General features: G+C 41.4%; 1 protein-coding gene across 7 annotated transcripts; it reads right to left on the reverse strand.

Moving 5' to 3' along the window:
* Positions 1-637: 637 nt before the first annotated feature.
* MOB2 (MOB kinase activator 2) lies at positions 638-118,742 on the reverse strand. Of its 7 annotated transcripts, XM_075094544.1 has the most exons (9): positions 69,715-70,416; positions 69,531-69,623; positions 69,331-69,438; positions 66,953-67,033; positions 61,029-61,262; positions 12,046-12,206; positions 10,737-10,830; positions 4,112-4,236; positions 638-1,956 (listed from the first exon to the last, which is right to left on the reverse strand). In XM_075094544.1, exons 5-9 carry the CDS (start codon positions 61,064-61,066, stop codon positions 1,646-1,648), a joined length of 729 nt encoding a protein of 242 aa, XP_074950645.1. In that variant the 5' UTR covers positions 61,067-61,262; positions 66,953-67,033; positions 69,331-69,438; positions 69,531-69,623; positions 69,715-70,416; the 3' UTR covers positions 638-1,645. The 7 variants fall into 7 exon arrangements, with proteins under 7 accessions (XP_074950645.1, XP_074950644.1, XP_074950643.1 ...); XM_075094543.1 differs by lacking the exons at positions 61,029-61,262; positions 66,953-67,033; positions 69,715-70,416 and adding an exon at positions 118,603-118,671; XM_075094542.1 differs by lacking the exons at positions 61,029-61,262; positions 66,953-67,033 and having other exon boundaries at positions 69,715-71,542.
* Between the last annotated feature and the right edge of the window lie 21,514 nt (positions 118,743-140,256).

Consider the following 140,256-nt stretch of genomic DNA (forward strand, 5'->3'; position numbering starts at 1 on the left):
GTGCTTTTCCTCTTTTCTTTGCACCTGCTCTCCTTTTCTCTCTACTGACTCGACTACAGTTACAGAGCTCACTGAGGAAAACCTTCTAGGATTCTTGCCAGGTCAGTTATTAATGATGTATGTACCTCAGGATAACGACCAAAACCAGTAACAAACAATTCTCAGAGGCTGCCACGGATCTGACAGAAGCACAGTTGGAAGTAAAATTTGGCTTTTTCCCAACTAGAAACACTTGACTGCAAGAATTCAGTGACAATGTGAAAGAAAGAGTAATATCACCGTCCAGACACATTATTGATACAGTACTGTATCCACAGATACTGTGATACAATATTTGCCACAAAATATCCAGGAGCCCACTGCATTTGCAGAATTCAAGTATGTACAAACAGGACACTTGCTCCTTTCCAAGTGTTGCTTCTCTCAGAGTGCTTACCTTCAGATTACCTGGGGAAGGAGGTTCCTAGCCCTACCAGAAAGAGAAAGGAGTTGATTATAAATATAAGATTACAGGGTGGAATACAAACAATTATTTATAAAGCTGGTTGAGGGCAGGACCAACAACATTCAGTGGTGAAAGGCAAGCTGTATGGGTGGATTCCACTAATTTTTGACGCTGCAAACACAAAAACAGAGCTTATGGCAGATAGATTTGTTTTTATTATTATAGAACAGATGAACTAAAATAAGCCAACAATATAATTTTATGCCAACAGCCATCTTTCTAGCACAGGCGGTGACTGACTCAACGCACCCTTCTCCCCCCTCCCCGGGCCTCTGTTCAGTGGGAAGCAAATGGTGGTGGCTCTTGCATGTGGGTTTTGGACTCCAGTGATCTTACTCTTTTTATTTATTTGTAGGGATGTGCCTGGGAAAAGAGGAGGCAGGGGAGCAGAGAAAAGAGTATATATGTTGTAGGAGCAATAAGCAGAAAGGCTTGTGGATCCTCTTGCACGTTCACATGTTGCAACCAGGTAGATGGCACAATTGGAGAATCGTGCCTGCTTTCAACATGTAGCAAGCCCGTCGTTGCTACTCTAGTCAAGCCAGGAGCTTCTTCCCATTCCAAGCTAACAAAAGGCAACATGCACTCAACTGGGGCGTTTTTGGCAGGGTAAGGGGCAGTCTATGTAAAACCAAACAAAAAACCACCACCACCCCCCAAAACAAACCTGAATTTTAAGCCACTTCAAAGTAAAAGTTATTTCTTACAATATAATAGATATTTTTTAAATGGCAGGACCGCCGTCCTAGAAAGACAAAGGGCTTGCACTCAAGACCAAAGAAAGAAAAACAAAAAAACAACCAACCAAACAAACAAAAAAAAAAACACCCAAAAAAAACCCAAGAGTGGCCCCACTCTCAAGCTTGGCTCTTCTCTAAAAACAGCACTCATCATCCATCTGAATAGGTGAAAGGAAGAGTGGACAGAAAAAAAAATAAATTGGTGCAACTTCTCGCCAGGTGGCGCATTAACCCAAAGCTCCATACAGTCCCATACGACTACACGTCCTGTGGTGGCAGCATAAATTCTTTCAGCTTTCATTGCTGTATATGTCTGTATGTATATCTGAACATATACATACACATACACACAGAATATATAATATTGTTTTTAATGTTAGTTTTGATCCTGTAGAAGGGCTCATCTCTCTTTCACGTGGTTCTGTGCTCCTGCGCTGTTGCTGCTCCCATTGCCACTCCCGTTACTGCTGCTCCCGCTGCTGCTGCAGAGGACCTCTGTGAGGTCGTCCATGATGGTGGTCTCTTTAGGGTCCACGAGGTTGAACTCCCTGATGAATAGGATAAAGTGTGTGTAGAGTGTGTTTAAATGTCCGTGCAGCTCCAGTGCCAAAGTCTCCTTAAAATGTGAGGAGTAGATATGGGCCAGCACATGGAACAGGTACTTGCAGATCTTCTTCACTAGAGACTCAAACGAGTTTGGGAATTCCTTGCCTGAAAGAAAGACAGAGAAACACCATGATAGCTCCAGCTGCTCACCTTCAGCCCCACAGCAGCATTTATTTGGGCTGAGCTGTGGTTAAGAGCAACCAGCCCCCCTGTACAGCAGACAGCTCATGGGGCCTCAATTTGCTCTCAACATCCTCTCAACTTGTTCTTTTCACAGGAATTCAGGGGAAGAATCTAAGGAGGTTTTTAGCTTTTTCATTTGAAGTTAAGTAAGTTTTAAACCCTAGGGGTTCAAAAATCAGGAAGCAAGTGTAATCATTCTTTAAAGCCACATTTTTTTGTCACTGGCTGTAAAAATAATGTGAGGTTCTTCTGCGTCCTTATCTAGTTTGTCCAGGAGTAGCAGATTTTTCCCCTGGAAGTACATAATGCTTGGGAGACCAATTCACAGATCCTGAAACGGAAGCTAAGCTACCCAGGCCTTGGTAGTGTGCAGCAGTTTGACTAACTGTATGAAATTACTTCCCTCATTTCATTGCTGAATTCTATCAAATGGGAAAAGAAATGGAAGGAAATAGTTGTCCTCCCCCTCTACTCTGCCCTAGTGAGACCACACGTGGAGTACTGTGTCCAATTTTGGGCCCCCCAGTTTAAGGGGGATGTGGAACTGCTTGAGCAAGTCCAGCAGAGATCAGGGGGCTGAAGCATCTCCCTTATGAGGAAAGGCTGAGAGACATGGGTTTGCTCAGTCTGGAAAAGAGAAGACTGAGGGAGGATTTCATCAATACCTATAAATTTCTAAAAGGGTGGGTGTCAGGACGATGGGACCAGGCTCTTTTCAATAGTGCCCAACGACAGGACAAGGGGCAATGGGCACAAGTTGGAACACAGGAAGTTCCAGCTCAATATGAAGAAAAACTTCTTTCCTGTGAGGGTGACAGAGCAGTGGAACAGGCTGCCCAGGGAGGCTGTGGAGTCTCCTTCCCTGGAGACATTCAAAACCCACCTGGATGCGTTCCTGTGCCCCCTGCTCTGGGTGTCCCTACTCAAGCAGTGGGGTTGGATAAGATGATCTCCAGAGGTCCCTTCCAACCCCTACCATTCTGTGATTCTGTGAAATACTGGGTGTCCCTACCAGGTGCAGCTGACACTGTGCTTGCTGGAGCATTATTGTGCCTGCCTAGTAAAAGACGATTATCAGACAACTACTTTGGTGACCCTGAAAGTGAAACTGAGGCAAGCACAAAAGCAATGCCTGCCATCCTGTGCGTGATGCACAATATGAGGTGTGTTACTGGTCTGAAGTACACTGTGACCATACGGACAAATCACTTGCATGAAGGGCCCTCATTGCCCTTGAATGAGTGTATTAAAAACAAAACAAAACAAAACGAAAGGTCAGCTGCAGGTGGCTTACTAGGCGCGGCCTCTTTCCAGATCAAGATGCTTTTATGCAAAGGCTACTAGCTTACTGTTTGCTATACTGAAATGTCCTGGTTCTCCAATGATCTGTTGAAAGGGCTCAGGAAGCCAGGTGCTTTTAGTCGTGATTTAAGTCCTCTTACCACAACAACAGTCTCTATTTCTTTCCCCTTAAGCAAAGGCATTGCATGTAGTGGTCTTGTTAGGATACAAATTTGAATTAAAAGTTTCTTTCCCATAGCTTTTTGATTCTTAAAAATATCATATTCTTTTTTAATCTTTGGAAGGGAATGGAGACTGCAAACAATCCAAGAGACAAGGCCTGGCTGGGCAAGGAAGACAAGCCACATTCCTGGCAATCCCATTTATTTCCCCTTTAATGCATCAGGGCTCTAAAGGAAATAGAGCAAGAAGAAGGTTAAATTTTCCTAGCAGCAGGCTGTAGTGAGTACATACGTGCTGACAGTTTTCAAATTTTCATCCTCTCTGAATACAGGCTAGAAGATCTCAAAATGCTTGAAGAAAAAGATGTACTGATGACAAAATGTAAGCCAAGGGGAAAGGATTGTAAGCCTTTCAGCCCAGTTCATGTGCCAACAGTGCAAGTCTTTCTTACTGCAAGAATGAACCAAACTTAAAATCTCCCTTAAAAAAAGAAAAAAAATAAAACAAATGAGAAAGCTGTCCAGTATTAATGCATACGCTGAATGCCAGCTTTCACCTTACTTGCAGCACCTGCAAAGAGGCATGGGAAGCATGTGTCCAAAAGCAGACATACCGTATTTTGTTGGAAAGACGTCCTCATCTGTCACTAGTTTCTGCACAGAACTCATGACGAAGTCAACATACTGAGGAGCAGTGCACTTGATCTTCTTTCCCCGCTCATCATACCAGTAGTACTGTCTGTAGAGAGAAGTGACAGTGTCACCATGTTATACCTTGGCCCTCAGCTCAATTCCTCTAAGAGGTTAGTGTCTAAATAATATAAAACAACAGCTGCCACATTACCAAAATACATCTTAGCTGCTACAGAAGATATTCACTTCAGGGTATCTTTCTACATCAAAAACCTTGAATTTCTGTTACCCAGTTTTATTTCTCCCCATCAGTTCAGTAGTAGCACGAAGCACAGACAGCCTGCTGACGAGTCTCCATAGAGCGGAGCTCTACTGAGCAGAGATAACTCCTTATCCATGACAGACCGAGGGTTTACTTACAGTCTATAGAACTGTACAGGAAAGCATGACAGAATTATTTTTAAAGGGCAGCAACATTGCACAGTGATTAACCGGCGATCTTCTGATGCTTAACACCACAAAATATGAATTAGTCTTGTAGGGTAATATTATTAGAGAGACAGAAGGTGGCTCCAAACCACCAGCTTTTTCAAGCTGGTGCTCTGAAGTACTGGCAGCATTTTTAAGCACTATAAATCCAATCTGAGGAAAGTTTTCAGGACCCTTCTGCACATCCCTACCAGCATGTCTTAGAACTCTGCTCCTTTGGTTACAGACTCCCCAACACATCTGAATTTACATTTGACTCTGCCACTGGTGAATAATCCTGATGGATCTTAGGGAACAGAAGACATTAGCATATTGCCTGGCTCTTCAAAAGCAACCATAGTTCAATCAGTTAGTCATAACCATCTTGATTAAGTGCAGCCATTCCTCACCTGATGGAGAATCTGAAGGCTACAAAAGCAATGAAGGTGTGTTACTTTTTTTTTTTTTCCTCCTTTAAGTCATGGTTGATTAAAGCACCTCTAACTGTTACCAGGAGCAGCTATCTGTCATATTAGGCTCACACAGTGAGAAATATTTTACAGATAAGGAATTTGGCAAAGGAGTTTTTAGGGGTGGTTTTTTTTTTTACCCCAGATGTCACATTAGAGGTGTCATGAGTTCCAGCTCCTGAACGCCTCCTTCAAACAGTCCAAGCTCCAGGTGTTGTCCTGTACCATTATGGGACTGATAAGAAATCCTTTTGTCGGATTGGTCTTCCCAGAACACAGTGTAGGTGGGGTTTGCTGACTACCTTCAGAAGCAAGGTTGGAAGTGGTCAGAACTTGGCTAGAAAGGCACCCCACCCAACATGAGCCCATAAAGCCAAGGGACCATTTTTTGCCTGTCTGTTCAGCTCCAACTCTGCCGCTGTTGGCTAACGATCTGTTATCTGACATTGCTCATACAAATCACTAAACAAGCCTCATTGTAGCCCTAGACAAAATACCACTTCAGTGTGATGCTTAGCCACCTTTGGCCACTTTTTTTTAGCATGGAAGATAAAGATTAAAAGTTTTTTCTGTGCCTAACAGGACCAGACTGAATTAAACTGGAAGGATCTGTACATGCCACTTGCAGGGTGAAGTTTTATGTACACTGGCCAGAACAGTCCTGAGGCAGCTAAAGAAAAATATTAAGTAGCAAAAGAAAAGGTTTAATGTACAATATGTTTTTATTGCCCCAAAAGATTCTTTAGGGACCTGAGGGTGGTGAGGTGAAGACACTAAGGACACTGTTCATGCCCCAAGCCATATGAAAACAAGAGGAAGCCATAGAAATTATTAGTTCAAACTTTGAAAGGAAGGACAACTGAAAACTAGTTCTGCAGACACAAGATGTAGAATTTTTCTTTCAGCTCGCTTTCAGCATGTGGTGCGTGGTCATTCTGTGGTTTACTAGAGAGAGCAGGACTGACTGCAAAAGGGCATAAAAAGGTGAGCAAGTGGATGAAAACAGCAGGGGTTAAAGGCTCTTTGTAGAGCTATGTCAGGCATCAAGAGTAGCATTTGGGCCCTTAGGCATAGACTGTGCTCTTCATCACTGCTTACTTCCTTTATACAATCCACATATAAGGAATTATACAACGTAGGGCACAAACACCAGCCACCTCATTTGTCTAGTCCTGCAGTAAGCTGGAACAAGACAGTTCTAGGCAACTTGGACATATTTTTGTGTCTTAAGACAATGCTTGTTGCCAAGAGCAGAAGCAGACTGGACTGTCTGTACTTCAGCAGTTTTCTCATGCTGCAGAAATCCTCAAATGCAAGACTGAAAGCATAGTTTAGAGTTGCCCTTAGGCGCAAAAAATGAATCTGAATAATTGGATTTTAGTTGAAAGAAACAGTTTGGCAACTGTACAAGTTCACTTACATGAAAATATAAGTGAATAAATCTGCTGTAACATCCCACTGCATACCCTTTTTGCCTTTCCTTGAAAATTAGGCTAATTATGCAAAATAGGGATTTAAAAGAAGAATCGTTGAGCATAAGGGGATGGATAACTACCAGGGTTGTCCTGTTGATTAGAATCATATGTCTTCCTCACATTTCAAGTGCTGTGAACAGAGTCTTCCCAGGCCTTGGAGGAAGAGAGGAGCTCCTGACATGCCATCACCACCACCTCACACCTGGTACGCCGCTCCCACCTGTGCTGGCGTTATCTCCCTTAACAAGATAGGAGGCAGGTTGGGGCCATTGAAGGGCTCAGTTGGGCACAGAAGCCGAAGAGTGTTCCACTGCTGGCACTGTGACAGTACAGTCCCATATTAGGCAATGGACAGGAAGCAAAAGGGACAAGATGACGACACTTAAAGACACTCTTCAAAAAGTGCTCGCATGACACAGATTTTGATTATTTTATTTCCTATGTAAAATTCTGACAGATTTATACTTGCCCAATATGGACAGCATGAGGAATTTGCAGCTCAAGTATAACACATGTGAAGTCACAGTGCTGCATCTTAATGTATGTACATGTTTTATCCCTTTTCCTCTAAAATGTTCTGGGTTTGTGTCGATGACGTAGAAGCCAAGGCAGGCCAGAAGTTACATCAGTGGGTAAGAAAAGCTTCTGGAAGGAGGGAAAGGCAAATGCTGAGGAGATGATGTGGACTAAAAATGGAAGAGAGACAGTCCTGCTAGAAATACCAAAAGATGGGTTATGAAGAAAGCAGGGTAGCAAATTGTATCAAATGCAAGGGCAGTAATGTAGTGCTTGTCAGCACTACAGTACATTTGATAGGGGCAATGCAGTGTTTAGAGGGGGGGTGGGGGGTGGGGGGTGGAAGAGAAGAGCCACCAGGTAGAAGCATAGAGCCAGGGGAACTTAAATATAAGAAAATGCAAAACATGTAAGTTTGAGTTACGATTTCTAAAAGGAAGTACATATGCAGAAACACTAAGGGCAAGGCAGACATGAGAAAGGAGACTGTAAGATTAGAAAAAATGAGTGATAAGGAATTATCAATAAAGAGATTTCATTGGACCAAAACGAGACCTTTCTCTCTTATCTGTGAGCTCCCTAGAGGTTTGCATCCGTCCTTCATTTCTGTCACAGGAGTTCTGTAGTCTCAGCCTAGTGTACAGCACTTATACATGCTCTTAGTTACTCCACTCAGTTCAGCACTTTTGAGAAGTTTTGCCCACATGTCAGCTCGAAAACCGGTTTACAGCTCATGGTGCTGTACAGCTAGTTTGTGTAATAGTAAGCTGTAAAGCATACTAATTCTAAAGAGTAAATACTGTGTAAAAGTAATAGCACCTGCTTTACACAGCAAGTGATAAACATCAATGAGCAAAATTAAGTCATTCCCAAAGTGACACTCGTGCCACCCTTGTTATATTTTGGAGATAACTGGCCATTTTGGTATTTCTCTTGGCATTATCCCACCTTGCCAGCAAATGCTTCCATCTGTTCTACAAGGACACTTACGTTTTGGTCAGATGTCTCTTAGTAACCCTAAGCAGAAATTCATTCCTCATTGTGTGCAGATGGCTGTGCTGTCTCATATATCTGACAGAGGGGCTGAAAGCTGCATCTGTCTGCAGTTTGTCAGTTGTCGGGGGCTTCTCTGAGATGTTAAAACCTTACCTCAAATATTTAACTGCAACTGGTATTTATTTTGCCAGTAAGTCCTCTAAACTTAGGACTGAGTATTTGCAGTGCATTTGAATGCAAAGTACCTTGACAAACAACCTGTTCTCGACAGTTACTTCAGCATCTCCACCATAAATACAAAAAGCCTTCCTTAGGTATGACCAGAACCAAAACACACCTTAGAGAACTAGGCAGGGAAAACATGAGAGGAACAGAATGCAGGCCTTCATACTGAACTACTTAAGAAATCAGCACTGACAAAAATGGGAAACTGTGCCTTTATTCCAAGGTACCGTAATTCTGTAAAAATCTAATATACGTAGATGCTATTTTATTCCAAAGTACCTGAATAAACAGATCACAGCCACAGAAGGTCAAATCTGGAGCATCCATCAGGTTAATCAACAACTGATTCTAACGTTGAGGTGATACTCTCTATATACTGGAGACAGGTCAGAGGCACAATAAATCATATCAGCTGGTGTTTCTCCAACACAATAAGCATGTCCTTACCTTACTTTGTTAGGGTAAGATTAAAAAAAAAGGGGGGGAAAACAAAAAAAAGAAAGGGAGTTGGGAAGTGAGACGTGGCTTTGTCAGAGTCATAACTGCATAACTGGATATGAACAAAGGAGTATCTTTGAGGCAGTTCCCCATGTTCCACCTAGGCATACCTCTTCCAAAAGGGAAGGGCTAGGAAGGGCAGAACATAAGGATTATCCAAAGTTGTCACTAGAGATATTTGGAGAACACAATTTTGAACAAGGCCTTCAAAGCTGAACTGTACTGAGGTAGGCAGCTAGGTCATCTCACCTCTGTAGTTTTTTCATAGACCTGCACATTTGATAGAAGAATGAAATATGCAGCCTACAGTTTGCAAACGTGAATCAGTCGTCTGCCCCCAAGTACAGGAAGATACTTAAGCTGTTATGATTTAGCTAAACACAAACCGTTTCAAGTGCTTCACCCAAGTGTAGACAAGCTTCCTGTTATTCCCAAGTAGCACAATTTTTCAGTTTCCCAAAACAAAGGATAGGAACACTCTGCTATCGGTCCTCACCACAAAAAATGCAGACTACAGCTGGAGCTGCCTACAGGCACTTCCTTTCTTTATTCTGCAGGATAAATTGCTTACAGAGAACTCTTGTTTAAGACTCACTAGAGCAGAATGGAGCAACACTTACATAGGTTCCCTACCATGACCTCCTTTTAGCCACTATTTCCCATCAGCCAAGTGGATAAACAGTTAAACTCAGACCTTTGGACAGCCAGTGCTAAATCAGGAATTAAAACAGGAGAAAGCTTGGGAGCAAGAGTCAACAAAATACTCATCTTACTGATCACCATTTCTCATTTAGAGACATGCTGTCTGCTTTTGATAAAATCTGGGTCCAGCAAAGATTTATTACTTTCTGTTCCAGCCTACTTCCAAAGCCCCTAGCATGGCCTGTAATTCTCTACTGACAGTTATCTTTCCAACTTCTACATGCAAAAATATCCTCCATACACTTTGCATTCTTCAGAGTGCTCTCAAAGAAAGCCCCTGATATTAATTTCAAGTGTACAAAATAGCCCAGTGCATTAAGCAAGGATTCCTTTCTAAGCACTATGTAATTATCGTCAGAGATACAATATATTGCTCTGGTTCTGTTACATACATTCCCTGGCATGTTTGTTTGATGTGCTATAACATTAACTGCTCAGTCTTCTGTTTTAAAATCCATCTCAACTAAATTAATCCCAGGAAATGCAAGAGGAGGAAACAAAAGGACTATCAACACATGTGCTGGAGAAAAAACTCCACAACACAACAGGCTTATTCATACTCAACTGGGTCTCATATTCCATCATGTTGGACTCTGCTAATCAAGAGCAGGAGTTTATGGTAACTTTTTCTCATATTCACCACGTACAGTAAAACTACAAAGCTTTCTCTCATAAGTGACAGCTAGTCATTGTTAAAAAAAGTCTAGTAAGTCCTACAGGGGGAAAGTGCCAAACCAAAATGTTTTCCTTACTCTCTGCAAAGCTGCCACTTGTGTCCTCTGTGCCCAGGGACTCGGGCAGAAAGCCAGTGGCTCACATCAGGCTAGAGGTTATCCGTCAGCAGCCTGGTGCTCTGTCAGCATTCCAGCTATCAAAAGCACCCTCTAAGGCTTTCACAATTCGTTTATCCTCCCTGGCCTCCTATGGGATCCCAGTACTGTTACCAGTAAGTACAGTTTTGCCTTGCTCTTCTTCCCCTCTCCCCAGGCTACATACAGGATAATTTGCCTCTCCGATCTGACCTTATAAAACCATCTCAGAACAGTCAAAGGTTCTCGTCCTTCTAGTCCTCCACACAAACAGATTCCCACCACCCTTCACTGCTGAGGGGAATGAAGAGGATGTACAGCTGCCACATTCTCACTAAGTAGAGATCTGCTGTAAAACACTTGTCCAATGCCACCTAATACCAATATCCTCCCCCAAGCAAGTCTGAAGACTTCATGGAAACCCTGTAATTGTAAATATCAACTTACGTATTGCACACTGCCATGGTCTGACATGACTCTCCTGTACAGAATTCTGAGATTGTACTATACTGTAAGTTGATGTGATGAAAGAAAGTTGTTGCTGAAAAATAAACACAAAAGAAAGACATTTAGAAGTAAAATACTTGCAAACACTGGTTATCCTCCAGACAATTATTTAAATAGAACAAGTGAAGTGACCTCAGTCTTGAGCTTGCATACAAATTTAAACATGATTTAGCTAAATGAGTCTAATGATGAATGGCAGAACAGAGGTACATAGAATAAAAGCTCTTGTTTTGATTTAAGATGAAAGCACCATGATGCATCAGCTCTTATTACTCACTAAGCAGCAAGACTGGAAAGTGTCTCCATCATCAGCCTCACCTTTACAGTAGAATACTCTACTACAAGCTGAAAGCAAACTATTTGCTATACTCTTTTGAAGTCAGACTTAAAATGAACAGTGGGTAAAAAACAGTGTTAATAGTTCTCAAGACATATCTCCTTCTAAAAAAACCAGCATGAAAACTAGTACACTTCTACTTTTTAAAAATCTCCTGAGAATTTAACATCTTAATACTCCTCAGACGGCACCTCACTTTTTCTTAATGAGTCTCTATAAATTTTCCTAGTGTGCAGTTTAAAGTCATTTCTTGCTACTACCACGTACTGTTAAAAAATGTAAACAAGATTGGGTCATAGCTGCAGGTTAGGACTGGCAGATGAAGCAGAAGCAGAGGAAAGTATTGTAAATCAGAACTGAGATGCACAGACAGAGCGTTCAGTCACAGCAGTCAGTCACACTTCTGAGTTCCAGCTTGACTACAGCTTAAATGCACAGTATTCCACCAAAGCTTGGAAGGAGTGCGGAGAAGAAATCCACCCAAAAGACTTCAAAACTTTTGGCTTTAAGCATAACTTGCTTTACATAAAACTCTTAACAAACTACCATTTTTACAATGCTTCTGGAAGACCAATACCTTGAGTCAGAAACATGCTGAACCAGCCAGATTTAGCAAATAGTCAAAGGGAATCCGACGATCCTCAAAAGAGCATCAAAATCTTAAATGCCTGCAGTGCGACGGTGAGGGAGGCGGAAGGAGGAAATGTATCAAGGCTTCCCTGCTGCTGAACGTGGTTTGTACATAAGACAGCTTAATTACTATTTAAGGTATAATGACATGCATTATGCAGTAAGCATAGATAGTCATTGAGTGGTTTTCTAAGCACTTAAAACAGTATAAAAAGAAAGAGTGAATGAATGCCTCCTTGGGTGTGGGCAGCAAGCTCAGAGCTGTACGATCACAATACTCACTGTTGCTGGCTAGCCACTCGTTGAGGTCTATTTCTCGAGGTAACATCACTAGCTCCTTAAATTCGAAGTCAGTAATTCTGGATTTTGTGTATTCTGGCTCTAGGTAAAGTTTCTTCTCTTCCGGTGCTGGCTTTTTACCATTTGGCTTTCCCTTGGACTTCCTGCAAGAAATTAAAAAGAGAGAAGAAAGGTTACCTTCACTGTTGATGAACAGCTACAAAAACCTGAAAGAAGCTGGTTTATCCAAACTCCTGTATTTGTGTTTACACTGTTCCTCCTGCCTTCCCTCCCCTGAGCTTAATTTTTTTTTTTATTAAGGCAAAAGGTACTTTCTCAAAAAGTGTACTTGAACTCAGTCATTTTGTTCAAGTAACATTGGAAGTTTCGAATGGCTTTAAGAAAATTGAGACTGAGCTGCCCCATCTCCATTGCCCTTTTGTCAGTTTAGATTGCAAATTCTTGGGAGAGAGACAGTCTCTATGCCTGAGAACAATCGCGACAGCAGAATGGCACTGTCCCTGAAAGAGCTACTCTAATGCAAGTATACTAACAATCTGCTACATCATACAGTTAACTGTCACCTGCAAAATGGGCGTTTGAGGAACAGTAAAAGCAGGCTGCTTCCTGAAGATAGCGCTCAGTTGGAGAAATGCTCTTTCCACATAATGTGCTGGCACTGTTCATTCAGAGCTACAGCCTTCCTCACTACTCCAGCCCTAAGTTCCCTGAGGTACCAGAAACCTTCTGGAAGTGAGCATCTGCAACTCCAGCTAGAAGCACTGATAACCACAAGAACACCTGCTTTCTCAACTCCTGGGATACCTGAGACAGAAAGATCAGAGTTCATTTTTTTCTGAAAATCCTTTAAAATCCAATGCATTATGAAATAACCTTCCATTTGGACTTATAAAAGGAGACAAACCACATTCCATAAAATGTATTTATCTCCATGGCATATTGTGACTTTTCATCTCCCATTTGTAAGGTGTTTGTTGTAATCACTAGAGGTCTCCTCGTGCTCTGTTTCCAACATCCTCAAACCAGACTCTCAACCCAACCCGTACTCTTGGGCCGGGGATTCAGTAAGGACTTCTGAGGAAGGACGGCGGGTCAGCACTTTGGTTTTTAGGCTACATGGTCAAGCAGCTGCATATCCATGTGTTTCTACAGTTATAAAATCCACCTAACCAGAGACAGAAGAGATATTTAATGGTGAGGAACAAGGACAGTAAGGCAATACTTGCTGTGTACCGCCACATGAATACAAGGAGGAGATGCCAGGATTTTTTAATGTCAGGTTTTCTTAGTTAAAGAGGTTTTCAAGGATCTGTAAAACCAAGGCAAGCCCACCTTTGCAGATGATTGCATTAGGTTTGCTGTTGAAACTCATCTAGATCCCATCCAAAGGAAATTGACCTTGCGTTCTGGCTCTTAACACACTTTAAATAATCTTCCAACTATGCCCCTGTCGGAGATACATGCAGGCTTATTTTTGTGGTAAACTAACTTACTACAACTTACACTGTACTTACTACAATTCGGTCACCAGCACTGCCACTGTTTGTCTTGAACTTGCATTCATTCTTGTCCTATGTCTGTCTAACCGGTAAATTAACACTAGGGGAACTTTAAGACTTCAGGAAGGCCATCACCAGGAAAAATCAAGGAAAACTTAGTGACAGCAGCACGATATAGTCTCACACCTTCACAATAATATTTACAAACCACAGATGTGCAGAAAGCACCCTAGGAGGTCTCTGGTAGGGAAAATATGGTCATACTGTATTTCCATATGTTAATGAGAAAGGTGGATTTCGTGGTTAGAGAGAGGACACCTGTGACATAACATCTTGCTGAAAAACACAAATACAGTATGAGAATAAACTAAAAACAGTATATGTGAAGATGAATTTAGCACGTAGCTAACTTTTGCACATTTCCCACCGTGTCTTTTTTCCATAGCAGCATGCTCCAATTCAAATGAAGCCTGCAAGACTTGTCCCTTTCATTTTTTTAATGAAGTAACCTGTACTAGTTCTCATAGCTGCTCCACAAAGGGATGTTTTAGGACATGCAAAGTCAGATGTTCCTCAGCACAAGGCTCTTAATACAGAGGGGTTGCTCTTAGACCAACAGCTCCCAGTTGCCAGCTAACTATTCTTGTCTTCAAACCCCTTATATTCACTAGATCTGTTTGAACCTCACCATATAAGTAAGTTACAGGTAAGAAAGAAAAGTCAAAAAAAGCAAGAACTGCAGGATGGACTTAAAGGGATTTAAAGAAGCTATGGAAGATATACTTAATGTATGCTTGGGCCCGAGACTTCAGATTTTCACAGAACTTGAGATGATATTCAAGGAAAATGTAGTAGCATAAAAAATAGTCTCGTTCAACAGCCTATAACCTGACTTTATAGCAGGTAAAGCAACATGTTTGACCTCTTTCTTTTGCAGGAATACCACGTTAAGACTTGCAACTATCTTACCCTGACAGTCACCACCATAAACCCAGTTGAAACTATGCACTTGGCACTGAGCTAGTAAAAAATACTCCAGGCCACCGATTTGCTTAATTCCCAGCACAGGCTGCCTTACGCCTATGCTGCTGAAACCAAGCCAGGCACGCTCCATACAGCACCTTCATACTGCTGGGCCTCTGACAGACAATATTACGGTCTATTCAGAATATACTCTTCAGGGTTTTCTTTCAGATGGTTGGGATTAGTGAGTTTTGGGTTTTGTTTTGGGGGCCAGGATTCAGGCATTCAAGGGTAAGTTGACCTTTTGAGAAAGTTATATTTCCAGTAACAATATTGGAGAAAATACTGGTTGACAAACTGCATTAAGCACACTTGGGTAGAAAAGTTATCAGTGATAAATAGTTTGGATAGAACAGAGTTTGTGTCTTTGCTTTATTTCTGGGTACTTAAACCAATGGCCTCAGGTTAGGGCTGTGCCACGTCAGCTAAGAGCAGCCTTCTCAGAGGAGGAGGAGGGGAGGAGAGAGAGACCAAGAGGTCAAGACAGCCTGTCATAGAGCCAGGCTCTGAAGGGAAACCACAGAAGGAAGCCAGACATACAAGGCTGAGGCAAGCCTTCCACTGAATAGAAATGGACAGTGCGTACCTCATTCTCACTTCAACATCTTCTCCCCATTTCAAGAAAAGAAACAAAAATTCAACACCAAATATATTTCACAAGTTTGCTAATGCAAACAACTAATGTGTCGCCCTTTTGCAAAAACCAAAACCCCGCATTCCCACACAAATGTCATCTCTCTGTTAGATTAGTACATGCAGCCACTTTGCGCCTTTTCAACAGATTGTGTAAATCCACTGCAGCCCGTGCTGGAACTGGAGTACTTCAAACAGAAACTTCCTGAAGGATCCGATGCTCTGTCTCTTTCCAAAGCTGTGGCTCAGTTTAAAAAAGAACCTGACTCACAGGTATTATCACTGAACCTGCAAAATGCCCGTAATCACTTGATATCAAAGGGTTTATTCACACCATTGAAACCTGAATGTGAAATCACCATGTGCAGTACAAAGGTCTTTTTAACCTTTTGCAGCTGCTGAGTGTTAAATCAAGACCACAGAAATTGTTTCTCCAAAAGATTTTCACAAACTGCATGCAGTGCAGTTGGGATGGCCCAGATATTGTAAGTACAAAGTAAAAAAATTCCAGTCTGAAAAATGTCAAGTTTTGAACTGGATGACACATCTTCCCTCAGTTAGGCAGAACTTAGGTTATAAAGTCAGACTTATTCATCTTAATTGAGTCATGCTCAGTCTAGGCTGTAGAACTGTGGGTTGAGTTTGGAAACTTTAAATACTAAAGCATTTTCTTTACAGATTTACAAAGCTGGAATATACAGCAGTATTAGAAACATGATTACATACGATTAAGAATCAACAACTAATAGTTCCATATTCTAGATAAACAAAAGCTCATACTTTCACAATTACCAGAATTACCAAATAGTGTAAAGTTTAGAAGTTAGCTTCCTTCCTTCTACTCTCTCCTACCTCCAAGTTCAGTCATTTCAAAGACTTGTAAGAAGACACCATCTACCTGGAACGAACTCCAAATGTGCAAAGCAAAGCATCTATTATTTCCTTTGTTGTGAGCTGTTCACATTCAAGGTGCCTTCCTCAATTTTACATTTTATGTTTAAAGTACACAAATATGAAAAGTTGTTTGTGGCCCTTTTGGAGATGTCCCAGAACACCCTTCTGAGTGAAGACTATAGCAGTGGGCATAAAGAAGCACATTCAGCAACAGTTTAGCCTGCTTTCAATGAAAGGAAGAGTAGCAAGAACAGTAGAGTTTTACTGTTCTGTTCAGGAAACACCAAAATCCCTGACGTGTCGATGATGACTTACTGGAAAATGTAACTAAAAATCATGTAAGACCACAAAAAGGGCAATACCTTTCAAAACACTGCTACAGGGACCCTAAAACAAACCAAAGTCCCGATTAATGTTTACCTGTGTCTTTCTTAAAAAATAAGAGAATCCTGCCAAATGTATCTTAATATGTCCATGTCAGATCAACTGTATCTCCACAGCAGCTGGAGGAATAGCTCTTACGCAGGAGTTTGGTGAAGGTCAGTCAAGAGGTTAGACCAAAACCTGTCTATCAATGCTTAACTACTAATTACGGGAAGAAACATCTTTAGGGAATCCAAGGAGACAGCACTCAGCAGTTTTTATTGACAGACAAACCAGAGTACAAACTAATTCTTCAGATAACTCCCAGGATAGGTTTGTGTTTGTTTGGTTTTAGGCACTCAATTGAATGTTATGCCACAGGGAAGTCACACCCACAAATAAGTTTCAGAGGGGGGAAGAGTGATGGCAGGTGGCAGAAGAGAGATCACTTGTCTGAAGTCTTAGAAGAAGGTTCAGCAAACTGGCTCCAGCCAAAGCTTCTAGCAGAGCTTTCATACTCAGCCTTGTGTTCAGCTGAGAAAACACAGCAGCTGGAAGTTTGCCTGGATTTCACTGGAGAAAGAGATGTACAAGACACTCCACTAAGTGACAGGCCTACTGGGCCATGATGATTTTTTTCCCCTGGTCTAACTGCTTTGTTAAGATCGAGTAAAACTGCCAATTTCCCAGCTTGTTTTCTTGTCCTATCTCAGTTAATAAAGATACTCCTCTAATCTCTCTCTCTCATTTCCTTCTTGATCAGATGCCCAGTACTTACTTCGTTTAAAAAACCCCACACTTTGGAGCATCTTCAAAGCACCATGCAGGTATTAATTTCATTTTAAAACCATATGAGAAAAGTAGCATTCCCACTTCATAGCAGAAACTGTCTGTAAAGTTCAAAGTTTATTCATGGTGCAAATACTAAAGATATGCTTCCATTTAAACTGATATGGTCTGTTGGGAAAGAAGCACATGCGAAGGAATCTGATTTAGCTGAAGAAGTATCAAAGACGCAATGTCCACTATGTGGGCAAGCTTCATAACTGGATGTAGTTCCCATCACTTTGGAATTGTACCAGGCATCTGTGGTTTTGGTCATGGGAATCTGATCACACAGAGGGAACACTAGCGATTTATTAAATGCCAAACTTCCCTAAACTGATCATGCAATTTAAGATTCTCTCTACCAATTCAGGATTCCTTTTTTCCAGAGGGAACTAGCAAAGCTATAACAACTTCTAGCTGCCTCCAGCAAAGCTCTGCAGTTTCTTACACTGCATCTGACACTGAAATCTGTTAGGGACGAATGATGATGCTTCAATCACCATCTCCTACCCTTCACAGCCAACTAACCACCCTTGGGGTGAGCGGCTGTTTATTTCTTCTTCTTTAAATACAAGTCATCAGTGGCTTTTCTCTTTTTAATGTGGCATATTACAGTGGGTTTAGTACCAGATATAAGAATAACTTTAGAAAGTTAAAAAGTTTATTTAAAAAACCCTATGGTGGTAAGGAGCAGAGCTGCAGGCAAAACTCCAATCACTTTGTTCCCTCTGGATCATGCCCCAGTTTCAGGTTCCAGGCAGTCTTGAACACACTGATTTCCATTTGAAAATTGACAGAACAAGTCCAACAGGCCTTACATGGCAAATCTGTCTCCCTGTTCACAAACCTCAAAACTCACAAGCCATCTCAACCCTGTGGAGATGAAAATCGCCACAGATTATGAACCTTATGGGACAAAGATGCTTATTTTGTGATTAATATTTATGGATTTAGTAACTATTTCTTACCTAAGGTTAACTAGTATAATCCTAGCAATCCTCAGCAAATTTAGAATAGAGTACATCTCGACTGTGACAGTCCAGCTGTGATGTGTTCAGTCAGCATGGGTGAGAGGAGAGTAAAAGCCCCCAGTTCATAGCAATGCATGCACAAGTGGCACAAAAAGAAAAATCTGTTTTAAGGAAGATAAAAAAAATAAGGTGCCCACAGAAATGTTATCAAATTATATTTAAAAAGTCACTTGACGTTTTGGGAGTTATTTTCAAGTAACCTAGCTTGTGCTTTGTAATTTGTATAGTTCACAATCTGGAAAATTTGGGGATTGAAATGGTACATTCCTAACCAAAACATTTATGTGGAAAACAGAGAGTCTCCAACAGGAACATCATCTTCCACCTTACCCAGCTGTACCTCTACACTACCGAAATACCAGATATATCAAACTGTCTTGGCCTTTGATTTTCATCCTGTAATTTTTTCCTTTCAAGCGTCATGTTTTAAAATATCCTCCACTGATAAAGTATTATAGAATGAAGTACTCCTGTCAAAACCTACTTTCTTGGTAATCTGAAGATGGGGGTTAGCTTCTTAAAATATACACCAACACAGAATTAGAGACACAGTAAGACAACATATTAACAGTGTCTTTTAGGCCAATCTTTATGAACACTTTCATGTTTTTATATTTTCCAGTAAATAAGGGTTTATAATTCAAAATTAAAGGCACAATGGCTATTTTCGGTTTAGCTTCTCTCTACTTCTTTGGGTAAGGAGTCAAATAGGACGTGAGTGGAACAAAAGAGGGAATAAAACATGGTAAGGTTAAAAATTTTAATATGCAAGCTCTCTCACTCTAACATACTCCCTTTCCAGAGGAAAAAACCCAAAGATTTCAGCCATCCACAGAAGGCTGCAGCTTTGTAAGGAAAACCAGGTTAGCTTCTCACAGATGTACTTGTTACCTTTCTGGAAAGAAATTATCAGTTAATTTCTGTTTAGAAATGTTCTGCGTAAGTATGGGAGTCCTGAACTCACCCATAGAAGGAAAGAAACAGTTTTATGAGCTAAAATTTATGAGTCCTAGAGACAAACTCCCACCAAGAACAATGAAGCAGGTTACGCCAGTTTTTACAGGACAGGAACAACACTCTTGAAGGCTCTCCAGTTTCCCACCCAGCAGCCCACACTTTTCCCAGTTAAGTACAAGGACTGGAAGCTTAGAGGCGCTAGGCAGCTTAAAAATCACTTCCTAGTAACTCAACATCTTTATTTATTTGTAGAGCAGGCAAGAAAAGAGAAGTGACAAGTTTTATTTTGAATAGCAGTAGAGCTGCCCTTCCTTTAAGAAAAAGCCATGTTCAGGAATGGGAAGGAGGAATGAACATCAGCATGAGAAGAGAAGCTGTATAAAGCATTGCAAAGCAAGCCCAAATCCCAGTGCAGCATACAATACAATTTTTCACAGATTGCTGTGGTCAGTCCATTTCTCCAGGGCCTGGGGAAAGAAAGGAGACTAAACTTAAGACAGACTCCATTCCAATTTCCTCTCACCCCGGGTCTCTGACAGACCCCTCTGACCTTAGTTTCATTCTTCCCCTCTCCTGTCCTGGGTTAGCTCCAGGGCTCGGCTGCTGCATAGGTCTAAGGGGGCTGTGCAGAATAAAATGTCTTTGGCAGCATTTCTAGCCCTGCTGCTTCATTTTTGTTCTGTTTTTAAAAGTCACTAATAGTTTATTTAAGAGGAGGAGGAAAGAAGAATGTACCCTACATGCCAGGGAAACTTTTTCTTCTGGATTCTCATAGTGGCTCTTTGCCTTAAAAGGGAATCTTTGCTTGGCCTCCGGATGCTCTGCTGTGAACAGTCGGTGCCAAGGCATGGCAGGCATGTTAAGGATGACAAGTGCCATAACATTATTTCATAATGCTGCTTCTCAACAGAAAACCTAAAACATTCTGTAGGGCCAAACTGAGTTACAGCTAGCGCTGCTGGCAAAGTAAGGAGAACATGGGGCACCCGCACACACAATGCCTGTCTCTGGTACATCAGGCCTTTCCGTTCCCCTTCATAGGACACACACACACCCCCCTAACTGGTGAAGGGTCTAGAGTGCAAGTCTTACAAGGAGCAGCTGAGGGAACTGGGGTTGTTTAATCTGGAGAAAAGAAGGCTGAGGGGAGACACTGTCATTCTCTACAACTAGCTGAAAGGTGGTTGGAGCAAGGTGGGTGTTGGTCTCTTCTCCCAAGTTACTAGTGACAGGATGAGAAGAATAGCCTCAAGTTGTGTGCAGTGGAGGTTTAGATTGGACATTAGATAAAATTTCTTCACTGAAATGGTTGTCAAGCACTGGAACAGGCTGCCCAGGGAAGGAGTGGAGTCACCATCCCTGGAGGCATTAAAAAGACATGTAGATGGGGTGCTTAGAGACATCATTTACTGGTGGACTTGGCAGTGCTAGGTTTATGGTTGGGCTTGGACTTAAAGGTCTTTTCCAACCTAAATTATTCTATGATTCTACTTTTCTCCTTCCTTCTCTCTTCCCTCACATGTCACCTCCCAGCTCTAGCTCAGTGTTTGCCATGCTGGTTGCCCATACTAGCATATCAGCTGCATATTAACAGCCTTTTGAAGTACAGTGCTGAAACTCCCAGGTATTTATTTGCTGGTGGTCAGGTACCGCTGCTGCTCCTTCCCTTCTGCTCAGGATCCCCCAGTTTCTCTTCCATGCAGCTCTGGGAATAATGGCTACAGAGGCAAGGCCAGGCTTGCAAACAGCTCAGTTAATGCTACAAAAACGCAAAGAGAGCATTCTTGTGGTAAAACACACTGACTAGGGTTTCCTTTCTTCTCTGGGCATACCTGCCAGAACTCCTCCACCAGACTGAAAGGAGGTATCCAGCCTCTCTGGTTGCCTTTGGGGAGGGTCTTCTGACTGTATAATCCTTGCACTGGTCCAGGATGCCCTCCAGTCAACACACTTGGGAGGGGCCGAGTGGGACAGAGCCCTAGGAACACATGGGAAGTGATGTCAGATGGGAGACAGATTTACTTCTAGGAACCAGTGATGCAGTTTAAAAGGAAACATTCACTACTAGAAACAGAAAAAAAAAAAAATCACCCTACCCAAGCAAATACCCTTTGTTCTTCATTTTTAAATGTTCCCTTTTACCTTCATGCCAAAAAGCCCTCGTATTCAAACCAGGAGGTGCCAACCTAAAGCCTCAGCAAGATTATTTTCTGAAGCGATTTACTACGGTCCAGATTTTTTGTAATTTGGGGATTAGGAAAGAAAAAGGACACAAATCTTTCCTAATGTTTATTTTCAAGAGCTCTACGTGGAGCCAAGTTAGGTCTGTGGTAAGAGAGACTCAGTAGGTCATAGATTAACAGTGTTGCAACAATTAATTTATCCAATGCTTAGAACAAACTATACAGCAGAACACTGCATCATAAGTGCCCAAGTTCTGAGCCCGTGACAGGCATGGGGTGGTGGTTCTTGAGTTTGGTTTTGTTGGTTTTAAGTCTCCAATTGTAGGCAAACTCTGGCTATCTGTCAAATGAAGCCAAAAACTGAGCAGAAAGAGGGTAAATCCCTGCTTGAGGTGGTGTCTAGTATGTTCTCCCCTGCTTGCAAGTCTTCCTCCCCTAGAACAGCACTCTCAGAGCAGACCCTGGTGCAGGGCACAAAGGCACAGGAGAGGCCATGCCATGCCAATTCTCCAGGGCATCTCTGCCCAGTCACCAGTTCATCAGCGGAAAATACAGGCTGGAGTTCTGGGGTTTGTCTTGTTAATGTGCAGCTCATTTTAGTCTCTAGGCACACTCACCCCAAACCCATCAGGCCTATAGACAATACCAAGATAAGGATGCTCCTGTATCCTTGCCTCCCTTAGAGGAGAAATATCATTTGTATTCTAGCAACACAAAGCCTTCCTCATCATCCTCCATTGCTAAATATACTCCCATACTACAGCTAGACAGTATGAACAGGATTCATTTCACCTAGCCAGGGATACCTGCATATGTAAATGTTCATATCCGAATTGGCTCTCTAAGGACATTTTAAAGTCAGCAGAGATAAACAGTTTTTTTCTCTATAGCAGAAAACATTTCAGTCCAAGGCAGAAATCTACACCTTAAACTTCTTTAGGCAAAGGAGGAAAGTAGCTCTCAACTGAGAGCAGACAGTGGCAGACACAGAGCCTGGTGCTGTTAAGAGATGCTGCATGCCGCAGTAAAGAGATCTCCCACGCTACAGAGCCATGAGGACAAGTGATCTGCATCAAGATTTAAAAGCAATTAAGTTTTGGCATGGCTTTTAGCACCTTTTTCACATTGGGGAAGGCAAATACAGGCCCATCGCATTTATTATTACAATACTCAGAACAGTGTCTTTTCAACACGACTTAAAATTTTGGAGGCCAGAAAAACTGCTTGCAAAGAACAAGTAAAAACTAAAAAGAACATAATTGGCAGAAGTGTCCGAACCTCTCTTTCAATGTTTTTAGACTCTGCAAATTGAAAGAAAATGTAAATGTACTGTAGTAAAAACACAGAAACTTCTTAACGTATCTGTAACCCTGTGTGTTTTCAGACATGTCTATTAACTTAAGCAGTGGTTTATTTATTATCCTGTAATCTTCTCCCAGAACACACTTAGAGTCATTTTGACTTCTGCACCATGATTAAATTCAAGTTCTGGCAGCAACTGCTCCTCGTGGTTATTCTGATGCAGCCCTGTTATCTTTCTAGAAGAGCACATGCAGTACACTTCGGTCCACCTTTGCGTGGAGGGAGTTCACCACCAGATCACATAAACCACTGAAGGCACTGTTATCTTCCAACCCTTATAAAGTTTGTAGAGCTGGCAGACTGCAAAGCTATCTTTTTATTTCTAAACTGAGCAAATTTGATTTGGAAACCCCATGGCCTCGTAAATGTGAGATTTCACAACATAGCTTGCACAGAGTTGCTCTTCAAGATAGAACTGTGCTTTAATTGCTAGGAATTATTTCACCATGGAAACCTGGCTTCAGCTATCAGACTTCTTGCTATATAGCCCAAGATATACAAACGCAGACAGTCTACTCTGCTCAGAAGCTGCAGACAGGTTTGTCTTTGTAAGAAGTGTTTTAGTTTCCTCACTGCCTCTTTGCCTCACAAGCTCTCTTTGTACAACAAAACACATTTATCTAACAATACAATACTAACTACTTTTAAGTACTACTGTAGCCTAAAGAAACCGGCAACGAAGGAAATGTTAGATATGCAGGTCAAGCTCACCACCTTACCCACATACTATGTTTTGGAGGACAGGTACATATACCTAATGTAATCTGAATCTTACATTTCTCAACTTTTAACAGTCTACAAAAATTGTTTAAAAATATAATTATACTGTGCAGTATGAAAGGTGGCAATATGGGCTGCATGAGAGTCCCCAGTTAATGAGAATACTCACCACACAAGTCTGTGCTCTCAATAGATAAATATTTTTCAACAGGGTGCAACACGTTAGCTTACAGCTGAGCTCAGTCATAGTTGTTGTCTCCGTCCTCAGCTTCCCAGAGGCAAGGAACAGTAAAGGACTGACTTTTTTACTTCTGGCAGGACCAGGCAAATTACAACTATTTAGGCACAAATAGTGTCTTGCATTGGAAGGATAAGTTAGTTTTTCTCGGGAAGAGACTGAAAAATTAATCACCTGCCTTCACTACTACATTTCCACCTTTGAAAATGTCATCTGTATGTGATCACACAGTAGGCAGGACTTCATCAGCTGAATCCTTCACGTAAACACAGTCTGGTTTACATCTAACAAGTGTGGTTTAGTATGACAGAAAACTTCTAGGGCACACCAGAACTGAGAGTCTACACAGAAACCCAGTAACAACATAGCTACTTCAAACATCTTTGGTTTTGGTGGTGGGTTTTTTTTTTTTGTAGGAGCTTCAGTAAACAATATAAACTCAATTAAAACTGTAGCAAAATTCATAAGCAATTTTGCAAGCCTGCACCTTTAAACTAACTTTTAAAGCATTTGTACTAGCAGACATGTGCATCTTGTTGCATTGAGACACATAGCTGTGAGAAATTCAATTACCTACTCAGTCATCAGTTACTGAACAGGTTGGGCAAAGAAATACCAATGTGAAGAAGCAGTCTCACCTGAAATTTTCATCCACTGTATCAAGCTCCACAAACTCATCACTTACACTTTAAATTAACTACAGCATTTTAATTAGAAAGGGTATTTATTTATTAGAAATGACCATGGGTCAGAGTCAGTTCTTGCTCAATGGCAGGTTTGAAGATGGATCTTTTTGAAAATGGATCTTTTCTCCTTTCTGAATATTTTGGCTTTAATTTAAACCAAAGCTAGTTCAGGGAAGTCCCGCCTCCCCTGACATGCCACAGATGCGATCCTGTGATGAGAAACAGTGCCTTTCAGTCTTAGCATGAACCATCTTGTTAAACAAAAAAAACCTGAAATCCATAGTTAGAAGGCACAAACTGTTGTCTCCTCAGAGGGTGAGAGAGGTGAAGGTAAAAGGAATCAAAGCATTGTCTTAATTAGTTAACTTTCATTAACCAATTATATGTACAACATTCGCTAATCTAACCATGTAGTTAATTCTTAAACTTTGTAACATGATGATGCAATGCTTTTTGTTCAGTTTTGTCATCAATAGCACACAGCTGTTTCAGTATTTCCTAGAAGAGAGCACATTAAAGTTTTGCTTTCTGTACAACACAGGAAGAAAAATCTATTTAAGATACAAACTCTGTGGAATCATGCGTCGAAGTAAAGAATATTTGAACGACTGGTTGAAAAAAATAGTAGGGTGGATAATAGTTTAATTACTGGTACAGTTAGATCAACCACTGTTAATTAGCTCATGAGACAGCAATGATTCCCTACCCTAATTTATTACTTTTCAGGATACACCAAGGGAGACCAAAAAGCTTAAGTAGAAGCACCTTTACAGATGCTTACTAATCCATTAGCAATCAGAAAAACCCCAAAACACAGATATATTCAAACCTGTAATGTTACCTCCAAGGGCTTGCTGAAATACAAATTCATTCTTTTAATTAAATGCTGAAAACACAGCTAAGAGATTGGTTAAGGAAGACTAGTAATTTTCAAAAACAAATATTAAAATTAGATGCCCAGTTGTGTGCTGAACTTGTTTCATTCCCTTGGCTGCACGTGCAAATGACAAACAATATCTTTAACTGTTTATGTGGATTTGCAGTTAACCAGTTCACACAAGCAGAGACCAACATCTAAGATTCTTCCTCAAACACAATGTGAAGTCACGCTTTTACACTAGCTTTTGCAACCCAACATCAAACCTCAAAACAAGGGATGGTTATGACCAGCTAACTCTCTTCAAACACAGCCTGCATTGCTTGCCTGAGAAGCCCTGTTTCAATTCCTGGCAGCAATTGACAGTTCATACAGGTTTTGCAGAGATGTAACCATACTAGTCATGCGTAGCTGCACTAGTAGTTTCACTGTGAAGACAGACAGTCCCTAACTAGTAAGAAGTCTCTCTCAATAGAGTAGTTGACTATCGTTATTGGGTGATCCAGTTACTTATCAGTATTTAAGTCTCTACTTCAAAAAATCAATAGGAAACCTTCTCAAAAAGCTTGTAACTGAAATCGCTTCACAGATTAGTTAGCTTGACTACTAAATAAGATGTGTGGATTTAAAGAAAAAAACCCACAACCAAACTTTGTGATGAATTTGGATGATATATCTGGACACGGGAAAAAAGCTTTGTATGCTGAAAAACAACAGAGAAGTAAATGTTTCATTTGAGACAGAATAGTTTTCCCTCTGTCCCATACAGACAGTGGTCTCAAGACCCCAGCTTTATCTTTTACCTGCACAGGTTTGTTCTGAAGAAATAAGGCATTCACATCAAAACCGAGGACTTTGTATAATGAAGAATCAGCAAAACCTAGTTTATCACTGATTTCCTTTCCCCCGTCTTGCCAAATGCATCAGCACTTATCCCTGTAAGGCTGTGGTGTTCTGAATTTGGGATTTGTAGTGACATTGGACTGAAAAGCAGATCTCTGTGTCTGGAGCGCGAATCGAGCTACCAAGGGCACCTAATGCTATCTCTCCCATGTATGAATTTTGATAGATCACCATGAAGAAGCCCAAGCCTTCTTTCTTCATTAACTCCATGTACTTTGTACTGTGTGCCGGGATTATTTTTTTTAGGTATTAAGCTGCCCTAAGAGTTTTAATGTTCTGTCACTACCTGCCTTTCTGAGGACAGTTGCACTCACTGCTGATTCTTCCTTTTTTAAAAATAAAAGGAATTACACAGACATCACAATGTTCCTTTCACCTGGGGAGCATCTGCTATCAGCAGTCCGTGCTGTCTGAGCAAAAGCACTTCTAAACTTATTTCAGTACCAGACAGAAATGAACTTGGAATATTAACAGAGCAGCATTTTCTGACAGGCTCAAACAACCTAGCTCCAGTGTTAATAGACTCCATTAACTCCAAAAACTTTTTTTTCCTTCAGAAAGCTGGAGGAAAGGGTTAATCCATACATCCAATACCCTTCTCTTTCCAGACACTAGGTGCTGGCAGCTCTTAAAGAAAAGCAACATCTCATCTTCTCTAACAGCAATTTGCTGAAGTCTTAGTTAAGATTCTGTTGCGCCCTGCAGAACCAGGGATTAAGAAAAAGGATTAGAAGATCCTCCTCAACAAAAGGCCACTTTATCAAACTCACTTTTGGTGTAGCCAGAGAAAGATGTATGGTAGCAGAACAGATACATTTTGTCTTAGCCATCTTAGAGACAGGACAACAACTTTTGGGAGACCACATTCCTAACACCACAGCTCTTCCACAAAGATCACCAAGAATGGTAAGAGAACAGCTCTTCTACAGAGGATTTTTTTTTTCCTCCTACAAACCTACTTGGTAAAGACCTTGGGGTGTACAGATAGCTTGAGATACCAGAGAACAGCAGATAGAAATTACGTGTGAAATAGATACCTCCTCCATAAAGAGCAGCACCAGAAAAATGGGCTGTTAGAACACAGGAAGGAGAGAGGCAAACCAGGAATTATAGTCAGCTCCTAGAGGGATAGACGTTGCACACCCATACTTTGCACATATACAAACTAAAATAATTTTCCAGGCAGAAACAAGCAGCTAAAATCTGGAGCAAGTCCTATAATGAATCCTATAATGAAACAGATGCATACCAAAGAAATGAGATAAAAGAAGGGTGAATAATATCAGAAGTTTGAGATTACAATCAAATCTATTCTTAACGTGTCCAGGAGGGATCTCCAGAAAAAAGAAATACTTTTTCCCCTAAACCAGGGGAAAATGCTGTTAAACCTTGAGGCAGGCACCCTTCCTGTACTAGCTCTGGAGATACCTTTACAGGGTTATTTCAACATACAGAAGAATTTTAGCAGTCCTCTCCCGCTGGCTGTCACTTCACAGGATGTAGAACACATAAGCAAAATAATAGCTCAATGTTGTAAATACCTCTGAAGAAAGACACTGACTTCTTTGTTAATATATTGTACATGGTTCACCCACTTTCATAAATGTACCAGGGTCATGACACTCCCCAGTGAACAGAAGCAAACAAATGAATGACTATCCCAAAGAGAGGAGTGCATGCATGGCTTGCTGGACTGCTAGTGAGACACAGCATCAAGTCCTTAGCTTCAGGAGACCAGGTTGTTAAATGTCTTTAACAGAAGTATATGACAGCTCATAGTGGGCTGAATGTCAAGCAGAGCACTACAAGTTTTGTAGCCACCAGCAGAAGACACTTAGCTACCTGCGTATGCTGGAGAACATCCCACATGCAGAAGCAGGGAGAGCTGCCCCTCTCGAAGGCACACCCCAGCTGGCTGAGTCCACCAGGCTGGCAATGCCACTCAGGCCTACCTCCACTGCAACCTGCGTTGTCCTGAGGACAGGACACTTGCATCAAATAATCTCCAAAAGCACACCTATGCTTCCATATGCATAGAAGAGCTACCACAAAGCCCCTCCTGCCAAAGCACAAGTCACACCTTGCCAAAGCACAAGATGTTATGGCCCCATAGTGTCATTGGTCCTTTCTGAGTAGCTGGGTGAGAGTCCTGCAAGGCTGTCACTGAACAAAGAATCAGCTCCTGTTACAGAAATATTCAGCAAGACACAGCATGACAATTCGTGATGTCAGTTGCCCTGAACCATAAACATTTTGAACTATTTTGGTACAATGGAAAGTTGTGGGAGAAAGAAAAAGAACAGAATAAAAATAGCTGACATGGTTCTGAAGAGCATGTTGCCCACAGCCCCTTCCCTGCGTGCTGCCTTCCCTCCCTTCTCTTCTGCCTGTCCCCAGACCTCTGCATTAATCAGATGAGCTAAAGTTAAACAAGGCTCTTCCTAATTACTTTCTAATACTATCAACTGGACTAATTTATTGATAAATATTTCTACCTAAAGTAGGATAAAACGGGATTGATCTTTTTTTTTTTAATACTTGCTTTAGTCCTGTCAATACACACAAGCATCATGGACAATAGCTATCTTCAGCAATGGCAGCCAAGGCAGAGAAGAGGCAGCCACAAACACACTCTGCTTCTACCCACCTATATCCCTTTCCATGAACACATTTAAGATGACTTTGCATGATTACTTAAACAACAGAACCCAATGTCAAAATTAACCTGGTTTCTTTCTGATCTTGCTATGAATTATTTGAGGAATAGATAAGGAATTTAATGTCTCAAAAAAATTTAAGTGCTGGATATAAAAATATATAGCGCCACCCAGGACGCCAACACAAACTTCCTGATTTAGCTGACTGAAGCAATCATTATCATACTATCACTGAAAACAAATTACTACACTCTTGAAAAGTACCTGTAAAAATTCCATTTTGCTAGTAATGCCAATGGCACACGAACCCAAAAAGAGTGGAGTTGGTTGTTTTAGTTTTTGGTAGGTATCCAAATCAATCCCTGCACATTGCTGTAAGAAGGGAGGCTCTTATGAGAAAGAAGAATTTCGAGTTACCTATTCCCACACTCATCCTGGACTATGTGTACATATAAACCATATTGTACTTTAAAACAACTCATTACACAATGACATCACAGCTCTTTAGCCCACATCATTCCTCTTTCCTGACACCATATCACTGATTAGTCAGCTATGCCAGAGGGACTCTGTTCCACTGGAGACAAAAAGAAATGCACTGACTATGAAGCTGCACAAGGAGTTGTCTCTGAAAATTGCCTGCACATGACCCGAAGTGCCATGGCACAGCAAACACACCGCAGTTCTGAGCCACACTTGAGCATCTGAATTGGGATTCAAGCACTGGCACAGGTAGTGAACACTGTGTCCTGAAGTCATAAAGCACACAGCTCTGGAGAATGCTTATGGCCAGCTCAGTTACCCACTGGGACCGAAGAGGGGAGATCTCTCATGTACTCGTAAGAGTATACCACGAGAGTGTATCATGTATCTCTCACATTCTTTTCACTTGTGCTGCTTTAGGCCAGTAAAAAGCACACCTCTGCAAAGAAGCTAGCAGTAATCAGCTGCTTCACAAAAAACTTGAACAGTTAATTAAATAATGTTAAGAAGTTGAATAATATTCCACGTTCTTATGTTGTACTTTTTTCCCCTTTTCCCTTCTACCTCTCTCCAGAACCACCAACTTGCAGAAAACAAAACAACAAACAAAAACTGCATCCATTTTGGTTTTTTCCCCTCCCTAACCATGGGCTAAATAATGACACAATTCATTACAGGAGAGGAAAAAAATGAATTAACATATTTCAAAAACATCTGAAGTGAAATGAAAGCCCTAATTCAATACCCTGCTAAGGAATACACATAACTTCATCTCAGCTATGCTATGATTAATTTGAAGGGGAGATGACACTTTTGTAATGATTAAAAAAATTAAAATACCATTAGAAGTATGTAGTCTTGGTCCCATCCCTGAAGTGTTGAACACAGTTTACTAACCCATATGATGAAAGATACAAGCATCTCCAGAGTTCTTCATAGCTGAATCACTAATAATTTAAAAGAGTAATAAACCTAAAAGTAACTTTCATAAAAATTTAATCAGAAAGGCTGAGAGCACATCTGTTGCTTTTGTTACATTTTTCTCCCTTTCTGGTTCAGTTGTCTTTCCCCAAGCTCTTTTAAACTCTTCTCAGGTTCTCACGGCTGCTGCTTCTTCTTGTGAAGCCTTTTTGCTTCCTCACACTTCGCTCCTTGTTTCCTCCCGTACTGATTTTTCCTTTGGCAGCTGTTATTACTAGTGTGTGACGCAGACACCGTTTGGCACCCAGCAGCTAGGAGGACTTGGACCTATTATCCAATGAAAACAACTTGCATGTTAAAAGCTTAAGAGAATGAATTACGTGACATACAACTGTGGTAAATAATGTACCACAAATTTGCTATGGAGGAAAATCATACTGATTGAGTATCATACTGGAACAACCGAGCTTTATCATTCACAACCAGGAGAGACACAGAAATGGAGGCCATTTTAGAGAGGAGACGGGCACTCTATCCCTTGTCCATTGTGGATTTCTACACTTCATTGGCAGCCTGTGGAAGGCTGGGAGGGAACAGTGATGATGGTTGCCAGTTACGCCTGAGAAAAAAAAGCCAAACATGCAGTAGGCTGTTAATAATGCCAGGCACAAGCCAGATATCCTTTGATCTCATCACCAAGCTACTTGTAGGCCTGATCAACAGAAGAAAAATTACTTCAAAGTTTAGTACTGATTCATCTTTTGTATAGACTACAGAAAACTCAGGAGTGTTTCAGGCAGCCAGGCTTAAAAGTGGTATTTGATACCCTTTGTCCTACACTTACTCTGAAATAGATGGTAAACTATGACAGTAACGTGGAATTGATCTCATTTAACTTCATACGACTACAATGTAAGGGCTAACAAGGGAGCTGGTCACTCTGTATCAGGCTGGCGCTGCACCTTTGCATTAAACCACATCTGTAAGCTCCCTGTTCTTCTCTACCAACAATAAAGTGGACAAAGCTCAACTGTAGATGCTTATGTTCAAAGAAATCCCACCACTGCTGTTGCCAGCAAGCTACCTTTTCTGGCAGCAAGGTCCCATGCGGTTCCTTCTTTCACCATCACTGGGCTCACACTTTCTTAAGCACTAATACCCAGTTTCTGCAATAAGGAAAGCAAATAAAGTTATGCACAATTTCTTCATGTACTCCAGTTGCCGGAGAAAAGATGAGATTATGTTATACTTTTAAAAAGCAGGCACTGAACAGATCATAAAAATATATGTTTCACTCCTAAGTCACAGGATGTTACCTATACTTTAAAATAAACTGCCATAGATGCTGAACAAAAAGGTTTGGCAATTCTTCCCTACAGAGGCACCCATCTATTTACATCTGGGAGTGCTGCCAACAGAACAGCTACCAAAAACTTCAAAAGGTTCACAGCATGAATAGAAAGCCGCTGGCCAAAGGATTTTATGATATGACCAGCTGTGTAACACCATATCAAATTATAAACACACCACCCCCAAAAAATGCAAAGAAGGGGCGTTAAACTTGTTAAAAAGCTGAAAAAGAAACCTGTATTCCTTAAACTAATGTTTTCTACAGGAAAGTATTTTTAACCAGGGGAAAAAGAAAAGAAAAAAAAGTACTGCAATACAGCACTTCTTTAAGAGCAACTCTAAGCAGTTGTTCTCACCAAGCCTACTTTAAGCCAGTGAACTTCTCCAGTTTGAATTGCAGGCAGAGCTCAGCCGCTTTATGATGACAACGCTCTGCTTTAACAAATAGCTCCCCTAAACTCGCTTGGGGAGAGGAGACATGAGTCAACAGAGGAAGAGAGGGATAATGTTTCTGTTGACAAACATTTAACAATTGGCAACAGATAGTAGGAAACAGGGACAAACGAAAGCTTGCCAAATGAAGTTATACTGGAAGAACAAGGCTCCTTTTTGAAGCAGCACTGCCATTCTTCGTAGATCCCAGAAAAATATCAGAACACATTTAACCAAAATAAAAAGCTGCAGTTATTGATGAGCAAGGCTGCTAATCCTAATATTTGTGGTGATATTTTTCCCTGCAAACCGGAATGGGTCAGAACTCCTCCGAATCAAATTACTGCACGTCCTTTGCCAAAGAGTCTGGTTTTGGTCTCAGTAGTCATACACGTCTCAGTGTTCACACAGTCCTTTTGAGCTACACGAGCAATTTTTTCCCCTCATCTTACGACATTTCTGTAGAAAACATGCCAAAGCATATGTAGCATCTTGATCAGACTCCTTTTTCAGGAAAGCCAGAACCTTCACTGTCTGCTTACGTCCTGGAAATTTAGTTCTCGGGCAGCGCAAACAGATTTGGGTTGCAGTATTATGGGCGGACAAATGTTTCTCTCCAAGTAGCTATTGCTATTCCAACTTCCTCCCTCCCAGATTGCTCCACAAGATCCAGAGGGAGCCAACAGCAGCCTCCCGCCTCCAGACATGATAGGGGCTGAGCAGAACAAGGCACCCGGGCCAGATTTTCAACTTATGCTCTAACTCCCTCCTCGCTCCTCTCAGGGCCGTACCCCACCCCGTTCACGCACACCCGCTGGCCCACGGGAGCGCCGCGGGGCAGCCGCGCTGCCCACCCGCCCCCGGCGGACCCGTCCTTACCGCAGCACTTTGCCCACCGCCTGCAGGACCATTTTGCAGCTTAATCCGGCTTTGGGACTCTGAGCGAGGACGGGCCGTTCACCGGGGAGGCTGCAGTGATCCCCAACCATGGTACGGCGGGAGGAGCGCGGCCGGCCGAGATGAGCGGAGCGGGGAAACGCCGGAGCGCCGGTGGGCTCGCCAGGGCCCGGGCTCTCCGCCGCTCTCCCCGGCCAGCAGCCGCCGCCCGCCCCCGCCGAGCGTCCCGTCCCCGCCCCGGTCCCGCCCCGGCCCGGCCCCCGCGGCTCCTCCGTCCGCCCCGGCCCGGCCCTTCCCGGCCAGGCAGCGGGGCCGGGCAGACAGCCCTCTCCCTCCCTCGGCCCTGGGCGCCGGGCAGGGCTTTACGGTACATACTGGGGGGCTGTAGCAGGTGTGCAAGCGGCAGGGCAGGAGGAAGCACCCCGAGAGGCCACCAAAGCAGCGCTGTCCAACGCAAGCACCACCGCCAATGATGAAATCCTCTGTCGTTTCTTTTGGCGACCAAAAAGCACACACGACCAAGTAGATGTGCTGTGGCGGTGATGACAGGGGCAAACACACTGCCTTTGCCGTATGCAGTACAGACCCCATCCGTAACAGGGCCACACTGGACCCCCAGTGAGAAGTGGCAATGACGCCTATCACAAGCGAGGCTTTGCATTGCCCTCTCGGAGCTCTGCCACAAATGCAGGTATGGGCTAGCCCAAGAGCAGAGCTAGATACAAGCTGCCAGAAACAGTTTTACATAGCAAATGTCAGCCCAGCAATGACATCAAGACCGTTATCAGAGGGGTTTAAACAGAAGAAGGGTGAAGAGTAAAACCATAAACAGCAAGAGCCACCTTGCCGTTATAACCAGAGTTAAGACCAGGCACTTGGGTAATGGTCCTCAAAGGATGAGTGATTAAGCAGCATCCCCAAACACAAGGTCCGTTGTGACACACCAGCAATTTTACATGGAGAAACCACTTTGCCATGAGTTTTCCTAACAGGCCCTTAGAAAGGTGCTGTACATCCAGCTCCTTAGCCACGCCACGTAACCACCACTCAACACGCACCTTTTGGACAGGCAGCTGTGTCTGAAGCTTGCTGATGTAGCATTTAGAGCCAAATCATAACAAAAAATGTGATGGGTGTGGCCCAACATGACCTAGAACACAAAGCCCTGAGGACATCATTTATTCTGACACACTAAAACCTGACCTGTGACATCTGGAAGAAAACAGTGGGTTTGCCATTTTAGGCACATCTGCTGCAGTCGGAAGGGACAGTCGTCTAGACAGGTCTCAAAGCACTCCAGTTCATTTACTGAACAGGTATCTTCCTCTGGGAATAGAGGCCAACAGACTTGTTGAATTAAACCTAGCCCAAATCATGCCATTGATGCTGTCACCAACCTGGCATCACTTGGTCAAAGTGGGTAGGAACGTGGCTGCTGTTTGCACAAATCCAAGAATCCGCAGCCACATGATGCAACTTGGAGGAGTAACATGCTACTACTCTCAGTCCCAAAGCATCTACCCCAGGCAGTGGTGTTTGTCAGTTACACACTGTCTTTTAGTCGCACATCCAAGTTAGGCCTCCGCATCCTTGTGAAGCAGGAGGTATTTTTATTCCCCCTCTCCAAGCAATCCACTTAAGAGGGACTTTTAATGGCTTCTCTGATAGCACACAGGAAACCTGCAGCTGAACACAGCTCAGCTTTCCACTCTGCAGCCTGGCACTTCATACAGAAAATTATCCAACCCTTGAAAAACCTGATGCTCGCTTTATCTTCTCCCCAAGTAACAGTGACTTGTCACAGCAACATTAAAAAGCAACAGTCCTGGCAAACGGAGGAAGGACACCTGCCAAGTGGGCAGTTGCCCTCATTTCGTTCACTAGTGAATTCTACACAGAGAGAATTTTGTTTCTTAAAAAAACACCCTAAAAACAGCAAGCCTACAATATAAAGCAGCTTAAGTTTTATTAAAAGTCTGTCTTTCCAAAGTAAATTAAGGGGTCAAACCAAAATAAATACAGCTCTGTGGTGTTACAGTTGTATCAAGCTAGCCTCTCTGTGACTCTGATGGCTAATCATTAGCTCTTCATAGATGGAGCATCAATGATCTCACACAGGTTAGGAAGTGATGCTCTTAAAACTGATAGATCAACTGAAATTAAATTTTTAAACCTCATATCTTTTTACTTTGACCCAGATAAATGACCCAATTCTCTTAGCTTCTGCATCAAACCAGCACTTTCCTTTCCCTTTCCTCAACCATACATCTCTGCAGCATCCTTTCCAGCCTTTCCTCCACCTATCAGTTTTCCTCCATGCAAGCAGTACCCCCTTTATGCATCAGCTGCGTGCTACAGTTTACATGTTGTACCGGATTTTATGCAAGTTGTGGGAAAACTCAGAATCTCAAAGCCAATTTTAAATGCTCCAAAATAACAAAAATGAAACAAGGTTATTATAGGAAGCACAACTTAAGCACATACACTTTGTTTATATGGCATCAACATTAGTAATTTAAAACACATGCGTTATGGATTCTCACACTTTCACAAGATTTAGAGCACGTGTGCAGACACAAATGGGTTTACTTGAGAGCTGCTGCATCCAGAAAGAACAGTATTCCATCTACAACCAATGTATTTATTTCAACATAGCTACTGGTCTGATCTCTACGTACACATATTCTGAATATCTGCACTTCCTCCAGGGTGTATCTTATAGCCATCTGATATCCTGCTTATTTACATCCATCAGTAACTGCTTTTTCACTTGCTTCCTCAACATCCTCTGCATGTAACAACTGTTGGATCCGGCTTTAGCACGTGTGCTTCAGCAGTGGCAAACTGCTTCTAGCATATCCCTTATCCACCGGCCACGCTTGAAAGATCATGGAGTTGTGTATTGAAATCATCACCAAAATTTTAACAGAAGTATCTGTGAATGGACTTACCCACAGCTTTATGACTTACATCAGTCCTACAGACGCATCAGCAGAACAGTACCATCACCAGTGGCTCAGAGTAAGGGCACACAACAGTATGCTGGGAGAAGAGGGGAGCCCCATCTCCCACCACTCACACATGACTATAGGTGCTTATAGTACACTGATGGAAGATTTTCTACATTGATCCCAACTACCAAGCCAAAGAATGGTACTTATAAATTTTATGAATAATGCTTTGTATTTATAATGTTATAAGCAGCAGTTACACAATTACATATTTATTTGCCCCTTTTAGGGTTCCATAAAAATTAAGTGTAAAGCAGCCACCACAGAGATGTATACTAGCACCCAGAGGTTTGGTAAAGAAAGCAAGTTGTATCAACCCAGACAAGCAAACAATGTTGGAGGTGTGGGGGGGAAATAACCACCATTATTTTGGTTAAGGTACAATTCAGCATTTATATGCATAGAAATGAGGCCTTGTAACATCAGATTGTAAAGCTCTGTTTTAAATTAAACTGAAGTTTATTGTGTCCCTGCCTGATACACAACATTTCAATTTTGCTAGCTAATTAGCCCTTTTGTTTAACTGTAGTGTGCCCTGCTACCACCAAGTACCCTTCCCTTTCCAGTTACCTCACAGTGCATCTCCAGGTCTCTGGAACCACTTAAAGTCAGCAGTGAAAACATTTTATCCTTTAGCTTGCCTCTAAGCAGTATTTACAGTGATACTACGTTTGCCCTCCATTTTGTCATCCTCTCACAGCAGCAAAGATAACACAAGCAGCTCTGTACTGTATAGACAGTAAAGGCATGGGTTTTGGCAGAAGACAGATTGAAGTCAAATTGTCTCAATCTCAAAACGCAGTTTGGAGGTGGTCATAGTGCAGGGGGAAATAAAAGGTTTCAGTGGAATATTTTCAGCTCCACTCTTGAGATAACAGAAGGAGAAATTGGTCTTCCTGACCACACAGAGTGTTGCGATACAAGCCTTAGCATCAATGGCCACACACATTACAGAAAGTTTGTGCAGAAAAGATTGAGCTTAAAGGCAGCACATTTGTAAGTGATAAGGCGCCTATATTTGATGCTTTATTGAAAGATCTGGTAATAAGTCAGTGTCTATCCGGCAACCACCATCTTTGACTTCATCAATACCGTGGGGATTTTTTTCTGCAATAGGCAGAGAGAAAATGGTACACAATATTTTCAACTAACATGAGAAATAAACAATCAATTGTAGCAAGAACAGCAAAATACCTCAAAATACCAGTAAAGCTTCACCAGGAACTCCAAAGAGTTCATATTATGGCATTTTGGAAAGGATGAACAAAATGAGATGGACCAAGGGCTCATCAAGTATCACTTTACTAAAAAAGAACAATAAAGAAAAAAGGAAAGTGAATGCTTCTTTATGTACCAAACAAAAGTCATGATCTCAAAGGTACTGTATTTCTGGCATGTGTGTAGGCACACCTGTTGTTCTGAAGTCCCCTGAAATGTCACATTAAGCCAGGTTCATTGAGAAGTGCATACAGATGAGATTTAAGAACATGAATGTGTTGAAGGAAGCAGCAATAGCAGCTGCTCAGCAAGAGATATTCAAGTCTACCAGCATTGAACAAGTACCAGAGAACTAATAAGGAAGGATGGGATGGTCACAGTCAGACTCTATATGGAGAAGTGATGTCAAATAGAGTTCCATTTCAGTCCTCCTGAGTCAGCCCACTTCAAGTGACAGAAGCCCCCTGCAAAACACACTGTCAGGACACTTGTTTCCTGACACACTGTTCCAGGCAAGTTTGTGGCAAGTAGATTCTGAGTCAAATGAACTGCCATGAAGTTGGAAAGGAACATCAGATTCAGACTTCAGTTTGTAGTATCCCTGAAAACTTACCAGTGATATAAAAATAATTTGTTTTTAAAATTTATTATTCTGAATCCCATGCAAGTTCCAACATGACTGCATTCTGCCTAAAGTGCCCTGCTTTCAACTGAAAAGGTTCTTTGCTTTCTGTACTAAGGTGTTGTACACCACTATATAGCACTCTATTTCAGTAATGGATGGAACAGTCCCTATACAGTACCTTTCTTACATAGCTCATTCCAAAATAATAAAACGTCACAATAACACAGCCTCAGGAGGCAGGCTCTTTTCTAGTTTGCAAAACAATATGCTTAGCACTACTATATGAAGGAACAACAAGCTTGAAAATAGTTGCAAATAAACAGCTCAAATCTATAACCCTCATAAAACTGTCTTCCATACAGACAAAGTTTGCTGGGCAAAAGCCTAGCAATAGCTCCAGGTGACACTGAAGCTCAACACCTGCGTGACACTGACAGGAAACATCTCTCTCAGAGGATGAAATCCCTTTTTTTCTTTCAGTGGGGGATGAAGGGAGAAGAAAACACAGACAAGTAAATATGTGTCAGTGAAGCTAATGCCTTTATCATTGTGAGTGCCCAAAAGGATGTCTTTCAACACGTACATTTCACTAATTAAATCAGAATAAGAAGTCTTATTAAGCAGAGTACCTGCTGATAGGCTGCATGGGGTACTCACAGTGTACTGTAAAGATTGACATGCTTAATTTATACCATTGCAGCCACTGTTAAATCCTTCCTAAAGATAACACAAGTGAGAATTTAATCTCGTATTTTACCATTCTTTTTTTTTCTTGCACTAATTTTGAAGTTTAACTAGGCTGCGCTCCAGGGAAGCATTAGTGCAATATGCATTTCATACAGAAAAGCTAAAAATGAAAGACTCCTTTTCCTTCCCTCCCCCAAATACACTGGACCTCAAGCTTCACATAAAGAGGTAAAACTTCTAAAACTTGGCTAAGAAGTTTGCTCTGGGGATTGTTGAACATATTTGGAGGTACTTGCTACATATATAGAGAACTCTCCCTGTAAGGTTTACAACACTACTACTGTTTTCACAGACTGAAGTAAATATGGCACAGAAAACAAAACCCTAATTGCAAATTGGCATGAAACTCTAGACTAAGTAGTCAAAGGTGTAATCAGCACAGGAAAGGAGGGTATCTGTGTCAGCCCTGGTATTGGTCAGGACTATCTACACTTGGGTGGGAAAGGCATAGAAGGAAAAAGGGGAGATGCTGGGAGTGAACTTGCAGAGTTTTCCCAGACAGATGGAGAGCCACTAAAGAAATACAAGTTTCCCTCCTTGGTGCTAAGAATGGCTTCATTTCAGTACTACAAATGTTTTTATCTGGTAACATCATGTTTAGATGACAGCATGAGGGAAAAACAATTCATTAAATAGGCATGAAATTTATTCTAGGAGATTTTTCTCCAGGCATGCATTACAAAGTATAACACACAGAGCTTACATTATGTAAGATTAAACAGGCAAAACTATTCATTGTAATTCCTGGCACTTACAGAATAATTCCTCAGCTACTACTTCTAAAGAGCAGGACGACAAAATCCAGAAGTCATGAAATTAACTTGGTTCACACCCAGACCAGTGCACATTTGCATTCCACATAAAACTCAAAACACACATGCTGCATCCCAGCTGATTTCATTTCTTAATACCTCACAGGCCCAGCACAGATCAGAGCAACAGGAAGCCAACAACAGCTTCTGCCATCCAAACGATGCCATAAAGTACCTAATTTAAAACCTGAAATTAGTGCAAATTTATTAAATAGATCAAAAAATTTCCAGCAGTTGTTCAGCCTTGCAAAGCTGTATAAATACTGTTTGCTTCGCGGCAGCTCGGCCCAGAGGAGGGGCCACTTCACAGCTCTGAAGTAAAACCTGTTTGGTCAGTGTGCATGTAAAGGCACGCACTGGAGATGGACACAGGGCAACAAGAAAGACTCTTAACTAGTTTGTCACAGGGAATCACCTCTGCTGAAGTTACACAGCTGCATTTCAAACAGTCATGGAAGTAAAAGGATGAAGATCTTGACTTTGTGGAATCCTCAAACCTAAAATACTGCTGATTAAGGATTTCGAGCCATTTGGAAGTAGTAACAGTTCTTTTTCAGTATGTTAAATGAGAGATTTGTAAATTTACTGGAAAACACCTTGAAATTTTATAGGACAATTCCTGACAGTTATAGTCACGATGTTACACACAAGAACCCATAACATTCTCACAGTAGCACTGTCGCAACTTTTTGCTATGCTTGCCAGTCTTGGCTGTGTGAGAGCTTGGCTGTGTGTGGGACATACACTTACACAGGCACAGCCACACAAGACTGAATAGCACATGTAACCTGCTTGTAATTTTCCTAAAATTTGTTACAAAAATATAGCCAGTTTTCATGCTTTGAGTTTCTGGTAAAGAAAATCTCTTAAGTGCATTCACTTACCCATTTGACTTGAATCTCATTTTGATGGTATAAAACTTCAAGCATCTTACAAAACCCAACATGAGCACATGATCTTGAAATTAACCCTCTCCCACAAATTCTGGACAGATATGGACAAAAAGTGGCATAATACAATTTAAGGTTAAGACTACCATACACTTCTTTCAGGCACTGCACTAACATATGCTGGGAGCACACTGATCTAGTTCAATAAGGAACTGGTGGATTAGAAAAAGCCCGTATACACTTGTATCATATTCATTGTTTCTAAATAACATTTCTTCAAAAGCAAGTTAAGCTAACCACTGAGTGAAATCATGCTAGTAGGAAAAAAACTCAAAAGAACACTCAAGAGAATAAAATTTTATATAAGATACAACTATTTGAATTATCTCAAACCACCAGAAGTTTCCTTTTTAGAGTCAGAATATTTGAAAGCCATTTTTTAAAAAGCCTCTCCTGGAAGCATAGAAAGGTCACAAGAAGGTCTTCTTGTGACAGAACTGCCTTCCAAATTACGGCTACATTATTGCTTTACAGGATATAAGTATTTTTATTACTGTGACATGCTTGCACTGCTGTAAACCCTGGTTAAGAGGCAATCATGGATTACATCTTGAGAGAAAGACCATAAAATAAATGAAACTTCTGCGAAGCTAAATCTCATCTGATCAAGGAAAAGAAAAGAAACAGTAGAATGCACAATGGAAGAGCCCTGAGTTTAAGCCAATCATGGAGAAGAAAAACACGGATTTAAAAATAACACCATTAAGCACAGATCTGTCTGTGAGCAACACTGCTGTATATAAAGTTTTTGTGATGCTGTCTTGCTTAAAAATCTCTATTTTACCTAGAATTTGTCCTATGGCTAGATTTACACCTTTTCTCCCATAGTCAACTCTTGAATGGATGCTTATTTACTAGGAATCAAAGATTGCCATCTGTCATGCTTTAGTAATGCAATAAGAAAATTAATTAGCCTTGTCTGCTCTCAAGAACAAAAAAGTCGCACTGAAGGTACTGGACAGAAACTGAGGCTACCAAGACTATTCTGCGTGAACGTTGCTAAGTAAGTCTCCACCGCAATTCCAGAGAAAAAAAAGGAAAAAAAGAAATTGATCTACAGTTTGTAAGTCTTGTTTTGCCTAGTTTTCCTGAACTACTTGCTTTCAGGACTTGGTCCATATCAATATGTATTGAGACTAGGATCAATGGGTGATAATGTCATACTATCATAATTCCTACTTAGCTCCTGAGAAATACCATTACCATGAACACAGCAAAGACATATTTTTCAAACGCTTGATGAAAATTGCTTCATGACTAGGAAAAGGCCCCGAAGTTGCAGTGTTACTGCAAGGATGCACAGGCAGGTGAGTGCCAGAGACTTCTCAGAAGTCCAACTCTGCCACTGCTTCCTCTGAGGTGTGAGTGAAATTGATCCCCTCTTTAAAGATAAATACATATCAAATTTTATATATAAAACGATCTCAATTATTTTGGCATTCTCCTAGGCTTCTTATTGGTGAGGTGAAAGCAAATACTAAAATATGTATTCTTCCTCCATCTCAAGCTACTTCTGCACTTTGAAGGTACGTTATATGCATCAAGCAAATGTGCTCCAATACAGTGTATGTGAACCTTTCTCTTTTGACGTTCTGCTCTAAAAGTTATTTGAAACTAGGGAAAATACATTTTGTTCCACTATGCAAATAGCAACTTTCCTGTATAATTATAGTACATTTTGCTGAGAATTGCATCGTGAGTAGGATACTACCAAGAGGACAAACATTTAACCTCTATTCTTAGTTTGTTAGAAAATTTTTCCCATATTACATAAACACATACACACCCACACATGAGCAGCACCATCAATCTTTTTATTGTTTTTACTTTAGTAAAGGAACTGTTATTTTTTACTTCAGTAGCTTTATTTTTGCTAGTGTTATGAAATAGGTATTCACTTTTCTCCCTCAGCTTTCTTCACTATTATTCTTCCCATCTTTACCACAGTTGCCTTAACTTTCTGTAAGACAAGATCATAAAACAGGAGTTAGAAAAAAAAATGGCATGCTAATTCCAAAATACCCTTAAAACTTCACTAGAAGAATTCACTTCTAAATGTACTTTCAACAGAAAAGGGGATTGTTGAGGAGTTTCTCCTGATGTTTTCATAAAATGGATAGGTGCACATCTGACAAAAGAAGAAACAGGATGTATTTCTAGTTTGCACACATTAATCAGAAGCACCAGGAACAAAACATACCAGATTATTTAAAATACCATCGAAACTCTACAAGCTTTTCCACAGGTTGGCCAGAAGCATGAACCATACAAAATTCTTCTGAACAGATGCAGCTTTCTATGATTTTACTTGTGCACATATCTCTGTCAAAGTCAGCCAGCTCAGGGTAACCACACCTGAGCAACAGTCACATTAAAAGACAAAACAAAACAGCTAAGAAGAAATTAAGCACTCAAAAGCTAACCTTGATATATTGATTTGCACTCCGTATGCAAGGATCTGATTATATTTCAGAATTCAGTTTTTCATTTCTTTGGCTGGAGGATGGTAAAAATACAGAATATAGATACTGCTCCCAGTTGCTCTCCTACCTGCTCAGTGCTAAATCTAAAGAATGTAATAATGCTGTTAAGGATCCAGTTCCAGTCTTCCCAATACAACTGGGCTGTTAGATATGCAGATAAAACTGATCAGTTTCAAAAGAATTTGTGTGTGTTCAAGTGCCTTATTAAACTAGAAATTAAAAGATTGGATCTTGACCTCTTCGAGAATCATGATCAATATGATGCAGCATCCTCAGAGGGCCAGGGAGGAGAGGGGATGAGGGCATAGAATTTTAGCTGTACAAAGTAGAAGAAAATCTTAATTTTTTCCCCAATACACGCTCTACATTTATACAATGAACTCATGGCCAACTAAATGCAAATTTCGAAAAGAATCCTTTTATCAAAAATGTACAGTTGTTGCTTTTAAATGAGACAACATTCAAAACACATGACTATTGCTATTTCTGAAAGTAATAAAAATATTTTATTCCAGAAATTAGGCTTTACTTTGTTTGCATATGAAGTGTTCATGCATATTTGGAACCTGACCGCAGCTATACTGCTGGCACTACTGCTTATACACCTGTTGACTTGCAATTCTTGTAGTAAGTATTTCTGCTTGCTTTTCCCTATGACCAAATTTATAAAGAAACTGGTAAAAATCCACCTAACTGAAGTCAATACCCATATCCATCACAATTTAGGTGCATGCCAAAACACAGAATAGACACAGAAATAATACCACTGAGAAGCAAGGCCCTGCTGTCAATTAGCTGAGCAGCAACAGACACCCATTGCCCTGTAATCCCAGGTCCCTCAACAACCCTGCCAACCTCAGCCCATCAAGTCCTTCTGGTCTGCCTAATGGAGCAGGGAAAGTCTAGGGCAGGGGGAGCACTAAACAAAGACTGTTTACTTTCTATACCAAAAGCAAAGGGACAAGAAACTATGCTTCACTGTCTGAGGATTCAGTAAGTCCTTCAGGAAACAAGCCTCCTCAGATAAAACCTTACCTTTTAAAAAGCCAGTTGGAGAAGGAATAAATCGGCATGGATTCAGCTGTTAAGCAACATGCAGGTAACGTACAGGTCCCCTTATCTTTTGCCTCATACTACTATTGTTTTGTTTTCACCAATAACGGTTTGCTGGGGGACAGTAGTTTTAAAAAGACAAAATATGCAATATTTATCACAGCTTAAAATTTACATAAAGACAAGATCTGCCCAGTAGGTGCAATCACCCTTGCACACCCCTTCCTGGGGTTGAGTTCAGCTGTTTTAACCTTGTAGATAAGCTAAATAGTTGCGTCCCCACTACAGTTTTCATAGATTACCTATCCTAATTATTTCACAATGAAAATGTGTGCCTTTTTAATCCGAGAAAATATTCTGCCTACACAAATACAGCATGCTAGCAAAGAGTCGCTGCTACTGTAGACACAGCACTTCCTATGAAACCCGTGCTTTGCGCACACATTTTAGAAGTCACCTCTCACCCATGCCTCTGAGCTGTCCAAGTAAAACAAGCTATACTGGTAAAAAACACATTTTGCCTATAACTACACTTGACTTTCTTCCAGTGCAGGTGTACTCTCAAAAATGTTCTTCATACCCCAACCAAGAGTGCCAGAAGACATTTGGAGCAGAGACAAAACTTACTCGGGTAACACCCAACTTTTCCACCCTGTCATTCACACGTTTCCTCCAGTGACAGGCTAGGCTTGTACACCACAGCACCTACACCTGACACTTCCCTGAAAAGCCTGACTTACTGGGATTGCACAAATCAAAGACACTGCACATGCAGGCGATGATGCAGCTACCTACCTCCTGGTCAGGAGCCCACAGAAGGCAGCAGTCAAGGCAGGGTGACTGCCCCTGTCCAGAGCTCCTTTCCAGGGGCCCTGTGGAAAGCAGGGGCAATTAGATGCAGGCCACAGAACAAGCTACCAGACCCGAGGATGCTCAGGTATGCTATATGCCAGGACACCACAGTAATCAGAGCGGTAGGCTCTGGGGTCAGAACCAGCCTTCAGTTCTTGTCTGCCTTCCATCTAGTTACCCCCACAGTGAACCCAAAGCCTAATTAGCCTAAAGCACAAAACCAGATTCCTTTCTGGAACTTAAGTTGTATACCTTGACTGGAAAGAAAAATCAGTTATCTCACTCAGGGATTTGTTTCAATGGCTGATCACATCCATTGTTAAAACGTACATCCTTTGAATATTTGAAACCTCCTAGCTTTAACATCCATTTATGTTCACAATTATGATTGTTATCCTTTCTCTAGCATAGCTTTCTTCCCTTTTTTTAACTTCATTAGCTAGATATTATATTCACCTCTTGACCTTCTGAGAGCTAAAAAAAAATCTCCTTATGTCTCATTATTAGAAATCTTTTTTTCAGTCTTTAAATACCGCAGGTCTTTCCTGCCTTTCTAATTTAAAAGGGATCCAAGTGCCTACTCAAGACAATGTAAGCACACCTTATCAAAAGATCTGGAGCTGTTCTTAAAATCTTAATAGGTATGAACAAGCACACAGAACTTTACCTGGATCTTCATTCCCTAACAAATTAAAAGACCATTTTTCATTTAATAATGTTGTAAGTTTAAACCATTTAACATTCAGAAATTCAGAGAATATTTGCATCCTAGGAGAACAGAAGGAACACTAGTACTCATTATGTGAGCAAGGAAAGAAAAAAAAAATCTATAAAATCATCATTTTATTTACATTTGCCAGACAGAAAAGCTATAAATATATAGCCCTTGTTTTATAAAATCAGTTTAGTAACAATTAGGCTCATTTAATCCCACACAGGTTGTGCTACCTTTGATTTAAAAACTCAAGGAGAAAAAAACCCACTTGTTTTTCCGGTAATCCATTTTCTTTGCTTTCTCACTCACGACCATGGCAGGGGGAAGCCAAAGCAGGGCCACTGAAAGTTAGGTTGTAAGAAACAAATGGAGAGCACATGACAAAAATGTTACCTCTTTCACATAGAACTATATCCTTATCATTGTGTTGCTTCCACTGTAATCCTTAAACACCCTTGAGCAAAGAGCAGTATTGATTTGAGTCAAATTACCTGACCCAAGGGAGTGTGTAAGAAGAAGCGGGGAAGATGATACTGCCAAAAACCTGAATGAGTATGTCTTATCTGCTAATATGGCCACTAGCATTGAAAGCGGCTCAGTTCCACTTTATTGCCCACTGTCTCCATGCCATCCTCATTCTCCCCCCTTATACTCAGAAAGAGCAAATGCCTCCTCCCATCTTTTACAAGGAACACATTCAGAGAACAGCAATGAAGGACCCCAAAACAAGTTATGCCCCTCAACTCCCTCAATACTGTCCTGTGTTTTGCTTTAACAATGCTACTTTTAACATACATAACTCAAAATATATCCATCCATACCTGAATTCGCCGAAAAACATTACTCACCCTCTCCATAAACACTCCATATACTTCAAGGATTGTTGGGTTGTCTGATGGATGAGGAGTACAAAGCTTAACAGATTGCCATCATGCAAGTCAGAACTTGCAGACATTTCCCAGCTTCAACATGTTACACCTCTACTAAAAGTGAAAGCTGCAGTTTACCCTCTTTGGGGCTGCATTTACTGCCTCATTTGTAATTCCAAATAATCAACTTCCAACAAAACCTGAAAGGCCACGCTCCCTCACCATGCAGCAAAGGAAGCCAGATTGCCCTCCTGTACTGTACACATCTGCTTTTGTACTGCAATTTCTATTAGCAGATTGTTGCTTAAGGAAAACAGACTGGCAACGAGAAACAGATCAGCAGCTTGGTGTTTGTTCTAGTTGTGTAACCTTTCACAAATAGCCTTGCATTTCCATGAAGGCAGCAAGTGTCTGCTACAGAGGAGACACAAATATAAATGTTAGATAATCCAAAAGCCACAACGTTGTTCAAAAATTGGCTGAATGGATACAGAGAAACCAAACCAGATTGACATTCAGATACTCTAAAACTTTTGATTTTTTTTTTCATTTCTAAACACCTATTTACAGTTAACTTATATTTAAATAGCACTTATGCAGTCAACAAATAAAGGTAATCAGTCCCTCTTAACAGTGTTCTTTAGTAGTTTACCAACACTAAATGCCACTAAGATCTTCCGAAACCCTCCAAGGGCATCTCTTGGCAACACAACTAAGCCACTGTCAGCTAGCTTCTTCAGAGAGGATTATTCCCATTCATTCCTCCCTGCCCAAACCAACTAGAAATGGTGCATTTTCATAGCATTTGTTTTCTACTAGTTTAACCCTGTGACACAGCTCACCATGGAGCAATTTCAGAGTCACTGGCTATATAAGGGAAACAAACAGCAGAAAACCAGCTAGGGATATGAAGTCCCTTTCAGGGGAGATTTGCCACTCTAGTGGCTTAGCTGTACTGCTGAACAGCATGCTTATGCTAATAGCTTCACGCAGGCGCTTGCAAAGAACAATGCCCAATGTGTGTAACTACATCGGTTCCCATAAATGAGAATGATAAGACTGTATACACAGAACAATTGCACTTGTTCCATTGTTCCAGGCTGCCAGGATGTGGTGTTAAATACCGGTGTAGGAGGAAGTCAGAAGTGCTCAAGAACACAGGAAAACACTTGGAGAAACAGGGGACTCAGACTTGAGACTGGAGAGGTGCAATCCAAGTGGAGCTGTTCAGTGCACACTCATGTCAGAAAACAGCAAGGACCACAGCTGTAGATCACCAGAAGACAATAATCTCCTCCCAGTCTTGCAGTTTTCTGACCAGCCTTTGAAGGATCACTCTAAGCGATAACAATAAACAAAATCAAGCCTGAGTATTATGTTTGAATCCTGAAGTGAGTATGAAGCTTGAAGTATGTATTTTGGGTAAATAGGGTCCTTAGGAGCATGCTTCATCTCATCCTTAAGAAACACTTTGTCTATAAATAATTTTTTAATCCTCAGAGATTATCTATTTTGAAATTGCATTGCCATATTCCAATATGTACCTACAGGGGAACAGACAAGCTGCAATTATTTTTCAAGAACATGACCACGAAAATATTTAACCTGTATTGCAATATAGTTTGTAACACAGAATCTTCCTCATCATTATCATACTTAACCATGCTACAGAGCAGATTTATTATAAGCTATCCTGCGCACACAGAGGTGGAAATTCTCCTATTGACAGTGTCACGGCAGTGAAGTTGACAACTTATTAATCTATCTAGATTTTCAATATATGTAAAATATCAAAAGCTCAATTTATTCAGTCCACTATATTTCTCTGAAACAGTAAGAAACTCTCTCCCTCCCACCAAATGCTCTTCAGAACCTCTACAGTCGGAGTGCAAGCTGATGGACAGAACAGCAAACTTACATGCAACATAACTCCTTTCCGCACCTTAACAGAGAAAAGGAAACTGATGATTCCACAACAGCTTTCTGAAAAACCCCAAACCCTGCTTTTGGTTCTTGAACCATTTTTAGGAGAGCTGTTACTTATTCAGACCTCTCTAATACACAGTGATGCACTGCTACCTGTCCTGTATCTGAACATTGCAATTCCACTACTTACCATATATTGCATTATTGACTGCAAACTTTTCCCACACAGAGTAAGTGTATGGGGTTTTTCCCCCTTAAAAGGGGAGCACAAAGAGGAGACATGAACTCTAACTTGTTTGAAGTCAGCTCTGTGAAAGTAAAATTTATTTTTGTAATCTGCGCTAGCAGAGTTGACTTTAAAACACAGCAGTCCCAGTCTGTAGTATTTTAAATCAGTGTGCACAAATATGAATAGTGTTCAAAATTTAAGGCGGGAAAAGCCTGGAGCTAATCTTGTACATGTAATGTGAGACAGAACTGGAATAGCCATCAAGATCTAAATAGTCTTGGTCTTTGCAAAACAGCTGCCACATCTACACTGATATTCCTCTAAGTCAAAAGAAAAAGTAAAATCATTCTGTTGGTCTTATCCTGTACATTTTTACCACTGTTACATATTGATTAGCATTGCATTTGGAAAGGGCTATGATTACTTTGTAACTGGCTTAAGCACATATTCCCTTCCTGCCACTGATTCCTCTGTTCCTTGTAAAACTCACTCTTCAAAGCTGAATCATCTGTATTACAAAAACTAAGCCATGAAACTGAAAACAAGGGGTTTGAAGAAATCCTGCAAGGAAAGGGAGAAGATAGTGACAATTTTTCTATGCTTTGAAGATTGGGTCAAATTGACATGAGAAGAGTTGGACACATAGGGTTTTTTTATCCCCTTTTGGCCAGTTTCTCTCTCATAAAAGCTTGAGGGTAAGTCCCCATGAGACAGACTCCAGTAGCCACGTGCCATTTTGCCAAGGGTCGAACTAAGGAACTCACTGTAGCCTTCAGCTCTTTGCATGCTCATGTTTAGGCTGGCAGCTGATGTAGTCACTGCCTGTCTTTTGTTTTTCAGAACAAGGAGAAAACACATTTTTTCCCCTCCCTTGTCTGGGAAACAGGAAATAGATTCTTATAAAGACTCTCCCACATACAGACTGGGCAGGAAAAAGGTGGAGTTTGGCAACATTAAGATTTGTTCTTCAAATGCAGACCAGTAATTATTCTAAGGTAAGTGACAGGGTGGCTGGGCTTAGTAATGTTTACTCACCCTGGTGCTGCTGTTTTCAAATGTATTTATATTTCATGCAGACTTACCCATAAATGTAAAAATCAGTTATTTTTGCCTGAGTTTCCAGGTGGTTAGACCCTTGCACATACTTTATTTACCTTTACATTACATAAAGGTGACAAATGCAAAGAAATACACCTTTTTAAGTAATTGTACAAGTTAGTTCTTAAGCTCCTTATAAAGTGGCTAGACATTTTTATCCCTATTTTATAAATGAGACTATACTGTTTCAAGTGCAGAATATAGCTCCCCAGAGCACACAAAAAGGTCTGCACCTCCACTTCATAAAACATAAGTTAGTAGCAATATTGTCTTTAGCTCTGGGAAAAAAAGTCATTAGGACAGAAAAGAATGTGGGTGTTCTACAAATGTCAGTCACTTGATAACTATAACTTTTATGTCTGGAAGGACAGATCTTGTTGGTCGTATGTATTCCAGGAACTTCTATTAAAACCTAGTAACAGGGAAAAAATTAGTATGAACACAAGGAAGACACTGAAAAAAATTCTGAGACGCTGGTTTGAAACTACTGGAGTATGATCTACCTGAAAAAATCCTAAAGTAACTTACTAAATCCAAAATTTTAGATTGAAAATCTGACTTTTTTTTTTTTCCACTAGCCAGAGTCTGAGTATTTCTATGACCACCTACACCAGGAATCCATATATTCATCCATATACTGTTTTATATAAGTACTGTAGAAGGCCTTTCTAGCCATTGTTTGTGGTGGGGAAAGAAACCCCAACCTTAGGAAAAAAAAAAAAATCAAAAAAGTTGAACCGTGGGAACAGCTGTGGATGATATGGAAGACACTGAAGGAATACAATCATGATTGCCCATCCTCAGTGGGTACCAAGAATATGTATATAGTTTGCCTTATGTTTTTGTATCAGATGTCCCTGCCTACTTTTAAAATGCAAAATTTTGCATGAGATCACTTTGTAACATGCTCCAAATTCATTCTCAGTTTAGAGCTTTTCAAAAGCCTTTCATCACACAGGGGTGGCACAATTTGGTAAAAACATTAACTTATTATCTAATTTAGATCTCAAAATGGTTATCTGGCAGGAAAAATTTGGAACATACTCAGTCAAGCTCCTTCAGAGTTTATGCTACCTATATTAAGAAAAGCTGTCACGTTCATGGAGTGCTATTAATCAGCAGCTCTCAAAATGGTTTAAATCACTTTTCTGCAGCATATGCCTCCAACATGAATTTGCATAATATGCCTGTGTCACATGTTCCTCCATCACAGCATACATACCACAACTTCCAGCTCATTCCAGTACAGTCCATGTACGTACCCTAACACATCCCCTCTGTCAGTTCCCCTCCCTTCCCCACATGCCAAAACCCCCAGCTCTCTACTCATTCCAGGAGTCTCCAAGCATGAAAAGACAACCCTGCTAAGTTTCCAGCTTGCTGGCCAGAAACAACAGGCTCTCCTGCCTTGCTCTTTGACATAACTGCCTACCTTTTCTTCTCTTATCTCCTGATCCTTGGGAAGGACAGTGGCAAGGAGCACACCATGCTGTTGGCTCCCATGCTAGAAAGGGGAACAGTCAGGAATTAGAGGTAGGCAAGCACTGCAAGAAACAAAGTACTCCCAGCATAGCCAGCCTCCTCCAGCATTAGGGCACAGGGTCCTGCATGTAACAGCTCTTACTGCACTGCTCCAATGCTCCCAGCCTCCAGGTCACCTCGAAAAGGCATCAGAATTGGTTTCAGAGTTCAGGGCATTCCCCAAAAGTAATTTCATACCCTGTGGCTTGGAAATGGCTACAGAAAGCTATCAAAAGATAATTCTCTGGTCACAAGAACTTCTCTAAAACAATCAGCCCCTACGCAAATCTGCCCAGTCCCTTCTATGTCAGACAACAGGAGGGAAATCAAAGTGAATGCACAGTACTCTTCCATGAAAGAAGTGTTACAGACTAGAGAAATGATGTTTTGAAAACAGCATTTTTTGTTTCAACCATACTTGAACACAAAAAGAAAGGTCCCTCATGACATGAATGGTCAGTACAACCAATACAAATAAAAGACATGCTCATTTGGCAACATGGTTGATTTTATGTAAGATCTAAATTCCATAGAAAATGCTTGGATAACTCCAGAGACCCGGTATATCACCTGGTGTTGTGCAAGCTAAGATGCAGCACAGAGCTCCAACTGGCCTCCTCTAAAGTGATCTTTCTCTACTTGATTGCATCACACACTAAGTTTGGTATGTTATCCACCTTCACAGAAGGCATCTAACATCCAAACTGCTTAGTATTACAGCACTAAACTGCATAGGAGTCAATCTCTCTCAAAAAGTCATATTCCAACCTCTAATGAACCCAATTATTTCAGTGAAAAGATGGAAATAATCTGCAAAAAATCTGATTCCTTTCAGTTCCTGAATAGCTACCTTAATTCGTGCTCATTGAGGTGAGATTGAACAGTTTTTTAGAGCTAAAAAATTTTTCATAATCTTAAGTGCAGTGAGAATCCTGACCATATTACAAAACACAGCATTTAACCCCATAAAGTTAAACATGTAGCTCCTCTTCAGTGTTCTATGAGGCATTACCCATTACAAAAATCCCCTAACAAGCTCCATGAAATCAGATTATAATTAAGAAATTACCAAATTCCCCTCAGAAAACTGCTATATTACTGTATCAAGAATATACTAGTAATTAAAACTGACCGGGAAAGCAAAGACTTGGAAAAGAATAGGTTCAACACCTTTGAGTAACGTAGATGCATGACTGCCATGAAATAAACCTCCCAAGCCAATAAAACCTAAGACGCACATTAAGTCAGTGTGGTGCTGTCTGCTAACATTCAGCATTAGGATCTTTCCTGCCAACGCACAATACTTTAGCATCCAGTGGCATTGCTGCTGTTCTCTCCCACATATAATAAGCTAAAGAACTCATTTTCTTTTAGCTGAGCTAGCAGCACTAATCAAAGTGCTGGTTCATCCTGCATCATTGGCAGGACAGAGCTTTGGGAATGGAAGATTTTAAAAAATCATTAACAGGTTTTGCTTTATTTTAATTTCTTAGCTTCAGAGCAGACCATAATCAAGAGTCCCCTCAATACAGTTATGAGGAAAGAAACCTCAATTTACATCATCATTATTGTAGGTATGGCTTGACAGCAGGTTAAGGGAAGAAAATACGGCCCCATTCTATTTTAATGGAAAGCTTGAATTCACTGGGGGAAAAAAAGATTTTAAAATGTATATATTTAATACATTTGTTCATTCCACTTTCACAGTAATATCCTATTAAAAAGCTCTAGTCCTCAGAGCATCTTAGGGGGAAGAAGTAGAAATAAACTGTCCATTGCATAGCAAGCTACTGAATCTGCAATTCACTGTAACTGGTATAAAAGTTTAGGGTTAATTTACTGCCCCTAATTATTATTAATGAGCTATAAATTGGTATGTTAACACTTCTGGTGTACAACAGTAAGTTACGACTACTTTTAGTGGGCAGTTCTTACCCTGCATATATACTACCTTCATTATAAGCCCTGACCACACTATCTACTTCAAAAAGCAGTTTACCTGGGAGGAGGGAGGTGGCATAGAAGGGGGTGGGAGCAGCAGCGTGGAAGCAAAAACCCACAGCTAAGTGTCTCAAGTGTTTTGCTGCTCCCTGTTCTGGTTCCAGGTTGTTACTGGAACAACATATTTGTAATACTCAAATTCTAATATGAGCATTCATCACCATAAGAAGAGGGTGACAGTTCTCTTGAATTTGTGCCACAACATCGTTTCATATCAAGAAGGGAGACATTTCCAGTATGTAAATATATACACTATGGGGGCAGGAGGAAAAAAAAGAGGGAGAGAGAAAAACAAACACAGAAAACCTGTAGCAGCACATTCTGGATTTCTGAATTAAATCTTTGCTTCTGGTGGAGAGTAATAAAACATTTGTGAAGAGTTACTGTTAGCTACACATAGATGAGTGATGAGAATGAGCATATATTCCTGTATGTTATTCTTTGATTAAAATACTTCCAAAGGGTAGGAGACTAACTGATCAGGCCAGTTTTAAGAGTATGTATTAAAATGAGCATCTTTATGTCACAGTCTGAGATTTTTATTTCTTAACCACTTTGTCCATAAAAACAACAAAGATTTTAGCGATTAAAATATCATCTGGCATAAAGTACTACAGTTTCAGAACTACATTACACGATTATTCTACACTATATGTTCCACTGATCTGAATAAATATCTGATCAAGACGTTACCCCCAAAAAAAATTTTATATTTAAATACTTATTTTCTGTAAGTCATCTACAGCATTCACCATGAAGACCCAGTTCCAAATCTGTATTTGGGAACAGCTCTATTAATATAACAACGACTCACAGTGCGCGTTCTAATGAAATCTTCTATTTAGAAGCATTGCATTTATATTTTCCCCATATAAGGGTTACAGTTTAAATCTTTACACATACATTGTTAATGAATATAAAAAGGCTTAAACCACTTTTGCTTGCTCCACATGCAAAAAAATCCCAAAGAAAACACATGCAAGATCATAAATTTTGTGTTGTAGGACAAAGGCTGCAGAACAGCCAGGCAGAGGACAACAGTTACAAAAGTAATACCCACAGTTTCTGTAAGAGAAACGCCATTCCTGAAGGTGCTGATTAGCTTAAAAGATTCAGAATTATAATTCTAGAAGTTGTTCAGTATTTTGCACCATATTTGCATCTCCCTGTACTTGGTAAACGTACTGTCACCTGCCCATGTAAAGTGGAAAGTAGCAGGACTGCCCAGGATACATAAATAATGCCAAGATATGGTGGAATTGCTGCAAATGCTAAGTTCTTGTCACCATACAAGGAGACTATTGTCAGCCCTACCACATGCTTGTGTTCCTTGTCACTCTCCTCCTCCAGCTTTCTACAGCTCCATATCCCTTCTCTCCACAGTTCCTACAGCAGAGCCAATAGTAAGGTAAGAGGGGTCTTTCTCAAGCAGAGCACCGGGAAAAGCACAGCAACCAGAACCTGCACTAACAAATCTCCATGGCACAGAGCACGCAGCAGCAGTCAAACAGCTAGCAGCCCTTCCTGGCTCCACTGTTAGCTGCATATGGGGAAAAGGTGCTAGACTGAAATCCTGTCCTGATCATTTGGCTATGTCAAGCAGTAATGTGATGGCAAACATGGGATACAGGGGAGTTGAGACTCAGGGGGAAGTATTTTATAAAGGAAACTTCTGCTGTTTGTGAATGAGAACATTTGCCACATTTTGCTTGTCCTCGGAGGCTCTTCTCTGTCTGTATACACCCAGCACTCAGAGCATTCTCAGATCTCAGTCTACATCCAGATGCACTACTGAAATGTCACCCCTGCATACACTGCAGTAACCCTCCTCCTCAAAAAAAAAAAAAAGAGAACAAAATAAGGGACAATTTAATGATGCATGAGAAGCCACCTCATTTTGTAACTGAAGCATACTGAATGAAAATCACTGTCAGATCCAGAAAAATGAAAGAGGAAACCTGGAACTAAATTACAAATGAGCACAAAGAGCTACAACTGACCAAGAAAGTACTAAGATCACCTGGAGTCAGGCAGAGTTCAGTCAGCAGTGCTGGCATATTGCATCTTGGCTTACAGTTTTTGATACCATAAAGCATTTTAAACGAGATTCTCCAAAAATGGATTCCCAATCCAACAAAAATTGAAGTGGATAATCTACATTTTTTTGCCTTAATCTGATAAATCTATGCTGTGCTTTCCAAGGATAACAGTCTGTATTGCTACCCTTAGATTCTCCCTTTTTTCATGATAAACTGTGGTCATTTGGGAGGACTGTAAAGCAGTTCAAACAGCTGCCTCTTCTCAGATAAGATATTTGGGTGTTCATACTACTACTGTCTGCCAGATGAGCTATTTCAACAGGCTTTCATGAGCTGTTTGTCACATCCTTTAACGTTATTTTTGCTGCAGTTGCAACGACGCTTAATAAAAAAGCCTTCTGAAGCACACACGCTCATTCCGATTTCTACTTTTTTTGGGCAAAACAAACATAAGATACTACGTTTTCTCCTTGGCTTGTTTTGCGTCAGTACAAGGCAGGCACACACAAAAAATAAACTCTTTCATTTTCAGTGGTTGGCTCAAAATCAAGACTCATTAGTTTAAAGCAGTGGCTTGGAGCAGAGGAAACAGACCTCAGGCCAACAGTATTTTCAGTCAGTTGAACATCCATTAATCATTAAGATATTCCTAAGTATTATGTCCCCATCCAACTTGAATTTGTTTCAAAGCAACAGTTACTTCTGCCTTTGATTATATATAATCACCTTGATGTACACACAGTCCTGATGAGTGCAGCAAAAAAAAAAAAAGCACCTCTGTGCAGAGCAGAAGTCAAAGAGCATTTTCAGAAGGGCCCAGGGCAGCACTGGGCAGGAAAAGTGAGATGTCAAACTAATTGAATTCTTAGTTGAAACACCGACATCACAAGTTAAAAACAAACTTTACAAGAAGGTTGAGCAAGTGTTCCTCAGCAGCACAGGCACCAACTGAGATGTTAGCTGCAAACACTGCATTTTCAAAGCTTTCACCATGCCAGATTTCTAAATGCACGACCTAGCAACATTCCTTTGACACTTAAAAATGTCCCAGGGAAACACGCCACACAGCAGTGCGCAGTCAGGTACAGTAATTACGAGAATATAAAAATTATTTAACACAAACATTTTACTTTGTGCTACATATTCATTTCAATAAATAACCTATTGTACATGCTGTTCAGTTTCCATTAGCATGAGTTTGGGCTGTTTACTATGCAGGAGTTGCAGAAATCATTGCTTAGTTTTAACAGTAATCTTTGGACAGTTGTCAAGTTTTTAAACCTGCACTAATTTAGACAATATTGCAGATCAAGTGTACATTGCATGGCCTTGTCAAAATTGCCATGCCAAGCAGAAAAGACTGATGAGGCATCACGTGGCTCACTGACCAGGGTCATCAGAAATCCCAGTTCGGGTATAATTTCACCTAGTAGACGGTTTGTTGGTATAACGTACAACATCTGAAGCAAGGTCAGCAAGTTGCCAGCTGTCCAAAAGGAGGTCTTCAACTGCACAATCTACTTAACACTGCAGCAAAGCTTTTCTACAGTGGGCATGGCCATTGTGAAGGTAAACCAGCATGGGCATGGTCCTGTCTGCACCAGTACAAAGGTTACAGGAATGCATAGGCCCATACATTATGATTTTAAAAGGCACAGGAAGCTTAGATGACACCACCAAAGTTCAAGCTGCATATTTGTTTTGGGTGGGTTGAGATCATATCTTGTGAAATACATGCTTGGATTTACACCCTTCCTTAAACTTAAGTCATTAGGAGAAAAAGAGGAAGTAGATGTGTAATAAACAATATTCGTTATGGCACCTTAGCAGTCTGCAGACTTATAGTGACTACCATTAATTCCAAATGCTAAAGGTACAAGAGAAGACAAAAATAGCATTTGCAAAGAGAAAAAAATGACACAAATTATTACAGTGCCACTGCATTTTTCACTGTCAATAAACACAGCACCAAGCAAATAAATTAACATCTCCCAAGTTAAGATGACCTTCAAAGAGATCGTTTATAGAAAGAAACTTTGCAATGCAAAGAAATCTAATCAGCACAAAACAGCGAGCCTGACTTAACAACGTTGCCAAAGAGAAGCTGGCAGGTAAGACTTCTCCCTCAGGCCCAGCAAGATAAGGTAGGTGTCCTAACTCAGTGTCCTCTCATGAATCTCAGCACCAGATCCCTCGGTTTCCAGAAACATGCATAACCATTACCTGCTTCAAAAAGCAAGAGCAAACATGCCCGTGTCCAGTGAGACAGGCTCAGAGAATAGCTACAAATCACTGGTTTTAAGTGAAACTCTGGATTTTATGCGTTTCCAGTTTATATGTGTACACTTCTTACGCTAGTATCAGCTGAGGTACAGTGGAACAGAAAGGCTAGGCAGAGGGAGCTTTTTGCTAGTATTAGGTCTGAAAACATTTTCAAGTATCTAGCTCTCCTTGCAATCTTCCTCCTTTATGAGTTTACAAGTGCAATCAGAGCCTGACCAAATCATACCAAAAGAGAACACTAATTATTGTGATGACTCTTGCTACAGTTCCTTTTTTGCAAGCAAAATTAATTAACAAGAATCCAGATTTTCCTGAAGACTTGATCAAATATCTGCAGTTTTGGGGAGTTCCTTATGACGTCAAAGACAGAATTATTAAAAGGAAAAGGGAGGATCTTTATGTAAAAGGTGTAAGGGTCTTCACATAACCCCTGTATCCTAGAGACTGGGCTTCTCCAATCCCACTTTTTCATTATCTCATACAAGATACCAGCATCACCTAAACCAAAAACACTACCTGGAGCTTGACAAACCAATCTGTGCAAACTTTATGACTTCAGCATGATTTATTTACGTTTTAAGAACATCTGGATACAGTATCTGAGGAGAACAAAACATTGCACTTTCATTTTAAAAGTTGAGGGTCTAAACAGAATTCTTGATCTCCCTCACAAATATTAAGTTACACCCTTTAATGAGAACTTCCTGCAAATTCAACAGCTCCAGTTTACAAAACAAGATTCTGTACAGTAGGAAGGTGCCAAACAAAGTGACTTTTAACGTAAAGAATTCCCTCCTATTGCTTTTGATGCACAACTTCTATATTTTAAAATTATTAAACATTTAGTGTAACACCACCTTGTCTGATTCAGAGTGTAGTTGGGAAGTTTATCACCATACTCTGCAATTACACCTCTGAACACACTCCTGATCTTGAGGTACTCACATTTGGCTGTAAAAACCACCTGCCTTTTTTTTTCTTTTAGCTTTCTTTTGTTTGGTGGTTTGTTTTTTGTTGTTGTTGTTGGGGGTTTTTGTCCTGTTTGGGTGTTTGGGGTTGAGTTTTTTGTTTTGTTTGTTTTTTGGTTTAACGTTTTCACACACTACACTGTAAACACCAACCCCACAATATCTACATCCTCACCATGTGCAGGTACCTGCTGCAGCAGAGTTTGTATCTGCCCTATAACATTCCACCCCCATGAGCTCCCCTCTCCTGAAGTGACCTGTGCAACAGGGCACCGCTCCACCTGACAAGTGGAACACACTGTTCCAAACAAAAACCCCTAAAGATCAAAACAAGCCTTTCTGCTGACATGCCAAAAGTTTAGGCTAAACAGGAAAACATACTTGAAGCTCTTTTTCCATTACCTTGCATTATTAAGCCATCTAGGCAAGAGATAAACATAAAAGGAATTTCTTTAATTAGATAAATTCACTCCTCAGCATCTGTTGTTTAATAGAGCAAAGCACATCAGCATGTTAGAGCCAGATAATATCGGAGTCTCCCACAAACTCACAGTTGCGGCTTCTTTTTCATGCAAGCATTTGGGTGCCACTGGTTTTACTCACTGTAATACAATACTTCCAGTTAAATGCTTGCCGTAAAATGTAATGCCAGGTATTCACTGGGCCACAACAAGTGAAATTCCTTAAAATGATTATGCAGCATATTGCAAGTTAGAACAAGGCAGAACAGATGCATAGGGTGATCTTGCACAACTTATTTCCCTGAAGTTCTATACCATGCATTCATTTTTAAGAAACCTCAAATCAATTAAAGATTGTGCTTCCTGTGACTAAAATTTAAAGAATTCCTTTAATATAAGCAATATTAATTACATCTTGCATTTCAGCATAATTTCTTAATTGACTCTCTAAATTAAGATAATCTCTCAAAGGGTCAAAAACCTATGACAAAAAAACAAGTCAATGCTAACATATTCTTAACCTCTATCTATTGAGTGACAAACTCGTCTTACAGCTTAAAACCAAATACTGCAAGACAGTAACTTTCAATTATGTTTGATTTTGTATGCAGTCAGATAACGGAATTTTTATTACAGTAATTAAAAAAGTTAAGGATAAACCAGAAGCATGTTAGCATCCATCTACTTTGCCATTAAAAAAACCTAATCCAAGCCTAATTTAAAGTTTTTTTTAAAAAAAATCTAATTTAAACATATGTTGGCAAAGCAAAGGACCTCTCTAAATGGCATTGTGCAAGCCAGTGCATGCAAAACCAGTGCAGACCAGCTGAACAACACTGCCAAATTATTTCCTATCTGATCTGTTTGCACTGCTATATGCCTCTCTTGTGCAGAGAGTGCCAGTCAAGTGCGCAACAGACCATGAGTTTAAAGAAACTAGGTCATTTTGGGCTAGTCTGCACACCTGTACTCAGAAATGTATCTGAGCTCTTCAGGAATGCAGCACTAAGCCAACTGCGCTATAAAGTACTTAACGCAACGCTTACAGAAGGTTAAAAGCAGCAGCAAAATGAAACGAAACTTTAAGGCTAACAACTTTCTTAATTTGTCAAGTCACCTGCCAGGTACTAATAAACAGTTAACACAGCACCATGGAAGTACAAGTCCTCTTCAGTTCAGGTATGCTGTGCTGAGAAATAAAACTTACATTGTGCGAAGACATACAAGAACCCACTTCAGTGAAATCAAATCTAAAAATCTAAAAATCTAAAAATCTAAAAATCTAAAAATCTAAAAATCTAAAAATCTAAAAATCTAAAAATCTAAAAATCTAAAAATCTAAAAATCTAAAAATCTAAAAATCTAAAAATCTAAAAATCTAAAAATCTAAAAATCTAAAAATCTAAAAATCTAAAAATCTAAAAATCTAAAAATCTAAAAATCTAAAAATCTAAAAATCTAAAAATCTAAAAATCTAAAAATCTAAAAATCTAAAAATCTAAAAATCTAAAAATCTAAAAATCTAAAAATCTAAAAATCTAAAAATCTAAAAATCTAAAAATCTAAAAATCTAAAAATCTAAAAATCATCTTATGTACAGGAATTGTATATTCTCTGTTACTGAGAGGATTTAACAGCAGAGAGAAAAATTAAATCAGTATTTTTAACACCACAAAAGTGGTAGAGTAACTCAGCATAGTTTCAAGTACTTGAAACTACTTTAAATGTAGTCAGTCTGAAAAATTAGTTTAAGCCATTTGTATTCCCTATCAAGGAACATCATACTTATTGAGTTTAGCTCTTGTTTGTATCCAAAGCATGAGGTGATTGCTGGCAAATGCTTAAAATTACCACAGGCATGTCTTTGGGAATCACACATGCTTTGGTGGTTTTGCTGAGCTGATCTACCTCATTTGAAACACACAGACAACTCTAACTTGCCGCCACCAAATGAACACATTTGCTTTAAAAGCAAATCTAACAAAATGTAGAAGAAAGCAAACCAAACAAGCTGCATATTTCATATGCTGCATTCCTCTACTCTTTTTGAGACAAAAGACTGGGTTATTATTTCACATACCCCATCACTAGAAAGAAAAATAAAGGCTTCCATTTTCATGTGGTTTTAATGATGAAGATTCAAAACAGGATGCAGGCTCTTTCTTACCCGTTCAGCGTGTATGAACCATTCCTCTTGAGTCTCATATTTGCAGATAAGAATCTTAGGAAAAAATCCAGAATGAGGTGGTTTGTCCTCTGCTAGACCAGAATACAGGCACCTGTTCGGTGGTTGTGCTTTTTGTTCACCAGGGGATCTCTTTCCTGTTTCTCTGACTCATCAGTGAGGAACAATGCGAAACCGCCACCAGAGCCACTTATCAGGAAGCCCAGAGGAAACTGCCTGCAGCCAAACAAGAGTCTGGAGGTGTAAAATCTCCCCAACACACCTCTGAAAAAATCCTTGAGCCCACTAAGGAAAAGCGGTAAAAATTCATGGAGGAGCGGTTTTTATAAAATACCTTAACTGCTCCATGCATGGCAAAAATAAAACTAAATAAGTCTTGCAGAAAGCTGTACTTTATTGGTGAGCTGCTGCTCTTCCAATTAGTCTGAAAGCAGCTTCAGATCTATTCCATCCTTCTCATAAGCCCTGCTGTGACTATCACTCAAGTATTCAGCACTACCCTCAGAGCACAACTGAACAAGAAGCCCTAAACAACAAATACTCCGACTTTTTTCACATTTTATTCACCCCCTAAGATCAAGTTGGAAACTACACATGTGGAAAGGGACACACAATTACAGGTTAAAAAGGTTTATTTTCCTTGTAGAAAGTTAAAAACAGGCAGATCGAAAGTCACACGTGAATGCTACAGAGGAAAATATCCTCTAGCAGTCCAGTCCTGGGCAAGCTGCCCTGCATAAATCACATGATTGCACTGTCTCCAATGAGGCTTTTTTCCTTCCCTTTCTGTTCACCCTACCATTCCCTCATAGCTGTGAACTAAACAGCTGCACAGCTTCATGTCGACCAGGAGGGCAAAAATTACTCCAGATAATTGTTGATCATTTACTGTTTGTGAGCAAATTGACAGTGACTCAAGTAATTATAGAATCGTTAAGGTCGGAAAAGACCCTTAAGGTCGAGTCCAACCGCTAACCTATCACTGCCAAGTAATATATCACATGAAAAACATTTTTAACAATTAATGTTGAAATGACTGTCACTTATGGCCTAGGTGGAACTACTCCAGGATAATGGGAAAACTGCACGCTAACCAAATATAAAGGTTAAATTTTCATCACCTAAACAGAGGGAAGCAATGGGTATGGTCCCACAGAACTCTGGCCTGAGTATAACATTATTCCGTATTTTAATGGCCCAACTGTCTAAAGACAGTATGCTTGTCCAGCTGAATTTTAATTTTGATCCCCTCTTTGCATTGTTCTTTCAGATTTGTTTTCTGAAAAATTAAGAGTTATAGAAAAACAGCCTAAAGAAAACATTAATTGCTTAATTTCTTCCTAGGTGCCTGAGTTTATACAATTAGGTGTAATCAAGTATACCTGTATAGGGACTGATTAGATCACAAATGGTGAGAGACAAAAGGGTTACAATGAATTACAGGCTGAAGAAATCAACATGTCGTACTGTTGATAAAAGGCAATGAAACTGAGCTGTACAAATATGCTGTGCCTGCAAGATAGAAAGTAATTCTCAGCATCTATCAGGCCTCATCTGGAATACCATGCCCAACCCTTGGCACCCTAGTTGAAGACAGATGTAGAATTAGCTGCAGCCTAAGAATATTATCCATCCCACAGATGAGAAAACCAAGGGAGGAAAACAACATAACACCTTCCAAGAATGTAGAACGCTGCTGTAAAGAGAAAGGAAACAAAATGTTCTTCCTGCTCTATCACAAAGGAACTTGAATTAAGCAAGAAACAGACCAGGATAGTATTAGATTTTTTTTTTAATCTGTTTGAGTTTTTTGTTGTTGTTGTTTCATTGGTGTTTGTTTGTTTTATAAGTACAGGAGCAGACTAGAGAATATCCGTTATTACAGGCTTTTGAGATGATCATGCTCCAGAGCTGGGGACTGACTAGGTGACCTTACAGGTCTCTCTCATCCCTAGCTTTATATGATTTGCTTCCATTACTAGGTCAAAGGAAGAATGAAAATTGTGCTGTGTAACCACGTGAGGCAAAGTAGCTCAAGTCAAACCAGATTACAGCATGCTTTAGATTTTTTCCTCAAAATAAGTTATATGGCCAGGACTGCAAATAGTTCCAATACATCACCACCACAGTGGTAGCAGCACTCTGTTTTTATCGTATACATCATGGGAAAGAATTACACTCCATGTTCTTAACCATCAACTTTGCAAAGATCCTACCTATGTGCTGGCTGGCACCAGGGCCTGATTCTTCCAGTTGCTACAGTCAGGCCCTGCTGTCCCTCAGGAGTGAATGAAGATTCACTATGGCCACAGAAGAGCTACAAGTTCAGTCCCTGCAGACAGCTACCTACCATCACTGGATAAAGCAGAGACACCTTCTTGGAAGCTTATCGAAGAAAATTAGGATTATTTATTTGGTAATAATTCAGAGAAGAAAAGTTAAAATTTTACATAAAGACAATTTCTAAACACTCTGCAAACCCAGAATCAAATGTAAACTTGGAACTTAAACTTCTTCTTGGAAGCACAGATTTCTGAGAAGTTCCTGGAGAGATGGTCTTAAATCCAGACTCAGAGTAAACCTGTTATGTCTTCAGTTTTAATAGAAAGAAGTCATGCCTCACTGAAAAGATGCATCTGACAATATAATTAAAGCATATATGACACTAGGTTTTTTTGATATCTACTAATTTGCATTGGAAGTGTACCAGCAATATGGAACACAGGACATATCATAAGGTGGTGTCTGATGACTATTACTTAATAGCAAATGAGTACTTCTGTAAACTGGATACATACAATTTTTGTAACTTAAAAAAGGAGACCTTTCCAGTATTTTTTTAAAGCCCCTTTCTGGATGCAAAATGTAAGCGTTGTACCACAGATTTTCTGCGCATTTTGTTTTTACTGGCTACTCAATTTCTTAAAAATAAATTTCAGCATTCTGTTGGTGCAAGCAGCTGCTGTTTTTTTTCCAAACTCTACTTCTGCTGAAAGACATCAATGTTTTTTTCTTTTTCACTTCCCCATGCTCTTTCAGGGATTACAGCAGCACAAGGGTATGTGTTCTTTAACAACTCCATCTGAAAACTATTACAGGAAACCAGCAACTAAATATAAACTGTCCAATTGGAGCCAGAGCCAGCCACACTGATGCTGGGATCCCAAAATACTATCATGGACAAAAGAACTTACCACAGAAACACAGTAAAAGCCTACTTGCCAACACAACTGCTTCAGAAACAATGAATTTCTGCTTCAGAGAAGTCTTCTGGAGAAGCATGTTTGGTTAACAAGGATTAAAAAACCCTTCCTTTGAGACAACATGAAAATAAAGACAATAATCTCACTGCAGTAGACAACTCAATGTGTATAGCATGCTGCCTTATGATAATCTCCTACAGTTTTTCAATTAGCTGCACCTAAAGAAATGCTTCTCATCTCTCTCCTTACAGTACACATTCTAGAGAGCGTACACAAGCTGAATCATCATTACTGTGGTGAAAACACATAGGAGGAGGGAAAACATCTTTATGTCTCCTTAAGATCACCTCTGACAAATAAAGCATTCTTACAGCCCACTTCTCTTTTAGTCCTTTCCCCAAGCAGAATCCATAAACTTTAGCATGGATTATTTGTTCCCTTGCTAAACATTCATCCAATTACTGCTCTGATTCTGAGGGGAATTTCAACAGGACCATTTGGGCCAGTTATTTTGGATGTTAGCTCAAAGTACAGTTCTTCACATAACAGAAATTAGTATGGATGATTTACCATTTTCAACCGTCTCCCAGCCACACTGTGCTTTGAAAACAGCGTTCAGAGATCTCTGTTTCAATTACTATTACAAAAAAAACCACCCTCAATTTAATAAGGAAACGTACATGTTAAGTAAAAAGCTGGGTACAGAAGAGAATAGCTACTCCCCTACTACTTGGAAAGGCTTACAGTACACTCAGAGCTTAATTATTCATCCAGGGAGAGTTTTGCATATGAATGAAACATCTTTCTACATCTAAAAAGAAACACTCACTAGCAACCTCAGTTCTCCACATCTGGTCAGGAAAGAGAGGAGACACTATGCCCATATGTACCCTGTTTCCAGAGCTATGGCTTTTCCACAAGTGTTAAAGTTACTTCTACAGCATTTAGTGTTATTTTATACATGTATCCTTGACCCATTCCCTCTAATGTTTTTGAAAAATCTATTTGAATTTGTCCCACTATTGAAGATAACAATTTACTCCCTTTCTTCTGGAAAATACCCACTAACCTAATGCTTAACCTTGTTTTCTACTGTCTTGCATTAAAACTTGCACTTAAGGGCTGGCCAAGTTAATTCACAAGATAATCACTGAAACACTGAATTGTTACAAGAAATAAATTTGAATCTACTTTTCTCATCTGATTACACACTTGCAGCATTTTGTACAAGTTCATATATCACACAGGGCTCCAAAACAGTGAGTCACTCAGACTCATCTTACTTCTACTTAACTACTTAGCTAATTCAGACTTTTAAACACTGATATTAGAGAAACAAGGAGCTTAGAGGTCAATATCAATCACTGCTGGACAGGGAATGAAAAGTAAAAGAAGAGAACAGGAAAACTGATTTTGAGACATAGCTGGAAATAAATGTTTTCCCCAAATTTTGCTAATTCATTCTGCACATGAAGATAGTGCTGCCTCGGCTTCAGAGCTGAAGGGATTCCTTTGCCAAAGCTGTAAAGAAATCCCATTTCAGTGGGGGGTTTGACTTAGTATTGAAAAGAAAAAACCCTGCATGGAGACACTACAATGGTCAATATACAAATGAAAGCTGTATCACGTTCCCTATATACAAACAGAAAGCAGTAACACATGGGAAGTCTTTAATTTGCCTTTTAAGAGTTTTGTTTTGTTGTTTGTTTGTTTAAAAAAAAAACAAAACCACCAAATACAACAACCAGTACTGATTTAAGGAAAAGATGACAGCAGCACTGAAAGGGCTATTGCAAGCACTTCATAAAGCAAAACAGGACAGTGTTGGAGAAAATTACTGAACTGAAATAACAGAAGAGCAACCCGCCCGGGAACGGAAAAGGGAGGGTGAGCAGTCTCTACCAGACAAGGGCAAAAGCCAAAGTTTATAAATTTAGAAAAAATACACACCCACACAAAACTTCTCAGTTAAGAGGATTGGGGGGGCGGGACAGGACGCACAACACAACCACACACACAACATTTTACAAAGCCTTTATATAAATTTTGCCTAATCATTCTTAATGGACATCTGCCCATGGCTTAGTACAGGAAAGACCAAGCTTTCAGCATGTGCCAGACTGTCTGAAACACTAACCTTTGGCACACTGCCTGCTTTGATCCCCCACTTTGGGCAGTTTCCTGGAGGTAGGTTTGGAGCGAATGAACATAGACAGATCACTCTTTGGAAGGGCTGTCCAAAAGAGTTAATGTAATGCAGGTTTTCTATCAGACTTCACAGTGCTCAACTGCATTATTTTAAACTTACGATAAGCAATTTCTATGTTTTAAAACCAGAAGCACCTAGACAAATCTATTAATTGTTTCAGTGTTAAAGAGAGGTCCTTACACAGGGTTAACAAAGTACTGTGGTGAAATAAATTTTTCAGTGAGAGGTGAAAGTTGCCCTGCCTCACGCACATGGGCTTTAAGACCAGCCACGTGGACAACAGTTATTTATGTAACTGTGGTAAATGGCTGTAGAGCATGAAGACCCCCATTCAGATCAGACCCCAAAACTTTGTCCATCTCAAAGGAAGGCTCATAAAGTAACATAATAAATAGTAAGAGAAGATTGATGTTCTTGGCAAGAGCAGCAAGCAGGTAATTTAGAGCAGGCACTGCCCCTTCAGTTCAAGAACAGGAAAGAACTGTATGACTTACCGAAATGCCCCACCCAATAAGTCCCAGTCGGTATAAAAGTCTCTGCTGCAAATTTAGCTAATGATACAATGTGGGAGAAGCCTGTAAGTACCACAGAGGGAAAACAGGAGAGAAATTTCTGAGAAAGATAATTTAGCTAAAATTAACTACACACGATCAGGCACGAATGAATCCCTGAAGCCTATAAAACAGAGAAAGAAAAAATAGTTAAATTTTCTACTGCACAACTTTCCTTCTTTCCTTTTTTTTTGTTTTAGTTAGCTAAGTGGTCTTACACTAAGGTACTAAAAGCTACAGGCAATTTTTCTACTAAAAAAGTTTAAAACTAGATTGGTTTTGTTAATAAACAGTACCCAGATTCCAATACAGAAATCTGGTATTCCACAAGTAATATTTTATTTCCTTTAACAAAAGAAAGGAAGGAAAATTCTTTAATTTAAAAAGGGCTGTAATTTTTGTCAAATACAGAAAAAGTCAATTAAAAACAAGGGGTATCAGGAAATACAATTGGATAATGAGGGTCTAAATTTTATAAGACAGATTGCATGCCATATATATGTTAGTGAGTACAACAGGTAGTAAGATACACAACAACTATGTGCTTAGCCATTAAAGGATTTTTAATTTGAAACAAATGAAAACTGTTAGACCCTTACACTCCAAATCTCCTTCTGAACTTATGATCTTGCCCTTGCACATCCTCCCCAGTGTCCTCACAGATTCATTCATCTCTCCCATTATTATCGTTGCCACTGCATGGACTGATAGGACTCTGGAATGCTCCTCTCACATTAGGTTAAAGGAAATTCACTGAAGTCCCAAGTTCAGACTGCAGGTGCAGATTCTTATTGCCAAATATTATAAATTTAAGAACATGATTTGCTTAAGTTTTACGTTTGCACCTGCAAAAGACAAAAAACCTGCCAGCCACTAAGCTCCTAATTCAGATGGGTCTGAAAGACCTGTGCAAAAGGGTTTATTTGGGAAAGGAAAAACCGATCAATTCTCAGCAATTCAGTATCCAGTACAAATCTACACAAACCACACTTCTGCACCTATAGAATATAGTTGGCTTTAACCAAAGGGATTATGTGTGGGAAATGGGGGTTGTGAGTATTGGGGGTGAGAGAGTGGGACACCAAAGATTCGCAAAAAAACTTGTAAAGCCAAACACATAATTCAGGAAGACAACTATCATCAGAAGCTTTAAACTAATCTATCAGTTGCTGACTGGTATGAAAGGAGGAAAAAAGTAGAAAACTGAATATTTCAGAATAAGTTTGTATAATAAAAATTATCATCCTGCATTTGTAGAGTCATTTATCAGACATACTTTCTATGACATACTTTCAAAGGCAAGACAATTTACTATCTCAAAACACAAATACAATATTTTTGCAGACCATTCTGTAATTCTAAATTAATGTGTATAATGAAACAGCTTCTCCAAAATTAAATGCAGAGTGAAAAAGTACCATGTGGGTCAATTGCAAAGGCAGCAACATAAATCATCTGAACACTGACTTTTTAGGTGATCCTAACAAAGCCCTTGTCAAATTGAACTTCAGCTGCTGCTATTCATGTTTTAGCAAGACCCTAAATGTTCAACAAAAAAAAAAGTCCTTGTAGACTAATCCCAGGCATAACCCTAGTCATCTATCCTTCAAACAAAGGCAAGAATACTTCACCTCAGTCAGAGCCTGAACCTCATATTTGAGGGTATCAGAACATTAACTAATGTTTATATAGCACTTTCGGAAGTTCTTACAGTGCTTTGGAAAAAAGCCCTCAATCCCTGCAACCTGTGTCATCTCAGCAATTGTTATAGTCATTAGATTGGAAAAACACAGGAGGAAATGGCTATAAAGTGGCACAGATAAAAGGAAACACGGTTTGGAAAAAGAATCAAAATCTCATTGCTGTTACTGTCTTTCTCCATTACTGAGAATAAGGCATGCAGAGTACCATCTGTCATGTGCATTTCCATTGTATTAGCTAAGGCACAGCAGTGAACGTGAAGCAAAACTCTAGTAAGGCCAGAATACTGGAATTCCAACATCAGATAGCTCGTAGCTGTAAATGCTAGACTCCCCAGTACTTAAATGGTTTAAGGCCGGGAATGACAAATCTGATCCATCTAGTGGTTAGCTCATGTCTTTCATTTTGGTATCTCCTTTTCCCAAGTGTAAAATGGCAATAAGGACACTTTGGGAAGCACTTGGACAGCCGGAAACTGAGAAGATACAAAGTCTAGGGTTTTATGAGTTTTATGAGAGACTGATGTAAAGCCAACCACTAAATGGAAGAACAACATAATTCAGAAGTCCTCTGCTCTCAACTCAAACCTCACTGCTTATGCCTCATGCCTTTCCACATACCTTTTACATGAGAAGCTCCATTTCAGTTCTGAATAACTGCTCTTCGTTCTCTCATCTGTGCACACACACATACTTTCTCTTAAGATCTTTGTTGAACAGGGCTCAGCTCTCAAGACAAAATTTAGGCAAAACCTAATTACTAGATTCTTACTTCATAAGCTACATTCTCAAGTCAGAAAATAAAACAAATTTATACTCACCACTAAATTTCATCCAAACTTTGCACAACTGCTGCTTGGCCACGGTTCTGGTTTATTCAAAAGTAGTCCATCTAGCTTATGCAATGGGAAAACCTGCAATCCAAGGCAATCCTTAACTCTTCACTTACATAATTTATCCCATCCCTATATATGTCCTATAAGTGTTTAGCCTAGGAAAGCTGACCTTAAATGCCTTCAGAGATACGGTGATATAATTCTTCATTAGGTGATCTGGGAGAACAGAGCAAAATAATCCTGTTTTGGGAACAAAACATTTTCTTCTGGCAAAAGATAGAGTAATGCAACATTAAAAGCAGAATTTCTAAGCTACCACAGGAATTTTTATCCTTTTACTATGCCATTACCTAGAAGGACAACTTAAGGGGAGTGAGTAATCCTGCTGCAAAGACCCAGGTCAGATGAGAGAACCAGGTTTTGGCTGGAAACTCTGAAAAACCAAGCAGTGACTTGGTTTAAATTTGAAATACTGCCAAATTAATGAAGTCACAAAACTTCATATGACATGTTAGAGTTGCCTCAAAACCATTGTGTTTTTCAGGTGATATCACCCTTTCATTTGAAAGGCTCTTGAGTGTTCCTGGTAGATTTTAACCATCATCAGTTTAGCTCCACATACACCCTCACATGCACACATGGTAGTCAAACAATTTTTTTTCTTCAAGCATATCTAAGGGTACATACCTCACATAGCCTACTTTTTCCCACAACGAGTCTCTTCTACCAGCTTATCCAGCTTAAGCTTGCACTTGTGTTATCATTCCCTTCTTTATGGATTCCATATTTACTTCTTCCAGGATTTAAAAGGAATATGAAGACAACAGCCATACGCTTTAACCTGCCTAGTTCTATTTACCCATATAGTTCCACTAGAGCACAGCCTCATTAACTGCAGCGGGTGAAACACAGGCCTGACAATCACAGAGATTGGGAACTTATTTTCAAGAGGATGTTGGGTACCTGTTTGAGCCATTCCTCCTATACACATGCCCCTTTATAGAACTTCAGCTTACACACCGGGGATTTAACCTAAATCTTGGATGCCTAAAGTATGCTGTTTAGGGACACAATCACAGAGTTGTTCCCTCGCATTCATGACTCAGAAGAATTAATTCAAAAGCCAATCATTAAACCAAGCCTAAACAATTTTATATTCCAAACAGATGGGCAAAAGAGGGCAAAAGAAAGCCTGCACAGCAAACTGAGAAGGGAGATTCTCCTTGCATGCTATTCTGGGATATCTACTATGTATCTAATGCTTTATTGTTGTTGTTATTTATTTATTTTACTTGGGTCTTTAATCCTATTTCATGTGATTTTGCTTCAAGTTACTAAGCTAAAGTACTAAAAGCAGTCTTGCCCACAGTGCTGTGAACAGGATGCAAGCAAAAACTATAGTAATTAGCATATAAGTTTCAAAGGTCAATTATCACATAATTAGCCAAGCCATTTACATCACTGCAATGTGGAATATTCTCCAATATTAGACAGCAAAATGGGAAAAAATGGATTAAGTGGCTTAGGGTCAAATGATACAGTGTGTTGCCAAGATGGAATTTAAACTCTCCAGTAGCTTTGCATGATTGGCCATTTTCACACTATGGCCTTGTCCAGCTGATACTATCTTCCATCAGAAGTGTAAAGAGACAGAACAAGCTTATCTTCCAAGAAATGTTAACATTCATTTATACTATGTGTAAATCTCATTTCTTTACCTTAAAAAAAAGTTAAGCACCAATCAGCAAAAAATGGCTGGCTGTATCTTCGCAGTCACATAATTTTAAAAGTAAGTAAAAGCATAAAGAATAATGAGCACCTATACCTGTCATGTCTAGAAGCAAGCCCAAAAAATACTAAGACGCAGCACAGATTGTCCTAAAACTGCTTCTACTTCAATAATCAAAACTTTAAAAAATATATAGTCAGAGCAACTTTTAAGGAATATCACCAGTGAAATAAATAAGGGGTTTTCTCCCTGGATTTTTAGCAGCATGGTACATATCCAGAAAGATGTATGTTAAAGCAATTTTGGGCATGGAATGTCAAGGAACTCAAGTTTCAAAATGTAACAGGTAAAGACTGCAGGCCTTAAAGCAGCCTTGTTGCATATAGGGATTGTAAACCATTTTTTCTGGTCTTAGTTATCATACTATTCTCTTCCCTCCAAAAAAAAAGAAAATTTTTCATACACTCTTTCCTATTAAGCACATTGAAAATTAATTTCTGTATTACAAAACTATCATCTTCAAATCCTGGAAGAGTATAAAAACCATGCAGTTCTGGATCCATGGCAGACCCCTGCCACCCAAGCAGGCACTGCTACCACACTCAGTGTCAGCACAATACATGAGCATCTTTAAAATGGCATTTGCTCTGCTAGCCTTGACAAGCAAGCTAGGCAGAGGACTGCTGGGTTCAGCTCTAGGTGATGAAAGAAGGAAACCTCTAATAACTAGAAACCCTTCTGCCTCCAGCAAAGCTGGCGTTTCTTCCTCTACATATCCAGCTTTCTCCTTATCTGTAATTTGCACCCATACTCACTCTATGATTGTATTTAAACTTTATATTGTACTCTCCTTCATATCTACTCTTCAAGCTCCTGCATCAGCATAGGATCCTTCAGTTTTTCAGGTGCCCATCTGACAACAGAAATGGCCTATGAAGTAGTACAAAGCAAACTTACCCGTGCATGGCTTCATCAGCTTTGACCTGCCTTTTGCTCCAACTTGCAACCCTTATGTCTTTTTCAGGTACTCCAAATTTCTTAAGGAAAAAAATTGCCTTTGAAAAGGTTAGCAGACCTCTCCATTTCCAATTAAATTCAGACCCAGGGAGTCATCAGAACAGATTGCTGCATTCCCAGAACAGCTGTTTACAGTCATATTGAGAGCATCAAATTGAGCATTATGCTTTAACCCCACATATTTACAAATCACCTTGCACACCAACACCCCAAACCCCATTTCTTATTTTAAAATTTAAGCTAGATAATAATTCAGAAAATCATTCCTGTTCTATTTTTTCCTTCTGACAACTAATTCAATGAAAAACATTCTGTTGATATACACCAGACTACACATCCTAGTACAATAATGGATTATCTGCTTGTTTTAGAAACAAACAAAAAAAATCACATTGCCACAAAATAAGACAAAGCTTAGCTCAGAGCAGTGAAAGCTAAGAAACTATATTATTGTACTTTTGCTGTTAACCTTTATAAACATACCCATTTCAAGTCTAAGTGATGAAAAGCTTTAGTCTTCATAGGTGGTGAAAAAACGAGGCTCTTCAGTTTTCTATGAATCATTATCAGGTCACAAGCCAGTTTTCGTCCTATACCAGGCATAACAGTTCTTAGAGACCTTTGTTGCAGGTTGGAAGCCTTTTTCCCTGCCCCCACCCCTCCCCCCACCCAGCATTTCATGTTCCTCGTATACTATGCTTAAGTAACAATATACCCCAAAGAATTTGGATAATCAATTGAGATGTCTTCTCTCTACCTCTGAAGTTTGCAAGTGCCAAATAAATTATTTTGCAAGCACCTACAAAACACTATAAATCCAGGGCCACAGTCCTTGCCTCACCCCTTTAATGTCTCTGCCTCTTCCAGTCTCCCCCGTCTCCTAAAGAATGACTGATATTTTATACTCATGACCAGATTTAGGGAATGTCACTGCAACACATGGACATTTGTTAATACAGGACACCATCTTTTATTAAATTACTGACCAAGATAATTTCAACTCCACATACTACAATGTTTTACACACACACACGAGAAGCAAGCTTATTTTCAGGGTCATCTTTCCCTTCTCTTCCACTCCCAGTGCACATATTTTAGCGTAATCACACAAAAAGCAATTGTTTCCCTTATGTGTATCACTGACCAGCAGTCCTGCTATTACAGAGAATCCATGACAACAGAGAGATAGTTCATCCTATGGGTCAGGCATATTGCTTTAGCAATAATGTGCTATAAGGAAAGCGTATGCATGTGTTTTTACATGAATCTTCTTACATAAAATTCTACCTTTCACCTGCAGGTATTTTAAAATCCCATCATTTTGCTCTTCAAAAACTCAATGACAAATTCCACAAACTCCACAAAAGCACAACGGCAAGTGCTAGAAGAGGAAAAGCAACTGTAGAAAGTTTTGACTAAGCGTATTAGAAACACCTAAGAGTCATAATCTTTAAGCTATGTTTTGTCCTTCTCTATAGACAATGCTAAAAGATTCAGTTTAAAAGGCCTTTTTTGTATATTTTCTCGTGACAGAAAGGTGAAAAACAGTGCCATGAACTCAACAAGCTTCTTAAGACAGGATTTTTTCCAATCCTGGCTCAAAATCATGCTAAATCACTTCTGTGCTCTTTACTCGTATCTAAAGAAAGATCCATCCTCTCCAGGTTGTCATATTGCGCTGTGCTCCAGTTACATATACCACAAGCCAAGAAAGGTTACAAAATTTCTGAAGTTACTGCTGCAGAAGCGACAACCTAAAATCCTGGCATTTCCAACAACAACAAAAGATATGCACAACAGGAAAAATCATGACTTTCAGCAAAGAATCAGTGATAATGCATTTAAACACTGACAAACTACTGAAATTCCTTTTCTGGAAAACTACTGCTCTACAAAAGGACTAATGAAATTTGCAAAAAAGCTTGCAAGAGAGAAGATTATGTTACGCTCCTCTTAAATTTATCAAAGAATCAGGCTTACCGCTATTCAATCCTAAAACATTTAAGGGTTTGTTGTTGGTTTGTTTGTTGGGGGTTTTTTTATTTTTGTTTTTGTTTTTCTCCTTTTGTGGGGGTGGTAGGTGGCGATGGTGGTGGATTTTGGATTGGGTTTGGTTTGGTTTTATTTTTATTAATTTGGTTTGGATTTGGTGGGTTTTGGTTTTTTGGAGGTTTTCATTGGGGTTTTGTTTGTTGTTGTTTTTTTTTAAACAAAAACAACCCTGTGTAAGCTAATGAGCTGGCACAGAGATCATGTTATCCGCTATTTATTTCTTCCTCAAGAGCAAGATGCATTTAAACCTGTAAAATGGTATTTCACTTTGCAACACTATGCAGCTATGCTCTGTGCTGTGGAGTTTGAAATACATACTGCAGGTGGAAAACAATTTAACCTGAGCACAGATAACCTGCACTTCCCCTAATTACAGATTCAAATAGTAGCTGTGTGCGAAGCCTCTGCGATAATTACGGTCCTTACTGATATACTGTAAGTGATGACATATTGAGTCATTTAGAGGGAAACGACAACAAGACAAACCTTCCAGCAGTAAAGATATTGCTGTGGAATGATCTACTTTTCCATTATAAGAAGTTCATAACATTCATATGGTTTTCAAAATCAGAGTTATTGATCAACATGTAAATTAGAATTTGTAGAGTAAGATTTCTGTGGGTTAGATATATGGTCTTTCAGCTACATAATCATACCAGAGAACTGTATTAACACATTAGGCTAACAGGCTAATTTACCAAACAAGTACAGTGAGGAACCTGAAAATTACTGTTACTTTGCTGACATGATCCTCATTCAAACCTGCACCTTCTACTCTTAGGTATCATGCCCTCATTACCCCATTAAGCTTTAATCAAGCCATAAACTATCTGCAGTGATCTCACCAAGAAGGCTGCCAGTGCATGTACCTGGTAAAACAATTGCTCTGGTAATCTCCTCTCTTACCCAGAAAAGACCTTCTGCTACCACTCAATCCTAGTAGGCCAGTGAGTGCTGCACTTAATGCACACTCCACTTCCAAGGTCAGTAATAAGAAAGGTATCACCACCTTCACATGGGATAATACAGTAAACATTTGAGGATACTACCATTTTTCAGAAGCATTAAGTAAAGGAAAATAGCTCAGTTATGCACAGAGTCTAACTTCCTCTAGAATCAATGTCTTAGCCTAAAAGAGCATTTTTTAGATGATAATGGCCCTGAAATCTTGTGAAGAGTCATTTATTGTGTGCATTGAATAGCTCACTAATAGGACAAAGCTGCTTTATGACCACATTCTTTGAAATATCTTCAGAAATGAAAACTTATCTCATTTCAACTTAATACTTACAGGACAGATACAAAGCAAAAACATTCATCATTACATGGCTGGTTCTCCTTCAAATGCAAAACAGGTGATGCAGAGAATTTCACTGTAAGGTTTCTCTGGACGTATAAGAGGCTCTTATGGGAAGAGAAGGCAGGTGGTGTGATTGGCTGACATTTCCATTCTGAGAAGAGTACAAAGACCATGCCACCCTCACAACAGAATCACAGAATGGTAGGGGTTGGAAGGGACCTCTGGAGATCATCTCATCCAACCCCACTGCTTGAGCAGGGACACCCAGAGCAGGGGGCGCAGGAACGCCTCCAGGTGGGTTTTGAATATTTCCGGAGAAGGAGACTCCACAGCCTCCCTGGGCAGCCTGTGCCACTGTTCTGTCACCCTCACAGGAAAGAAGTTTTTTCCCATATTCAGGTGGAACTTATGTTCCAATTTGTGCCCGTTGCCCCTTGTCCTGTCATTGGGCACCTCTGGAAAGAGTCTGGTCCCATCCTCTTGACACCCATCCTTCAGACATTTATAAGCATTGATGAAATCCCCCAGTCTTCTCCAGGCTAAACAAACCCAGGTCTCAGCTTTTCCTCATAAGGGAGATTCTCCAGTCCCCTGATCATCTTTGTAGCTCTCTGCTGGTCTCTCTCCAGTAATTCCCTGTCTTGCTTGAACTGGGAAGCCTCAGAACAGAAAAATATTATCCTCCAGTATTATAACACTTTTAAAGCACACTAAAGGAATAACATATCCCAGCTTATTGACGTTACTACGTAAGAAAAAAAATCACTGAAGGCAGCGTAGTCAACTCATCTGACCTGACTGCAACAGATCCCACCAATCACCTTGCTGTAGTAACACATAGCTTTGTGACAACTCAAACACAGTAGCATCAACATAAAATTTAAGACCAGCCGGCACCTTTTTATCTTCCTATAAACCTTTTCTATTTCAAAATCCTTAGTATGCCAAGAGCTACAAATTTAAGCACCCCTTCCTACAAGGGGAAAAGATCAAAATGGCTCAGATGAACCCCTGTAACAAACAACTAAAATGGCATCACACATATAAAGCAGTAAATGGAGTGGGGCTTAGGCCTCAGAGGAAAAGCTGAACACCTCACAGTGCAGCACAGCAGCTCTCCTTATCTGCCTCTCACCCTTAGGAGTACTGTGACCTACAGAGCAGTAATGCTAAGCAATTCCCCTCCTCCAGCCCTCCTACGTCTCAGACGCTTCCTGTCTCCACTGGCATTTATTTTCAGCCCTCAAGATTCCTTTCTATATGTTCCAGGAACCCTCTAGCCATCCTCTGTCCAGATGGCAGACTTCAGATGAAGGGAACAGGGTCTTGGAGAATCTTTTCTTGGCCTGCTTCTCAGCAGCCTGCTGGAACTTAGAGGCAGGCTGAGTCTTGCACAGACAAGGCTCTGTTGCACTGCAAAAGCCCTTCAATCCCTCTCCACAGTTTCCCTCAATGCCCTCTTTGTCTTCAAACAAATTTGTCTTAAACCTTTCAACAGCCCCTGCTTTCCAGGGGCATGCTTTATACAATCTACTCCCTACAAAGCCGCGGAAAGCCAATAAAAGGGCAAAGGAAAGGGGTCTTAAACAACACTGTAACAGACAACCAGAGCCTCAGTTTTCACTACATACAAAGCAGACACTATTTTGAGAAGCAGATGCAGAAGAAAAGGGTAGGTAGGTGATAGGTTTCAGTCCTGTTGATCCCTGTCATCTGCAAGATATTTCTGAAATGTGACAGAAATACCGTAATTTATTTACTCAAATTCAATTAGGACCACCACCCTACAATGAATCATTTTCAAACTATGACTCTATTGGATAACTGGTCCTCCTTTAAGGCCAACACAGTGTTATCACTGACACTACACATTCACATACAAGCTTCAGGGAACAACTTATATGACTCTTGTTTGAGGAAGTAAAAGTTTTGCCAAAATAAGTAGATAAATACAAAAAAAAAAATTTGTTTCCAACTGAGGTTTCACTGAACAATGCTTTTATTTTCATAAGATTTATTTATTCAGGATTCCTTTAACTCTATTCATATCAAAGGCTATGACATTACTTAATTTATTATATATATAAATGAAACAATACTTTGAAGACACAAGAGGGTTTAAATCTGACATAAAGCTGGATGCTTCAGAGTAGAACATATTTAGGCATAAACTGTTCTGAAATCAAATGCAGTAAGCAAGGCCAGTTCCCCATTTAAAGACTAGAACTATTAGGAAGACTCTAATGTAGATCTTGGCTAGGAAGATTAATTTATGAAATGAACTGCAAGAGAAAGAACAAATTGCAGAACTTTAGTGAAACCCAACTGGGGTAGGAAAGACGTTACGGGGAAGCTGCAGCAGCACAGAAAACTTCCCCAATTTCAGGCAGAACTTTAAAAATCCAGCGTCTCAAAGGAAATAATCAGATCAGTGAAGTGATGGGGAAAATTAAGCAAAATGTGTCCTTGTCCTTTCAAGGTTAATTAAAACAGAAATACATCTTCCTTGGTGGGAAAAGCAGCACAATCTAGAGGCAGTATTATGCACTGCAGTGCCACTATCACACTTGAGATGGTGTTTTTTTCAGTCAAATTCTTGTTCTTTAGGTTTACCATTTATTTTGAAAGTTAGTCAACTATCTCCTGTCCCTTTTATCATTTACATTTGTTATAGCACTGCCAGTAAGAGGATATCTTCACTTGGAGCAAAAATCACACAAGAAATATCTTGAAGAAAATTCACTACTCCTTTATGGGATAGTTTGAAAACCAAATGCTATAAATAAGCTATATTCAACACCCTGGCCAGATTTTTATAATGTATACCGTATTTTTGTTTCCCTTAATATTTGTACATTGTTAGAAACCCATCTTTTTCAGGGAGATGGACAAAAGATTCATAACTAATTTCAAAAAGTTCAAACCCTGTGACCTGTTTGTTAGGGTAATATACTAACTGCATTATGATATCCATAGCTCCTCCCAGAAACATTTGGGATTGTCTAATTGAGATTTACCTGCTCTTATGAAATGTCCACTCTGTGATTTACAGTCATTTACTGTGCAATAGCTGTAGCTGATAAACTGGTTTTAAGTTCGTGTTTTATCTCCTCCTGCCTTTAGTTTCTCAATAGGTTAAAAAGGTGTAGCTTCATCAGAAATTAAATTCAATTTATATATCCACAACCAACGGATGGCTACTCTAGAACATCACCTAATTCCATGAACTGAAAATCTGATCCAGAAGTTATGTTATTGAAAACTGAAATCAGTTATAGACCACTTATAAACCTTAGCTAATATGAGCTAGCTAATTAAACATCGGTGGAGTAAGCCAGGTACTAAAACCATAGAAAATTAAGTCCATCAGCCATAGAGTCAATACAACATAAGGAGACACAGTAAACCACCCCATTATGATCTGAAACACCCACCCCCTTTGACTAAAGAAAGTCCATCTTTCCAGTGGTTAAGTCAATGGTTTACTAACTAACCAGTCACTTAGACAAAAGCTAGAGATTTGTGAGGGTGGTTCACAGAAAGTAGACCGAAATCCAGCAAGTATGGTGTGAGACCTTTGGCCTCTGATTTGAAGCCATACCATCAATAATACCCTTGGTGCTGAGCTTTCCATACTGACCTCTTCCCCGGTTGGCTCCTTAGACAGCAGGTGTCTGAAAAACTTTTAAGAGTATGAGAGTGTGGCATGAAAAAAAGAGGTACAATAATCCTTTTAAAACACAAGCAGTTAGTCATGCTAGAATAAAAATATAGAGCTTAAGTACACAAAGAAGGCCAAGGGCGCAAAGTCACTGAGGGAAAGTGGAGGGGAAATGACAATGACAGCAGTAATACCTGAAAAGACACTTAATCTATCAGGATATGCTAACAGAGCAGAAGATCAAATACGAATGAACACATATTATGATTAATGGAGATGATGACCGCTTTATCTGTTAAATTTTACATTGTTGCTTTTGAAGTAGGATGGGAAGTGCATGTGCTTGCTCCAGCAGTTACAGCTAAGCTGTAAAAGACTTAGGGGCGAGCAAATAATTTTTCACTGACTATTTTTGGCACAGTAGTGGGAAATACAAAAGGTTGTTGCATTGGAACTCAAGCATTACTTCCACATACCTGTTTTCAATTCTGGTTTTAAAGCTAAGATCAGTCTAGCACTTAGTGTGTAATGACCATGCTGCTTGCATCACAGCAAAGAGTTCTCTTGGAATTCAGCATGAACAACTATAACAGCAACTGTATCACAGCCCAAGACAAGAGCACACTAAGAGCAGAAACAAAAGGGTAAAGTTTATATTGCAATTCTCTCAGCTTTATGAGTATCTAGGTCTACCAGCAACATGAAAATTAATGCAAGATAATCATACAGAAGAGGGGACAGTAATCCGTCAAAAAAGCAGATGCTGAAGCCACAGGCAGCTTTATTATAGACAGCATCTATCTTCCCAGTCGTGACATTTTCCACTATCATGTTAAAAACTCATTGTAACACCCTTCACTCTTTGTAAGCTGTACAGGATTTTTTCGCACTGATTTTGAAGCTAAATAAATGGCTATGCTGCATTTCTTTCATATTCTATTCTGAAAATAGGACTTATAGAGATAAGGGAATCCAGCTAAATAGTTGCCAACTGTCTATTCCATTCTCTAAGGGTGGTTAGGCTACACTATGTCCCCTTCCATGTGTATTCCCTGGAAGTATCCCATTTAGGTCACTATTTTGATATCTTCATACCAAAGTTTGTTTAAATAAAGCAACTACAATCTTTTGGCTAATAAGTGCTAAGAAAAATCTTTGCTCCAAGACAACCACATTCTGTTACCAACAGAAGAATGCCTCTGAACTGTCTGCTGATGGTGTTTGTCAACAGGGCATTGGCCTAGGCAATATTAAAAAAAAATATTTACCCCTAGTAAACATACCCTCAGTATCCTTAGCTTTATTATCTGCAATTAACCTGAAACTCCCTGTCAAAACCACTGTTTCTGTAAAGCTGTGTGGGAAATTATTAATTCTTTACCCAACTCTATAGACAGTCACTGGAGCTGAAACTGACTGCTATAGAACTACTCATTGTTACCAAACTTAAGGATTATGCAAAAGCTTGCATCTACAATATTTTTAAGTAATTGATACTGCTATTGCTTTCAGAAAAGAAAGGTATTTTTTGCTAGTGTTAGGAAACAGAAGAGATGGGGTACTTTGAGAGCCCTTGGAAACTGGACACCCATGTTGGCAGAAGCAGTGGGAGGAAAGGGCAAGAATTCTTGGCCATACGCAACCACATGTCCCATAGGATCTGGGCAAAAAAAACCCCATGATTTCAAGCTCATTCCAACACCCTACCCATATTACTTTATTTTTTTTGTAAGTCAAATATCTATTCCGAGGTTGTGGTTCAGAACTCTAATGTAACACTATTACAGGGAAGGGCTCTTCATAAAACTGTCTAAATGGCGACCACATCTTCCAAACCAACAGATACATGTACTCAGCTAGTAACAATCTGATACTTAAACATACTGCATGACAAGAATACCTAAAAAAAATATGGAACCAAAAGGAAAATAAATTTAGACAGTTCTTAACACGTCAAGACTGATGGAATCAGGGAAATTGAAGTTTAAAGAACAGTTCTTAACTTGCATCTGCAGCAGATCCAGTAAGGTGCAGCAGCATTAGTCTGGTTCAGCCACTGGCCTACATGAAGCCTAGAGATCAGTAGTAGTCGATCTGTGCAGAGAGACTCTTAGCTCATTGTAATTGGTCATAAAGAACGCCTGCTTTTTATCGTGTTTGCCGTATGCTGTTTTCTGTGCCTAAAACTGGAGAGGGCCATCAGATATGGGGGTAGCAATGTTAAAGGGTGAAAGTGGATTTCTGGTATGCAGTTCTGTTCCAAGTTCTTAAGGTCCTACTTGTTAACCTAGGGAGACTCCTGGACCACAAAATGAAAAATCATAACCAATTTCTTATCTCTTGCTTACTAGCACACCACCTGCAAAGCATGAAAGAGATAACACTATTTACTTTGAGAAAATGTTTCACAGCCTTAAACTGTAGCTCCTCAAGTCAAGCACAAAGTGACAGTATAGACCCTGCAGAAAGTACTAAAGTCTCTTGGTCTAAACATCCTGAGAATCACATAGGAGTTTACTGAAGAAGGGTGAGAGGGAAAGAGTAGTTGTAGAGTCCTCAGTAAACTGCTTCTATCCTCAAGCTTTGTTTCATACAAAAAGACGTGGCAAGGATACATTACTAGCAGGTGTTATCATCAGAAAAGGCTAGCTTGAGGCAGAAAAGCGGGACAGGAAAGACACTTAAGACTTTGGTTTCTCCCTCCCTGCTGCTACCCCCTACCTGGCCCTTCCCCCCCTCTCCAGCTAAGCAATTTCCCAGTTTTTGCCTGCACAGTACCAGCTCATGTCCACACATGCCTGTGGTAGTTAATGTATAAAATTGTCTTACCAGCAGCAGCACAGTGAGCAGATGATGAATTCCATTCCAACAAAATTAACAGCAGGGGATTTCCAACAAGATGGCAAGAGTAAAACACAGTTTGGATACTCAAAGAAACATGGGAAGCCCAAGATAACTGATTACTGAAACACAGCCTGAAATAATGGTAGCACTTTTCCAGAATTCAGCAAGATGCAACCTCTGGCAAGCAGAGTGAGAGACAGAAAAAGGTTTTCTTCTACAGAAACGGTATACATAACTAATTTTTGAAGAGACAGCTGTTCAGAAGAAAGGAAAATGCTTTCTGCTTTTATCTATCAGAATAGCTGTTATCTAAAGTTTCCTCCTCTTTTTTAGGGTAGGACCATTTAAAAAAGCACTCCTCCCAGTAAATGAAAATTTAGCAAACATTTTGATAATGCTTTTCTCTATCTAGTTCTGCCTACCTTTCAAGTCAGTTTGGAAGCAAAGAAAGAGTCGTTCCAAAAGAATAAATAAGTAATGAGAACTATGTTTTCCAATCCTTCTTTTCTTCTTTTACATTAATTCCAGTGACTCAGACATATTAGAGTCTAAAATATCTGTTGAGTCTGTTTTTTTGAAAACCCACCTACATTCTTGAAAAGCATTTAAAATGTCAATTTAGACCTGTTTTAAGAGATTTCGTAAACTCCATCCTGCTTATTAGTCAAGAGGGAAAAAATCCCAGCTACAGCACCTTAAAGCTCCACCTTGTGGAAGATGCTTATAACATACAAATAGGCTCCAGAGGGAAAAGGACTTCAAACGAAGCTTATAATTAATGTGTTTGATATTTACACTTTGTCATCAGTCATACAATCAGATAGCCTCTTAAATGCATTCTACCCCAGTAGAAAAATAAGAGTGGGGGAATCACCGATAAAATGAATAGCTGGTTTTATTTCGTGGCAACAGAATAGTCATCCTGCATTGAACCAGCCAGCAGATAGCACCTGCAGCAGTCCAGAGCAGGTCTTGCTTTCACCATGTTTGCTGGCTCCTGTGTGCTGGACTTACTCTATTAGTAAGCAGGAAAATGGGGAATCACAGATTTATCCAGCCAAGGGGCAGACAACCAAAGAATATAGCAACCCTGCCATTAAGAATAGATAAATAACAGAACTTCATCTTGTAATACTAGATTGACTGTAATTTTACACTGGTATTCTGATAGCTATTCACAATCCACCTCCAGCCATCTATTACAAACTCAATTCAGTGTCTGCACTGAACCATTCCTAAAAGCTTGTATTGAGAACAGTGTAGCACATCTGTATTCTGCCTATGACTATGCATCTAGTGGTCTTTAAAAGAAACTTGAACCAGTACTGCCCTCTACTGAAAGAAGAGCCTGCACATGAAAATTGTTGCAACTTCTACACCATTCTATTATTCTGCTTCATTTAAGTACCTCGGTTTTCCTTGTTTTTCCTTCTTCTCTGTAACCCTTTACAATATTCATGGTTCTGCTTTATCATGGTTTTTCCTACTTCTTCCCCATGAGGGCTACAAAGGCATCAGATAGGTTTTCTAAGTTTACATACTATAATACCACGCCAGTACATATAGACTCCAAAAATCAAGGAGTGGCTGCGTAAAGCACTGCAGACACAGCCTATTTTTCACAGCATAAGAGCAGATAGACAATAGAAAAGAACAGAAAGTGAGGGGTTCAAAAATAATCCCAGAAAAATGGATTTTGTTTTCCTTTCATCTGCAGTACGCCAGCCATAAAACAGTGTCATTAGGTGTTCTTGTGTAGTCAACCCAAGATACTTAAAGGACGCATATCCATAGATTCAATACTTTGAATTAATAAACATACCGTAATTAGTAATTGGTCACTAACAGTAATCACATTACTTTCTCCAATATAAACTTTGCAATGTTTCTATTTTCAATCAGTTGCTCCACTTTTACATTTAGACATTCATAAGAACACGCAAATCTGAATAATGGATTGAAATACTGTACAAAACCTGAAAGCAATGTACTTTTAGCAACATAAATATAATTTGTCTGAACAATACATTAGCTTGGAACATTAAAGAGGACAAAGTTTGAACTGGTTGAATTCAGGGTCTCTGAACCTGTAGGATAAAGATGCAAGCATGCACTCAAAATAAAGGAAAGTACATCACTTCAGAAGCATGGCAGTTTTCTGATGCCCAGGAGCTCGGATAGCCTGTATCTCAGCCCTGAATCCTCAACTGGCAGCAGCCACCAGAAGATTTTCAAAGTTGCTGTGAAGACATTGCATGCACTTCAGCAAGGTTCCACAGCTAGAGGCTGACTCCATTCCCTCAAAATCATACAAAACACCCCAACCTCACCACAGTGCACCGACCTCCACAGGAGTGCTGGCATCAACTGGCTGCAGAGGGAGCCCGCTGCCTGCACACCTTGTGGGGCTGGCTGTCAGGGCCCCTTCCCCAAAAAGGCAGTGACCATCACATCACACACTGTAATCCAGAGTCCAGTCTTGGTTTCACTTTTCAGTAATCATAATATCAGAAAAAAATTCAAAGCAATTATTCAGCCAGCAAGGAGAAGAGGGCCCAATCTGTTGCTGCATGGTACCCTTTGAATGTACTTCTTAGAGTACATGTTAAACTCCACACATTAGAAGTGGTGCTTGCTTTAAATAACACTGACTATTTTATTCTTCTGTTCTCTAAGCTATACTAGCTCCAGCTCTGAATGACCTCTCAGCACACAATGCTTCTGTGGGAAGGACAGACTTCCTCTTTTAAAGAACATAATTGAACACATTCTAGGTTGTTCAAGGTACATTCTGGTTGGCCCTTCTAATAAAAAAAAAAAAATCACAGCCTCTATAAAGTCCTGTATTTTTCACTGTTGGTGGCTGTTACCCAAAAAGGAGCCCAGATACAGTAGAACAAAACAACATTAAATTTATTAATATATTTTAAAACCAACAGAAGATATTAAATATACCCGGGTATATAACCTGAACCAATTTACCTCACCTTTCCACACTGTGGTCTTTAAGATAAACTACCACATCTTTATTAAAAAACCCAACTCACTCAGTCTTTATGCTAAAATATAGAAGAGTTCTCTTAATTTTTATAGTTAACAGTGCAGGACCAAAATCGCTGATAACAGAAACACTATGTACAGACAGGGGGCCAAAGGCCCATTTGCGTATTAACAATGATGAAATGAAGACCTTAAGAAAAAATGGCATGCCAAAGCAGCAACAGACTGTTTGTCACTGGCATGTGGAAATCCCTTATTTAAATTAAGCTTTGATAATTCTCTTCATGAAATCAAAGCTTTAGTCTAAAAGTGACATCTAATACATAGAAGTTTCAAAGCTACTATTCTCACTCTGACCCCCGTACTAACCTACCAAAAAGGCTAATCATCTTGAACTATCAGTTTTCACTGAATAATCTCCCCTTATGTCCCTTACCTTGCTGCAGCTATGCTTGTGTCCAAATATCAGATGCGGTAGTTTGGATTAGTTTACTTGCAGCACTGATCTCTGCTTCAAGAACAGACAGACCACATCTTACTTATGGAAAGGTACATCTCATTACCAAAGAACAGAAGTACGACACTGAAGCTGAGAAATGAAGTGCGTTTTGTAATTTTTTTTCCCCAGAAAAGGCTGTTTATAGCACTTTTTAAAAAAAGATGCAGCCCAATTGTTCCTGCAACAGTAGAAGAAACAACACACCTAGTCTAGTCCAAGTCAGTCTTGTTGAGATAAAACTGCATCATGTTTTTTAGCAATTGCTTCCTTAGAAATCAGAAGTATCACAGCTAGATTGTCTCTCTGAAAGCCATAAGTGCTGCTGTCACATGCTTTGTCACTATAGCAGTATCTTTCTGCTTGGCAGCCTCACCATGCTTTATCACTCTCTTACTTCAGCTGCCATATGGTTAGTTTCTTTGGCTGGGAGATACTATGCCTGCTGAACCACTTAGTCTGCAAGCACAAGAAAAGCATCCATCGCATGAAAGGGCTAGCAGGAACTGATGTCTAATGTTTTAAATCCACAACTTCAATTACATTCCAAAGATCCCTCCAAGAAATCACAGGAGACACCTGCATGTCAAGAGAAGCATATTCTAAATACACTTTTCTGCACATCGTGAAGAGTTAAACTGGAAAAATTTCATAAAAGTAAGGCTGGACTCAGGCCTCCAGGCTATAGAGAGAACTATATGCAAGTGGTATGATTACAAGAAGAGTGTTCCAGGCAGATAATTAACCCAGAGTATGAGAACTGGGCAGAAAGCTCAGAACCACTAGAAATTCATACCTGTTTCACCTTACAATAACAAAATGAAACAAGTTCATTCATCTCTACCTTTCATAGAAATTACAACCCATAGAGAGTGAGAGCATGGAACAAAACACATCAATTTGCCATAATGATGCACTCTGACTGCAACACACATACTGTGACCTTTAATCCATGTAGGCCTCTTCTGTATGTTTAAAAGGAAGTCAGGATAGAAATATGCATGGTAATGACAGATTACATGAGCATCACTGACGAGTCTTTCTGTGTGTTACATCACTTCCATACATTTAGTAACCAAGAACATAAAATAATTCTGTTTCCAGTATCCTGACTGACACTCCTTGCCTGAGATTTCATGCAAAGCACAGTTATGCTTATGGTGGCTGCAGCTCTCAACTACAAAAACAGGAGGAAGATGTGAACCAAACACCATTCCAGCAAAGGAGGCTAAGCAGTTAAAAAACACCAAACGCTTGGTTTGTAATACTGTGACAATATTTGACCACTGCAATTTAAAACAGCCAGGCAGAACAAGCTTCCTGAAGAAAACTATCTGGAAAAATACTAAGTGGTAGTTTCAGTCACCTCCTTGGAAAGTAATATTGATGCAATAAATAGAAATTATAATAAAAGGGAAAGTATTTCTGAATTTACTACTGATATATGAATCTACTGGGAAAAAAAAAATTTTTCTCTTTAATTAGCATGCTCACTCTATCTGACCTTTGAGATGTTTTTAATGAAGCCTGAGAAGACTGACCTATTCTGGAATGTTGCCCTCACCCCATGCTAGAAAAGAACACCACCACATGCAGATGAACAGGTAACTAGTCCATGTTTTGAACTTTCACACCTACATAGATACAATAACTAAAACCTTAAAGCCAGCCAAAGAGCTGATAGCAAACTTAGTTTTCCCACCTGATACAGCCTGTGGGAAAGGGTCAACCCCTGAATGAGCCCTTTAAAGAAAAGGAAATCTCTGGGTAAAATTGTTAAGACATCAACATGCACCAAAGAAAAGGTAAATATACATGGCTTGCAATGAATATGAAAAACTTAAGATGCCCAGCCTTTTTATGCACTTGAAAAATTTAAGCATTCTTTTGAATGCACATTTATATTATTTCCTGCATTATCTACAGCACCGCATACAGGGAAGCAGCTGGACTCTGGAAATTCAGGTTCTCACTGCTGATTTTCATCCTCACGTTTCATAATGGACCAGCTTTTATAGACTGACTGCCGCCCTTGCCTTTGGTCTCTGCTTTTAAAGAGTTTTCCTTAATAGTAACCTAAAACACAAGATCAGTATCTTATCATAAAATCTGTTGTCTAGCTATTTAGCAATGTCAGCATTATATCCTTAACAGAGAATTACCTAATCCATTTTATTCTGCATTGAAAGTAGGGGACTCTTCAATTATCTTCGAATATATGATGTTAAACACACTGCAGTTATCAGAAGCAAACACACACCCTTTGGGTTGCTGGGAACAAGTACTGTTCTAGTTTGCCTGGTTTAATACAGGATATCCACACCTGCAGTAGAGCACAATGACAGGAAAATCAAGTTGATTTTCAGAAGGTGTTATTTTCTCTGATAAAAAAAATACCCAGAAGCAACAAGCCATTTTCACTTATGTTTTTGTTTTCCCTTAACATAACTACAGTATATTTGATTCTGTGTATTATTTGAGTGATCATTATGTCCACTCAAAAAAGCAAAAAAAAAACCAACCAACCAAACAAAAAACCCCAAAACAACCAAACCCAGTGTCAAATAGCAAGGCCGAGCTAATTAAATCTGGCATGCTTTACTCTTTCTGAAAAGCTCTCTCACTGACCAGCTGACCAGTACAGTAATAATACTCATCCACAGATATTTAAAAAAGCACTTTGCAAAACCTGCACTTCCCCTGCTATTTACAAGGTACAAAAGCACAGATGTCAAAGGCAGATGATAAATAGTCTTCATTTCTCCTTATACAAGTGTCTCACAGTCTGCCCTTAAAATCACCCTTCAGCCCTATTACTGTAGTGTTCATCAAGGCCCCAGACCTTAATAAAAAACATAATACAGGCAAACTTACAAGTTGAAAAAGAAACTGACACTGTAAGCTGAGTAAACAGAAAAACACTAAAAGCTGCCGTAAAGATACTACTTACTATTTTGTAAACATGATTAACCCTGTAATAGTCATCACCAAGAAGACAATAAAATATGTTTAGTAACATTTCATCGATTCAGTTTATAAACCTATAGTGCAGGAATCAAATACAGTCATTAATCAGGTAGTCTCACCCAGCACAGCATTAAATGCAATCCAAAATCTAGAAAGCAGATAAATGTAGCTTGGATGTTTCAGAAAGGAATTTAAGTAACTGTCTTCCCTCTAGCACACCGTGTATATCCTGAGTTTTTCCCAGGTAAAAACAATCCTTTCCCATTTAGTATTTCTCCCTTTCTTGCCTAAAGACCTCTAAGGGGTATGTATCACCACTATGTTTAAGGCCCCCATTGCCCTTTTCTTTCTCCCACCTTACACAGACCCTTTACTCACGTCTAAATACTTAGTTTACTGGGTGAATTACATTTCAAGGACAGTCTAACACTAATACATTCCATGGGAAAGTAATAAACTTAAGGTAAAATACCAAGACAAGTAGCACACTAAGTTGTTATTACCGTTGTTCTGAGTTCCAGGTTAATAAAAATTTAACCGTCATGCATGCAGCACAAAGCGGTATATTAGTTCACATCTCAAGAGACTTATCCAAGCCTAAAAACTTTTATCAGTTGTGCAACACAGCTGCAATTTAGAGAGCCCCTTCACACAGCCACAAAAACTAATGCAGGAAGTCCTCCACTTCCTCTCATTCTCATTACACTTCCAGAATTATACTTGCAATAAAAGTAGCGACATCCTTCATATAAACATGTATCTTCTTGATTTTCTTGAGGCTGCACAACATTCCAAAGTACAACACTCTCCATCTTCTCTATGTATGCCTGGGAAACACAATATTCACCTCCCAAGGTCTTTATGAGAAGTACCATTTATAACTTGCTAAGGTTAAGCAGCTATACAGCTCTGCATACCTGTCAATTTAGGGCAACAGCTTAAAGACAGGGCAGCAGCAAAGCAAAGAGCAAGAGAAGTGTTTCCCCTTCATAAAGGTCTCGGTTCTCTCACAGAAATCTCACTGCCTAATGAGATGCACCTCATATATCAGGTAGTATTCTTACTTGACAAGCAGAAAGATGGCATTAAATTAAAAAACTGAAGCGCAATTCATCTATAGGCCAGGAAGAAATGAATTAATATTTCAGATCGTTAATAGTAGTGGTGGTCTTCCTCTTAAAGAAAGTTCTCGGCCAGAGATAATTTTCCCTTCTGAACGAAACCACTTCTTTAGATACTGGAATCTCTGGAATCTTTCAAAGAATTACCTTCTCAGGGGCTGCAAAAAACATTTGTGAATATGCAGTAGTTCACAGCAGAGGGAAATCACACTTGGAAACCCTCAGCCATGTACAATATGTTTAAATTACGTATTATCTAACAGGCAAACGCCTCAAAGATTTAAAAGTTGATAATGAAGATGGAGGGCTTTTTTAATGAAAATCAGGGTACTATGTTTCTGAATATAACTAAACACAAGTGACAAACTAATTTTAAATATGTATAACATATTTGCTGTTATACTCCTCTCGTCAGACAAGCATGTCCCAGACCCCTGTGGAAAAGTTATTAGTAAAAAAATAGTGTTCATAGTTATCATGTTACCAGTAAAGCGGCAATAAGAAATTCAAAGCCTGAGCAACAATGTAGATGGAAATCTAAGCTGAAGCCACAGGACCTGCAAGTGTCACATTTCCTTCCCTCTGACTCAGGCCTGGAGATATTCTAGGAGGAAAAAAAAACAACCAAACACCAACAGAAAACAAACCACACAGCCATCCAGGATGGTAAAGTATGCCTCTTTGACAAACCTGCTGCATCACTGCCTTTTGCAGAGGCTCCCTTGAAAAAGTGCTGCATGGAGGAGATTCATCTACTCTGAAGTACCCAAACACTGTTTAGAGCTTTCAACCATAAAAGCTGCCAGAACTCATTCAGCTTATTGTAATGCCAGATGCATCTTAAATGCCTGGTAGTGTTTCACAGATAACTTAGGAAAAAAAATACAACAGGTACCTATATTGCCAATTCTTTCTTTTTTTTTTTTTTATGTAAAAAAAAGTCAAGCTGAATTGAAATAATTATATTTCAGCACGTCATCCTCACTATCACTTATTTCATGAGCTACAACAGTACAGTTATTTCTTATTATCCAGTTAATCAAAATGCAAGCATTTTTCACAGTGTGGCTTAGCAAAAAAAAGAGTCAGATTTTTGCTATTTCAGGGAAAAGATTCCATTTATAATCTTCCAGAAGCCCATATAAATACATCTGTACAGTACAGAAATTTCAGCTTGTTTCTTCAAGTGATTTGCTATTATTTTTCCATTTAGCTGGAATCCAAGAGTGCTTGGGTTCTTCACTACTGTGTACAATATTGCTTCTGCAAATTAGGCTATTCTCCGAGTAAAAATTTCCCTTTTAGACTGAAAAGTACAAAATGTACACAGAATAGCTGCATTTTCTGGTACCACAGTCTGTGTTAATGCAAGGGGGGGGGGGGGGCTCATTTGCCCCTCTGCCTATCTAGATACTTATCATACCTACTGATGTCCCAGCCCTCTTACCAGCTTAAGATGCATATTTAATATCTGAAGGATATAACCATATCCAAGTCTTTTAAAATTAATTTTATCAGGAGATATCAGTGTCTTACCTTCCAGTTAACCATTTCAGAGCTAGGAAAAGAAAGAGAAAATGGAACTGGAGAGACATTTCTGAAGTCACTTAATGGTGCCTTCAGAATGGTGACAAGCATGCTAATGGCCAAATTTAAAATAAAAATCCAGATCTTAGTCTAAACTAGCACTCCGTAGCCACAGTAAGAAAATCTGAAATCCAGTTAGTCACAACAAGAACAGCTCTGCTTCTAAAAAAAAAAAAAGTATTTTATTCCATGTTCACCAATATTTCTTAGTAAATTCTCCTAGTAAATATTTATAACAATATGGACACGGCAGAATTCTCTTCTGGAAATGTAAGGAAATTTACTTGCAAGGAGCAATTTTAGAAGAATTTTATCATCCTTATCAGAAATGGTTCTTCAAGGATTCAGTGAGGGTGGAGATCTAGATAGCTTTCTGCATTCATTTCTCTGTGACAGGTCTATGGTACATGTTCAGCATAAAAAATGCAGGTTGCATTTTCTGCCACCTGTGCGGTACCTGCTTTGATTCAGGCTCTATGACCATGAATTCAACAACTTTCCAGGAACACCAGTGTTTGTTGGATTTTTTTTTAGTTATGCTGATGAAAGTAGTTAAATACTATCCAATATTCTACAAAATACTTGATTACTTCTGTTTATTCCATATTTCCCCAACAACAGATACGCCAGATTGCTGGAGTCCTGTCTGCATGTTTCCTACTCTGCAAATCACCAGTTACCTGCAGCCAGAGAGCACTCTGGCACCAACAGCACTTCCCATCTCTCTTTCATAGTGTCCTCTGGCCCTGATGCATTACAATACCTACAGGCAACCGAATTGCTTCTGGGGATGGGGGCCTGAAGAACAGATATTAGAGGCTGTGAAAAAAAGCCGCCCTTCTCTTTTAGCAATCTTATTCCACATCTCACCTTCTCATTTCTTTATCTGATAATCTAGCAGCTTTGGAAATTACTTCGGAGACTGTGTATGTTTTGAATATGAACTATTTCTCTGGGATTTTTCCTGTTTTCAGTTATTTAAGAACAGGGTTGAAAGAGGGAACCTGTGCTTAAGAACTAAAATAACCCAAACCTTTCATATTTGAGGTTATTTTGTTACTTATTTTACACATTTTTATAACAAAATCCTCTTTCATTTATTCACATGGCCAAGTTATTTCAAGAACTTGGACCATTATAGGGTTTGTCAAGAAAATGACCTGGAACACTTTATTATGTAAGACTCTATTGAAAACTACAGCATATTTTGGAGCAGTCTACGTTGTCTCAAATACATCTCCACACTTGTGCACAAACACCTCCCAGCCCTGAACTGAATGGAGTATCATCCCTCCTTGTACACATGTTCTTTTCTAGTAACTGCTGCAGTGCATGTTTTTACATCTGTATTTATAGATAGTGTGTTACTCTATTTCTTTTACCCTTAAAAGCAAAGTTCAGAGATTTGCCTGTGCTGAAAAATGCCAGCCAACACGTGCTAAACTGTCACACAAAAAGCTGAAAAATCTCTACTCCTTGAACATACCCTTGAAGTAATCAGACAGCCCCACTAGCACTGCTCTTCCATGGCCTGCTGGATGAAGCTTGCACTGGTGGTAGCAGCTTCATCTGCTCAGTGGGTGTCACCCCAGTTTGAAGCTGCCAGCTACCATGCCCACAGTCATTGGGTCCTGCCCAAAGAAGAGAGCTCAGAGACTAGCTTCTGCCGGAGGGCCTTGGTAGCATAGGTGCACAGATGTTCCTCCAACCAACTTGGGCAAGAAAAACTGATTCATCATCAAGAATAGCTATACTAAACAGAACCTAAAATTCATTACTTCACAGAATTTACAGCACCATAATTATAAATCCTGGCTAATGAAGAAACAGTAATTCACAACACAACACACAGTGTACTTTCAGGTTTCTCTCTTGCACTTGACCAAGCAGGCAAAGGGATGCTGAGAACAGTGGAAAAAAAGCTACATTGCTTGTTACAACAGGACTGCTGACATTTTCAAGGGACTAACATAATTGTAGTTATCAGGAAGGTGATATTCGAATAAGCTGCTCCAGGCAATACATTTCTCTTATTATCCAGCATTGATTTGTTTTCGGCAATTGCCTTTGGACATTTTCAAGCAGACATTATAAAATATACACAGAAGAAAAAAATGAAAAAGATAGTTTTTCAGACAGCCAAGTACTCATTTATCTGGAACTGCAAGTAATTTGTTGTCTTGCTTGTATCTGAAAGCAAGCAGTGTTAAACTGAGGAAAAAAATTTGTAGTAAAATTAGAGGCCTAGTATAGTCATAGCCAACATTAGCATGAAACTTGTACAATTAAACCATATTTATGTAAAAGCAAAGCAAACTGATCTGTACAACAGATGGTCTTGTGAAGGTTTGCAAAATGTTATCAGTAAGAATTTAAGAGCTGCAGGTTAAGGTACAAATACTGGAAAAGCAATGCACCAAATCTTAAAATCTTGATGGTTTTGGAGCTCATTTTTTTGTGCTTTCACTTTCAGACTGAAAATAATGCAGCGGTAACTACCATGCACTCACCTGCACATTAATACATCTCAGTGCAACACAGCTTTCAAACAGGCCCATGCTGTGATACTGAAACTTGTATCAAACTCTGGTAGGGCAACAAAAGACACTCATCCAACAGTTGCTGGCATCACTAGGAAATACCTCCAGCTTACAGTTACATTCTTTCACAGCTGCATAGTCCCCATGCTCCAATACATCAGGCCACAGTGCCATCTTGCAAACCAAAGAATATTGGGAGTTTCACCTTTCCCTCTGCATTCTTGCACAGGGGCCATGCAGATGGTAGGTACCTGCACACTGGGTGCATCCCTGTTTCACAAGGCTTTCGATGGCTGCCTAGGTAGCATTGGCCTTAAACTGCCATTGGCCTCTAGCAAGACAACCTGATTTGTGCTTTGTTCTTCTAATACATGGATTTGCATTGCATTCTTGAAATATTTTGCTGGAAACAGACTACTTGAACTTAGTTTTCTAAACAGCATTATCATCCCAGTCATTAAACACTTAGTGGAAGCCACACCCCAGCTTTTATTCTTCCATCAGTTGTGAGGAACAATTTCTTACCAAACATCAGAAGCACTGAACTACCAGCCTGCCTTTCACAGTGTAAAGGCTGCACTGTAGAATCAGGTGAAGTAATTTTCTATGTTCTTCCTAAAATTATTTCATCCCACAAACATTAGCTGGTCCTTCTCCAGATTCGAAAACAATACATGACACTAATCACAGATTTTGACTACTAATGGCTACAAAGCATCATTATCATATGATTCAATTAAGGACAGGGTGTTCTACTTCCTTAATGGTGTCAGATTTTGACTGCTAAATAACTACCAAACATCTTTATTGTATCCTTCAATTAAGGTTACGGTGTTTTGCTTCCTTGATGGTGACTGACCAAACAATACAAAAGCTACAGGAAAAGAGCACCATTCCTCTCCTATGCTACCTGCAGATTTGATTAATGGTAAGAAGCTGTTATTGTAGTCAGCGCTAAAGACAAGCAAAACACAATATAAGCTCAGATGAGTACCTGGTCTTGCAAGAACCACTACATTTCTCCTGCAGTCAATCTTAATACATAAAATACTCAGACCCCAGTTTGGAGTTTGAGAGCACAAGTTTCTGCAGGAGTACTACAAGGTATATTCACTTTTGTTTTATCAGGAGTTAGTATTGATCATCACAACTATATATATAAATCAGTCTGGAAGTATAACCAGCTGTCTCAAATGCTCCTGAGCAACTGCACTGATATCTGCTACATGGGAAGCATTATTTCACCACTCTTGAAAGCAGAAGGCCAATATTTTGCTGAGAACCAGAAGAGGTGACTAGAAAAAAAAAATTTACTCTCTTCAAGTGATGTCTGTGCTCTCTTCAGATGGGGATACTTTGTTATCAGCAAGGTGCCCCAAAAAGTAAAGATGTTATCCTTAGTATGAAGATCCCACTAACGTTGGTCTGATGGAAAAATTCAGCTTCTCCTGAGCAAACAAGAGGAGACCAAAACCATTGTGTAATTTTTGGAAACACAGAAAAACAGTTTTAATTGATGATGTACTACTTTTTAAAGTTAGCTTTGGTTCCAATTAAATCACAAGTGGCATGGCTGAGAGCATGGTATTTTCTGCTCTGTTGGGGTGGCCAGGGTCCAGGCCATCTGTGTGGAATGCACATTCCACCCTTCCGCCAGCACGGCCAGTGGTGCCAGCCGCTCCTGCAACCCGCCGAGGAGACAGGGAGGGATTTTCTTTTGTTTTCCTTATTTATTTGCTTTAAACTGGCACAGGCAAAGGGTTCTTCTCTTGCCAAGTTCATTACCAGTGTAAAATGTTCCCAATTACTCTGAGGACAGCACACTACAGTGAGGAAGAAAAAAAACCTGTAAAGTTTACAATTAAACTACAGGACTTTAAGCTTTCATGTTAGGAAACAGGTGAGAGCTGGATATAGCACATGTCTCTTAAGTGCTCAAATCCACACAGATCACGTTAAAAACATTTCTTCCAAATTTTTCAATGAAGTTTTTGCTAAAGAATCACCCAAGTGCTATCAGCCTCTTCACTTAGTGATCCTCTACAAACCCCTTCCAAACAGCTTCCAAAACTTTACAGTATTATGTTTATAACTGGGACTATTCTGCCATAGCTGATTTATTAATTGCCATTTTCCACAAGTGACGATCAGTTTGTTATTATCAATATTAAAAGGCATGCCTGCATCTTTTTGCCCACCATTAACTCTCTCCCTCATCCTGCAAAGTTTTTGTCCCCTGGTCACTGAGTACAGATGCAAGTTGTTGGTGCAGCATCTCAGAGTCTCCTAAAGATGACAAACTAACCAAGCAGCAGTATTCTGCTAGTGGCAGCACCGATTCAGGAAAATCCCATCTTCCCTTTCCTCAGCAGCACCACAGCTTAAATCAGCCTTTTTGTATGATTGTGCTCAGAGAGCGAAAAATGCTACTTAAAAGCATTTTCAAGCAAGCACCCATTATGCTTAAAAGACAAGATGACAAACTCCAGCTGTATCACTTGCAAAACTCTGGACACCAAGTTGACTGTCACGGCCATATAGAGTACATGCACAGCACAAGTTCTTACTGAATTACAACACAGTTGTTGTATGTGTACTGTGACATTCAAACATTGCATGTTTTCCTCTCAAAAGATTGTACTTGCTGACTTGCCTTTTCCAACTTACAGTCCCAAAATATATCTACCATCCTCCCCCTTCTCAGATCAGCCAGTGCTGTATCAGTGGGGTCTAAGCTGCAAAAGACAGGAGACCTTCCTCTCCGAGAAAGGGGAATCCATTCATGTGTAGTAACTAGAAGTTCTCCAAGCACAGCAAGAGACAGTAAAGAACTACAGTCTGACATGCAGGAGCAACGCTCTTCCTTACAAGATGAAGATAATCAACAAAAATATGGTACTTGTTTGAAAGGCATTATTCGCAAGTCCCTTCTGCTCAGTTGGAGAGCAAAGCATTTGCATCATATATTAAGAAATTGATAGAAGATCTAAGCATAGTAATAACTATAATAGACTACAAGAGTGCTGAAGTTCCCACAAAATCCATATCACTTTCTCCAAATACATAAGGTTCCATCAGCTAAGAATTAAACCCAGAAATTTTTCACTGCTTTCTCACTATGGAAAGATTTCAGTTACCCTTTAATAGAAAAGGAACCAGCAAGCTGAACAAATGCTTACCGTCAACCTTAACCAGCATAAGCTTAGCAAAAAAGGATGAGAGGAGAAGAGTAGGAATAGCATCAAAAGCAAGCACTCACCCACCACTTCCTGAAATTAAACAAAAGGGGCAGAAACTAATCAAGCTGCTGTAGGCCTTCTGCCCAGCTCATACCTGCCACACAGCTTCTGCCCAATATACCACAACACCAGACGTGAACATTTCAAAGATTGGCTGCTACCCTCATGAAACGTTCCCACATTTCTCAGCAGAAGAGGAACAAGAAAATGGACTGCTGTCTAAATCAGTTTACCTAAAGTAAGCCGTCCCTTCTTTGACACTCCCTCCCTACCCCGAGGGATTTAAGAAGCATGCATTGCCATGATCTGACAAGAAGTAATCCAATAAACTAGACAGCCTCTCTCTCACCCGCACAAGGACACAGCTGCTCTGACTCCTCATCTAGGCCTTGTATGTCCAAATGTCATCTGCAGCAGCTCAGCCAGGTCTTTACTGAAGTAGGAAGTGTTGGGCACTCCTCTAATCAAGGATGCAGTTAGGTCCACATGCAGATAACCAAATCCTGAAGGCTTCTTCTGACACAAAAAGATTACTAGAGCATCTGGTTATTTCACCATCCCTTTTCACCTCTTATCTCTGTTACAGTAGCTCTGCTAAAATTTGGTACACTCTTCCCAGGCAAAACTGTCACCAGCTAATCTCTAAAAGCCACCAGTGCTCACCCTCTTCCCCCCCTACCCCACCGCAGATGGATCCATCCACAGAACAAAAACAGCTGCTCCTGATAAACCTACATGCCTGCATTTCACAATACACTGGAGATGTCTAAAGCACCATGTCTGGGCACCCACACTTGGTCCTGTAACAAGTGTATTGACACACTGCCCCTTGCATTCTAGAAGCACAAATATTACTGGAAAAAAGTACACAAAATCAGGACTTAAGAGTTAACTGAGTCATAAGAACAAATGTAGTCTGAACAGCAGCTAGGTAACTTCAGGTTGAACAAAATTAGTCATCTTCAGTGAGTCATGCACAAAGTACAACTTGCAAAGCAAGTGAATTAAGAATGTTCTGTTATAATTTATTTTAGTCAAAAACTTCATGTCATTTCATATTAAAGTATATTTTTGCTTTTTAAGTTACACACTGGGTTTTCACATTACAAAACATCTGTCAAAGCTTGCAGCAACAGACAGTATGTGATGCACATCCTACTAAACTTCTCTTTGGTCCCCTGACCAGCACGAGTTTGCCATCTGTGGCACCGAGAGAGAGGGAGGACATTTATCATTATTCTTCTATAATCACTTATTCAATAAACAGGATTTCATGCATAAGAGCTGCATCCAACAGCGGGCAATGTGTTTTATTAAAGTCAGTCCTTTACCAAAAGATTAGATCTGACTACCCACAAAGGGAATCCATTCCTGTCCCCAGGATACACAGCATCCCAGTTAGGGAGTGTTATGTCAGCACAAAAAAACTAGCAAATGAGAGCTGTAACTTGGAGTTGAGTTTTTTGCTGGCTATTACCACAGAGGGTGACAGAACACAAAAGAAATGATACAGAATTACTCTGACTTGTGTTCACTTTGCTGCAGCAAAGCAACTTGAATATTCAAGAGAGCTAGTCTAATTTTAGCTGAAAACAAGCTGATGTACAAACTATTCTTCTAACAATGATAATCAAGTTAGAAAGGCTAAATCTCAGCCAAACTACATTTATGGAAAGTTTTCTAAAGCATCTGTTAAAACATGTCAACCTAATCAGCATTTCCCCAAAAAATTTCACAAATATATGTACAAACCATCACCACAAACCCCCATGAGATCTGCAGCAATTAAACAGGATACCTGGCAAGCTGACACACAGCTTGTTTCTGCAATTGCCTGGTGCCTCTACTCTTCTGTTTACCAGGGTAGCCTGATTTTGCCCTCCTGACTAATTACACTTTGTTGTCAGATTTTGAGTTACTTTTCTTCCCCCACACAGAAGCATAGGCATATTTCTGGATCCACAGTTGTAGCAAGCGAGAGGAACAACTTTAATGATATTTGAACAATTATTTGCTTCTCAGAGGACATATTACTTAACTGAAAATTGATTGTTTTAGCCTGTTTTATAAAAAAAGTGTGCTTCATCTTGTCTAGTACGTAACAAGTTTGAGGGAGACCACAGCACCTGATGCCACAGTTCCACAAATACATTAAGCCAGGAAACTGTCACTGCCACCATTAGAGTTGATCCCACTCCCTCTCCATCACTCCTGGTCTCTCAATCTTCCCTCTGTGCCTCTCCCATGCAGAGGTATTTGCGCAGCAGTACAGTGAACTGGATCAGGAACTGATCCCAGCTAAACCAAAACGCTGTTTTTTTCCCACTAGTTTTAACTTGCACCACTAGCAGGATCCAATTCCTAATGAGATCCCCCAAGCACTTCAGCTGGCAAGAGAGACGAATTAACAGCTGGAACAGTGAGAAGAGAGCACTTTTCATGGCAGTCCAGTTGGCCCCAAAGTGCTTAGGGAACTATGGCATAAAATACATAGTCTTTGTGTGATACCAAAACTTTTGTTATAGGATACTGTGATGGTTTATAGAAGGACCTGTTACTCCTTGTACGTCCATATATTTAAAGGTCAGTTCCACAGAAAAGACTTCAAGGTTGCCTTTACATATCCTTCAGCTGTTGCTAAAACCCTCTTCTGGAGAGAAAGTATATGTATTAGGATATTTAAAAAGTCAAGAGATGTAGTGCATTGTAAGCAGAACAAGGTACCAAATACAAGATATTTACACCAAATCTAACAAAATTAAGATCACAGCAGTCAATACCTCTCTTCGCACCTTCTCCAGGAGAGGAGTTTTTAAGAAAGAGGAAAGATCACAGTATAAGTGATTGGGCACAACTCCTAACACAGCCAGAGCTCACTGGGGCTGAGCTCTTCTAGCCCTATGATTGTGGTTATTACAGATGTAGTGGTACCAACATTTATGTTGGGTGGCACATTATTGCAACCAACAAAACAAATACATGCTTGTTTTGCCTCAAGAGGAAAATCCTCCTCCTCCCCAAAGTGATCCACCCCACTTTGGGGTGGGTGGGGTGGAGGAATTTCCTCCCTCTCGATAATATAAAAACATGAAAGGGGCTTTACAGTTTCAACTCCACATTGATAATTCTACATTTACCTTCTCCGGTCTCAGTCACTAACAGTAGCAACACATTGGTTATATTGCTCTTTTTCTACCCAGCTGCATGGATACTAGGAAAAGCCATGTGTAAGAGATTTTTATTGATGTTGATTTTACGCCATAATTTTATAGTTTTCATACTTCAGTGTGATAATGTTTTGTTCAAAATAAATCCAAATGATACAAAATGATGAGCTAAACCTAGCATTTAATTTTCCAAACAGTACTTGCACATTCTGCATTTTGATACATATGCTAATACCTACTAATTAGAACCACAACAAAGACTTTAAAGATAGGAATTAGGGAGAGGAACTTTCCAAACCAGATTTATTCATTATATGACAAAACAAACATTAGCACCATTTCTCCTGTATAATGATGCAAAATATTCTCAATAGGAGAAATTAGAAGATAAATTCTAATAGGAGAAAAAATGGAAACTAAACAAAAAACTAGACAATCTAAATTTGTGGTTTCATTATGTCCAGCGCCTCAAACACTGTTGAAATAAAAAATATCACCTAAATTTTATCATAGCTCAAAAAAAGATATAAGTTTCGAGGTGGTACAGTACAAATTCCAGGTATAGTATTAGAAATTAGTGACAAACACCACAAAAAGACTGAATGATGAAATCCATACTGCCATATTACACTTAAATCCTCTGTACCTGTAGCAAATAATAGTCTTATTGTTTTAGAGCACTTAGAGGACCAGGAAAGCTTCTACACTTTTTTACATAGATAAAAGTATATTTTACTTTCTATCAACACTGTAACTACATTAGGTGAAGAGGTTGTTTTACATGGGCCTATGAAAGAAGATGAAGCAATATGATTTCATTGAATGGGAAGATCCTAATGAGTACCTTGTATTAGCAATTTAATACCAAAGACCACTGAGATAGGGCTAGAGGTTAATACCGGTCATCTTCCTAGTAAAACTCTTATACATTCTAAAAGCTCCTCCTTTTGTAGTTAATTTCTATCAACTATTCTGCTTTTGTATTAAACACATAAGCAAAATCATATTAATATATTTCTAGTGAGCATACGTTGAAATCCTCAGAAGTATTTCAGCATGTCAGGAGTAGGATGTTATACTATTAGAACTGCAAATTATGTCACCTTTTAGCAAGTGACCAGTAACAGGCCACTCAGAAGTGCTTGGTAATGACAGAAGGCTTATTTTCACAGTAGTTAATTGTTATGTTACAGTTAACACATCTCAACTTTGCAGGCTTGCTTACCTTAGCACATTTGAAATAAAGCAGTAGGAAGGGAGAACTTTATATTTCTGTTATGGGCTGCTGCTGCTGCTTTCAGTATTTGTGCAAGTTCATCTGTGGTTACAGCGTTGCATAATGACAGCATGAATAGTCAAGCTGCTACCAGACTACTTTTTCTTAATACATATACTTAGAAAAAAACCTGAGCCACAATTTAGACTACTTAGATATCTGTATCATCACAAAATGCTGCTAAAAAAACTACAAATCCATCCATTAGTTAAAACAACCTTGCTAGTTGTTCAACTCTTACACTATTTATGAACATATGCACTTCTATCCTGAACATTCACTGACTTTGTCAGATGCAAACACAAGGACATCCTTCAAGCCACATTCTCAGTAGGAGTGCGCTATTGAAGGAAATAACATAATTTTAAAACAGGATGTGCACAAGAGATCTTTTGCAAGCACATTCCTAACTTACATCTTCAAGGAAGATCTGGGCAAGGGGAGAACAGATTCAAGCCCAGAGCTTTACATAACCAGCAAAACAAATAAACAGCAGTAACAGGACCAAACAATAAGATTATGCTCCAAATGCTGTCATCTAACCGGAAGGCAAAGCCAAGAAGCCCTGCAGGAAACAGGCTAGAAACAGTCTTATTTCCTATTGCTTCTGTGTTTAAAAACATCCCCAGTATGCATAAATCAAGATGTCATTGGCAGTGAAAACACAGACCCAGCTTAACTCCATAGCTACAAGGCTCTGTTAATCCCTCTCTAACATTCTCACTAGGTCCCCAGCTTTCTTTTGTTCTCATAATATCAAGCTATCATAAAGAAGCTATGACAATGACACACATGAAAGAAATTTGTATTCGTTTGTCAGATACTGGGTAAAAATATCTACCTCATAGCAATAAGAATTAAAGCAAGCAGAGGCTACTGTGGCGTATGCGCAATCATTCAAATTTTTTAACGAATCTATTTACTGCAGCACCCAAAACACTGAGAACACTCACAGCTGTAGTCCAGCACAGATCAACATAAAATATCAACAACGTTACTTGTGTTTAGTCAGCCTTCAGAAACGTTCCTAGTCCTTGCATACATCAGCTCCATTTTTTAATATTGCAATAGAAAGCAATAGTTCTGCCATATAAAAAGGAAATCTCCTGCTTTGACACAGCTATACTAAAAATCCAGATATCTCTTCTTTTGACAAGCTATATCATACTGAGGTCTATCATGGAGGTTATAAACACATTGCTGCCACAGTGAATCTAAGGAAGCAGGCACTGTATTTTTAACTTTTCTTTGTTTCCCTTCCACTCCCATATGTGAACTATTTTCAAAGTTATCCAAAGAGTTTATCAACTTCATTGACTTGTTTTGATAAAAGGTATACCTTCTAGAGCAAAAAAAGTGAAGGAGACACAGCATTTTTATCTGCACAACTTTGCATAATAAAGGCACGTAAGAGCTGCTACAGACTCATTTGCTCCCTTGTTATATGATGAGGTCATCCTTTAGATGATAAAGCACTTAATCTTCTCCAAGAGATTCTGGAGAATGTAATACCTGAACGAGTCAAGTTCTACTGTATTTTTAACGAAGTGGAATCTCACCAGGAAGACCTGAGGTACAAGACTCAAATGTTGGATGCTGTCATACGTTAGTTGTTTTGAACTGAGTTAGCTAAACAAATGCAAATTCTCATACAAATCTACACAGACAATAATGTGCACACAATAGTTTTGTAACAATTTTATTTAAAACTTAAAGAACAAAGCCAGGAAAGAGCAGTGGGTTTTCAAAAGCCTAAAGTGAAAACAGTTCCAAGGAATATAAAAAGGTCATTTCCAACCACTACACAAACCTGATTTATTCTCAGCATGATACCAACATATCAGAGGCAGCAGTCAACTCATCAGCTGTTTGAAGTGATTTGGTTATACATTACCTCTTGCAGTACCCAACAGAATCCTATTTTCTTCATCTACATACTTAGATACTATTTATATTTCTCCTAATCAAGATTTTTCCCCTGTATTTATACTATATAAAATAAATCTAGGATTATTAAGCTATTGTGGTACTAACTATAAAACTTTAAAAAATACAAAGCGTATTTAGATCACATGCTGAGATTTCTAAAACCCCAACAAAATCACCACCAAGTAAAGCACTCAGCTAATGAGACAGAAAAAAGTCATCATTCTTTTCTATCAAGGATCCTCACCATTAGCATTTTGGGGGAGAGAAAATTCACTTTAGCATTTACATAATTTTAAGTGGCAATTACATTTAGGGAAGGCACCTTCAATCCATGATCTTTCTGTTTCCTATTTCCAGATTCTAAAGTAATTCCTGCTGAAAGATTGTAATTAGCAAACTGTGCTTACACATTAAAATTATAGTGGAATTGTTTTTTAACAAAATCACAAAAAATTACCATAGTCTGAAACCAACCCTTCAGATTGTGACAGAAGTTTTAATAAATTTCAGAAGCTTCAACTCTGAATAGCCAAGAGGAGTACGCAAGTTTTAAGTACTTAAACTGTTCAGGAAGCACTGCAGATTCAAGAAGACTAAGGCCAATGCACCATCTGGCATCTCTGAAAACACATCCCTGATCTAAGCAAGTATTTGTTTCTGAGAAAGAGCTATAATAAAAGAACAAGGAAGTACAGATTAGAAAAACAACAGCAGATTAATAATACAGCTCATATACATAACCAAGTGGTCTTGTTTCCAAATTATGTTCTATTCTTGCTGATGTTAAAATAAACTCCATCCTAATTCTTACTTCTTTCTGGGAAGGAAGAAAAAAGCTGGTGTATTTTCACTTCTAGAAAACTAGTAATAAAGGAAGAGCACCACCGTGATCCAATATTAACATCCTGAGATACTTTTAATTCCATGGAATTTCAAATCTTTGCCCCCAAGAACCAATTCCATCTTTTTCCCTCATTATCAATATCCTTAAAAGTTACTACAAGTTTTAACATATGTCTAATGGCAGCCTCAGTCCCAAAAGTGACATTTCAACAATAGGGAACACTAAATACAAGAAAAAAAAAACTTTGTCATCCTTAGGAACCAGATATTGTCATTCAGGGCCTCTAAACAAACGCAAGAATGAAATATGCTAACAAGACAGCTGACTTCATGATTAATAAATCTGAAAGAGGTGACCTTACTCCAAAAAGTATTAATTTAAAACAAGGAAGAAGAGATATCAATTTCTTAATCTTTCTGTAAGACATGTCACAGAGGTAACAAATGCACAAATAGACTTGACTTAAATCAGGAGGAAAAGCATTCCATTAGTAGTACTTAAAATTTTCCAAACTTAAAATCAAATCACCAACTAATACATTTAGTACTTTAAGAAGAAACAGATATTGGAAATGAATGTTACAAAAGTTATTTTAGAAGGGAGTCATGTTTTTGTTCCTCTATAACATCACATTTTTATGAAGTATTTCAACTTCCTGTAAGTTGTGAGAGGAGGTATTTGCAAACAGAAGAAAAGATTAAGCTTTACTATGCTGTTATGTAAATACATTCTGGATATCTACCTCCACATCATAGGACCGTGCATAATACAAACCAACAGCCTGCTAAGCCCAATATTCCATTTCTGACAATGGCCAACACTGAAGCAGTTTAGAAGACTCCATAAATCTCTGGAAATGCAGCTAATTACTCAACACCACATCCCAAGAGAAATTTCTTCCTGGCTCTGACTGCTGGGCTTTGATGCATGGACTGAAAACCAGTGTTATCATAGCTAGTGCTCTTGCTAATGTGGTTAATCTTTACAGAACTGCACTATTTACCTTAGTGAATCACACAATCGAAACCCCATAGCTCAACTATGGGCTGTATACAAAAATTCCTACTATTTTTTCCAACCTTCTATTGTTATGCAAAATGCCAAAATTGTTCTTTATTGTTAAAGTATGCTGGCAAGTCAATTGTCTTTAAAGCCACTTTTGCCTTATTCTCCCCTCATTTTTGAACTTGCTGTTGCTTTTCCACATGATGAAGCAAAACAAGTATTATTGAAACACAGTTAATCTGAAGTTCTTCTGGATTTGATTTTGTAACAAGAACACATTGGAGAATCCATTCTTTTTTTGGAGTGCTGAGACAGTGCCTGCTGTGATACTCTGATTGTCATTTTACTACTAAACTCCAAAAAATCAGTGCAAAGAAGCAAATCCAAAATGAGATTAATAAGTAACAGTTTCATGTTAGTAGCTGGCTGTCACTCTAGAATAATATTTGTTCTAACAACCTCGAGTTAATGAGTAGCCCATAGCTATATGATAACCATTGTCTTCCTTGGAGATTAGACTCCTTTTTGGGCAGGTTTATCTCACAATATTTTTACTGCATGTCCTCTGCACTCCACCCACATTGCTAGTCTCCAGGGATCTTAGGGTAATAAGCCACTGGGATAGTTCTTGTAAGCAGCCACATTATTACTTTCGGTAGGAACATGGATGCAATTTGAATTAGTTGTTCCCACAGCTGTTTGGTCCTGCCTCGGGTTTTTTTGCATGTAAAAAGACCATATACTTGGGCGTATACTAGCAAAGGGATAAGGGGACAGTCAATTTCAGCTAGACTCTGAGAAACTTCGTCTTGGCAACATCCATTTGTAACGTGATATTTTTCATCTAAAACATACCAAAGCTAGGATGCATTATCCCTCTTCTTTTAGCTCAAACAGACCAGATCTACTTCATTGTTTGGTCAGCAATACCAAACAGGTAAATTAAACTCTCCCTCCACCTAGCTAGTAAAACCTTGTGTGTCATTTTTTACGAGTATAATAGTTACGAGAGTGGATCGCAGAATTAAGAGGAATAGGGAAAAAGCAGAGTATCTTCACATTTCACTTACCTAGGAACAAAAAGCTCTGTGTAGATTTCATTTGCACATGCAGTCCGGCTCCCCCATTACAACAGCTTTTGAACTCCAAGCTTCATGTACTTTTTTCCATAGCTCATTTAACAGATGTCTAGTTTGACTTCTAGAGTACTTGATCCAACATAAGAGCATCAAACATGGAGCAGTTACCAAACTGAAGTTTCAGTGAAAACGGCAGAGGACACAATTTTGCACAAAGTTGTACATTTTAGCCCAATCATATTTCCTTTTCCATAGCACTATCCTCCAGATAGCCCTCCAGAAGGCAAAGGTTCTTTGCTACTCAGGTACTGTGTAGTCCACAAAGGGTGCACCGGTCTGTTAGTTAGCTGCCCTCAAGTTCAAATCTCACATCATTCAGAAGACATCAATGTTTCTCCATCTGAGCCCTTGAGACTGATCAGTAGTACCTATTAGCCTGACTTGTGATACCATTAAATTGCATACACTGATTTTTAGCATAACTAGGACTAGAACCTTTGTCAAGTCACAGACCCAAACAACCCACATCCACACTTTTATTATAAAAGTCCACAAGTAGAAGAAAATATTATATACAAACCATGGGACAAGAATTATTGGCCTAGGGATTAAAGGGAAGGCAATAATGCTCACAGCCACAGGAAACGGAAAGTCACAGCAGACAGCATACTGTGATATACCAGCAGCGTGTTGCAGGCATCTATTTGCAAAACGTGCACGTGACAAATCAGGCCACAGACATTTATCTGGACAAACAAAAAATTACTCCTTTACATCAGGTATGTACTGGAATTCCCTGAATCCAAGTTCTTTGTGCATTTGTTTTGACAGCTACAGTTCAATTACAAACAGTGATTCTACATAAGATACTATTGTGTGCAGTATTTCATAAAAATATTAAGGTCTTAGTAATAATGGAAGGTAATCATTATTCCTTTATTACACCCAGATGGGAAATGATTATGTATGCGCTAGCGAAGTTTTATTACATATATAAGCACCATCCTTCTTCCTACATTTGCCTCCTCTTCACTCAAATTCTATCTGTTTACTCTAACAGCAATGGCTGTTCCTAATACTATATAATCAGCCTGGTGATCTCTCTCACAGACTCTCAGGTTTCTTTCAAAAAAAAATTTTTTTTTTTTTAACTTTTTTTGTTTGTTTTTACTATTTGTCATTGCAAGAGTGCTTTTCTACACAGGAAGTCAAATCAAGTTAAAAGGGTGAATTGGAATTGTATCTGTTAAAACACATTAAAAACCTTCACGGAAGCTGTCCTTCAGAATTTAAGCAAGCTTCATGTCAGCTTAATTCATGATGCCCATGGAAATATTTAACACCCTCTTATTCTACATTTTTGGCTTGGCTCAGAAACACTGGGGATAGCTGCCACACCCTAAACAAGCTGAACCAAGGTATTGAAATGGGTCTGTCTTTATTACAAAGTTACTTCCTTCTCAATAAATTTTTGCCAATCAGAAAATAAAAAGCGCCTATTTTTCAGAACAAAATGTTTAAACATGGGAATTTAATAGATCTACTAAGCAAGAATAATTTTTATTTTATTTACTTAGAAAAAAGGACTACATACATTTCTAATGAAAAACACAAACCAGCAAGTGATTTTTGTTCTACAAGGTAGAGAATAATTATACTGTATGTGTTTCATGAACTGCAGAAAATATTTTCCATTAAAAGATTACTAATATCAAGTATTCCCAACCAGTCAACTAAGTAAGTTTTCACTCTACCTAAAACAGAGTTGAACTTGATTTAAACAAAAGCATTGATTCTATTAACAATAATGACAAAATGCAAGTCTGAACATATAAACAATATTTTGCCCACCTGGAAAGTTATACCACCTACAGCAACAGCTGCCTACGTTTTAGTGGATGACTGGGCACATCCTGCCTGAAACAAGCCTGAAAAACACTTATAAACATTTTAAAAACTCAACAAAACCCACCACTTTATAGTACTGTGTGAAAAGATGAAGGTCACCTTTTAAAAAGTAAACCAACCTGTAAGTTGCCTATAAACTTGCAGCTAAACACCTAGCTGTCCATTACAAGCATTAACACAGAATATCTGCTTTCATAGCACTTTACTCCACCAGCTCAAGTCTCAACAAGCTCAAGTGACTTGGGCCAGTACCTTCATATTCAGCAGGGTGGGGCAAGAGAGACAATCTTATTACAGACACTCTGCAGTTATAAGAATGCAAATCATCAAGTTCAGCATTTTGATTAGCACCCGTGACTCAGAGGTAAAACCTGTGCTATGCCAGACCACATGGTAAAAGCCTATCATATGCCTAATAAGAAATATTTATAAATATATGCAAAAAGAACCCTGAAATTTCAGGTTATTCTTCAAAAATTGCTCATAACCAACAGCACCACAAATATCAAGTGAGGAAGGGACACAGTAAAAATAACTACTGGTAGATGCCCATCCAGGAATACTGTGGAGAAGTAACAGTACTCCTTAATGTCCCGTCCCCCCCAAAAAAAAAAAAAAAAAATCAATCAACTGAAGGACATCCAGCAGGCCCTCTACTTGACAAGACTAAGACTAGAGTTGAACAAAAAAAAAGCTACATTCATTAGGCTGAAGTATCCCCTTCATTATTTCTTCTGTTCATCTCTTACCAGTCAGATTTCTTCCAAACCTCAAAAATCAGCTAATTCAAAAAATGGCACTATCTGGCTACAAGAAAGAGGAGACATAGGCAATACCCGTAAATATGTCAGAACTGCAGGTTAGCACATGCACCCCAACCAGAAATTACAAACGAACCAAGAAAAGCTGGCTCACAGAACAAAAGAAAAGACAACATTGGAGGGGATAAGATATATCTAAGAATCTGGATACCCTAGACCAAAACCAGCACATACTCCCATTTCTAATCTATTTCCTTTCCTAGAAGAGATTCAGGTAATCTTAATTAGCAAGATGAGTGCCTAGCTGTGGCTTTTTGAATGTAGGGTAGTCAGGTCCTTAGAACGGTACCAGCCCCTGCTAAATCAGCAGGTGAGATTTATCCAGCTGACAGGGAGCTGTAGTACTAACATGGTTTTGTTCAAGACAGTCCATTAACATGAACAAGAGATACAAGCATGCCCAGAATCTGCTTCTTTCTTCCCCAAGTACATCTGTTGGTCTAATAGAAGTTATTAGACCTCACTACAAACTGTGTCCCTTTTATATCTGATGGAAAGTAGTCACACACTAACACTTTATTAGACATAATCATGAAGGTTACAGACTGGAGTTCCAGCAACACCTGGATATCATCAGAGAGAAGACTGATTTGAAAGAAAGCTATTTATCATTTATCACACCTGACAAACTTGAAACCACAGAGTTAACTCTGTAACCCGAGCCTCTCCACAAAGTAGACACAAAACACCTCCTTGTAAAAAAAAAAAATCTATATCCAATTTTGCATAACCTGATAAGATACACCGTATGGAACAAAGCCTTTTCTGAACAACTCCCTGCTGTTCACGAAGAACTGTACAAAAGAAAGTTCTTTAAATTAGGAAATTCTAGATGAAGGAACATTAAGGTTGTAAAATGAAGCAGTTAAAAAGTCTGAAGGTCACCTCTATGCAACCTGTTTCACACAAATTCTGTGCTTTATGTATAAGTACTAGGAAACTTCTCAGGTAAAAGTCCCAGCCATTTACACATTTCAGTGTAGAGAAGGGATAGTAGTGATCCAGTCACTGAACACTGATTATAAAATATTCAATGTACATCTTTCTAACCTGAACAGTGAAGAAAGGAAAAGAAAAAAAAGGCATGGAGATACATTCTGAAGGGCTCGAGCTACTGGACCTGGATCTTTTTGACTTTGCCCTAACCACCAAAGCCCATACAATGCTTGTTAAGACGACAGTTTTCTGCATGCTTATATTCTAGCTTAATGGATTTATTCTTTTAACGTTCAGAGTAAGAAGGAATCTGATCTATGATGGTCATTCCTGTCCCAATTCCAGTTTAATTTCTAACATTCTTCAGGGCCTTGAAAATTGTACCTAAATTCTGGTTTGGTTTGGTTTTGTTTTGTTTTTAGTGTGTTTAGTGCTCTTTTTCCACAGTCAGAAACAGCTTTGTGGATTGTGTGAAGCACTTGCACCCTGACCAGTTTCTCTTGGCTGGCAGAATAACAGGAAACTAACTTCAGACAAAACTGCCATTTTTTCTCCTCCAAATGCTAAAATTATAGTACTGCTGTTCAGCCATTTACAGTTATACTCATCATTCTAACGCCAAATTTAAATTATTTAGAATTATTGCACACTGTTTCAGGAGCAGGGAAGCTCCTAGAGTGCAACTGTTTGAAGTGCTGGAACAAAGTCATGAGCAACAGTTCTTTCTTAAGTACTCTTACCAATATAACAGTCTCCAGTAATATTATCAATAACATGATTGTAAAAATAATTTTTTTTTAAATTTATTCATTATATAGCTTAGTAAAGTGCAGGGCAGTCATTTTTTTATTTTTTTTGCATAATGAGATGGGTAGAAAAGTTGCTAAGGAGGGCATTTAGAAACTGAACCTAGCAAGTAAGTTTCACAACCTTATCACTGACGGTAGAAGGCTAAACATGGGTTAAAAATTATGCACAAGATTACTTCAATAGCATTCCACTAGCAGACACACACATTAAAGTCATTTAATAGGTCAGCAATGATTGCAGAATATGCAGATCTGACAACACCAAGTTCAAACTCGTATACACAGCTATGTAAAAATTGCAGTCTCTTATTAATTTTACTCTTTCAAGTGTGCTTGCTCTGGGCCCATATCCAGTAGATGTAACAGATGGAAACTGCCAGGGAAATATGGCAAAGCTATGTAGACCATCATGCATGAACCAAGCTTCCTGAAAACTCTCTTGAATCAGACTGCTGGACTCAGCCATCAAAAATACCACCTACCCTCACATTCACACCATGACAGAGTCAGCACTTTTCTCAGGTAGATGAAACCTGATTTAGAGCAAATTACAAATTCTGAATTATTCATGAAAGTGTATTTATGGCTTAGCCATAAACTGTATGCAACACAGTAGGACAGCAACTCCGAAAGCGCTCTGAGGCCATTATCTACTCCAAGATACCACCCTGGTCATAACATCTCCTGTTTTCAGATATTCTGCAGTTTCTCCAAACAAGTCAAGCCAAAGAATACATCATCAGAATATTGCTAATTATCTGCAGAGTAATTAGAATTAATCATCAAATTACTACATTATCACATTCAGCTGATTTAAGTCCTTGCTGCCACCAAAAAGAGCACTCCCCAAGCTTTATGTTCTCACCAGCTGCATAGTGCTGTTAACATTATTCACGTAGCTACACAAACAGGCTGCAGGAATTCACTTAGTTGAAAACTAACCTTAGGAGAGGAAAAAAAGAAAAAAAATGTTAGTTTTCAGTCAAATGAACATCTTAACCTACCAGCATTCCTGAATACTGATGCTAGCCCAAAGGAGAAGAAGCTAACATGCAAAGAGACACAAGGAAGGAGTATTGCTACATTTTTAGAATTATCAACTCTTTTTCTAAGCAAAGTAATAGTTCATTTTACTTTAAGGACCTTGAGACTGATCCACTCTTCTTGTCCCTCAATAAAATCCTTGTTGCAAAGAGAATGCTCTTACAAGAACAAACCAGTATTCACATGCATTGTATTGACCAAAGGAAAGTAACTGCCTAACTGATACAAATTCTGTGTTTTGCTAAAGTAACATTTTCAAATGCAGGATTTATTTGGCATTTTTCCAATAAGTCAATAATTTACTGTACCAGGACACTTCAGGGAGCAAGGCTCTGCCATTACTTTATTTGTTTTGCATTCAGCAGAAAAGCTGTAACACTGACAATCTCAGTAATACAACTGAGCACTTTCAGAACCAGAGACAAAAGCGAACAACATGCCTGAAAAGTTTAAGTTGCTCCAATCCAGACTCCTTTCCTACAACTATGACAGCACTGGAAATTTATATTTCAAACTAACAGCACCCTTCCACTGCTATCTTGATGAATATTGCAAGTTACTATTTAGTGGAGATATTCTTTCACCTGTAGACTATGTTACACTAGTCGTTTTCACAACTAACTTCTGGTTTAGCAGAGGTACTGCTCATGACTGATAAGCATATGAAATAATACTGAAGTCTCATAAGTAAGCAGTGAACTGAATACAAGCAGCTCACAGACAAAACTAGATTTATCTGGGGAGAATAACCTGGGACCCCACAGGTAATGTTACACCTATAAACAGAAATAAATAAGGAACACACTAATATTTCCCTGCCCAATGGGACTGGACTTATGTGGTTTATCAGTTCTGAGTTATTTTTAGCTCCCTCAAAGTAGAGAAAATGGCCTGTGAAGCCAAGAATTTGCAGGGAATGTAATGCAAGGGAAACACCTGTTGTGAGGTCAGTTAAAAAAACAGAATTAATATACACACTATGCAAGCTGTGAAAGGTGAGAGGTTGCAGCAGTTTCTAGAGGGAAGACTGCCTTATAAAGGCATGAGACTTTCTTCACTGAAGATGACTGAAGGGAATAAAAGGGAAAGGACTCCTTACAGTTAAAGCAGCTAAAAAACTTCCAGTGTTCTTCATTTGTATAGAAATATTTGCTATAACTATGAAGTTTCAAACATTACCTCGAATAAAAATCATTAGCTATCTTTTTATATAAAGGTTTGCTAGGCAAAGACAGCAGAACTCTTCTTGGTTCAACTGTATTATGCACAAGTCAAGGTGACAGCTAAGTATGCTGCATGATTTCTCACTGTTCCCAGTACAAGATGCTTTCCTTACAATTGATGGACTTGATGATCCTTATGGGCTCCTTCCAACTTGCAATGTTCTATGATTCCGTTCAAAAGCAACAAAGAATTAGTCTAACAGCTGAAAAATTAGCATATTGGATTTTTACTGACTCAGAACTAGAACATTAGTGTGCTTTTTTCACATCTAGCCCTTAGCTGTTCTAGCTCAAGACCAGGACTTCTCTGCATAACAGTATTACTCATATTTCACCATAGTGTATCTTGAACTGGACAGTGTCTTAAGGCCTTATGAGGAAGTTTCTTAAAGACACTTCCATAAATGCAGAAGGGAGGACAACAAAACATCAATATGTCTTAATTTTCTTCTAGCCTTCACGATCACTACTGGGATAATCTGGCAAAATTCTATATCAAAAACAAGTGGGAAAACTGCTAGCTTTACTTTAATCCCCTGATACTTATAGCTAAACAAAATAAATGCATGGCACACAGGCCTTCTGGACTAGGCAAATCTAGCAGTGTGCAGGCCTAAAGAAGTCCTCTTGCACAGTTTGTTAAAAATCATCAGTATAGCACATACTCAAAAAGACTGAATTTGCATCATTTCTGTGCCGTCATAATACAACATACTTTCCAACTACCTATCCTGGTCAGATGAAGACAATGCAAGGCACGGTGTTTATAACAGATTGACATTACAAAATAAAACTTGCAAGTGTGAAGGTTATTACATTGCATTCGTCATTCTTCAGTTTACAGCTGTAGCCAGATCACAGAGCACTTGAGTAGACCAAAACTACCTGTGCTGTCTTCAGGCACAAATATTCTGCTCAGGAGTTTGCTTCTTTCTTCTGTCACCTATATTTTCCTGATCCCACTAGGCCATTGCTTTTCTAACTATCATCAAAGCTGAAGATGTGGGATATGAGAAAAGGATAGCCTTCAATCATTTTTAGGCCCTCCTTTCCAAGTCACCAAGGCAAGATATGAAAGAACAGATAATCGAGTAGTGGATGGTATGACAGTATCGATAGCAAGACCTACAACTTCAAAACTAAAGACAGGAGGAATCCCTCCTGTAACACAGCCCCTTCTCTTTTACTCCATTTACACTCTAATTAAGCCTCAGAGAAGGAGCTGTGAATCTTTTGTCAAGTCATCATAAGGCAGAGAGATAATACGCTTGTGTGAAGTCCCACAACTTACTTTTTACTGTCATAAATACCCCTGCCCCACAAAAGGTAGACACCATGCTGTCCAGAAGAAAAAAAGTTTTATTACACAACGAAGTTTTGCATCTAAAATTTTATTTTAACAAGCCACTACATGCTGCAGTCCTCCCTCAGGAAAAGAGTCCTTAGTACCACAGTGAAACAAAGCCACATGGATGAGGGCACTGACATGTTACTGCTACCAGAAGTGCCTGTGAAAGGAGTGGACACTGCAGCTCACAAGTACAAGAGATGCTTACACCAATCCTGAAATAATGCAGTCCTCTGATGCAGAGGAAATACTGATACATGTTCAACAGAAGATAATCTTCACTGAAGAGTTCAGAGGTATCATTTCACTTCTGTCAGAGTTTTTCTTGTGCTCAGAGGCATTCAAATAAGAGTTGAGAGGGAATGCCGCTAGTTTATGGAAACAGATGCCTTCTTGCAAAGGGAAAAATTAAAGATCTCCCCCCTGCCCATTTCCTTCACCAGGAGCCCCTTTTGGTAGGGCTGGTCCACATGCTGAAGGCTTTTCAAGTAGCCTGTACAAAGGTCTCCAGCTCATTTCTGCTGAGGTAGTTTTTCCCCTGTTTAAAATACATCTACAGAGGTGTTCTGCCATCACAACTACAAACTCTTGGACTTTTCTTAGTTTCAACCAGCATAGTCTATTAACCTGCTAAACTACAAAGTTTATAATACAGATGTAGCCCCAGATTATGTTTTGTGTTTAACAGGTAATTGTTGGTAAAATAGTTTCTCTCTCCCCTTTTTACGTAACAGTTCACAATCCTCTTCTATTAGGAAAAAAATGCGTTACAGCATTAGACATCACAGCTGAAGATTAAAAATAACTGACACCTTGTCAGGTTTACTAGTACCATTAATATGTTGTATTCCTTTTTAATCATGAATTTGAAAACAAATTTAAAAGCCAGTTTCATAACTGAAGGCACAATGCCTGTCTCCACTGCTACCTTGAACTTCAAGAGCAAATCAATGCTGTTTGTAACACAAAAGCCCGCAATCTCTTCCAAAGAGGGTAATGTGGATCTCCGTCAGATGTCAGTGAGCAAAGCAACTAAGTAGCACTGATCTCTAGTCAGAATTGCAATGAAAATATATCCTATATACAACAAAAAAAGCTCAGAATAGCCTTTTTTTTAAATGGCAAGAATGCACTGAAGAAACCATAGTCTTTCACCAACATCAGTATTAAGGCTATGTTCAGTAGAAAAGTAAAAGATACCAACCAACCACAGAAAAGACCTCGGGTTTATTTTGGTGCTAAACTGAGCACTGTAACATGCCAGCAGCTTGGGTTTTTTCAGCTTTCTTCCCTAGGGCTCGATTGGATTTTGAAGCACTTGACTGAACAGAAGGTAGCACCCAGAGAAGTTTTGCTGTGTGACCATGTAAGCCTATAGCTGTTCGTTAATCTGTAATAAATTCACTATTGTTTATAAGATTCAGCTTCCGCTTTTTGTATATTAAGCACTCTGAGGCGATCAGAGACACTTGGGCTGCTGCCCTTTGTGGTATGATTAGAACTTACCCTTCCCCCACTTTCCAAGAGACCACAACCGAAGGGGAGGACCAGCAAAGAATAAAGCAGATCTCACTCTAAATCGTCTATCGGATAAATGTGACATGAGCTTGAAGGGTAGAGATCTAGAATAGAAGCAACTGTTACTGCTGCCTAATTTAACACACTTGCACTTGAAGATTAATTTCTCAGGAATACCAAGTCAAAACACAGAGGGTGTTTCTTGCACCAAAACATTAAGCACAACCGATAACATGAGACATACAAGAAGGGTTCTTGAGAACAAGCACATGGAAAACTATTTGCAAACCAGCATGTTACCAAAGCAGTTAGGAATAAGAAAGATCACAATACTTTTTTTAGCGGTGACATTCAGGAAAGAGTGACAACACCAAAAAGCAGACCAATACAATTTGCTCTCCAGAGGCAGAAAGACATCAACACAAACTGATGGGTTACTGGGAGTGTCCTGTTTTCCTACTATCTCTGCAGGTTTTTCTGCAGCCCTTCCCTTCTCGCACAAGAGGCCCAAACAGCTGAAGTTTTCACTGAAAGAAAGGCTGAGTAACACTACCCAAACTTCTGCGCTAGCAGAGGAACATCCTCAGTTTCTTTCTCAAACAAACAGCAAGAGGGATGTTTTCATTTATACACATAGTTGCTAACAGCACCCATAACTTGGACAGAATAACTAAGGGTGCCTCAAGCCTTCTACCCCTTCCCCCTTCAAAATATCAACACTCTCCTGTCCTGCCACAAAACAAATAGAACTCAAAAAGTTTTGAAGGAGAAAACATTAAGAGCATCCATGTGACAACACTGGGTTTGGTCAGGCAAGAAACGTATCAGGAAATAGCTCAAAACAAGCGAGTAACACACAAATGACTCAGGATCCATTCCCATTACAATGGGGAAAACAGGCAAGTCTTTTTCCATGCAAGGACAGACCCACCCACTCCAGGGTAAAAAACTATGGAACAAATGCCAATTTTTTTCATAGCAACTTCAAAAAGCCCAAAATATTTTTCATTAGAAAACCAGCATCTTAACATATTGAGAGTTTGGCTAAACTAAACCTTGATTCTTCTCTGCTTTACAACATCGCTCACACAAAATGAGTGCAACTGCATAAACAAGGTATTTGAGTCATCCAAATGTCTTGTATAAGTCCTGGGTTTGACTTTTTTTTTTGTCATTACAGCAGCACTTTGACACTTCAGCTTTTACTTTTACAAAGCAAATGTAACACACCACCCGTACTTTGTGGTTGTTCTGAAACAAATCAAAACACGCTTGTCATTTATATTTTCATTAAGACCATGTAACAATAGAGTGCAGCCCTCTGACTTACAAGGCACAAGTGTTGCAGTACATGGCATATAGACCCCTTCACATGCGACAAACACTGCATTTCCCCTGCTCAGCCTGTGGGAGGAACACTCAGCCATCAATATCTACCCCACAGATGTTCAGCATTCGCTCCACCAGATTGAGCGGCCAAATCTAGAGTAAAGCATAACTGGTATTGACAACTAGCTCAAGAGTCAGCCACATCTAGTTTGAAGATAAGTAGCAAGTGCCATACTTTCACCAGCAAACAATTCAGCTGCAGACAAAAGGCAACACACACACAAGGTATCTTTCTAACACACATCTAGCAACCACAACAAGATCGTTTATTTTGTATTCTAGGCACATCACATCAGAAAAGGAAGTAACCTAGATGGCAAAGATCACATTCAGGAACTGGATCAAACTACTGTAAATAAGAAATTAAGGCCGGCGAGTTATCACTGCAATACTGGCTTTGCTGAAGCATAATCCTACTGTTCATGCAATTTTGAAGTATAATTATTCACAGTTCACCTGAGTGTAGGTCGCCAGCACAATTCATGCAAGATTTTATCTTGCTTGGGGTAGTGGTAGCATATCAGGTCACTCCCATCGACTACATCTCCCTCTCCTGCACTAAGGTTTTCAGACCTAAAAGCAGCAGCAAAGTGCTTTCTACCTTCTGTCTCTGCGTAATTAGCACTATTAATCCCAGGCTATCCAAGCCCCCCGGCGTGGCTCTGATTGGGCTTTAATCTCCGCCGAGGTCTCTTCTTCCTCTCCACAGAAAGCCATTTAAACCTTGGCAAGCCTTTCGGTTTAAAGTGATGTTCTGCTGCAGAGGTATCAGTCCCACACCGTACCCGTGGGAAGCACGGAGACCTGCAACGCCTAGCCCACCTCAAAAAAGGAAGGAAAGTTACTTTTTCAGAGCGCGACCGCCTGGCAAGAGGCAAGGGCTCCCCGGCACCTCTCCCTCCCCTCAAGCGTGGAGGCTGCGCCCGGCGAAGCTCGCCCCTGCGCGGTCCGGCCGCCCTCTCTGCCGCTTCCTCTCGCTGTCACCGCAGAAGCGAACCCGCCGCTCGTCACCTCCACCGCTAATAACCCGTTTGTCACTCGCGCCGCCCGCGGGGTGTCCCGCACCCTCACGCGCCCAACGGCTCGCCCTCGCGCCCCCAACCGCTTCCCCCCCTCCCCGACAACGGCCGCGGGCTGCCCGGCAGCGAGGAAACCCGCCGCGGGGGGGACCGGGCCGCGGGGGGACTGGGACAGGGGGCCCCACTCACCCCATGAGCCAGTCCATGGCTGGGTCCCGCCGCGCCGGCAAGCTGCCGCGGCCGCCGCCTGCCCGCTCACCGCCCGCTCATGGGGGCCGGGTTCCTCCCTCCCGCCCTTCCTTCCCTGCGGTCGGTGCCCCACCGCCGCCCGGCTCGGCTGCGGCTGGGCGGTGCGGGCGGGGCGGCCGCCGGGTCCCCTCCTCAGGCTGACACTCGCGCACTGGGGCGGGCGGAAGTAAACATACGGCGCTGGCGGCCGCTAGGCGCCAACCCGGAAGCGGCCCCCCGCCTTCCCCTCCCCCCGCCGCCGCCGCCGCCCAGGGCACGCTGGGAAATGTAGTTGGGGCACGGGCCCTCAGGGCTTTGGCGTGGTCGGTGCCTCAGGGGCTCTCAGTCCCCAAGCCAAGGCCCTGCAGCGTCCCTCGTCCCCTCCGGGGGGATTTCGTCGTTCAGGCCTGTTCCGTAGCGGTTCAGCTCCCTGAACTCCCTGAGGGGAAGCTCCATGTCAGGGCCCCTGAGGTAGTGCTGGGGTGGTTACACGACTCCTTGTCTCAGAGTTTGTACAGCAGATACTGAACTTTATAAGATGCTGAACTTTACAAGTACTTAGCAGTTGACAGATATGAATTATGACAATAGTTCAATGACTGTCACTGAATAATAATTTCTGCTAAATTCATAGAGTTATTTAGGTTGAAAAAGACCTTTAAGATCATGAAGTCCAACCGTTAGCCTAGCACTGCCAGTTCACCACTAAACCGTGTCGCCGAGCACCGCATCCAAACGTCTTTTAAATACCTCCAGGGATGGTGACTCAACCACTTCCCAGGGCAGCCTGATCCAGTACTTGATAACGCCTTCAGTGAAGAAATTTTTCCTAATATCCAATCTAATCCTCCTCTAGCACAACCTGAGGCCTGCGTGAGAAACTGCGAGGCATGCATTCTGGCATCCTGAGAGAGTGGAGCCTTGGATGAGGAATGCAGGCAGGCTGCCTCCCTCACCTGCCTTGTCCTTTCTGCTACTGGATGCACCTTGTGCTCCAGAATCTGATTCAAAATCCTTCCTTTTTCAGTTCCTCCAATTGCAAGAATAACCGACCAACTACTAGCTCCACAAAAGCAGAGAGATTAAACTGCACCTCTTTGAGATGTAAACAGTCCTAACAGTCCTAACTGTATTAAAGAGAATAAATTATGATTCTATGAAATAATTTCCATCCAAATCATTGAGGCCCAGCATTTCCAAAGGCTTTGTGAGGCAGGTGGGGGATGTCCCCTTCACCCGTTTCCCCCATCAGCAGCATCTGCTTAGGTGGAGATGTTTACAGAGGCAGATCTGCTGGGGGTGATCTCATGCTTTGGGCACATGTGTTAATTAAAACCTATTTGTGTTATGGGAGAGAGAGTTACTTCATTGGACTCTGCAGGCACCAGCCTCCTGCGGGCAGGACCATCTTTCAGAGGCTGTTTGAGCCATCATCCTCCTCCCCTGCCCTGCTTCCTCCACCCAGTTGTGCCAGGGGCACCAAGTTTCCTCTCAGCTCTGTGGTGCTGTGAGTGTGGGGGCCCCCAGAGCCCCTCATCCCACAGTCACCCACCTGTGGCCCCCCTTGTTCAGGGAGGATGAGTCAGTCTCCAGCCATCACAATGACTCAGAGGACAGTTTCAACAGAAAAGCATTGTCCTGGGGCTAGCAATACATTGCAAGTAGGTATCATGGGGTGATTTAATAAGACCATGTCTTGGTTGTGGTTCTTTGTATCTCTCTTGCCTTGAGGAAAGGCAGTAGAATTATTTTGTATTAAAAACCATATTGCGCCATCAATTCTGGAACCGACCTTCCCTCTGAAATCTGCTGTGGATCCCTTTGCATGACACATTACTGCTTTATTTTGCCATTCTCCTGTAACAAAACTTCACCCTGAGAATTATTTGGGTATCCAGCAGTATAATATAAGAAATGGAAGACCAAAACTTGAAAACGTATGTTGCCTATGTTCAAACTGAATATTTTTCTTTAACATCTACATTTTATCTTTTAACTGTTTATAGTTTTAGTTATCTTTGCATTTAGAAAATGTAGCAGAGGATAGGAAAGAGGTCTCTTGCAGCAAAACCCCACATACTTTACTGAGTGGCTGGGATGAGGATTTTTTACAATGTTTAAAATACCCAATCAAACCATCTGCAGAAAATAATTATCCTTTATGCAGACACTTGATCCAGCCATTATCTGCGAACATTTGAGAACAGATGTCCCTCATTTGAATTATGTTTTCTTGTTGCCCTTTGTTAGGAGTATTTTTGGCAGGGCATTTGAGGATGAGCTCCATCCAATTTTACTGTGGGGTGCATTGTACCAGGAGTAGGGTGTTTAGTCATATGACACAGGTTTTAAAGCAGAGATGACTTCTGATACAATGAGTTTGTCATGTCAGAATAGCTGTTTTCCTCCTGATTGTATCAAGGAAAATATACAGCAACTGGCACTAGGAGAATTACTGGTGCAGAAGAAACTCATACAACGAACATCTATTTCATTAATTTTTGTATCACACCTTCCAATGTCACAAAGTATTTATCTATGTCTCGCCTAAGGTGATTATTTTATAATTTTTTTTTCATTGCCAAATTAACATTACGCTGACTGTTTTTTTCCTTCTTCCCTCAGCCACTGGAAACCCCAGAATTCCCTCTGGCAGATCGAGGATTTCTAATTCATCCCTGTTCAGTCAGGTCCCTCTGTGAGCAGCTCTGAAGAGCAAAGGATGTGCCAATCCAAGAGCAGTTTTCAGTGGTTGTCCTGCAGCCCCCCTTCTGTTTCTAAACCCTCTAAAAAATGCATCACAACAATTATTTGTTTGACAATAGCAAGCCTGGCAGGCCATGGGGCTGTTTTTGGTTAAACCCTATGCACATGCATAAAGAAAAGGTGCTCCTTGTTCAGGGCAACAGTGAGACCCTGTAGGACATGAATATAAGGTGCTTAACAAGGGGTTCTTGGCATACAGATATCATAGGATCTGGGAGGTTTATAATGCTTGACGTTGGAGGGTTTTGCACCGACTCTTCCCTGGATTGCTGTCCCATAGCTTACTTGTGTCTAACAGGTTTTAAAAAGTGAGTTTATTGCCAGACAGTCCGGGCAGAAAGGCTGCAGTGTGCTCTGTGGGCTTGCAGGAGCTGAACTGTAAGGCTTTTGGCCTGTGGCACCATTGCAAGGAATACTGCATTCACTCGCTCCTCTCCTTGTTCTGCCACCCATATCCCCTGGCCTGGCTAGCACAAGAGGACCCTGGAAAAGTTCAGGCCCTGCTCCTCCCAGCCTCCAGGCATAGGCTGGCTTTGTTCCCAGGTGCTCCTCAGCAGCACCAGAGCTTTTTGGGAGCTGATGGGAGGCTGGGTGGTATCCCGTGCAGACCAGACCACAGGAGTTGGGGCAGACAAACCTCTTGCATGAGGATTTGGCAGTCGTGTAAAGCACTGCAGAGCTCAGCATAAGAGTGTGGACCTGAGGGCTGTCCCAGTCTTATCAGAAAGTTCTGCTATGTCCCACAACGTCTGAAGAGAGACAGTGCAATACCAAGACTGGGTCAGCACTGGCCAAGAGCTGCCTTGGAATAGCAAGCCTGAAGGTTTCTTTCCTTATTTTTCCCTCCTGCAGTTCTCATGACCAGATTTGTGCAAACCAGGATATTTGATAGCAGCACAGACAATGTCTGTCATATATACCTAATTTTCCTTTTGGCTTTTCAGTCGGCTTGCCTTGCCAGTCTGGTAATAAAGCAGTGCCACAGAGGACAAGCAGCTATGAGGAAGTAATCAAGGCACCAGTCTCTCTGCAACCCTGTCCCTTAACTGCCTCTGATTTTATTGTCATTACCTCCTGCAGCAGGAAAAAAGCAACACACAGGTGGGCAAACATTGCCTTGCACCACCAAACACTAAGGAGCGGGAGTGAACTTTGCTCCCTTACTGGCCCATTGCATCAGAAACCCCTGTCTCTCCTCCACCACCTAATATTTGGTGAGCGGCTTCATATCTGATACCTTTACAACAGCTTTACACGTTCCCTCTTCTCTCCCTAAGTGGCTGTGGTAGCCCTGAAGGAACGGGCAAAGGACTAAAGAAAGCGTTGCTCAGGACTGTATGAGTTCTCCTTCTCTTGATTTGAGGCAACATCATTCCCATGGATCTCATCATACCCTGGGCAGCTGAGAAGCCTCAGCAGGCAGAGAGATGTGAACCTGTTTGCCTGGCCGGGTTATTTCCAGTGGATGGCAGAGAAGCAGAGCAGGTGATAATTGCCCTGACACAGAAGGGGCGTAACATTTTTCAGCAAGCTGCAAATTTAGTGCTTGGATGTGGGTCTTCAGCAACAGGAAGAGATAAACCCTCACTGAGAAGATGTGGCAGACTGATGGGCTTGGGATCAAAATGGTGTGTTTGTGAAGTTCTGAATGTGGAACTGGCTCTTTAAGTCAAAAACATCCACATACTCCTTCCCTGAGACAAAACGTCTTTGTCCTTGTGCATGAAACATATTACGGTTCAAATTCCTGCAGGGCCATTAGAAAAAGCAAAGCGCATGAGTCTGACAGCGTGGGCCTGCCTGCAACTTCAAATGTAATTATTAATCATGCTGGATATTAATGACAACATCTCTTCTTGGTTGGAACATTTGATTTTTTTATAAATAAACACTGTGAGTGGTTATAAATATTGATTGCTGCCACTAATAGTAAGACATTTTAGATATAGTCTTGCAACAAAAGAATTAATCCTGCCAAGAACCAGACTGGGAAAAAAATGGTATTTTGGGTACTGAACTAGCTGGGAAATATGGCTTGTATTCAGGTGTCTGAGATAGGGCTGAAGCCTCAGGGAAGAGGACTGAAAAATCTGTCCTTAGGGGTCTGCATTTCCAGGGACGCTGGACAAAGTTCAGTCTCTCTCTCCCAGTCACAGAAGAATAGAAGTATTGGGCATTTTCTTTTTTAGACAACAACTTATGAGTGGATGTGAAAGCATGAGACTGGCGATGACTGGGTTTTATTTTTTCCTCCACTAATTAGGCATTACTGAGCAATGCCTCCGCACGCCTCAGCTTCCATTTCTGGAGAATGAAAGAAACACTTCCCTCTGCATCACAAGTCTTGTGAGAGATGATGTGTAAATGGTCAGAAACCTTTATTGCTTAGGAGGCCTCAAAATTAGGTGGATATCTCTGTTCTTCCAAGTGGGAAATACAAAAATTATGTCAAAATGAATTGAACAGTAGCCAAGAGAGTTTTAGTTTCAGCTGGGAAGCTTAGGAAACACTGACGGCCACCCATGGCATCAGTATGCCTGGGCTGACCTGTGTGTGTCAGAGAGCTCTGTAAGCCAGATGAGTGTGGATTTCCTTTTCTCCCAGTGCTGGACATACTGTGTTGTGGACAGGCTATAACCGAACCCACGTTCTCATTTCACCTGACCAGCCTGACTAGCCAATATGAATGGCCAGTGGGAAAGGGGAAGCAGGAGAAACACACCAGCTCCCTTGTAGCTGGTACTGCTTTTCCTTACTGATAAGCTCTTCCCTGAGTGTATTTTCACCTACTGCCTGTGTCAGGGTGGAGAAGAGGTCACAGGGCGAGGAACAGGGCATATATTTTTAAGTTTGGAGAGGGGCATCCACTCAGTGTGGTTGGGTTGTAGGCTACCTGCAAGCAAAAGGTGTTGCATGTAACTGGAAGCCAGGACTTGCCCATCCCCACTGTTTTGCAGGAAGATGGAGACAGTGCTGGAAATTGTTTGCATTATTTTCCTAATGCTGCATGTCTCTCCCAGATGGCAAAACTCTCCCTAGGCCTCCACCTCAAAAAACCCCAGCAGGCAGCGAAGAACCTGTAAGTCTGTTTTTCAGAGTCCTGGATGTTTTAGCCAGTCCTTGACATTATTTACAAAGGCAAAGAACAACTTCCTGGCATGTCTTTCCCTCTGGTACAACTACGCATAAAGCAGTTCACCATGTAACCTCCAAAGTGATCTCAGAGTCCGTATCACAACGCATATTCTTGCAGATGGGCAATCCATCTGCATATGCATGGGGTGCTTCTCACACAGGGCAGCGGCTTCCCCCCGCAGCCATATGCCCAAATGGAAGCAGCCTTGGATTTACAAGGCACAGGGATGACCGTGAGACTCATGTGCCAAGATCACACCCAAGGGTTTGCTTTGTGCGTCCTGCATGCCCAGCTCGGAGCAAGCTGTGTGCCCTCAGCCCGCTCACATAATGTGGGTGGATCCGGCCAGCAGCTCTGTGCCTTTGCTCCTGCTGAGGTCGGGGAGCGGGACAGGGGTTCAGCATCCCGCAGGCGCCATCCAGCCTAGTGCAGGGTTGGTGCCTGTTGTACAAATGGGGCCTCCGATGGCTGCATTAAAGTGTTCCCAGCCCCCACCGATTACAAAGGGTGCCTGGCAGAACACGAGTCTGTTTGTCTGCCTGCCGTGCTCTGCACAAACAGTTGCTTCTGTAAATACATCTCACATGAGCAATTAGCCCCGACAATAAAGAGGTCGCATCTCTGCCAAGGGGTTCAGGGAAGCTGCTCTTTCTCTGGGCACCAAGGAGGAGCTCAAAGGGCTAGCTGTTCCCAGCCTGCCTCCTTCCCAGGGAGACCACAGGTCTGGGTCTGCAAAGTATCCCCTTCTTTCTTCTCCAGGCCTCTCCACCGGGACTCAGTGCCTTGCCGTGACATGTGTGACGCCACCGCTCTCAGAACACCCCCTGGATGATAACTGAGCACCAAGCAGCGCTGGGCTGCGCAGGGAAGGGGCAGACATTGCTCTTCAGCTCCTGTGACACCCTGGAGGCAGAGAGAAGTTATTTTAAGGGTGCAGGGAAGATTATGCTATGAAATTGAAGCTGGCTCTCACCGTGCTTGGAAACCACCCAGCCCAGCTCAGCAGCCATTCTTATCACTGACTAAATGCAGTGGTAATTATTTCTCCTCTCCTTCCATCCTCACTTTGCTAGCATTCTTCTCTTCTTTCATCTTTCACAATTAAAACCTAAAACCAACCCAGAAAAAGCACTAATCAGTTATTATTCATGCATACTTGCAATGCCAGGTAGAGGCCTCAGCTAGACAGCAGGGCTGCCTGTGCCAGGCTCTGGTCACTGCAAAAAACCACAATGAGAATGATTAATACCAAAGCTCTGGAAGTCCTTGCCCCACATCTGGAAGGGAGATGTCAAATGTGATGAGCACATTTCAAGCTGTGTGCCTTGATTCACAAGCCTCTTCTCATACAGTGCACTCTGTGCTAAAAAAAAAGGGGGAAGAGACAGGGTGATGTGGAGGGGACACAATCACCCCTGAGTATCAGGCAGCCTGCTACTGTGTCTCTAGGACCATCTGAGGAGGACAAGCCCTGCGTCCCACATCACTGTGTGGGGGGAAAGGGAGCTTTTACTAATGCTGCTGCTATCTTTCATTTCTGGCCCTGCTGTGTGAACTCAGTTCATCTCTAAATCTTTCCAGCAGTGAACACACCTTTTTTTCATGGGGGATGGGAATTGAGGTTGAAGTGCTCCTGTGCGGCTCTCGCTTGCTCCTACACTGATATCACTGGAGTCCAGCCACAAGAAGATAGCTAGTCTTGCAAGACTTGTGCAAAAACCAGAAAAAAACAGTGACACAGAAGCTTGTTAACGTATTTGGGAACAGCAGAAACCCCACGTTTGCCTCACTTTGCCAACACCTATGCTAGAAAAATATCTTTATTTTGCCGTATTTGGAACAGGGCCTACTGTGAGATGGAGCAAGGCGCCAGTGTGCTGTCGTCGGGGCTTCACGTCCCAAGAAGACTCAATGGCACCATCTGATGGCCATAAGACAAGCAAGCAGTAAAAGCTGCTTCTGGATATGGAGCGGGTGAGGAAAGTTAATGTGAAAGCTGTTCCCAGCCAGTACATGGTTTCTAGCTAGGCACAGGTTGGGTAGCGGTCTTACTGGAGAGGAAAGGAGGCTTTGAGAGGAGTTCAGGAGTGTTGAGAGGTGGGCTGGTTTGACCTGCGTGGTGGGAACCCTCACCCTTTGCTCACTTGGCTCCTGGAGCACCTCTGGAGCAGGTACCTGGGAAATGCAGGTGAGCAACAGCCAATTGATAGGGTGCGACTGGGAAAAAATGTAGCGTGCTGCTGAGGCTCCCCAAAAGCAGCTCAGGGCAAAGCACACAGTGCCAGAACCGGTGTGCTGGTAGAAACAAAAAAAAAAAACCCTGCCAAAACAGCCTAGATAAGAGAAGGCTGAGCTCCTGCTGGGGATGCTGAAGAAGATTTGGGATGCATGGGTGGCCACCATGGTGAGGCTCCGTTGAGGCAGGTGGTTCAGACCAATGAGGAGGATTCTTTTGGTAAGTGGCATTTCATTGATTTTTTTTCTGTGTATAGGGAGTGTTGATTTCTCCAGCAAACACTGTAAATGAAGGTCAGGTTTATTCCATGTCTACTTTGCAGAGTTAACAATGGGAGGAAACCTGTCCTCTTTCTCCTCTGACAACTGCAAGGGCAGTAAGTGCAAGGAGTCAGCTAAATTCTGGCCCCTGTGCATGGTAACGTGCTACTACATGAAATCCAGGAAGCAGGTTAAGGGTAAGAAAGCTTTGCCCAGGGTAACTTCTTCAGATGTGTGGGGATCCAATGGTGCCATGACTGAGTCATCACCTACAACGAATGCCGCCATTTGTTACTGTAAGACAATCATTCATGTACATGAAACCAGCTGAATGAACTCCTTGGAGTTTGTCTTTATGGGGTAGAGAAGTACACCTATTAGGACTTTCATGAGATCAGACCTCTGCTCCAAGGTATGTGTCCCATCTGCAAACTGGGGCTGCATGAGCAGTTTTTGAAGGAAGAGATGAAACCCCCTGTGCTGGGCACACCAGCGCTCTGGCTGAGCATTGAGGTTTCCTCAGGGCGTCAACAGGCTCCAAGGCTCTGTTGTCCACAAACCCACCCAAAAATGAGCAACTTCTCCCTGCTAGCCCTAACATACCTCCAGGGAAAAGCACAGCCACCACAAATCTCCCTGTCTGCAGGAGCTCTAGCAAGACGTGCATTTTCCTCCCTCTTCTGATAGTCACTCCTTCCCATGGGCTGTCAGCCACAGAGCTTGCCTGGTCAGGGCACTGGGCAGTTGTTTGTCTGCCTGTTTCTTAATCTGGTTGTTGTCAAAGGCAAGCCTGCTTCCTGGGTGGAGCTGATAGATTTGAGGGAGGACTTGATCTCACTCTGCTTCTGGCAGCTGGCCCTACCACTAATGTGTGCAATGGCTCATTAGTCATTTATGAAGTGTACCCAGGCACCTGAAAGTCTTCCTGGGGATGTGGGGGGGGAGTGAGGGAGCCCATTTTATAAGGGGCTGGGCAGCAAGTTGTTTGCTTCATACCTAGGAAGGGAGCCCATAGCAGATGATGTGGTTTCTGGCTGTAGCTCCATCAGTCTTTTCTGATGCCCCCACTGCACAGCGTGGTTCCTCACCCTTCCACCTGGTCGTTTGGGCAAGGTGGACTTGAATGGATGGGAAAAGTGCCTGAGGGGTGCAGGATTGTCCTTTGGGGGGTAGCAAGATGCTGCTGAGTTGACCATTACCATAACTGAGTGCTCCCCAGCAGGCTAACAGGCTTATCTGCTTGTGTTGCCAGGGTTTGGTTGTGTTTGCACAGAGACGCAGTTGGCTGTTTAGCACAAGTCATGCTGACAGCTTTGAAAGTGTGGGAGATGGAGGAGGGGACACTTCTGTGGGCACAGCCCCTTCAGAAAGCCCATCCCATGGATGAGCAGAGACTACATAGGGCGCGTTCCCATGCAAGGCACCAGGCTTTCCCTCCCTTAGCCTGGAGCCTTAACCGGGGGGAAAACGTCCTCAGCTTTCTCCACTGAGGAGGGTGGAGAGGATGAATAAAGCACACAGTCAGGCAAAGCAAACAAGTGGTGCTGGCCAGGCTAAATCCCTGTTCTCATCACAGTCACAGTTGCTTTTCTCTTAACTCCCAGCTCCAAGGTCCCTCGGAAAAGCATTCCTGGAGGTAGGAGAAGAGAGACAAGGAGAGGAGAGGCAAAGAGGTTTCCTGAAACCAAAGCCCCAAGGGGGATGTGTAAGAGGTGTGGATCAATAACTGCGCTTCCAAGAGTCTCCTTTCCCTGGATCAGCGATAATAGAGGGGTGAGCTCATTGCTAATAGCTTTATGTGTACAAGAGCCAAGGGCAGCCTGTCCGCATTGCAGAAAGGCTTGATACTGTCTCTGCAGCTCTGTTGACAGCACTGCCTGGTACAGGAGGCAGCAGAATTCTCTGTGCATGGACCATTTTTTGGTGAGGAAGGGTATCAAGGCTTGGTCTTTGGCTGGGTGCGATCAAATGTGCAGCAGAGCTGGCAAAACCACAGATGTTATCTAAGCTAGATGACATGACTCCTTGCAGTGATCCAGGTTATCTTGCTGGCTGCATCCCCTTTAATCCATTCTGATATAAAAAAAAAAACACAAAAAACCAAAAACCAAAGAAGGATGATTCCCCTACCCAAGGAGGTTATTCCTCTGCCTAAGAGATTTCTGTAGCACTACTGCCCTGCTGGGCACCTGATTGCCTGGCTTTGGAGGGGTGCAAGGGACATGCTCATGGGACTGGAGTGAAACCAGTGGCCATCAGGAGTCCATGCCCAGGGTCTGGTGCAGGAGGTGTCTAGGCCTCAGCATTCCTGTTCGCTGCCTGCTCCTGCTTTGCCTGGTGGGATTTGCCTCCCCTGCACCAGCCTTGCACCCAGTGCTGCAGCATTGGGAACCAGGGGTGTGTGGTGAATAGGATTTGCAGAGGAATACTGAATTTTTCTTTTTTTTCTCATGTTACTACTACTAAGCAAACTCGTCAGAGCTGAAAGCACTTCAGGAACCCTGCGTGACCCAGAGGACTAATTATGGGGCCAAGGGGAGAGAGAGAAGGGCAGAAAGTTCACAGTCATCCAAATGTATCCTGCTGTGCTGACCCAGTGACATTATGGCCTCAGCTACAGCCCCTGTGGGCACTGCTTAATCAGCCAGTGCTTTCACCCTGATGGAAATTGCCCTTCTCCCATCTCTAACTTGTCCGTACCCTCTATGGTCCCCTCTCAGCACAGCACCCAGGGCTGAACCCACAGCTCTCTGGGCTCACCTTGCAGCAGGGGTAAGTGGCACAAAGCCCCAGGTACCTGGGCATTTTCTCAAGGGCTATGTTACCAAAATATCCTGGCCACCTGTGACAGTCTGTCCCAGAGGTTTGTAGTGAGTGAGAGGCAGGCATGTCAGATGCTTGTGGGGAACATCTCCTGCATGTCCTGGCCATTGTCCTTAATGGATGGTCTGTGCAGCAATTAATGGGGAAAGCAGAACAGGGAGAGGCAGCTCTGGCAGCTCTTTGACTTTATGGTGTACTTTTGCTTGGCATCAGCAAGGTCTGAGGAATGTCTCTGGTAGGGGGATGTTAATGGTCCCTGGCTGGAGACAAGGCAGTCTGGCCCTTGCTTGGGGCACCACCAAGTCTGCTGAGCAGTGGCTGGCTGGAGGCTCCAGTGGCCTGAATGCAGACGCTTCGTCACTGTACTGTGCCCAGGGGATGCCGGGGCAAAGCCAAAGCCAAGCCTTGAAGCCAGGCTGAAGGAAGCAGCATTCCTGCACACCCCAATATGATGGGCTGAGCCAGAGAGGATTGCTGCTGAGCTTCTCTCAGCTCCCAGTGTAGGGGACCACACACATAGGTCACAGATGGGAGGCAGAGTGTGCAAGGCAGCGCAGACCTGTCACTGACCTCTTTTGCTGATGAACGGGACAGGCTGGGATGCCATTAAGGGAGTTTTGGGGCACAGAGCAGGGTCTCCTAGAAGTGGAGAGGACTGTAGCATCTTGTACAGCCATCTGTCAGCAGCCCAACACATGGTGCCTTGAGTTTGCCAATGTGCCAACCCAAACCCAGTCTCCAGTGGCTTTAAAGATGTGAAAGACTTGAACCACGTGATTCAAGTGAATGGAGCAGGACAGATGTGGCTCTCAGGAGCACATGGAGCCCTTCTCTTCCTCAGTACTATGCATGGCCAATGTGCTGGAGATAAGATGGGAGATGGACATCATGGACACTAGAGCTGATGTGTCCCTCCCAGCCAGGCTGCAGGAAGGCAGATTGCTTGCAGAGACACAGAGCCAGTATGCCCTTGCTCTTATGCAGTAATTTGCACCTGTAGGGTGCAGCAGATTTCAAAGGTGAAGCACAGAGGTGGGCATCTGCCCTTCTTCATGTCACACAGTCTGGTGGGGCTACAGGCTGGGGGCTCCTGTCCCACCATGGGCTATATCGCCTTAGAGACAGCTTTGCCTTCTGTTCTGCATCTGTCCAACAAGACATGTGAGCAGCCGTTGGCTGCTCCTCCTGCTCCTCCTTCTTATCGTCCTTCTCGTCTTCCTCCTCCTCGTACCAAATACCTGCAGCCATGCTTCAGCATGCTTTCAAATTGGGTTTTGTCCAGCATCGAGCATCACCCTGAGTGCTCCCGAAGGACAAGAAATGAGGGTGAACTTCTTTTCCCATCGCCTGGTGTTGCACAGACGAAATTTTGGTAGTTTAGAGCTCGTGAGCCATCGCGAGCTGCCACTAGAGGTTGCTCGCATGCCTTGCTGCAGGCCAGATGCTGCCAGGGCTGCAGGATGCTGCAGGGCTAGGGCATGGCTTTTGCTCAGGATACAGCTCAAGGACTTCCCTCCAGCCCTGCTCAGAGCCCAGCTTTGAGGCAGGTGCCAGGGAGAGGTGTCCCGCAAAGCTCTGGTTTGGGCCACTGATGTCCCCTTGCCTCCTGGCTTTGTTGTGCCCTTGGTTCCCAGGATTGCCACCAGCCGCTTGGCAGCCTTTGGTGGTGTGATGGATGCCATGGGGCGGCAGCGAGGTCTGTGAGACAGGAGAAAGCCTGGCAGGTTGGTCCTGCTCTCCTATGGCATCGTGCCCAGCCAGATAGCCCCATGGGTTGACATTGAGGGAAGGTCACTGGAATAGAGGGTGCACACAAATATGTGCTTACCAGGGCATGCAGGGGCTTAATTTCCAGCCTGCAGGTGGATATCCAGGCTCCTGCTTCCCTCTGTCCTGTCTCCCTGACTGCCATCAGCCTTGGCTGAGCTTGGTGCTGTGGAGCTGGGGATACCATGTCCTCCGAGGCATGAACCCCCTGCTGTCCTGTGGAGGGCTTTGTGGAGAGGTGCTCACAGCCCACTCATCCAGATGGATGGAAAGGCTGCCCCTGTGTTAGCAGTGCAGGATCAGGCCCTTAGCATCTGTTATTAGAGACTCAGGGCAGGGTGGTGAGCAGAAATGCAACAGTCACAGCCCAAATTCAGACCAGCTGCCCACTTCCATGCAGGGTGGATCTATTTGCACCCAACATGCATCTCTGCAAGGCACAAACCAGGCCTGGCTAGGGGTACCCCAGGCATGCCTCAGCATGGGGACCATGTCTGCTCTCAGGCAGCCCTCTTGGTGGTGCCAAGGCTTCATGAAGCATTTTGGTCTGGAGTAACAGGCCCCCTGATGATGGGAGGGTTGAAGAGTAATGCTGTGAAGCAGCAGGGTTGGAAGAGCTGGAAGAAGAGCCTGAAGAAGAGCAAAAGAGGGGGGACTACAGGGCTGAAACAGCAGCAGGAGAAGAAACTGTGATCCCAATGCACGTCCTCCAGCTCTGCTGCCAGTGCCATGCTTGCTACATCCCAAGCAACCGTCCCTGCAGCAGCAGGGCAGGCAGAGGAGCCATGTCCTTGCCCTGCAGTGGCAGCGCTGGCATGGCAGTGCCTTGCAGACACAGATGCACTCCCATCAGGATGCAGCTCTGTTCCCAGCACGACTGGCTGTGACTCAGAGAGTGCCTCTGGGAAGCAAACCAGATGGGGAAGATGGTGCCTTTTTGTTGTTTGGAAATGGAGCCACTTTTTATCATGGAGGCAAGTTTTAATTTGCCAAGCTGTTTTGCAGACACCACAGTACCCACTGGGCAATGAGACACTCTGTGGAGAGGAAGGAAGGCTGCAATTAAGTGTGGGCTGTGGGCAAGATGGGAGCAGCTGGGTCATGCCCTGGGCATCCAAGGGGCCAGCTGGATTTGGGCGCAGCCAGATCCATGCTGGCATTCAACATAGATGGTTTCTGGAGGAGAGGACGTTTGTTTGTGTGCTTACACTAGTGCCATGAAATGCAATTTTGGGAGGCATTTTCTCTTGCCCTGCTCCTGCCCACACAGATACCTCCTGGCAGGGCAGTGAGCAGGAGCAATACCGAGGGGCTGCCAGCATGATCGATGGGGGTTGCAGCATTTTGGGTTGGGACACACATATTTAGTGGTAAATCCACAGCAGGATAATTACCTCTCTGTGGATGGCAGCTTTATTAAAAAGAAATAAATACAGCATCTTTAAAGGAGAGGCCAGCGAGAGACACAAACCCCATCCTTGGGGCAATGCAGACAGATGAGTAATGGGGCCCTTTGAGTAAGTGCCTGCCTGGCCAGCTCTGACTCACTGAGCAAACAGCACCAGCCTGGAGCCGGCAGCACAGCTATTCTTAGCTGCTCACTGATCAGGAGATGCTGCTGAGGGAGAGGAGGCAGGTTAAGGGGTGTCAGCAGGGGAGAACATTTGCTTTCCAACTAAAAAGCCCCCGGATCCAGCCCGAGGCTTGACTGCAGTAACCCAGACTGGAGATGACAAGTGTGAGGATGAGGATGGCGGCTGCTGCCATGCCAGAGAACTCAGGCTGAGTTTCTGAGGGAGCTGGAGGGAGGGAAAAGGCCCCTGGGGAGATGGGTGCTCCTTGGCTGTGTGCATCACCCAGAGAGACCTGGAGGTTCCCTGGTCCCAGGGACAGCAGGCAGCACAGACAGAGCATCACCCTCACCTGTCCCCAGAGCACCCCCCCTTCCCACCTGCCCCACAGGGTCCCACTTTGAGTTTTCCAAGAGCAACCTCCCTGCTGCAGCTGGAGTTGCATCAGCAGGGAAGGGAGGTGGCAGAGAGGTACCGTGAAGGTCTGGGCTTGGTTGTATTTGGGCTCCTTCTAAATAAAGCATCTCCAGTCGTGCTGGCTTGAGCTGCTGGCTCAGCCCAGAAGCCTGGAAAACTAAATGACATCATCTGAGTATCACCAACAGAGGGTATTTCCACTCAGACACTAAGTGCATGGGTTTCAGCTGAAGAGTGTGGCTGGGGAGCATTACTGGTTTTAGGAAACCCCCTAAAACTGCCCTTTCTCCCTGCAAAGGACCTGAGCAGACAGTTGACCCTCATTTTCATCTCTGCTCCCACCCAGGGCATCCCAACCCAACCCCTTTGTGCCCCAAGAGGCACCCCAGGAGGGACCCCAGCAGCATCTCAGCTCTCTAAGCCAGTCTCCCTCTAGCACCGCGTGGCTGGGACAAGTTGAAGGATCAGCCCATCAGGTCCTTTCCCCCTGTGCTGCCAGCGCTGCACTGGCTGCAGTGATGGGGGCTGCTCACCCAGCAGCTAGGGGCTGGTGGGGTGAACCATGCATGGTGGCAGGTCCAGGGCTGTGATTCCAGAAGGGGGGAATTTTGGGATTCACCACAGTAGTAATCCAAACCAATATACCTATGAGCCTTGTCTGCATCTACTGCCACTGAGAGCAGGGTATCTCACCACCTTGTGGGAAGCAGTGATACAAAGCATCCGCATCCCTCTGGCATCCCACAGTGAGGACCCACAAGGGGACCAGAATTACCCTATCAATTGTGGAATTAAAGCCTGGTGACATAGGAGCAGGATTGAGGGCCAGGATTTCCCCCATGCACTAGTTTGGCTCCAACTCTGCCTTCCTGGGTGGCCTTTGGCAAATAACCTGTGCTCTTTGCTCCAGGTTTCCTATTTGTTCAAGCTGGGGTGAGTGGGATTGTCCTCTGCTTTCCAGAGCTCTCTGGATTTGGTAGAGCTGATCCTCATCTGCAGGGGTACACGGGAAAATTAAAATCAAGCCCAATAACAATAATTACTTTTCTCCTTCCCATGGGTGTTGTAAGGATTAGCTCATGTTTAGCAAAACTCCCTGTAAGTGCTAAGTGTTATTAATGTCTTGGATTGTTCCAGGAGCAATGTGGCTTTCCAGGGTGTGACGGGGTTTTTCCCTTCGCTGGCATGGAGCTGTAACAAAGTTGTCACAGCCCTGGTAAGCAGGATCTTATTTCTGTTAGGCTCAGTGGGTAGGGCAGTGTCTGCAGCTCAAGAGCAGTCCTCACCTTGCTTTCCATCTGTGTTGGAGAGGTGAGGCCCATCTTTTCTTACATTGATGCACAACCAACAGGGCTCTGGAGGAATACATATCTCACAGATAATCTCAGAATGTGGTGCCATAATAAGGGCTTGTCTCACCAATGTGGCAAATGGCATCTCGTAGGCATGCAATGAAGTGGGGTCAAGCCAGGGGGGTCCTACCAGGAGCAGTAGAGGACACGGCTGCGGCATTGCCTGAGGTCCACCTGGCAGCCAGGGCCAGACATCAGGTCACATCCGCAGCATGGCTTGGGGTACAGGTTTGAGTGTCCTGACTCAAGCAGGGGTGCATGGTTGGGGGTCAGTTCATGCCCCTGGGTGCCCTCAGGGTCCTGACACACAGCATCCCTGTGCACCAGGAGTATTTACAGGCCTGTGAAATGTGGAAAAGCAATGCACATCACCTAATGCTGGAAAGCCTGCGGGAGATGATAAATTCTCTTTTCCAGGCTCCACTGCTGGAAAAAGGTCCTGTGTCCTCCCAGGAGAGGAAACTGGCTAGTGGCTGGCTCAGCCCCTGCCCGATTGCTCTAGCAAATGTCTTTCCCAGGGACCCCCCAGCTCTCTGGGCAGGGGCGCAGGGGGCTGAAGCTCCTCCAGCTGCCAGACCCTACCACCCTGGCTCTCCAGCCCTGCAGAGATGGGGCGGACTTTTTGTGACCCCTTCTCCCTGTGCTGACTCAGCCGTGCCCCCACAGTGGGTGGCCGCAGCCTGGGGTGGTACGGCACAAAGGTAGAGGCAGTACGGACTGGCAAGCTTTCAAAGAGGCCACAAGCTAAATAAATAGCCGGCAGCCTATTTCAGTGGCTGCTATATTTAGCTGAAGGAACATTTATTTATAGGCTTGGCAGCCATTATGAGTCAATAAAAGACCGAGAGCTGGAAAAAGGACATTCCTGGGTTTCTCATTGCAGTAATGGTTTCTGCCATACAAACCACGAAGAGCAAGAGGAGAGGCAGCCTCGGCACTGGAGCAGGAGGAAGAAGCTGTGACAGGTGTGCACCCATGGCTGCCTCTGCCAGGGGACAGAGCCTCTGCATGCTTGTAGCCCCAGCTAAGAGCAGACACCCCGCAGCATCACCTGGGTCCCCTCCCACCTGGGTGCTGGTGCTGGTCACCCAATGGCCCAGTGGTCCTCTGGCCCAGAGGGAATTTCTCGCTAAAAAGTTAGAGGATTTAGCTGCACCTGCAGAAGCAGTGACATGACATGTCAGCCCTGGAGAGTCCTGTGCAGCATCTTCCCCAGGTTTGGAAAAATGAAGTCAGGAACAGGTAAATGGGGAAGGACATGAGAGCAACATTCATGTTCCTATATTAAATAATTTTCCCTTTCCATGTCACTCATGGCAATGAGTGGTTGAGAGAGGAGGGCATGCAGACAGCCCCTCTGAAGTCACTAAGTGTGGATCAGCTGAGCAGGAGGCCAAGGCTTCACACCAGGCAGTGTAATTTCTACACCAGCAGCAGATGATGGCTGTAGTTTCAAGAGGCTTTACAAAAGACTCAACAATTGCAGCTGGATGAGGGGAGTGGGTTTATAAAAGACCAGGGGATTTAGCACGACCTGTGGAAAACAGCCATGGGGATGGATGTCCCTTCTGCATTTGAGTTAATAAGTGATGCAGCTTTCTGGAGCCAGAGCTGCAGGGAGCCTGCTCATGCCTTCTCCTCCCTCCAAAGCAAACCTGCTGCAGGGGTGAGAGGGGGAACGCTTCCACCAGCCTCCGCTTGAGCACAGCCCAGCGGAAATCGGACTGCTGGTTGGTGCCTGCCAGCTGCCCCTGAGCACAGCAGAGCTGCTGCTGTGGGGAAGAGGCAGCGGCTCAGTCAGCTTTGGGGGAACCAGGGGATGTTTATAGGGTTTAGCTGTAGTGCACAGCAAGGGTGTGGCTACACACTGCTGCCACACCAGGAGGAAGGTGGGAGCAGAGTATAGCTGGGAGGCAGAAAAGTTGTAGTAGTAGTAGTAATAACAATAAAATAACAGAATGTATTCAATGAAAACACTCCATGACTATGTGCTCTTTAGTTCAGCAATCTGTACTATCCCCTACACTTGTATATACCCAACTAAAGCAGGACTAGGCCAGTCTTTTTCATTAGAAAGGGGCTGCTCAGGTGCCTGCCTACAGCTTCAGAGTCGCAAACCACACACTGGACCATCCAAATCCCCTACAGCAGCTGTTTGCACTCCGTGGGCCCATGAATGCTCCAATTAATTTTTATCCCCCTACCCCATCAGCCATGAGTCTTATTTCTGCTTTGAATTACTCCAGCTGTAGCTTCCAGCCTCAGGGCACTACACATAGACATGGGTCTGGCTGTGTGTCCAGTTCTCTACCAGCTCTGGCCCTCGTCGAAGCAGCTGAAGATCCACTGCCCTCCGCAGATCCCCAAAGAGGACCCTCCAGCCCCACCCTGAGAAAGTCTAGCCCTCAAAAACCAAGACTGACACCAGCTGTTAAAACACCTATTTGGGTATTTATTACAACACGTTGTTCCAAAATACAAAAGAAAGGAAAAGAAAGTAGAGGGTAGAAAAGCACTGCTGTTTACAGCCTCTGGTAATAAATAAATAAAGACGAGGCAGGGGCAGGGTGTCTCCCCGGGTCTGATGCTGGCACTGACCCAACAGACAGTGAGGAAGGGAGTATGGTGGGGCTGGTGGCCAGAGCCTCTCTTCCGTGCTCAGGGGTCCCCAGGTATGCCAGGGTGGGTGCAGACTCCCTCCTCATGTTGTGCTTGCTGAGGAAGGGCCTGATCTTGCAGGTATGGGGGCAGGAGCTGAAGAGGCTCAGCCTGGGCGCGGTCGGGACCTGCCTGTTCCCTCCCCATCCATGGCTGCCCCAAAGGCAGGTGAGGTAGGAAGGGTGACACCGGACTGGGACTCCAATGGGGGTCTGCCAGGGTCCCCTGAGAGAGGGGCGAGACCTGAGGTCTCTGCTCTCCGGTGCAGTCTCAGAGCAACCTTGGAAATGAGTTCAGCACAGCATAATGAGAAGGACCCCAAACCACGGCAAAGCAAAGTCACAACAGAGACAAGAGACTGTGCCCGGGCTGCCTGGAGAAGGGTGGTGTTAAACTCCACAAATTAAAATGACTCTTCATGGGGCTGGTGCTGTACAGAGAGTGTTTCGTACCACAATGCAGACAGGGTTCCTCTTCCCTTCCCCTAATGTCTCCTCCTTCGCCTTACGGCCATCTGAAAACCTCCAGGTTGTACGAGGAGCCCAGACAATGGGTGCAAAAAACAAGCACTGGATTCTGACCGCTTATGACACCCTGATTTATCATTGCTGGAAAAGGCTTTAGGGAGTCCCATGTTGGGAGCCATTTCCAGCCCCTTTCTGAATTCTTCTAGGTACCAGAAGCTGCTGTTATCTCTCCTTGCTGCTCTTTCAGTGAGCTTGCTCTAACACCAGCCACGTGTCCTCCCCAGGCTGTGCTGTCCCCAGGCAGGGGGAGCTTGCTGGCATGAGGAGGATGCTCAAGCCAAAAAAGTCCAGGGCACATGGCTAAAATGCAGAGCCAGTGCATGGACTCAGCTGAGCAGAGTGAGCTTTGCAAACCAGCTGTGATGGCAGAGCAAGAAGCCCCTGTGGGTGATGATGCAGCCTGTAGGTGCAGCCAGCAGAAGAAGGTGAGAGGGCCACAACCTGGAGGAAGCTGACTCCATGAGCTGGATCCGTGGCCAATGCTCCTTAAAGCTGTTACAGAAGCTTTAAACTTTTGCCATTTAATCCTCTGTTCTTGATGCCAGTGGGTTCCTGCCTTTTGAAAACACAAGCAGGCACCTGTACTGGGGAGATGAGCCTCGGGAAGGGAAGGGAAGAGTTAAGACGATGGATCTGCCCTGGATTTGGGTGTCTTTATACTCTTAGGAAGCACTACCCTCCAGCTCCTCTGACAAGGGTTTGCTGGGCTGGATTTGCCTCCTGGGGATTGGGACAGCTGGGACCTGTGCTGAGTGCAGCCTCAGCTGGGCTGCGGGGAGCAGAGAGAAGGTGTGATGGGGCCTTGTGTTTATTCACAACAGAGCAACAAAGAGCAACATACAAAGAGTAAGAATCAAAAAAGTACAGAATCATAACCATAATAATCATAATAATAATCATAAATACTCAAATCTATCATTCATAGATTGCAATGACAACACTGATAGCTTATTATCATTAGTATTAAGGATGGGAGTGGGAAGGGGACAGCAGGCGGGGGTTCTAAGGGGCATCATCTCCTAAAGGACAGATGTAATGGGGGTGGATGTCCAAAGAAACAAGCAGACAAAGAGAAGGACCAGGAAGGCAGCAGGTGCTGGGGACGCTGCTGCCAAGGCTGGGGTCAAGCCTGCTCCGACCCAAGCCTCTGGCTCAGTGTTGCTGACCTGACTGCTGCCCTCCTCCCAACTTTGCTTAGCCCCCTGAAAGGCAGCCAGGAAGGAGGTGGCCAGAAGGCTCAGCCCAGGGGACAGGTTAGGGCTGGAGGGAAGGCAGCAACGTCTCTTCTAGCCTGAAGGATAGCTGTGGTTTGCCCCATCCTCCATGTGGTGGAAAGCTCAGCTATTGCTGCTACTGCGACCATTGGTCACCCGATAGCTTTGTTGGTTCCTCCCTTGAAAAGAGAGACCTTTCCTATCCTCTGCTCACACTTCTGCCAGTGTGGGTCCCTATGAATAAAGACACCCTCATCAGATTGGCATGGAAGGATGATTTTTGGTTTCAGTGACGCTTTGGGTTAGGTAGTCTGGCTGTGACACCCCATAAAAACACTTGGCTGACAGATGATGGGGAGGGCTACCAGCTGGCACATCCATCCTTGTGATAACTCACAGCTCTCTGATTCATGGGCAAAGTGGTCTATTAGACAGAGTCTGATTTTAAAAAATCATTTAAGTTAATTGCAAGCCACTCAATGACCCTGACGGCTTTGGGTCAGCACTGGCAGAAAACAGTCAAGGCAAGGCTGCTCCATCAAGGCATATTTTCTGGATGTAGCCTTAAAATATTGCACATGAGAGGGCTTCTAGTGCACATGCCCAATGTAAATGGGAAGGATGAATGGAAAGTACATCAAAACAAGGCTGCAGAGGTGGGTCATGAATATCTCTTGGCAGTTATGATCTACTAATCTTAAAATCTACTTCTCTTTGCTCTGGTTTCAGAGGAGAGAAAAGTCCGTAGTATCTAAAGCCTCAACCATGGCTGAGGAGCATCCAGGGGATGGCAGAGTGAAGACAACAAAAAGCAAACCATGTATCTGCCTCTTCGCAGACATTCAGAGTCTCATTTACTTGTGCCCTCTCTTTCCTGACTTACTCCAG

This window comes from Phalacrocorax aristotelis, chromosome 5, assembly GCF_949628215.1.
Source record: "Phalacrocorax aristotelis chromosome 5, bGulAri2.1, whole genome shotgun sequence".
Lineage (NCBI taxonomy): Eukaryota > Metazoa > Chordata > Aves > Suliformes > Phalacrocoracidae > Phalacrocorax > Phalacrocorax aristotelis.

Coding starts and splice junctions, on each gene's coding strand:
- MOB2 (XM_075094541.1), bottom strand. CDS start 33,092: ATGGTTGGGGATCACTGCAGCCTCCCCGGTGAACGGCCCGTCCTCGCT. Junction 12,207..32,982: donor GCGGTGGGCAAAGTGCTGCG/GTAAGGACGGGT, acceptor AATTTCTTGCAG/GAAGTCCAAGGGAAAGCCAA. Junction 1,957..4,111: donor CGTCTTTCCAACAAAATACG/GTATGTCTGCTT, acceptor TCTTTCTTTCAG/GCAAGGAATTCCCAAACTCG.